Below are 144,179 nucleotides of genomic sequence, written 5' to 3'. Positions count from 1 at the left end.
ACCCTGAGATTATGGAAGGGATAGGAAATACGATCGGTGCCTTTGTCAAGGTAGCGGAAGCAACGAAAAAAGGTAAGTATACGTCATACGCAAGATTGTGTGTTTATATGAACATAGCTGAACCTCTGCCAGAATTCATAGAACTGGAATACCATGATGAAGTCTGGAAACAACCATTAGATTATGAGCATATTCCCTTTAGATGTAGAAGATGCCATGAGTATGGTCATCTATACAGACAATGCCCTCTAAATAAGGAAGAAGAAGACACTAGGAAAAGAGAAGAACAACAAAGGGAAGCAGAGAGAACCGAGGGGAATGATAAGGGCTTCCAACAGGTTAACAGAAAGAAGAAAGTAGGTAAAGAAGGAATAAGGCTGCAGACACAAACAGAGTCACTAAGCATTAAAAGTAAAAACATGTTCCAAATTCTCCAGGACAACAGTGAAGAGGGCGAGGATAAAGTGGCAGAGGAAGAGGATCGAGAAAATGAACCCATGGAAATAATCAAGGAAACCAGAGAAAAAGATACAGGAACAAGAGAAATGTATGATAAGCAAGCAGATGAAAAGATAGAAATACTAACGGACCAATCTCAAATGGAAACGGAAAATCAGAAAGAAAATGAGGCAGAGGAAGAAAGAATTATGAGACAACTAACTCAGGAATGGAAGAACTTAGATGAAAGATTCATACCAGATAGCCAAAAACAACTATATAAGGAGACCTTTCAAAAATATAAAGAAAGGAATGGGGAGAATATGGAAAAACAGGATACCATACCAGGAGAACAGGAGAAAGATCAGATTGGAATAGGTGGGACTGGCAAGAGTAGCAGGAAAAGAGGGAGGAAAACAATGAATGAAACGATACAAACAGTTGGCGAAGTATTGATAAATTCAGGTAAAGTGATACCTCTTTCCGAGGTATTTTTCCACTCCTCCAAGAAAGTTTAAAATGATTATTATCAGCTGGAATATTAGGGGTTTGAATAATAAGGGTAAACAGAGATATATGAAAGAGAAACTAGAAAAAGACAGACCAAGCATCATGATCCTACAAGAGACAAAGATCACCATGCAGCAGATGGAAGGAATAATAAAAAACAATAAACTCCAATACGAATTCATGGGACAGGATGCAATCGGCTCAGCAGGAGGCATTGCAATATTGTGGAATCCAAATGAGATAATTTTCAAGAGTTGGACCAGTATGACCAGAATCCTTACAGGCATGGGAAGAATAGCGGGGACAAAGGAAAGGGTTATCGTTTCAGGGGTGTATGGTCCTCATACTCCCGGAGACAGAGAAAACATCATTAAAAATTTGCAAGCAACTCGAATACTTCACCCGGGGATAGCATGGATTGTAGGAGGGGACTTCAATGTAATCCGGTCCCTCAAAGAGAAAAAGGGAGGTATAAGGAAAATAGACCAGTATATGGAAATGTTCAATGATATGATAGATGGTCTGAGGCTGGTTGATTTACCAACTATCAACAGAGTCTACACATGGAACAATAGGAGAGGGGGGAAGAATCAGATAGCATCCAGACTAGATTGGTTTTAGTATCAGAAACAATTATGAACAGAGATGTATTAGTAGAAGCAAAGATCATGCCATCCCTCAGCTCAGATCATTGACTGATTAGATTGGAAGTGGACATTAAGGCTAATCTTGGCAAGAAACCCTTCAGATTTGAAGCCTTCTGGCTTAGACACCCGGAATTCCTAGAAAAAATGGAAGAATGGTGGTCGCAAAGCACAGTACAAGGTAAAGGAAAAATGCATACCTTCCAACTTAAGCTTAAGGAACTAAAAGGAAGGATAAAGAAATGGAACAAGGAAGAATTTGGAAATATCATGGAGGAAAAGCGGAAGTTAGAAGAAGAAATGGAAGCTTTGCAACAAAGGATAATAAATGAAGGCAGAACAGAGGAAAGCAACAGAAAAGAAGGGATAATTTTAGGAAAACTTGAGGAGAGGAGAAAACAGGAAGAAGTCCTATGGAGATAGAAATCTAGAATAAAATGGCTCAGGGAGGGGGAGAGGAACACTAGATTTTTCCATCAAGCAATGGTACAACACAGGCAAAGGAACAGAATATTTTCTTTCAAAAACGAGAGAGGAGAGAGGATTGTTGAACAGGAAGGGATTGAAAAAGTGCTAATGGAGTATCACAAAGGAATTCTAACAGAACCTCAAATAGACAGGTCTGAAGCTATAAAGAAAGTCTGCACTCCAATTCCTAGAATTGTTACAGAAGACCAGAATAGAGCCCTAATGAGAGCTGCTAGTATGGAAGAGGTGGAGGAAGTAGTGATGAGCATGAAGAAAGGAACAATGCCACGACCAGATGGTTTTATGGTCGATTTCTACCAAGCGGGCTGGCACTTCATGGGAAAGGAAATTCTGGATCTGATAGAAGAATCTCGTATAAACCAAAAGGTATGGCCAGCTCTTAACTCCACTTTTTTCACTTTGATTCCTAAAAGCGATAATTCAGAGGATGCTAAGGGATTTAGACCCATTTCCCTATGTAATGTTATCTATAAAATAATTGCATCCCTGATGGCCAAAAGACTGAAACCCCTGCTAGATAGTCTAATATCCCCTGAACAAATCAGGTTCATAGAAGTTTAACAAATCCTAGATGGTCTAGTGGTCACTCAAGAAGTAATCCACTCCTTGAAGGCAAAAAAGAAAAAAGGAATGATGGTTAAATTAGACTTCTCAAAAGCTTATGATAGGATCAATTGGCAATATCTGGAAGAAATTTTGGGAAGTTTTGGTTTTGGGAGCAGGTGGATAAAGTGGGTTCTCAGTCTTATATCAACCCCAAACTTCTCAATTTTAACCAATGGAACCCCCTCAAAAATCTTCAAGGCTTCTAGAGGAATAAGACAAGGTGATCCCTTATCTCCTTTCCTCTTTATTCTTGCAGCAGAAGGCCTGGGCAGATACCTTAAGAAAGAAAGAGCAGAAAATAAAACCAAAGGGCTGAGACTATGGGGCAATGAACTGCCAATAACCCATCAACAATTCGTTGATGATATCATGTTATTTGGGGAACCAACCGTAAAAGAGGTGAGAAATCTGAAGAAGGTCTTGGATTTATTTGCGGAAGCATCGGCTATGGAAATCAATAAAGAAAAATCTTGTACCTTCATTTTGAATACCATAGAGCCAGTTCAAAACCACTTGACCAGGATGCTGGATTTCAAGCAAGGGAACCTCCCAACCAAATATTTGGGAAATGTTTTGGACTTCAACTCTAAAAGACAGAAAAACTGGCAAGGAGTCCTGGAGAAATTAAAAAACAGAGTGGCTAACTGGGCTTTCAAAACCTTAAACATTGCTGGAAGGATTGTACTCGTAAAATCAGCGCTACAGGCAATCCCCGTATATCCACTATTGATTATTGCAGTGCCTCAAGGGGTATGCACTAAAATCAGAGAAATTTTGAGGAAGTTCATATGGGGAGGCTCGGCCCAGCAGAAGAAGTGGGCCTTAGTATCATGGAAACATCTGACGAAACGAAAGGAGGAGGGAGGATTGGGTCTACGCGATCCAAACAAGCTCAACAAGGTGCTTGGTGCAAAACTTTGGTGGCGATGGCTGAGAGGGGGTAATGATCTATGGAAACAAATATGGAGACACAAGTACGATATGCCAGATACTACAGAGAGTATTTACCGAATGCAGGAAACCCCGAAGGGATCGGCAATCTGGGATCTAGCCCGTCAAAATCGAAGTATAGTAGATAAGAATGCTTTCTGGGAGATTAGAGAAGGAGGGGAGGCCAAATTCTGGGATGAGAACTGGCAACAGAGGGAGAAAATGTGCAGAATACAAAAAATCCAGAATATACAGGAAAGGGTAGGAGACAATCGTATATATGTCAAAAATTATTGGAAAGAAAACGAACTGGATGGAATATGGTGGAAATGGACAACTCCAGAGGAATGGGGCATAGAGATAAATCAAGAGCAGCAGGAAGCGTTCATGGAAGAGGTAGAGTCCAGGAAAATAAAAGTGCGAACAGGTAGGGATATCCTCAGATGGGGCAAGTCTATGAAAGGTTCCTTTACGGTCAAAGAGGCGTACTATCTGGCTGACCATCAGGGAACAACTGATGAAAACCAAGATTGGAAGATCATCTGGGGCAAAAAATGGTGGCCGAAAATTACTCTCTTTGCATGGTTAGTAGCTAAGGTTAAGATCCTGACATGGGATAAACTTCAAAAGAAAGGATTCAGTGGGCCTTCAAAATGCTACCTATGTAATAAAGAAGTGGAAACTCAAGAGCACCTCCTAATCAAGTGTGTTTATGCCAGGAACCTGTGGATGGAAATTGGGAAATTATTCCAGAAACCTGAGAGGTCACTAAGGGAAACAAATGAAGTGATTTTTCAATGGCAGAAAGAAAAATTCCAGTGTAAAGTAATCCATAAGGCATGGGATCTCATTGCCGGTTTTATGATCTGGATGGTATGGAAAGAAAGGAACTGCAGGGTGTTCCAAGACAAAGCAAAAAACACGGTTAAAACATGTGACAGAATAGTGAACTTAACTAGAGAATCAATTTTGGTAGAGAAGTGGGACGCGGAAGGCTGGAAAGCTGAACAGGGAGAAGAGCAAATTCTTAAGAACTTAAATTTGAATTTTGATATGGTGCATAGCAGGAAAATGGATAGATTTATTACAAGACCCCAAAGCCATGACAAGTTTGCTTACCCCAAAGACAACTTTATGAAATTGAACTTTGATGGGGCTTCAAAGGGGAACCCAGGTAATGCTGGATTCGGGGGAATTTTCTGAGATAGCCAGAGAAACACCAGATGGATTTATGCAGAGTGGGGTGGCGAGATGACAAATAATGAAGCCGAATTATGGGCGATTCACCAGGGATTGAGAATTGTGATCCGAAACGGATATAGAAAAATGGAAATAGAATGAGATTCCCAGATGGCAATTGAAATCCTAAAGAAATAGAATAACGGGAAGAATTGGGAGAAGGTTACCAACAGTTGGCACACGACAGGGATCGTTCAAGAAATAGCGGACCTTCTGAAAAAAATTGAATACAAAATCTTTAATCATGTGAAAAGAAGTGGAAACCGAGCGACAGATTTCCTTGCGAATTGGGGTTTCAAGGATCGAAGCGGGAAGGTTGACAACCAGTGGAGTTCGTTGCGGCCCAATAGAGAGTGGGAGGAATTGGCCAGTATCATTAATGAGGACCATGAACAAGCAACGAATGAAAACAATGAACAAGCAACTAACGAGAATCATAGCATTCGTGCGACGGGCAGGTGAGTTGGATCGGCAGGCCCTGACATTTAATGAATGTCAGATAAGGCGAAGGAAGGATATTATGGACAGGCATGATGTAGTACAGCAGGAGTGTGTGATGACAGGAAGGAAGAAATCTCCTCGCAGCAAGACAATCAACACAAGTTATTGGAGTGGAGGAAAAAGAGGTAAGTCAAAACCCATAAATGGAAATGAAGCAAGTCATACAGTTGATAGGAAAGGCCGAGGGCAAATCAACAGGTGGCATCGAAAGGCTAAGTTGATAGGCAAGAGGAGTAGGGAAAGAAGGCTTATAAATAAGCAACAACAAGTGAATTGCATTGGAACCCCGAGAGCGAGGAGAGGAACGGAGGTGGTGAGCAGTTATAGAGAGAGGTCACGTCGAAAACCTACTGAGGCTGCCATGGAAACGAGAAAGAGAGCAAGGACCACAGGAGAAATGGAAGTTGAGGAAGGCATGGTAAGGGATAGAAAAGGCAAGGCGATTGCGAAGGAAGAGACAATCGAAGAAATATATGAAGTTTACGATGATTCTGAGGAGGAGGAGGACTGGCAAGATAAATGCAGACGAGATAAGGAGCGTAGCAGAACGGTAGAAGGATGGGAGGACCAGCAAAACAACGATGAGCAGCCGGGACAATGGGGAGGAAGGGTAAGGCAGAGTGGCAGACGAAGGGGAAGCAGACAGGCTGGAAGCGGGGCGGATCCGAGCAGCACGGGAGGCAGAGGAGCGAGAAGATACCGAGGAGCAAGGGGAGGTCGACGTGGGCAGAGGGGGAGACCGGGCAAGACAACAAGCCGGTCGCTGGACAGGAAAATCCAGCAAGCAGAGAAGGCATATAACCAGAACACAAGCCCCAGAATTAGAAGAATTATACAGAATATGGAGGAAGACGCCATTCAAGCTCAGTCGGATTCTGAAATGGAGGATTGGGAGTTCCTTCTCCACGACCCTGGTAACACTAGGGGTAGAATGTCTTTATTTAAACAGTCACTTCATATATACTGGGTAATGAAAAGATTGTTGGCCAAAGCTCTGGAGCAAGCTGCAACAGAGATGGCTGAACTCGCGCAGGGGGTTCCCAACCTAAGGAGGGAGCTCCGAATTATCCAGATTTCCTTGGAGATGCAGGAGAAGAAGCTGGACGAGATCCAGTAGCTGATAAAGGAAGGAAATCAGAATGCAAACAAGGAGACTACCCAGTGTCCAGAGGCAGAAGCTGAGTAATTTCAGGTATGTTTTTAAATTTTGATGAAAATACATAGTATCGATAATTCTAGTGTGTTCCAAGTATTAAATGTTGAAATCCGTTATATGCAAGTTTGTAGGACTAGAAATCAGAAAGACTGCATAGTGTATTTAGCTTGGACTACCAGACTGTGGATCTTTTATTTTTGGGTGGCTATTAATAACATCAGGTGGCTTAAGCACTCGGTTTCCCCAAGAGGGCGAGTGGAAGGCAACCTTGTTTTGATAGGTATTTTGATTTGATGTAATAGAAAAAAGAGAGTAACAGCTTAGCCTACAAAAAAAAAATACATGTTTTAAATATATCTTGGTATTAATTAAATATTCTGTTTGGATAATGATTTCTTAAATAACTATATCCAAATTGATATGGATACCTAGTTGTTGTTCGCGTCAATTAATTTGTTTAACTTCACCTTCAACTAGGCAATATTTATCCAGATACGAAGGTATATAAAGAAGTTCAATGGATATTTATGACTACTTTTATTCCATTTCATAGCGACTTTAACCCCCGAATATGGTTTTCGACATGGCTTCCTCAATTCAAACTCATTATCATCAACCCTTGCTTTCAAAAAGGCCCATTCACATTTCAATATTCTTCCACACACTATGCCTTACGGTATTTCCTTTGCAACATTAGGTGCAAATGCTAGTTAAAGTGGAGCAGACAGAAGTTCTGTCAAAATAAAGAAATCACAACTATACTCAAGGGCCTCCCAAAAATAGACAACATTAAACACACTTATAAGATTTGAGAGAGTTACATTCCAATAATTAAAAAATACACTTTCTAATTTCTTATTATCAAAAATATTTTGTTTTTTTATTATAAAAAATAAGTAAATAATGGAGAAATAATAATAATAATAATAATAATTATTATTATTATTATTATTATTATTTAAGAAATATAAATTATAGTTACCATGCAATTTAATGTTATGAAACCAGCTCACAAAAAGATAGAAATGATAGATCAACGCCTTAGAATTCAGCCCCTTCAAGGGGGCAACCTCCTTTACATTATAAGAATGAATGATTCTTTGATGATCCAAATGAAAAAACCTCCTTTCTATATATAGGAGTCTAAGGAGTCACAATATAACCCAATCGTCCTAACAATAATAATATAAAGGCACAAAAATAACAATAGAGGGTTTCTGTGGGGCACAATAATAACAATATGGGGACAATAAGGGAACAACAATATTAATAAGGGATACAACGACAATATTAATGGGGTAATCACTAGTATTATAGGGACCTAACATGCCCCTCTCCTTCAAAAAAGTGTTGTCCTCAATGCTTGAGTAGTTCTGGATGCTTCTATATAAAATTCTCATCTTCCCATGTGGAATATTCAACAGATAAGTTCTTCCACTTGATGACATACTCCAAAATTGATCGATTTCATAGCTATCAAGTTCTTGATTCTGTGACTGCTTCCGGTTCCAATATAATTTTTCCTTCCTCGTCAAGTTCTGGCAATATTTTTTGAACTGGGAACTTGTTGCCTATAACGTTCCTTAAGAATGAAACATGGAAAACTAGGTGCACTCGAGAAGATGCAAGAAGCTCCAATTGGTATGCCATAGTACCAATCTTTTGCAACACCTTGTACGGACCAAAATACTATGGTGATAATTTACTATCCTTCCTAGCTTCCTTGAGGGAGATTTGTTTATATGATTGTAGCCATAGGAATACCCAATCACCTACATGAAAACTTCTCTCACAGCAATGTTGATCTTCTTGTTGTTTCATTCTATTCTGCGCCAACACAAGGTTATCCTTTAAGAGTTGGAGGACTTGTTGTTGATGCTCGATGTGATGTTCCACTGCTTGAACCTTAGAATTTTCTCTTAAATATGATGTGACGGATGGTGGCTGATATCCATAAAGTGCCATAAATGGGGTTCTTTTTTTCACTGTATGGAAGGAAGTGTTATACCACCATTGAGCCAGAGGCAACCATTTGACCCATTGTGTCTATTTATCAGATACAAAGCAACGAATATATCCTTCCAAAAAAAATTTTACTATCTAATTTTTCCCATTAGATTGAGCATGATAAGATGAGGTATGAGCTAACTCAATACCGAGACAAGAAAATAATTATGTCCAAAAATTTCTAGTGAAAATGGGATCTCCGTCACTTACAATAATCTTTGGGTTTCCATGTAGCTTTTGAATTGTTTCCATAAATGCGGTAGAAATTGTATTGGCTTTAAATGGATGTGATAATGCACAAAATTGTGCATACTTGGTAAGTCTGTCAACTACCACCATGATGACACTCTTTCCCTCAGACTTGGGTAAACCTGTGATAAAATCCATTGAAAACTCACCCTAACATTGGCTTGGAATGGATAAAGGTTGTAATAGACCCGAGGTCTTAATTGTTTCAATTTTATTTTGTTGGCTAGCCAAACATTCTGCCACAAACTTTTGAATATCCGATTTAAGGCCATCCCAAAAAAATTCCTTCTTAATCCTGTGGTAAGTTTTTAAAAATCCCGAGTGCCCTCCTAAGGGAGAAGTGTGCAATTCCATAAGAATATTTTGTTTGAGTTGGGAATTCTTACAGAGGTATAAGTGATCTTTGTATCATAACGAATCATTTTGCCAGCTAAATGTATCAGATGTACTGGAATCTTGTTGTAACTTTCAAATAAGTGCCCACACTTCTTCATCATTCTTCCATTCCTCATTTTCTTCGTTTATCCAATCTGGTTAGATAATAGAAATGGCGCACAACAATGCTTCCACATCCTCATCCTTTCTTGAGAGTGGATCTACCACCACATTTTGCTTCCCTTTTTTGTAGATGATTTCAAAGTCATAACTCAACATCTTTGTGACCCACTTTTGTTGCTCTTCAGAGGATAATCTTTGTTCTAAAAAATATTTAAGGCTATCATGATCCATTTTTACCTTGAAGTGTCTTCCCATTAGGTAGGGTCGGCATTTCTTAAGTGCATGTATTATTGCCAACATTTCCTTCTGATAAACAACTTTGTGTAAAAAATTTCCCCTGATTGGACAACTTTCAAAAGAAATGCGTCTTTCATCTTGCATTAAAATAGCACCAATTCCATTTCCTAAAGCATCACATTCCACAATATAGGTTTTCGTGAAGTCCAGTGTAGCTAAGACCGGTGCTTGGGACATTTCCTCTTTAAGATGTTCGAAGGCCTTTGTTGCTTCTGGAGTCCATGAAAATGCATCAATATTTAATAATGTTGTTATAGGTAATGCTATTCTCCCATAATTCTTAACAAACTTGCGATAATACCCTATCAAATCGAGAAATCCTCACATATGCTTTATGGATGTGGGGATTTTCCATTCCTTAATGGCTTTAATTTTGCTAGTGTCTACCTTAACTCCTTCAATATGACCAGTTATTCCACCTCTTGTACTCCAAAAAAACATTTGGATCTTTTTGCATATAATTGTTTCTCCTCCAATAGTTGTAGCACCCTGTCAACATGTTTAACATGATCCTTCCAAGACTTGCTATAGATTACTATATCATAAAAAAATACTAACACAAATTTTCTAAGGAAGGGTTTGAAAATCGAATTCATCAAACCTTGAAATGTAGAAGGTGCATTGGTAAGGCCAAAAGGCATGACCAAAAATTCATAATGACCCTCATGAGCTCTAAATGTTGTTTTTGGAATGTCTTTAGTCTTCATTCTAATTTCATGATATCTTGAACGAAGATCCAACTTGGTGAAGTAAATTGATCGATGCAATTCATCTAGTAATTCATCAATTACAAGAATGGGAAACTTATCTTTAATAGTGAGCCTGTTGAGCTCTCTATAATCCAGAAACATGCGCCATGATCCATCATTCTTGTGCACTAATATTACTGGAGCAGAGAAAGAACTTTGACTAGGTTGAATTATACCAGCCTTTAGCATTTCTGCAACCATACATTCAATTTCTCTCTTTTGGGCATAGGGATATCTGTATGGCCTGATGTTTGGAGGAACACTTCTTGGAATCAGATGAATAGCATGATCATGATCATGAATAGGTGGGAGACCATTGGGAGTCTCAAATACCTTTGAATGATTGTCCAAGACTTTTTGGAGATCTGGAGAAATAGATGATTTTGATGTGGAAACATCTAGCGAACATAATTGTGCAATTAAACCTCTTTGTTACCTTTTTAGGAGCTTTGTCATACCGTTAGAGCTGATTATCTTTCCCGGTTCCCCTACAATACCCCTTAATTTAACTTCCTTTCCTTCCATAGAAAATTTCATGAAAAGTTATTGAAAATTAAAAGCTATTGTACCCAAGGGTTGTAGCCGTTGGACTCCTAGTACAACATTAGCACCTCCCATTGGAATGGAAAGCATTGGGCTAGTCAATACATATTCTCCCATGGTTAGCTTGATATTATGGCATTTTCCAGAGCAATTTATCGTTCCTCCATTTTTGACCATCACTTGACACTCTGGTGCTGGATATAGGAAGAAAATTCAATTCTTTTGGTATCTTACAATGAATAAAATTGTTCGTACTTCTTGAATCAATCAACACTATTACCTTTTTCTTCTTGATTTGACCTTCTATCTTGATGGTTTGGGGAGTGCTAATTCCAACCACTGCATTACAAGATATGGTTGGATTCATTTCTTCTTTATCTAGGCTTTGTTCCTAGAGTATATCCTCTTCTTTTGACCTTTCTTGCTCCTTTTTTTCTTCCTCTTCACAATCTATGTAGAATAATTTCTTCTCAACACACTTATGACCTTTAGTGTATTTTCTATCACAACTGTAACAAAGCCCTTTTTCTCTTTTTTCTTCCAATTTTTGTGGTGTCAACCTTATAGGTTGTGGAAGACTAGGGGCAACAACACTTCCATCTTTATAGTTGTGAGCGGTATGCTTCCTGGTTGCCATAATTTTTCTTGCTAAGATGAATGCCTCTTCTAATGAATCAGGCTCCCAAAGGCAAACATCATGTTGGATATTATCCTTTAAAGTCCCTATGAACACATCAATCCTATGCTCCTCTGGAATATTTTTTACTCTTATGTTCAATTTTTGGAACTCCTCAATGTGCTCCATTATTGAACCATTTTGTCTGAGACTTATCAATTGGCTAAAAAAAGTGTTTCTTTTTGTTTCCGAATAATGTGCTGTCAATTCTTCTGTAAAAATTACCAAAGTGATAATTTGTTTATGAGAGCAAAGCCATTGATACCATACAAACTGATTTGGTTCCAAATATAAAGTTGCAATACATACCTTTTGTGTGTTTTGCACATTATTGAGATCGAAAAATTGCTCCATTTGTAATATCTATGTTGCGGGATCCTTGCCATCAAACTTCCTCATATCGATTTTTGGAATATGGTGGGTCTTCGATCCAACATTAGAGTCTATGAAATCATGATTAACATTTCTTTTGTTTGCATCATGAGTTTCCTTTATTACATTTTCACCATTAGTAAGTATTTCTTGTAGAAATTTTGTCAAATCTGTCTTCAAATCTGCCATGCTTGTCTTCAAATCAATCTTCAAATCATCCATCTTAGCTTCCACGTCATTCATCTTAGCTTCTACATCTTTCTTTAAACCATCCATATTAGATTCTTTTACTTTTGGTGCGAGTGACATTTGTTGCACTTGGTCTCGTAATTTTGATATATCATGTTACATTTCTTCCTCTTCTTCTTAAGTCATGCTAGAGCTTTCAGGTTGCTTACTAGGTGTTTGCATTTTCTTTCCTCGAGGTAGAAATTACAATAATAATGCTCTACTATGCCCTTTGAATTCCTTCAAAATAATTTTTCAAACCAAGTTTAAGCAAAAAATTTTAAAAAATCGACACACCTTTTTTCACTTTGTAGGAGCTCAATATTGCCTCTAATGTATCTCGGTAATTTTGGATCATCCAGTTCTGAAATTGTAGCCTGCAATGGTCCTTTGTGTCCTCTTTCCAATGCCACTAGTCTGATCCAAATCAGACTCTCCAAGGAAGAGTTATGCCAAATCTTCCACAGTGACCTGATTATAGACTAGTTCAGTAGAGTGAACTTGTACGACGTGCCACGAGACCCTGTTTCGATCTTTGGCCCTGAAATTATATAAAAGAAACAACGGTATGTCCTCTTTCTGTACCTTCTTATGAAATTTCAATCCAATGCTCAGAGAGAAAGTTATGACGATTTTCCCCAAGTCACCTGTTTGGGATGTAATTCAGGAGTCCGCAAAAATACCAACTTCCTTGATCATATCACCACAAATCTAGTGCGAAAAGTTCTGAAATTTGGACCTGAGGTTTAGTGTGATTTCTTCTAAAATGGGTTTTCTTTTCACTTCTGAAACATCGCAGAAAAAAATTTATAACGAAAATGCCACAATGACCTATTTGGAGCACCAAAATCCTAGAATCCAAAGCTCTGGTACCGAATGTTGTGAAACTAGCTCACAAAAAGTTAGAAAAGATAGATCAGCGCCTTAGAATTCAGCCTCTTCGAGGGGGCAACCCCCTTTACATTACAAAGGTGAATGACTCTTTGATGATCCAAAAGACAAAACCTCCTTTCTATATATAGGAGTCTAAGGAGTCACAATATAACCCAGCCAACCTAACAATAATAATATAAAGGCACAAAAATAACAATAGAAGGGTTCTATGGGGCACAGTAATAACAATATGGGGACAATAGGGGCACAAAAATATTAATAAGGGATACAACTATAATATTGATGGGGTAATCACTAGTATTATAGGGACCTAACATTTAATCTAGAAAAAAATTGGAAAAAAAATAGTATTATTATTATAGGTCTTAAATTTAGTTATGTTTTCAGTCTAAGTTAGTGTTTCCTTACATTTAATTCATAAGCTCTAATTTCACTTAACATTGTTTTTGTTAGTTGTATTCCATACACATAAACATCTTTAATAACCAGTTATTCAAAGGTCACAATACTAATATTTCATATGGCTAAAACCTTCTAGGAGGAAATAGACCATGGATCGAACCAAGGTGGCTAGATAGAGGAAATTTTATTAATGCAAAATAAATTATTTTACATAAAAAAAATATCAAAATCTATCATGAGCCATGATGCTTCATGCTTTTTAAATAGAGATCATGGACCAATTTTGTGTCCCCCTATCAATAACCTTTAGTATCAAGAATAATATGAGCCATCTCTATCTCTATAACATATAGTGGTCCTATGATTAAAATGAAACTAATTCATACTAAACAAACAAACTTTTACCTAATATACATACTAAACAAAATTGAAATTAATTAACTCTAAGTGACTACATATCCTAACAATAACCAAAAGCATGTGCCAAAAAAAACCACTGACCTAAACCATTTTCACTCTTTCACCTAGTCAACTTTACCCTAACATTGACTACTTTAAACTTTAATAGGGAAATCCAAATGGTTCATTCCCATATTATCTCTGTCTACCCGAAGACATTATGTGCAGGGTACACATGCCAACTAGGTCTTACACTCTTATGTCCATATACATGTAATTAACACATTTCATCTCAAGTGTTCTTCATCTCTATCTTCTAACTCTCTTTAACCTCTATTTCAATTCATACTGCTTAAGTTTCAATATCCACACATACTCTCTCTTCTACATGAAAATCACAATGGATCCATGCATGTTTGTCATTTTTCGCACTCAATGCTCTACTCTATTGGTTTATGCCTTCACACTTTTATCTTAGATTCAACCCTAACTCTAGAATTTCCAAGTACCATCTCCTTCTCGAAACCATCCCTTGGATTTAATACCATTATTAGAAACAAAACAATAGGAGAGAAATAATGTTAAAAATAAAATACATAGCAACAACACACATTAGGCTCAACTCTATTGGCTTAACACTTTTATTTTAGATTCAACCCTAACTCTAATTTCCAAGTACCATCTCTTTCTCCAATCCATCCCTTGGGTTTGATACCATTATTAGAAGCAAAACAATAGGAGAGAAATAATGTTAAAACTTAAATACATAGCAACAACACACATCAGTATTTACCCTAGGAAATGGCATAATTGGAAAAGAGCCAACCAACAGTAGAACTCTTAGACCTAGACTTACAAGTAATCAAGTAAGTCACCATTATGAATTGGTCAAGTGAACCAACTTAGGCATTTTCTTTTAGGACTAGGATTACACAGTGTGATACTTATCACCTGGTGACAGGCCTAGTAATGTACAACCCTTGGGAAGTTTAATGCCACCAAATTGTCTTCCATCCACATCATTTCCCATGGAAATTTAATAGCACCAAATTGTCTTCCATCCTCATCATTGTCCATGAGGTTTTCTCAACTTAGGCGTATTACAATAATGAATATCTAAACCTTTTAAATGCTTCATCACATCTAATTGATGAGCTCTAATACCTTCTAACACCAAAACAATGTCCATAGAATCATCAAATTGGACTTCACAACTTTCACTCTTTCGCATACTCAAATTTACCCTAACGTTTATCTAAATAGAAAATACAAAGCACAAATTTTTGTGTCATTTCCTTTAATTGAAAATTGTACATTTATATAAATTTACATTTATTTCATTTAGATATCTAAATTTAATTATTAAGTATTGAAAGGGAGCAAATTAAAATAACTTAAATTTTTATTAATCTTATTTTTTTTAGAAAATGAAATACATATTCTTTTTAAATTATTAAAATAGAAATTAAAAAATATTAATATAATAATAAAGAAATTATTATATTTATTGATAATGATGATGATGGTTAACGTCCTCTGAGACCAAACATTTTTCTATCGGACATAAAGAAAGCAATTATTTAGTTTGATTTATGATTTTATTCCTATTCTCAAAAAGCTTGGAGAGAAGCCTTCATAGCCCACTATAATTTTGACATCTTAAAAGGCTAGGAAGCTGAGTATTACAACAAATATTATGAAACTGAGGTCTAATGAAGGTCAATAATGCAGCAAATATTATGAAACTGAGATCCAATGCAGTTGTACATAGGGCACTCTAAGAGGAAGTGATTTTCATCCTTGATGTTCATATTCTCATAGAAATGGAAATTCGTTTCCATCCGTGGTGTTTTAGGAACTACCCAACTACCCGTTTCACTATGGAGCTTATGAGAGTTCATTGTAATCTTGCCTATATTATTTTTCTTCTTTGAGATAGTTAAAGCAGAGAGATACTTTTGATCTTCTAGGGTGGGGTTGATGACCTCCTTATAATATCTTAATTTTCTTTTAGGTCCTAAATCTTTCTCACACCACATTTTTTCTTTGAACTTAGAAGTAACAATATTTTTGATGTTATTAGTGTTTTTTCAATGCAACATTCTCATCGATCTCCTAATGGTTTAACTAGACCCTGGTGTCTTTATACCAACGTGGTTTGAACCTTAGGTGCTTTTGGTTGGAATTTAATGCTAACGTAGAAAGTCTATGTCTCCTATGTTATTGAGTTTGTGCTTGTATGACAAAAGCCTAGTCATAACTAAGCTCCATCTAAATCAAACATGGTAAATAATTTTTATAAATATATTTTCTATTTCCATGGAACATGATAAATCATTTGTTTATAAAATATAATGTTAAAACTAAATTTATAAAAAGAAAGAAGATATATTGAAAATCTAAAATATAATCTCTTTCATCTCGTCTACGATTTTTATAAATAAAAATTTTAAATTTACGGTGACTTTTCAGTTCATTTTTCTTAAAACCAAATTAAGTATTATAACTCTACTGCCTTGGTTTGCTACCTTTGTTTTTTAATACATACAACAAAAAATGTATTACATACATATGTAGCAAATGAACTTATTTATGGCATGTACTTCTACTTGTGGTGATTTAGAAGTCCTCATTGGGAGGCAAGTCAAATAGATAATGATTTAGGAAGAATACCTATAAAATATTCTAGAAAACCATGCATGAGCTACCAACTAACCGCATTCCATATATTTTCTACTTCATTTTGACTGGTTTTGATGTTGCGGAGATCATGGCAATACCCCATTTTTTCTTGATAGGCTGCAGTGAATTCATCCACTTCCCACCCTAACAAAGATGTCTGATTTGCGCTAGGTAAATCATTCATTACATCAACTCTGTATTCATCTACTTCCCATTAAATTTACCGTTCTCTGCTGCCTTCTAACAAACCTACACATTCATCATGAGATTTGAGGCTCGAAGCCCGAATCCATATGACGGATAGTATGTGCACATTCGCCCACATTTCTTCTTTCTTTTGAATGCGGGTGGTCCTTTAGTTTGCTTTTTGTCATCATCAATTTCATTATAGAACATTATAAAGGATTTTGTCATTGTTTTTCTCATTTCAACATTGATTTTGGTCATCATTGATCTATGTTCCGGGCTAGGTAAGCCATGTCTCTGTTGGAGGTACTACACACCTACATGCATACACTTAGTTAGAGCATGGGACTACATGCAAGATTCCTTATGCATGATTTACTCCTTGATTTGCTCCTTCTTTAACTCAGCAACTGGATAGTTCTTCTGCATGATTTACTCCCTGATTTTATCCTTCTCTAACTCCATAACTAGCTAGTTCTTCTGCATGATTTACTCCCTGATTTGCTCCTCCTTTCACTCCGCAACTGGCTAGTTCTCTCCGGAACTTGTTGTAGGTGTTGAGTCCTCTCATTGATCACCACTATGGTGCATTACCTTGTGACCTTAACCTAGTAATGCTATATCATGAGCATTGTAACCTATTTTCTATTGAATCATTCTTTTGTTCTTTCAATTTTCTTTTAGTGTTTTTGCTCTGCAAAACTGTGTGTTCAACCTTTACTAGCTAGATTCATCTATGCAGGTTTTTTAACACATTTACATGGTATCAGAGCCCACAAGTTCCTAGATAAAAGATGCACTAGTACTTTATTTTTTAGGTATTACAGCTTGGAGATCGAAGATCAATAGAAAATGGAGTTTCCCAAAGCATCGATCCTAACACCGTAAAACTATCACGAATGGAAGGACCAAATGGCTTGGTACCTTCACCAAAAAAAGTTGTATAGGGTTACCATGGCTGCAGAAGTGGAACCCACTTCAGTCATAAAGAAATCCAAGTACCTCAACCGCATGCATGAGGCCCACGAATCCATACGCATGTGCATCTCCCCAGAGTTACAGTTTCAACTATCTACCTGTAATACTCCTAATGAGATTTGGAAAAAGGTTGAAGAACTCTATGGGAAATGGGATGAGATGAAAGGACATCTTCTCGAACCAGAGCTCCTGTCATTAGATCCATGGAACTATGACAAAATTCAAGACTTCTTCACCAAATATAATGATCTATTGCTACAACTCAAGGGTTGTGGAATTGACAAATCTAAGGAGGAGAGTCGCCAAGTTCTCTCTATTATGTCAAAGCTCGGACCAGAATACTCCATCTTTGTGTCTACATTTCATTCAGTAAGGCTTGCAACAGGTAAATCCTACACTATGCCTTCTCTCAAAGAGTTCATGGAGTCCCTTACTTTTGAGCGAGATAAACTCATGGCATGGGGAAAATCAAACCTCCAAAAGCGCATGGAGCTGCTGTGCATGATGGAAGCCACAATAAAAATCACAGATCTGATTTAGATCAGAAAAGTCAGCAGCAAAAAGACAAGGGAAAAGTGCATTCCCATCCAAAGAAGGAAGGGTACACCAAGCCCTTCAATGACTCCTCCGACTCCAGAAATGAGAAAGGGGAGAAAGGAGACAAATGCACCTACTGTCACCAAAGATTCCATCCATAAACCTCCTGCATGAAGAAACAAATTTACCAAATTGCAAAAATCCTTCAGAAGCACAACCTTGGGGACCACATCCCTCAAGCTGCCAAGAAGAAAGCTGAGGATCCACCACATGGGAAAGGTAAAAATTTTCATGCTTTAGTTGCAATTAATTCTTCCCCTGCTGCATGGATTATAGATTCTAGTGCATCACATCATATGGCGGCTACAAAGGAAGTTTATTCCTCTTAAGATGCATGCAAAGGACCTCCCATCCTCATGGGAGATGACTCACCTATTGAGGTCACCGGAAAAGGTAGAGTGGAACTTTTACACAGAAGCTTTGAAGATGTGCCTCATGTTCCAAAACATTCGGTAAACCTGCTTTCAGTTTATTAGATCACTCATTCCGGCACCAGAAAGAGAGTGGAATTCACTCCAGATGTAGTGAACATATATGACCTACATAGCAGCTCCAAAATTGCAACTAGTGAGGTAAACAATGGAGCCAGACTGTATAAATTTTCTAAATTTATTGAATTTGAATCCTCCTTATTGCTTACACATGTTGATGATAGTAGTATGTTTTGGCACGAGAGGTTTGGTCATTTAAATTATAGGTATATGCAACAGCTAAGCCAGCATGAGATGGTGGAAGGCTTGCCAAATATTAGTTTCTCTAAAGGAGTTTATGAAGGGTGTGTCCTTGGTAAACATCCTAGAGAAAAGTTTAACATCGGAAAGACTCACAGAGCATCCTCTCCTCTAGATCTGATCCATATTGACCTCATAGGGCCTTTTCCTCATCCTTGCATCAACAAAGCAAGGTATGTGCTTACATTTACTAATGATTTGTCACGGTATACTTAGGTGTATCTTCTTAGGGACAAATTTGAAGTTTTTGCACACTTTGAAGATTTCAAAGCACTAGTTGAGACACAGTCAGAGAGAAATATCAAAGCCATCCATACAAACAATGGGGGGGAATATGTTAACACAACACTTCAGAACCTTTTCCTTGAGTCCGGCATACAGTTGCAGTACATACTTCCATACACTCTGCAACAGAATGGAGTTGCCGAGAGAAAGAACCGATCTCTCAAAGAGATGGCTTCCTGAATGTTGCATGCTAAGTCATTACCTCATAAGCTATGGGCTGAAGCACTTAATTGTGCTAACTACATCCATAACAGATCTCCTCATAGATCTGTCAATAATCAGACCCCCTTTCAGGCTTGGGGCGGCACTAAACCAGAGGTCACCCACTTCCATGTTTTCGGATCCCAAGCATGGGCCGGGATCCTCTCTGGAAAGAGGAAAGCTCTTGATCCACAAAGCATTGAGTGCATATTTGTTGGATACCCTGATGGTGTGAAGGGATATCGACTCCTGATTTCCTCTACAGACAATGTCGTCATTGAGCGAAGTGTCAAATTTGGGGAATGTCTCTCGCATGCCCCTCAATTTCCACATGCAGACACCTTTTATATACCTCATGTCCGAGATGATGACTCAGTACACTCAAATGCAGATACAAAGCATGCAGATGTTGTGGTAGAGCATGCAAATGCAGAGTCTTCAGATACAAATCTAGTGCATGTGTATGATGATCCAAATCCAAGCCCAGATTAGGCTTCTAGCAGTGAATCAACTTCCCCTGTCGTAAATTAGAGAAGAAGGAGCTTACGTGAGATATATGCACAAGACCACCCAGCTCCTCGAAATGGTCTTGTGGGGGACAATTCTGATTTGTGAAGGACTAGCTCAAAGTTTATTGAGCCTCCTCTTCCCTCAATGCCACTAAACATATGCCATCCTAGCATTGTCATTTGGTTCAGTCTTCTGATCCTTAGTCTTATGCTGAGGCTACTAGGCATCCATATTGGGAGTCCGCCATGGAGGAGGAGTATAACTCCCTCCTCGAGAACCAGACCTAGGATCTGGTCCCCCTTCCTTCAAGAAGGAAACTTGTCTGATGCAAATGGGTCTATAGGACCAAGAGTGTTGCAGATGGGCAAAATCACTAGATAGAAAGCTAGGCTAGTAGCATTGATTATGATGAGACCTTTGCTCCAGTAGCAAAGATGGATTCCATACACCTTGCACTTGCCATTGTGGCTACCCAGTGGTGGGAAGTACATCAGATTGATGTGAAGAATGCCTTTATTCTTGGAGACCTATCTGAGGAGATATACATGGAGCAACCACATGGTTTCATTGAGGATTCATCTTTGGTTTGCAGGCTAAAGAAATCTTTCTATGGCCATAAGCAAGCCCCGAGAGCTTGGTATGCGAAGATGAATTCTTTTCTCTTATCACAAAACTTTGAAAGATGTAAGTCTGATATGAATGTTTACATGCTTAGGACACAAGATTCTCTTATCTTAGTTTTGTATGTGGATGATCTCTTGATCACCAACAGCTTGGCTTCAGCGATTGCTGCAGTCAAGAAGGCCTTGCATGATACGTTCTTAATGACGGACATGGGTCCAATACACTTCTTTCTTAGTCTTGAGATCAACCAGGATGCCAGAGGCATGAAACTCTCTTAGGCTAAGTATGCATGGGATCTCCTCGAGAGATTTCACATGACTGACAGCAAGCCAAAACCAACTCCTTTTCTGTCTGGGGTCTTCCTTGAGGATGGAGGTAACACTCCATTAGTTGACAGTACTCTCTACTGATAGCTAGTGGGGAGCTTATTGTTCCTACCCCACTCCAGACCAGATCTCTCATATGCAGTAGGGGCAGTTTCCAGATACATGCAAGAGCCGCATGAGCTACACTGGAATGTTGCCAAGTGCATCGTCTGATATGTGTAGGGTACCATCAACTTTGGGATTCATTATGCAGTAGGCACTGCATTGAATCTCCTTAGCTTCACTGATTCTGATTGGGTGGGAAATAGCATCGATCGCAAATCCACCTACGAATATTCACTCAGTCTAAGGTCTGGAACTATCTATTGGTCGAGCAAGAAGCAGGATGCTATTGCTCTCTCTTCAGCTGAGGCCAAGTACAAAGGAGTAGTCAACATCACCATTCAGGCTTTGTGGCTACAACACTTCCCCACTGAGTTGGGCATCCAGTTCCACCAACCCATTGTCATCTGGTGTGACAACCAGAGCACTCTCAAATTTTGCAAGGATCTAGTATAGTGGCAGCGGACGAAGCACATAGAGATCCATATGCACTACATCAGAGACTTAGTACATGATTGGGTCATTGATTTGCAGTTCTTTCTTTTAGCAGAACAGACTGCACACATCTTCACCAAGACATTCACTGAGAAGACGTTTCGCTCATTGTGCAATCGTCTTGGACTGAAGGACACAATTGCTTAGCAATTGTCTTTCCTTCCTCTTTTCTTTTGATTACATTGTATTTCAGGGGGGGGGGGGGGGATTTTCTCACGAGGTTTTCCCTCTTTCCTCAATTTTAGTACAAGTTGCACTATATTTTCGGTGACCTTTGGCCTTAGTTTCCAGGGCCCATTTTCTATTTTTCCTCATAGTGGTGTTCAGGGGGGGTGTTGGAGGTACTACACACCTACATGCGGATGTTTAGTTAGAGCATGGGACTACATGCAAGATTCCTTCTACATGATTTACTCCCTGATTTGCTCCTTCTTTAACTCCACAACTAGCTAGTTCTTCTGCATGAATTACTCCCTGATTTGCTCCTTCTTTAACTTTGTAACTGTCTTGTTCTTCTGCGTGATTTACTCCCTAATTTGCTCCTCCTTTCACTTTGCAACTAGCTAGTTCTCTCTGGAACTTGTTGTAGGTGTTGAGTCCTCCCATTGATCACTACTATGGTGCATTACCTTGGGATATTCACCCAGTAATGCTATATCATGAGCACTGTAACCTATTTTCTAATGAATAATTCTTTTGTTCTTTTGATTTTGTTTTAGTGTTTTTGCTCTGCAAAGCTATGTGTTCAACCTTTACTAGCTAGACTCATCTATACAGGTTTTCTAACACATTTACAGTCTTCCACTCTGACCTATGCTTGGGCTGGGTAAGCCATGTCTTCCACTGTGATGGAGCTATCTTACTTAATATCAAGGCTCTGTTTTCAGGCAAGAGTTATCTAGCTTTACGGTGGAATTTAATGCCTGGGCCAGTCTACTATTTAATAATCTACTTACTTAAATCCAATGATTAACATATACAGTCCCTGGGCATTAATTGCTGCCCAACAAATTGAATATTATCCACCTTGTTTTCGAGCTTTCTATTGCAACGCGTTGCATTTCTATCATATTGCTATTTCATTTCTACTTGCTTCCATGGTAATTGAACTCATCATCAGTATTCATGGATCTATCAAAGGGTGCAAATGATCATATAAAGTTAAATATTTTTAATATAAATTATAAATGAAGTTGTAAAATAATTTTTTAGATATAATACTTTGATATTTTTGTTTAGAATAGAAAGTATGTTGTTCTTATAGATTCATCTTAATCATGGATTTAGTAAGCACCCAAAGGAATCAAAGTTATTGACCTCCAATCAATTTTCTATAATACAAAACTTAAAAATATATACTTCTTGAGGAGTATGGATCGTGGTTAAAATAAATCTATAAGAGTGTGATCTCTACATATAATTCTAAATTTTCTAGGAATAATGACACAATCATAGTTGGAATAATGCTTAGAATAGTATATAAGTAGGATTGAGTTGTTGGTTGTTGGAGCCTCAACAATATTCTCCTTCTTTAGAATTTGTTGAATCTCATGAACATTATTTATGTGGCTTGTAATTTGGCTTTGAATGAAATATATGAATTAATTTGCACATAATTTGTGGACCATATTTGCTATTTAATTTTTTTTATCTTGAGAACAAATTCTGGCTTAGATCCCTTGAGAGAAGGCCAAGAAAATGGGAAAGTAGTAAAATTTTTATTCTCTGTAAATAAATTAGCATAGAAATGATTTGTTGTAAGTGATCAATTAATTTTTTGTATTCGTTGCTATGAATGATCAATTGATTTCCTGGGTTCATCGCTCTGCTATGAGAGTTTCAACTGTTTATGCCAGGATCCAAGGGCAACGTGTAATCAGTGGGAATATATGAACCACAATGTTCGTGCAAGGACTACATATCGAGTAAAATTGTCGGGCTATCGAGTGATTAGTCGCGTTTATTTGTTGATGGCCAGATCATACAAGATTAGTGGACCGATGCATCTTGAATACATACATTCAGAGTCTTCTCATCTCCTACAATTTCAAAATCAGAGTCAGGGTGTGAAAGAACACTACGTAAGTTTCGATTGGTTGATTATCTATAATGGATATAGCTGCTTCTAGGACTCACAGATCTGTAAGCCTCATTATGATAAAGTGGTTGGGGTTGGTAACAACCATCTCGTTATAGGCCATTGCTGGGAACAACTACACCTTATCCAATTATTTGGAGTTGCTCAAGTCGATTCCTGTTCTACAGCTGAATTACCCTAGCGTTGCCAAGGATGTCAGCAAAGCATTCAGTTTAGTTGCAAGTTTTTCTTTTAGCCATTTTCGCCCTTGTCTCATTTTGCTCACAGTCATACTTGGTATCATCTGCGTCACTTACATAGCCCCGTTTTGTCGACGCTGTAGGTGCTGGTGAGACACTTATATATGAAAAACTAGGTAGGGGCAAGAAGACTTGCAAATAGTTTCATTGGTTTTTGTTGTTGCGAGATTTGTTGGTTTTTCTATTCCGTTTGTAAAAGTGCAAAACTATATGATGAATAGAGGAATATAATTAATTTAGTACTTCTTGACATTTTTCAATGCTGAAAGAACGTATCACTAATTTAGTTGTGTGAGTCTATTATGTGTTGATGGGTCTTGTCATGCTTTGGGTTTAAAGAGGATTAGTTACAGGTTATGTTATGAGATCCATGTGTGTATAAATGTTAGTTGCATAACTAAATGCTGGATACAGTTAAGTATTGAGATTTTCCTTCGAGTGATTGAAAAGCATCAAGTATACAATGTTCATCAAAGATGGTTAGAGGTGATTATGTCTTGAATGAGTTGAATGGAAAGCTCCAAGATTGTGGTGGTTAAAGAGCGTTGTTTGAGAGACTTTAGAGTGGGGATAAGTGTCGAGGAAGACCAGTCCGACTGATGTGACATATCAATTGTAGTTTGTGTTTTTTGTATTAATCTTTGCAATAATATAATGTAAACATCAAAAGGGGATTTGGAATAATTCTTACAAGAGTATGTAGTAAGGTTGGGTTGTTGGTTGTTGTATTTTTGTTGAGACATTTTATCAACAATATTCTCATGTGAATTGTAATTTGTTTTTTTTTTGTATTAATCTTTGCAACAATGTAATGTAAAAATTAAAAGGGAGTCTTAGAATAATTCCTACAATAGTATGTGATGCAGGAGCATTTGACACTCCTCATTAAAGAGGAATCCAAAGTGGAGGAAGAAAGAATTACGTGGACCATCGAGCAAACCATGGGACAATTTTGTTTACAACAGAGAAAATGATGGAGCGGATAAATTCTCTCGAAGACTTAATTCAACGTAATTTGCCACATATGCATGTATGCATATAGGGATAATTAACGGTAGTTGAGTAATTGTGGGGATAAATATATCTTAAATGATCCACAAATAGTGTACTCTCTTATAAAAAGAGAAACCTATGTGTGTGATAGATATAGAGAGTGATAGACAGAAACCTGTGAAACCAGGGTATTCCCAATGTAGCGAAGAGGAGAACTATTACTAAGCCAGAAATGCCTTCGCATGTAACTATGTCATGTATAATAGCAAGTGTGTGGTTAAGTGTGTGCGTGTGTGTTATGTAATTATGCCTTTTTTAGTTTTGTTATGTATATGTGCATTGAGAGCCTGAATCCCAGTTGTGAGTGTGTTGATCGGCCTTCGATCACTGAAGGATCAATGACGATCCAAAGATATATATTAATGAATGTTACGCGTGTCATAATAGAGCATGGCAGAGAACTATGTTTAGCATACAAATCCATCAAAAGAAGTGTGAAGGGTTGAAGAATGAATGCACATGAGTCATATCGCGTCGGTGAAGTCATTTGTCATAGTTTTGGTTCCGCAAACGTAAATCCAACTTACACTAAGATTTAGCACAAAACACAGTCATATTTGGAAATACGGGCTTGAAATTTTATAGACTGGAACCTATACCCTTATCGGGCTTGTAAGGCTTGATCGCATTGGAGAAAGGCCTGATTATTAACGAAACCAGCCATGGGGTGATTGCGATTACGATGATGCGATAGATCATGAACCATCGAATCAAGATTCGGATCGACGGCCCAGGTCTAATTACTAATCACATATCGTAGTAGTCAAGGAACAGTGCGATGGCAGACTATGGAACGATGATAGTGCGATGGCCAAAATAGTGATACACTAGTAGTGATAAAGCACCGATACACGATCGGAGATCAGAGTGATTGCTTATGGGAGGTCGGAGGAGTGGCATGGCGGAAAGTCTAGCGATGAACATAACTACCGATATTTATAGAAGCGGATGGATAATATTTGAGATCTCGCTTTGTGTTTTGATAGAGTTTTTCCTTTATATTCCCTTTATTCTCGTGTATTCCGATATATTTATTGTCCTGGGGTTTTTAACGTAAAGGAGAAATATATTGCTCCCGATAGTATCAAAGGCTTCGACATGTTCTATGGTCATGGTTTAAAGACTTAAAGCCTTATTGAATGCTTCCAATAAGGTTTGTGGCCATAACCCACAGGCCTTAGGGTCAAATATTTATAATGAAAGGGGATTTCTCCTAACCCCCAAGATCCATTTTCATTAAGTTGTATTAGAGTGGAAGAAGATTCTGCATGCAAAAGCATGTTCAGGGAAAGGATTTCATGCAAGAAGGAAGAAAGAGTACAAACAAAAGTAGAAGGAGGTACAGTTGTTTAAATCTGGAGATTTTTTGGTCTTACTGTCATGTAGAGAATGACAGTGGAAGGTGAGGAGACTTGCAGCAGCCTAGAGAAAGGTATGCTCAATTGGTTCTAGAGAAGAGAACCAGAAGGATTCCAAAAGCCTGAATGAGAAGGACTTGGTGAGGTATCGTGTAGCAGAGGAAGACTATTACTACAAAGGTTGGTTGCAGCTCACAGAAGATCATAAAAGTAGTTCCACTGAGGAGTGGGTAGAATTTCTAAGAACAAGGAGAAGCATATGACGAGGAGGTCATAAATTTTTGTGCCTCGGGAGTCTAATGCAGGAGCCTCCGGCACTCCTCATTAGAGAGAAATCCAAAGCAGAGGAAGAAAGGAGGACGTGGACCATCGAGCAAAACAGGGGACAATTCTGTTTAAAACAGAGAAAATGATGTAGCCGATAAAGTCTCTCGAAGACTTAATTCAAAGTAATTTGCCACATATGCATGCATGCGTACAGGGTGAATTAAGGGTAGTTGAGTAATTGTGGGGAGAAATTGTGAATCTTAAATGATCCACTATTGTTGTAATCTCTTATAAAAAGAGAAGCCTGTGTGTGTGATAGATATAGAGAGTCATAGACAAAAACCTGTGAAAACAGAGTATTCTCAATGTAGTCGAGAGGATCACCGTTACTAAGGTTGAAATGCCTTTGCATGTAACTATGTCGTGTATAATAGAAAGTGTGTGGTTAAGTATGTTCCTGTGTTTTATGTAATTATGCCTTTTTCAATTCTATTATGTATATGTGCGTTGAGAGATTGAATCCTAGTTGTGAGTGTGTTGATCGACCATCAATCATTGAAGGATCGATGGTGATCCAAAGATATATATTAGTGAATGTTGTGCGTGTCATAGCAGAGCATGGCAGAGAACTGTGTTTTACACATAAATCCATCAAAAGAAGTGTGAAGGGTTGAAGAATGAATGCATAGGAGTCATATCGTGTCGATGAAGTCATTTGACATAGTTTTGGTTCTGTGAGTGTAAATCCAACTTACACTAATATTTAGCGCAAAACAAAGTCAGATTTGGAAACCAGACTTGAAATTTTATAGATGGGAACCTATACCCTTATCAGGTCTGTAAGGCTTTGTCACATCGGCGGAAGGCCTGGTTGTTAATGGAACCGGTCGTGGGCTGACTGTAATTACAATTATGCAATAGATCATGAACCGTCAGATCAATATTCAGATCGACGGTCCAGATCTAATCGCTAATCGCTAATCGCATATTAGATCGGTGAAGGAATAGTGCGATGGTAGACTATGGAATGTTGATAGTGTGATAGTTGAAATAGAGATACACCGATAGTGATAAAGCACCAATTAGCGATCAGAGATCGGAGCGATCGCTTATCGGATGTCAAAGGATTGGCGGGTCAGAATGTCTTGTGATGAACAAAATCACAGATATTTATAGAAGCAGATGCATAATATTTGAGATCCGGCTTTGTGTTCTGGTGGAGTTTTTCCTTTGTATTTCCTTTATTCCCATGTATTCCAATATATTTATTGTCCCAGGGTTTTTAATGTAAAGGAGTGTATAGGACCAACATGAATATTGATCAGATTTCAAAACCTCCTTCACATATATTTACTCATTTTATTAGAGGAGAGAAAATGAATCCATAAGCTCCATCTACCTTGACCCATCGACAAAACAAATCTCCAGGCTCAAGGGATACTCTTACCTTGATATATGAAGTATAAGTATTTTGGAAGTGAATTGTTGAGATGTTGGTGTTAATAGTGCTTTACCACTTGTCATATGTATTAATATTTTAAAAAATTGGATGTAGTTATACTTTCTCATATGGACCAAAGGACAAAAGAGGAGAATGTAAAAGAAATTGAAGGTCCTTATTTATGAAATAGAGGGGCTGCTATTGCCATTGTATTTTAAAGGTTATGGTTCAAAGTACTTACATAGCAATGTTAACATACAACGTGTATGATCATGGAGATGGGGAGTAATGACCTTACCATCGAAAATATGACACTCTAGGTGATGTTTGGCCTTTGCATATGACAAGGCTTTCAAAGGACATGGTTTCTTATGTAGAATGTTTTTATTTTTATGTTCCAATTTAATAAGCGTGCAAATTTCATATTAAGAAATATGTTGACATATATACCATAGCTCAAGATAGCACACTATTTCCTATGCATAAAATATGTTGTAAACATTTACACAAACTACCATTTGCATATTTTTGCATAAAAATGATGAAATGGTTGTGAATATTTGGTATCAAAAACACTAGGATTATTTTTTCTTTTTCCAAAAGCCCAATGGTGGGGAGATCCATTTTATAGATAAAATACAAATGAATTTGAAATTGGAGACCATGATCAAGCTATACCATAATAAAAATATGAAATGACTGTGAATATTTGGTATGAAAAACACTGGGATGATATTTTCTTTTCCCAAAATCCAAATGGTGGAGAGATCCCTTGTATAGTTGGAATACAAACAAAACGGATGTTAGATACCATGATCAAGCTATCTCATAATAACTTAATAGACATAGATTCAACACTTAATGTTGTCAATGATTGATTTAGCAAAATCATTCGAGTTATAACAATTTAATATGATTAATGACCTAATATTAACTTAATATTTTTTTAATGTGATGGTATCAATTATACAAGGTTGTGGCATTTGATAAGAAACAAAGTGGGGTGGTAGTGGCATGGGTTTTGGTTTTACTAATTGAGTTTTTACGTTTATGGAACTGGGTAAAAGGTTGTTGAAATTTTCCTCATATAAATTAGGAGATGAATATTGTTGTGGATTCATACCACAATTACCTAAAGACTAACTTTCTATGCGGTTGAAAAAAATTGGTTCATAGGATGAATTGGCTATTCTATATTTTCCTCACAAATGTTGAACCATGTTATTGATTGAAGGAAGTTTAAAAAAAAAGGATATTGGAATAATTATGAGAACAAAAAGAAACTTGAATTGTCAATGTAAAATACTAGAAGAATTCAAGATAGTGATTGTATCCCTCATGAGAGCATATCTCACGCTTATTAGCATAGGAGTCAAACTACACGCGATAAGAAATATTTCATCACCTAGAATCATACAAAATTTATAACTTGTAATTTCCAACGGTTTATTCATGGCATCATTCGCAACAATGCCATAAAGGTAGATTTGTTGTATTTTTCCTTCGTTGCTAAAGTCCCATTATTGGATCGGAATACCACACCTGATTCATTCAATGTGCCAACCTAGAAAAGTATAAAGACACCAAACGTCGATGCATATCCTTGGGACACTGTTATGTCTAGTGACAATGTTGATTTTAATTTTCAGAATCTTCATTTGGCTAGATAGGAGTTATTTGGCTCCTTATACCTACTTTGAAATAGCTCCCCTACTACTTTGATCATGACCAAATAGTTTATTTGTCTAGTTAAAAATTGATGGATGACATCAATGATATTCATATTATGGATTATGAATTCACTCCTAGTTTCGGTGATTTTGAGTCATATATAAAGAGGAAGGAGAGTTTCGTTGGACATAAAATGGGAAAAACAAGGAAAAAAACAAAGTGGCACCTTAGAAATTGATTTGAACGTCCCCACATTTGAATATGAACCATTCTAGTTTCAACAACATAGGTCATCCTCCCTCTAACAAAAAATCCTATATTGTCCTACATAAGTTCCACAAAGGGATGATATCAATATGTTTATATTATTGCATATAGGCATTACAATTTTAAGGGAGTATTTTACAAATGTTTATATAGGTGCAACATCCAACTAGTGTTTTTTGAATTCAAGGACATAGATGGATGCAAAATCAATCTAGTTTCCTATCATTCTACATACAATCGATATAGCGAATATTTTGATGTGTATATTATTTTACATGTAATTATAGGTTTCGATGAGAATTGCATTGTTATATTACAAATATAGGAGATTATTCTGTGGATCATCCTACCTTGGAACATGCTTGGCTCGTTGAGAATTTGCAATTTTTCATTGGTCAAGTTTTTTTGTTATATACTAGCTATTAATTTATCTTTGTTAGTTCATAGGATGTTTTTAATGTAGTGTCTGAAAGTTTGTGGAGGAGAAAAATTGAACTTGTGTGCCTTTAATTCAAGGATGTAGATGGATGCACCATCATTCTGTTTTTCCTATTAATATAGGTACACTAGATGGAACTTCTAATTGATAAAATCCATATATATATATATATATATATATATATATATATATATATATATATATATATAGATATATTACTTTAGATGTAATTATAGTCTTTGATCAAAATTTCACTTATGTTACAAATAAGGAGCTTATTTTCTTGATGTTCCTTTATTGGAACATGCTTGCACAGTTGACAACTCTCTGATTGGTGATTAATTTTGTTGCAATATCTTTTCTTGTAATTTGCTTTTGATAGTGCATGAGATGTTTTGTATGTTGCTAGTGTATTATTCTTATGTATTATGATAGGAAATCATAGTAATAAGAAACTCATCCTCTTTTACTTAAAACCATGCTTGCTTTAGGGCCACAACTCTAGTATTGCCCAATTTTCTGATGGCATACCTCCTAATCTTCAATAATACATTACACTCTTTAGTAATTGTCACCTTTAGTAACCAATATTTTTGGATTCTTCTCCCTTGCTTGATTTGATTTTTGTTATGGTTATGTTCTTTCATTTTCAATTATCTTTCCCAGGGATTGCGATTTTTCACAATGAATCTTTCCAAGGATAATATCCCACTTAGTTATGGCTCTATCTTATCCTTGGTTACACTTGGATTTTGGTTTCCAGGAAAAGGTGAATGTAAAAATTCTTCCCAATTCAGCCATATAAACCATTTATGTGAGCCTTAACAAAGCACATCAATGGAATACTAACATGTGCATATGAACTTTTAGTGTTGCATGTGATCATAGAAATGATAAATATTTCCAATAGTTATTGATGGCCTATATAAGATGTAAATATCTGAATGGATGCTAAACATCATCTAGGAATTGTCATTATTTGCAAAATTGCGCATAACATATCCAATTGTTGGAACCTACTATGATTTTTTTTAATTGTATTGTTTGTGACAATAGACCTTGGAAGATATGCACATGTAATTATATCCTGATGTAAAGTTATAAGAAGGGTTTTCTCTATTCCATGCTTGATTTTTCATCAAAGATAATAGAAATTATTTTGGATATTTGAGGGGATTAATCATGTACTTATTTTTTCTCATCTTTGTGTGAAATAGAGAGAACCATTTTGCTCTAATTTTCATTGAAAACATGCTTTTGTACACCAATGATATGAAAACCTACTTCAAACGCATGTTGCAAGTTTTCTACTGGAAAATTTACTTCTTATTTTTTGAATAGTTAAATTTGAAGACCATGTTATCTATTTGTTTGAATTTATATGAAGGATGTGGCATATTGGGCTTTATAGGTATATCTTATTTTCTCAAAATTACTTTGTGGGACATATCTACTTAGATGGACATGATCTAAAAACATTGTAGCTAAAGTGGCTTTGTTAGCTGTCATTGTGACAAACACCCTCCAAATTTTGGAGCATCCTTATGGCCGTGTCATCTTTTGGTTATGTTAATAAAGTTTTCAATTCTTACCATGGAAACCCCATGTGATGCACTACTTGATTTCACATGCATAACTAATGATGTCTTCACAAACACACTTTTTATAAATAAGCCTAACAGTCCATGAGTGAAGCACTACACAATCCTTCAGAACATTGAGTGTGTAGTTCCTAATGATATTGGTTGCACAATTCTAGAAAAAATGACTGCACAGTTCCTTGAGGATGATGATTGCAGATTTCTTGAAGATAGTTGGAATGTATTTATTCAAGTCAATCAATCCAGTTTTAGCTCCTAGTTTCCATACATGCGCTATGCACACTCACTAATGTTAACCCTAATTGTAGGTTTTATCTCCTAGTATAAAGGTTCTAGCATATACCTCATCAACTATTAGAGTATAAGGATAATTCCTTCACTCTTGTTGTAATAACCCCTAGTTGATTTTCCATGTACATAAAATAAAACCAAGGTCACGGGACTGTATTCCAAGCTGAATAGTAGGAAAACATTATATTGAGCACCAATTGTGGTTTATTAATGGCTATTGAAATCGTCAAAGGCATTTCCAAGGGAAAAGAGGCAATAAATGGAATTTCAATAAGGAATAAACAAAAATATGTGAAAAGGGAGATGAAAAGACACAAATATGCATGCAAGTGAAATTAGAGAGATAGTGAAGGAAAATGAAAGAAAATTTAGAAAGGAAAGGAAGAACCTAGACATCAATGATAAAAAGGAACCTAAGGAATAGTTGAAAACTTTTGGCTTAGCCTTTGTCAATTCAATTTTAGTTCTCTCCTTACAAACTCATACACTCTTGCACATTTAGAGAATTGTTGGAACGATCTAGAATTCACTTTCACTTGGAAAAATAAAGCAAAGGAAAAGTAAGGAATTTTTGGGCAACAAAAGAAAAAGTTGGATCAACAACTACAATAAAGGATACTTACAAGTAGTAGGTTGCATTTGTGATTTCCTTCATAGTTTTTGGATGCGTGATACATGCATTTGGTTCCATGCTTTTGTGACCTCATTGGCGTGGAATTTTTTTCTAGATCGAGAGTCGTTTCAACCTTGCCTTGCCATTTCCTAGATAAACATAATGTAGTGGGTTCCCCATTTGGACTTTTCGATTGGTTCTCAGGTTTCCTATCATTGTGGTTTGGGATAGAATCTTTGGAGCCCCAAAATAACTTGGTTTCACCAGAATACTGTGGTTCACATGGTAGTTATCTAGATCCATGTAACAACTTGTGTTTCCTATGACTATGGGTTGATATAGAATACCTAGAGCCCTGGGTAACTTGGGAGGAGACCAATCTTGTTAATGTTAGTGATTTATGGACCAGTTAGGTGAAATAAATATGGTGGAGGGTTGAGGTAAATTGGAATTTGGAAGCTTTGGTTGGTTCTATTTGTTTTAACCCATATGATCACATATTTGTGCTTGGAATATGTTTTGGGCATGATTGCGTAAAAGGGAGATGTGATTCAGCCGAATCTATGGCCGGGTGGTAAGTCAAACTCCTTGACTTGGTTAGCATTTGCATATGTTAATATGAGTTATTTGACCTATCAAGATTAATGGGAACATTCCCTGGTTCTTATGTTGATCTTATGGCTTATTCATCATGCTTTTTATTCTGCTTATATGTTGGTTATATGCATGCTTATATGATGTCATCTTACCATGGATCTTGTTCATGATTGAATATGTTATTAAATTGTTGGGGAATACATTGGATAAAAAGTGTTATTGGAGCTAACCCTAGAGGGAATAAAACGTTCCTTGTGATTCTTAGATGAAGGGAATAATTTTATGATCAAATATGCATTTATGGCCTACAAATTTCATGTTTAATATATGTTCGATGAAATTTCTATCTTGTATTAGCCATGTGTTAGACAATATCTTGTTTGAGTTACAAATTTTTGGACTTGTTATATCATTTTGATGTTCCTATAAAATTTTGGGCACTTCTAGGAAGTGGCCTAAAAGCTAGCCGTTAAAAAGTGATACATATCTCACAACCACTAGCATAGAACATAGATTTTAGGTCATAACCACATGGAGACATGCCTATGGGTGTAGTTATAGCCTTCCAATGGCATGAATTTTGTGTTATGGGTGTTTTTGGGCTATTAAGTTGCTGAAAAAGTGTCCCAACTCAAGGATTGATCACCGGGGGTGGTTGTGAGGCTCTTGAGTGATCTGTAGTCTCCAAGGGATCTCAGTTTTTTTCTGGTTAGTCATCCCTACTTTCATAATTGGAGCATGGAGGTTAGTTCATATCATAGTGACATTTATCTTATGTTTACCGTGGAGAGCTTATAAAAGTAGATAAGTGTGGGAGGAGGCATTACAGGGTGGTATCCGTGTGAGGTTGTGCCAATGAACCTCAAGGTAAATGCATATGGTTATGCATGTATGTTAATTATATATGTGCCTAATATGCATGGATTTGGATGGTTATGCTTATTAGGAATGGGGTTATGATTACAATTTTTTATTATCATGCATTGTGTTTTTTGTTTTTTTAACAAGAGTAGAGGATTTTTATTAAATTTGTGCCCACATGCAAGAAAAAGAGAAATTACTTACATTTACACCATCTTCATAGGATCTTCTACCGAGAAACAAACTAATATTCTAGGATACAATGCCAGTGTCTTCCATGGTTTCTACAATTAAGACTTTCCTCGTGATTACAAGAGTAAATTCTTACAAATTGAAAACATAGTAATATTGATACACAATACATTGACTTATTTGGGAGAATTTTGCAACAAGGAGTCTACACAAAGTTAGGTTCTTGAAGCTAAATTGACATCTGCTTCATGTTCTTATTTTTCCTTATGGGATTTATAGCCTCTTGTGAGAGGCAATTCTACTGCATTTGAGGAGAGTCATTTTCTAGCATTTCCTCATTTACCTGACTTAGTGTGAGTTGCTTTGATTCTCATAGTTCTTTTGTAAAACATTTGAGTATATCTACTCATCTCTGCAAGCTAAAAATATGACATTATTAATACTTTTGAGGTAAATCATGATTATATATCTGACGAGACAACCAAAGGCAAGCTTGAACCTTATGGTAGCCAGAGAAGCAAATACTAGTCTCTCTTTCAGCCTAAACTAATCTTCAGTTGACAAACACTGAAATGGAGTCCAAGATCAGAGTGCTACAATATTCTATATATAAGATCTAAGCTATCCAATTCCTCAACCAGAAATTACTTGTACCTTATGTGTATCCACCTTAATTCAATCACCTCAAACCTAGTGGCCTAAAACTTTTCCCTCATTAAACACCATAAAACATTTCTCATGACTGAATGAAATATTTTCTTCTTTACACCTAATGAGATTTTTTTTCTAACTTTTCAAGGGCTTCTTCAAATGCATTTGCATAGACAGTAATATCATCCATGTGAACATCCACAAAATAATGAATTACATCAAAAACGATACCTAATATTTCTCATTGAAATGTTGCAGGTGCATTACAAAACCGAAAAGGAGGTATCCTATGCCATATGTACCCCATGGCCATGTAAAATTTATTTTTCCTAGATCTTCTAAAGCCAGTCGGATTTCATTATATCCACTGAAATCGGTAAGAAATGAAAAAAGTTTCTTCCCTGCTAATGTATCTAGTACTTGATCTACGAAAGGAAGTGGAAAATGATGTTTTAAAGTAGCCATATTCAATTCCCTATAATCAGTGCACACTCTCCATTTTCCATTTTTCTTTAGAAAAAATACTAAAGGTGAAACCCATTGGCTATCTAATATTGGGTAAATGAAATTCACATTAAAAATCTTTTGTAATTGGTCCTGAACAATTTCTCTTAGATTGTGATTCATCTTTCTCTGAGGTTTTCTAACTAGTTTGGCATTTTTTTAATGTAAATTTGATGCATAAATGTGTTAGGATCAATTCCCTTCATATCATTATATTTCCATGCATATGTCAAAGAATGTTTTTGTAGCATCATTTTCAATTTTCTCCTTTGAAATTATTCTAGGTTATTATTAATGTTTAACGTTTTCCGTGGAAAAATTTCTACTGAGTTGACTTTTTCTCCATAGAATGTAAAGCCATTTGATGATACTATAAATATTCAATATTAAATTTCCCTTTAAAAATTTGATAGTGCTCACAATATGAAGAATAGTCATTTTATTCATCAAATTTAGTAATTAATATTCGGCATTTATTTATGAAAGAGTATATATTGGTTGAATTTAAGTAAATTATTCATCATCATCTATCTAAACATCACTTTATACTTAAATTATTATTTTTTCAGATGGATACAATGTGAATTTCTTAGCAGAGCTACCATCAGAGATATAAATATCACTAGATGTACAACTTATGAATGCATCAACTGTAGCTAGCAAAGGTCTACCAAGGATCAATGGATGGCATCATAAATTATTCCTTGGATTTAACGTCATAAAATTAGTAGGATACTCCTATGAATGTAAAGACACAACCACATCTTGCAATATACCATATGGTTTGATAATAGATCTATCTACTAATTGTAGTAAATTTCGGGAATATTGAATAATATTGGACAACTTTTTTGATCCATAGTTTGTTTGCTCATAATAGTAATGGTTACTCCTAAATCAATTAACGTGTTTGGGATTTCAATTCCATTAATGTGGATTTTTTAAATAGGGTTACCAGTATATAGATATTTTTGGGCTATTGGTTTCCGCATCATAATATCTACAACTACCAATTGAATTTTGTCGACATGTTTTCTTTTCCTTCTCAGTTTTTTAATGCACAACTCCTTGAACGTTTTTCCAAAAATGGGTATTTACTTTATAGCTTGGATTAAAGGATTTTTTATCTAAATATTTTTCAATTCATCTAGCATATCATATTTTGGTAAAACAATTTTCCTTTATGTTCCCTTATCAATTTTAAGCCTTTTAGGAAAAGGAGGATTTTGTAGAAAAACAGGAGGTTGTTCTACTAGAATTAGTGTAGAAGCTATATTTATTTGCATATAATCTAATTGTGTGGGAAGACCTTCCTTGTAACACCCCATCATTGTGTACTAAATTATTGTATACCTAATCTACGTTAAAGCTAGGTGTGATATCCTCCCTTGTGTGTTAAATTTTTGTAAACCTAAGGTGAGGAAAGCTAGGTTTGATACCCTCCTTTGTGGGTTAAACTATTCTAAACCCGAGATGAGGAAAGCTGGGTGATATGTAATATGAAAAACAAATGTGTTATTAAATAATTAATAAAATAAATCGCTTGGAGGGTGGAGCACCAAGAGAGAGGAGATGCTTGACAAATCCCGTGAGGAATGGGATAGAGATGAATATTTCATGATAAATCTTCTGGATGTCATTCTAGATAAGCTTGGATAGATTGCATATCCATCAGATGGATGGGAGATAAAGGTCCATCAGACATAAAAGCTTTGCAGGAGATATAGGCAAGCTTTTATGTGGAAACGCATCGTGGGAGATAAAGACAAGTTTTTCCCGCAAAGACCTAGGCAAATGGAAAATCCATCGAGTGGGACACCGCTAATGGTAACTAAATCATGAAAGAGGGTATTAAATACCGAGTGCATCAATCAATTGAGGACATTTGATCCTTGGAAAAATCTTCATCTCAGGGGGAATCAGAGGTGATTCATGGTTGGGTGGTGGTGCTCGTCCCTCTAGATGAGGTTCTAGTTGGTATCAGATGCGTGGGATGTTTGTATGATTATTGTTACTCTCTCTTTATTATAGTTCCAATTTGTCTATGAGAAGATTTAATTTTCATTGCCATGAATGAATAAATTAAATGAGATGCTTATGAGTAGATTAGTGGTGTTTTCCTTCATTTTGATCTCAGTCACTTGCATGAAATATGTTTTATCTTAATCCTTACTTTGAAATTGTTAAATCATTCATATCAAGGTTATCTTTATTATGGAGATAATGGTTTTTCATTATGCATGTTGCATTCCAGTGTGAAGTTAGCAGTAGAAGTTTATAAAGTGGGTGACAGTACTTGTACCCATGATCTATCTGATTCATGATATAAATTGCATGCACCAATTATACGTAAGTAGATTACCTGTGTTAATGATTTTCATGATCATGTATTATACCTATGACTCCTTTTATATCCAAGAGCTCAGTTGATAATGGAAGCATAATACATGCTTGTAAATACTAATGGTGTTTAAGAGTACATAATATATGAATTTGTGAGATAGACATGAAATATACATCTTACATTTAGATAAGAAACATACCGTGCCTATAATGTTACGTGATAAATTAAATACTTGTCCATGCAAAAAAATTGTGGAGTTAATCGTTAAAGCTCCTCAATGTATGGCCAATGGCTCAAATTATCTGTGTTTTCCTGTCTAAGACTACCTCCTTTTAGGCTAGTCCAGCTAGTTATGCATGTGAGTGAAGGGTTGGTCAGTAACATACTGACTATGGGTAGAGGACTATGATCATGATATATAAAAATACTAATTACAACACACTTGAATTAATGTCCACTAATGCTTGTGGGGATTAACACAAGGGTTTCATAGGATGCATGCCATGATTAGATTTAACGGTTGATCATATAAAGTATACATGTTAATGAATCTAAGGTTCCATATAATAGAACCAGTAAAACAATTAAGGAGAAATTTGTACCATGGCCTAATAGTAATATGGCTAAGGTAATTTTAGAAGACAAAATCTGCAAGGAGGGCTAAAGCTTTAACTGTGAATGAACCCAAAATTTTAAATTTGTGGGTCTTAGAGGCTAAATTCCTCTGTAGGCTGAGGAGGTTCATTAGATTCCTTTAAAAGATTATTTTGTTGATCAAGAAGTGTTCCTTATTCAGGAACCTTACTTTATTTGAATTCTTGGATGACAACTAGTGGTGAATTCTTTTGCAAAATCCTACCAAATCTAAGTTGGACATCATTTAGACCTAATGGGGCTATCATATAGTGTAACATACCTCAAAATTTTATTTTTTATTTCCTTCCCTTGACCACTTACATTCTTATCTTCAGATGGCATCCTAAATAGGTGATGATTTGCACTCATAAATTTTCCTTTTACACTTGTGGTCCCTTCATAATCCTACATTTACCAACCCCTTGATAACCACTTAGGAATTACCACACCTAGCACTTTTACCCTTATATCTTTTAATAATAATAGGGTAGACATTAGTGACTATAATATACTCATGGTCAAGCGCTCCTTAATATTTTTAGTTTTTATAAGTGGAAGTTATGATTATTTCCCAAATTAACATAATTCACATTTGAATGTGAAGACTTAATTCCCGTCATTCTCCCCTTGCTGGCGCATTGTCTTGGGAGTTCCTCATGCCTCTCAGTCCCTTCCATGTATGCATGATCACGTGGGCACAACTGACTATGATCAGTTTCGCGGGTAAAGCACAACTGAGATCAGTCAAAGCTACTCAACAGTCTAGATCAATGTGTTTACTCATAATTCATAAGTTAACCTTACATGGAGATCATTATTCTCTTCGGCTCTACTAGCTTCTCCGCTCGAAAACAAGAGAGATCTTTATCTAGTTTTTCATTGGAACTTAGAGTCTTGGGTACACCATGGTGAAAATAACCATTGCATCAACTAGGTATACTTAACCACCTCTGAACCAGTCTTAATATAATTTATTTATAGGGTTTCATCTCTATTTTATGTTTTGAAACAATTTGGTTTGCACTTGGAAGGTATTCTCCATGTAGTGGGTGAGATAGTTCACTCATCTCTAGAGTTCGAAGGTTTTCTTAGCTACCACTATTGCTAGAGACGACCTCAGGTCAAGAAATACTCCTTTTCTCTATTTGTAGCACCTTATTCACCCTTTTGCGTGAAAATTTTATATTAATGTATTTACTACTACTAATTTTGTCTCCATTATTTGTTTACTATCCCAAAAACACTAGAACGAATACGTTATTACTACAGAGCAATGGGTAAAGTTTACTCAGGTGTTCCTCTATTTCATAGGTATGCTCCTCTCGCCTTATAGCTTCCTGGAAAATATATTGAATTGCTTATGGTATAAGATCAAGTATAAGTTTCCCTTGGGGAAAATGTTGAGGGAGTATTTCGTTATTTTTCCTTTTCGATAGTGTTTGCTGCGGAGGTTGGAGGTTGGGAGGGTTATCTAGCTAACGTCTACTCTCCCTTCTTCCACTCTTATTACCCGAGATGGGTTTCTATTGACCTTTTATTTACTTTTGTGTATCATATTCTCTTGGGTTCTTTTCCGCTTACAGCTACTGTGGCGCTGCAATTGGAAGCACCCACAACTTCAAGTTTTTTACTCTTTTCCTTATATTTTCCACTTGTATCTTCAAGTTGGATAAATAGGGTTAGTGCTCCCCTCCATACAAGGATATCAAGGTGATTCAATTGTAGGACCAATTTATTAATGTTGACATAACCATTTGTTTAGATGTATTTCCTGCCAGGCTACTCACAACTATTTCTCTTTGCCTACTTCTTGAGCATGTATACAGGGAGAGTTTCCCTACTATGTTCATGAGAAACTTTTCCGTTCTTTAGGTAATCCCTCTGGGATGCTCCTTTCTCTCACTGCTTGACATGCATTAGTCATATTATCTATAACACCGAGTTTGTACTATCTGTCGGCCCCCTCTCTTCATTGTGGTTTTTTTTTCACGGCCTTACAAGTTTGTCATGGGGTTCCACTCATTTCAATGAAGCCTTTCTCCAGCTAGACTTTTTATAGTAACAAGTTATAAGGTTTTCACAGTTTTGATGTTGGATTATCCACTTTTTTTACATTATGAGGCTCTACTCTTATAATACTGATTATGATTTAAGGAGATCTTGGATTTTCCTTTATGATTTGACATAATGTATGGGAAGATGAACAATACTTTTGATTGAAGCTCTGCTGACTAAGCTCCAAATTATTTATTAATTCACATGTAATCTCAGTTTTGGTACATGTGTTTAATTTATGTTTTTGTTACATTAAGTAAGAGGTTCGAAGGCCTTAAGTCATGACATGCCCCTCCTTTGAGCGTTGTATTATGTATTTAAGTGTATAAGTATATACTTTGTGGATAGTGATTTTTCCTTTAATGAACTATAGTAATCAGAGTATCCTGTGTGGTTTCTTTGTTCATTTTGTAATTAATTTCTAATTATTATTGTTAATAGCAAAGCAGGCATGTGATTCACATTATATGAATTCTGAGAGCTTCCAATGTCCTTTACTATTTTTATGAAACTCCTTTTACAATTCACCTTTTATATGGTTTTAGTTTGTAATAGTTCACATGCATATAAACTTGTAACTTAAATTGATTATTGTGTGTTTATACCTTTTGCAAAACCATACTTACTTTGAGGGACATATAAATATGCATTTATTTGATATACTAATATGTAATTATTTGATATACTGTGTTAAATTTAATTCATCTACATCCATTTGTTCTTCCAGAGGTTGTGTTAATGAATCGTAACTGTTATAGTTGATTTATTGAGCCCTCTCCAATATCAATTTGTTTCATTTTTCGCACTGGATTTGGCTATGATCCATGCCCAGATCATGGGAATGATTAATTGCAAGCTTACTCTTTGATGCATGTTCCTCTAAAATCTATACTTTAGTATCTCCTAATATAAATTAAACAACTCACAGTTCTCATGCAAAGGTGATCTTGGTATATTTATTTATCCAAGGGAAAAGGGCACGTCTGCATTGTTGCTACCACAACATGAAATGGAATGTAGTTCACCATTGGTTCCTATCTATAAGCCTTGCAAATAGTTTCTATTCACTTGTTATTTTCACAACATCTTACTCTATTCTTTTGTTTTAACCATTCTCACTATTGTTTCTTGCTGATCATACTAGCTAATGATTCATTTACCCCCACATTTTCAAAATTAACTAATAATATTCCAGATTAGTCACAACTCATAACCAAATTCTCTAATAGCATTTGTAATTCTAATAGAATTATAATTTAACAAGAAATAGATCCATATTAGTGATATTCTCTTGCTAAAAATTCTACAATAATTCATACTACTTACATTCCCATCAAAGAACATTAAAGTATCCAATAGGCTGTCTAGAGTTAACATAATTCTATATTATCACTTTAAGCAAGAATAAGTAATCACATTCATTAACAACAATGAATTACTACATTCCATAGCAACAAAAGTAATAATCATACTCATTAAAAGAAAATGATTAACAACGTTCTATAACAGCAACATATTAACCACATTCATTAGCAGGCATAGTTCTAACTAGAATTCCTATTGTCCTGTACATAGAGAAACCTACACGACAGTAAGACAAAAACAACCCAACCACGAACTACATCTATTTCCCTCGAACTTATATTATTTGCCATAGAATGAAAATACCGATTGATTCTCCCTTTGGGTAATTATTACCCTTCTTCATGATATTGTTTCCATTTCAGCGACGTCCCATTTTTGTAAGCTTTATTGCTTTCCTGCCTAGGATTTTACTTTTAAAGGTTGTCTTTCTCTCCTGTGGTGCTTTAAAGGCAACACTATTAGCATATTTCTTCAGCTAAGATTTAATAAGGGATTTTATCTCCCTTCCTTAATGTTACATAGAATATTTTATAATTCTAATCATGAAGAATTTATCAATCTCATTCTCGAATGCCTTCTCTAAGTGCATAGTTTCCCTGAATATATATTTCCCTTTTTTTATTAATAAGAAAAATACTTACTTACAATAATTATTCAAAGTATCATTATAACTCCACTACCATTTAATTCACACAAAAAATTAAAACAACATGTAATAGGGGATATTATATCCTCCCTCCCTTATATTCACATCATCCTCAATGTCTAATCCATATGCATTTTCTGCTGGAAAAGTGATCGAACATTTTTCTGCATTTCATCCTCAAACTACCAATTAGCCTCCTCGACGGTATAATTCTTCCACTGCACTTTAGATTGAGCGATGACTCGATTCAGAAACTAAATCTTTTTCTAATTGAGAACACATAGTCGTTATGTTATGAATTGTCCTTCAAGTTCCACCTGTAACATTTTCCAGTGAAGAATATGAGAGAAATCATGCACATACTTCTTTATAAAGGAAACATGAAAACCATTATGAACTTTAATGTGACTAGGGAGAGCTAGTGGATAAGCTACACATCTTACTCTATCCAAATTTTCAAATGGCCTGCAGTAATGGGGCACCAAATTTGGACAAGATCCTGTTCTTAATGTGATTTTCATCGGTTTTACTCTGAGATACATATGATCCCCAACTTTAAACTCTTTATGTGTTCTCTTTTTGTATGCATAACTCTTTTTCTGATCTTCGGCTCCCTTAATATTATGCTAAATCCTTTCCACTATCTGCTCCATTTCCTATAATGCATCTAGCCCAAGAATCAGTCTATCATCTGGCTGACTCAAGCTAAGAGGTGTATGGCATTTTCTACCATACAAGGCTTCAAAGGGGATCATTGTAATGGATGGCTGATAACTGTTATTGTAGGCAAATTCAACCAAATGTAGGAAATCCTCCCATCTTGAGGGTTGATCCATAACATATATTCTAAGCATGTCTTCCAGAATCTGGTTGTTTCTTTCCATTTGCCCATTTTTTTGGATATGGTAAGCGATATTGAAATCCAATTTGGTACCCATGCCACCAAACAATGCCTTCCAAGAGATGGAAGTAAACTTGGCGTCGCTGTCAGACAATATGATTTTGGGGATCCCATAAAGTCAAAAAATTTCCCTCATAAAAATATGTGCAATTTGTAGAGTACCAAATGTATATTGTACCAGCAAGAAGTCAACTTCTTCACTTATCGTATCCACCACCACCATGATAGAATCATGCTGCCTATATTCCTAGGAAATTTGGTAATGAAGTCTAAGGAAATGACTTCCCAGTTCCATTTGGGAATGGGTAGAGGGTTCAGTAGCCTTGCCAGGTGTTGGTGTTCAACCTTCACATGTTGGTACTGCAAGCATTTTGTCAAAAAATTTGCCACTTCCTTCATCTCGGGCCATTTTTTTTTTCTTAATGAAGTAACCATCTTCTGATACCCTGGATGTCCAGCATAAGGATTTTTATGATATTCATCAAGTTTCATTTATTTCAATTCCTCCACAAGTAGTTTACATAAGAAATTTCTTAGCATTTTTAGTGTAGCTAGGAACATCAATTTTCTCTATGTTTTGTTGGATTTCTAGATATTTTGGATTACGAAGCCTGTAAACCTGATTTTCTCTAGAAAATTAGTACTAATGATGCTAACAACTACCTCCATTAGATAATTTGAATGACTACTCAGGGCATTCTCTATCTTATTTTATTTCCCTTTTATGTTCTTTATATCAAATTTAGAGTCATTAAGAAAGGCCGTCCATCTGGCTTTCCTAGCATTTAAGTTTGGTTGGCTAAAAATATATTTAAAATTAATATGTTTTGTGGTTAGAACAATTTTTTTCTCTAACAAATAGCACCTCCACATTTTTAAGGCTTTTATAACCGCAGCTAACTCCAGATCATACACTGCATAATTTCTTTCATGTCCCTTTAACTTCTAGATTCATAAGCGATTACAATGTTACCTTGCAACAACACTCCCCCTAATCCTTCTATACTGGCATCGGTGCATATTATGAACTCCTTGTTTGGATATGCTAGATTCAAGATGGGTGTTGTGGTAAGTAATTTCTTAATTTTATCAAAACTTCATTGGCATTTTGCAATCCATTCATATTTTACTCCTTTTCATTGTAACGATGTGATGAGGTGAGAAATTTTAGAGAACCATTCAATGAACTGACGATAATACCTTGTTAGACCCAGAAAGGACTGGAGAAAAGATACATGTTTCGGTATAGGCCAGTTTACCATGGCCTCCACCTTCTCCGAATTGACTGGCAACCCATCCTTAGAAATAATGTGACACAAGTATGTTATATACCTAGGGGGGATAATATGGCGTACCGAGGGAGGTACCCAAGGTAATAATGTAATAATGGGATGGGCCATAGTAATAAATAAGGTGGCTAACCCATGTCATGTAAGGGACCACAAGTAGTTAATAATAATGTAATGGGCCCATGGTATTAGTTTGATGGTATGAGGAAACCATGGTAATGATCCATGGTGTTGTATGTATGAGGCCTATATAGAGGCTAGAGACTCCACATGGGAGATAGTCAAGGATTATTGTATGAACAGGCATATGCTTTGTGGAGTGTTCTCCTTCCTTAAGGAGTGAATGTATGGTGTTGCCCTACCTTAAGGGTTTTGATTAATAAAGAAGCATTTCTCTCTATTTCTCTCTTATTGTTTCTGGGTTTATTTCCATTATCATATATTTCTGGGTTAGATCTATAACAAGTGGTATCAGAGCTATAACAAGTGGTATTAGAGCACTTTCTTGGGCACAAAAAGTGGAGATTTTTTTTTTTATTTTTTTGCAGGATTTCGGGGGCAGCGAGTTTGCAGATCAGATCCGTATGTTTTGATGCAATATATGCAAAATATAATTGCAGATCTAGATTCTTTGTGAAAAATACCCGATTTCAAAAAAAAATCGGCTGAATCGGAGTCTGGATGAAGGAGATATCGCTGATTTAAAGATCAGTGGGTTGCAGAGAATTTTCGGGGCAACGAATTTGCGGCACAGATCTGGACATCCTGGTGCAAGATCTGAAAAATATAATTCTATATATGGATTGCTTGAGAAAAATTACCCAATTTAAAAAATAAATCGGCTGAATCGGAGTCCGGATGAAGAAGATATCGCTGATTTAAAAATCAGTGGGGTTGTAGAGAATTTTCGGGGTAGCGAATTTGCAGCACATATCTGCACGTCTTGGTGCAAGATCTGCAAAATCTAATTCTAGATATGGATTGTTTGAGAAAAATTACCCAATTTCAAAAAAAAAAACTAAATCAGCTCTTTTTTGCAGAAATTTTGGACGGCGAGAGAGTTGTAGCGCAGATTTGAAATTTCATTGCTTGGATCAAAATTTTTATCACATGGGCAGATGTAGAATGGTTGTTCCATTTCCCATAACAGGTCATAATAGGGATTCTGAGCAATATTGACTAAACTGTGACAATTTCAAATTTTCGCCAAGTGATTTTTTTTCAAAACTCTCTTCATGGCTTCTAGCACGGTTCTATATTTTACAGGAAAGGATGATGGTCCTAATATTGAAGAATTCATACAAAGATACAAGTCCACACATGGGACATATTGGAAGATTCCAATGATGCTTAATATGAGAGATGAGGCTCGAAAGTGGAATTCATCACTTGACTTAAAGTAGTTGCTCAGGCGTTTGAGGGTAGTATTGAGGTTGGTATGGGGGATATGATTGTTGGAATTTAGGATACTGGGGATTTCTACCATAAGAATTTTGTCAAACTTATGCCCAAGATGGGTTTTGAGGTTGAAATGGCCAAGGTTGCGAAGGAATCGATGCATTCCAATTTCTTTTTTTTTGCATATGATTGATATTGATTATTAAGACCTTGTTCCATACCCAGCTATTTAGACTGCCATGGCATTTTGGCAATAAATAAAAGTGATTCAGCTTGGCTTGATCCATATTCATCCTGAAAGATAGTATTAATAACATGTATTGAAGTAAATTCTATTGTATCATTATTTTCAGCACATATGACACAAATATATACACTATCAAGAGGACATTCTCTTAAGGCATGCTTTTCCATACACCTAGGACACAAGATAGATAATGCAACATTCTCAACTTTTTTCTTGTTTTGTATCTTTAGAGTATCTAGTTGTTCACAATGATATCCAAGGATATCTATTTTGCAATTATCAAGAAAATTGCCTAATTTGTACTTTCTATTCCAAATGCAAATTTATTGACCCTTAACGTAGTTGGGTCTCTTGGATTCTTACCATATCTAGGATTACCTCTTGAAATATGCTTGCACAATTCACATATTTCATCAAATGATAATTGGGAAACATCTCCTTTTCCCATTACACTCAGAAGATCAATCCAATGACCCCTTATAACTTTTAGGAAAAGAGTGGTTAATGTTTGCTCGTCTAAATTCTGCATCTTAGTCCTTTTCGTATTGTAGGAAAATATTTCCACTAGGTCTTTAAGGCTTTCCTCCTCCTCTTGAATCATCTTAATTAATTCATCCTTAAGGTGATTGGGCATACAATAATATTTGTATTTTTCTAGGAATACCGTCTTCATTTCATCCCATGTTCTGATAGTATGTGTTCCTACATCCATAAATCATTTAAGGGCTCCATATTTTAGATTTGTGGGAAATAATTTCAATTTTTTAGTATCAACTAAGTAATCATAGAATCTCCATAATAGTTCAAACTAAAAAATAAATTTCTATGGGTCCTCAGTTCTTAAGCCATGAAAATTGGAAAGAAAAGAAGGTGAGATATTTTCATTGTGGCTGTAATATCTTCATTAAAGATATGAAATCCACAAGGTTCTTGTTCTCCCTTTCCTCCAATACCACCTCATCTATGACCTAATCCTCTATTTCCTCCTCTACCTTTTCCTCCACCAATCCTAAGCTCACCATCTACACTGTGTACTTCTGCTTCACCTTCTCCTTCCATTATAGATTACTTAGGGCTAATACAAGTTTCAACGATATGATTCTCTACTTCTTCCTCTCGTTATTATACTAATGGTACCTCAGAGAAAGCATCTACGCCTTCCTCACTAGGCACTTCAAATTTTTTTCCTAAGATTTTTTCTCTGATTGAAGAGAGAAATATAACTCCCTCACTAGGGAACGTAGGTTCTTCAAGTATGACTTTTATGGAAAAACTTGGTGAGTCCCTAGGTTTAATTTCAAATCTATGCACCTTAGGGAGTCTATGTCTACTTGCGATGGATGGAACTCGAGTGTCAGTGGATGGTGTGGCACTACATGGTCTAGTTTTGGTGAATGGTGATGTTGGTATTGAATTCTTTCATTTTCCTCTACTTATAAATCTACCCATAGAATCTTGTTCTCTATACATGCATTCTAAATAATTTTAATATGATTTTAACTATGAATTTATAGGATGAATGCATCTAATATGATATGAAAATAAAAAATAAAATCCTATATACACTTCCCTGATAATGGAGGAAAAATGTTGGGTAATTTAATTGGTGGTTAAATTACTTCGTTAATTTTCAACCAAGGTTCATGTACTTGTGAAGTGCATGTGCACAATATATGCTAGGAGTTATATTTTTCTTTTTTAAATATGAAATTGGGATAAAATTTCTATTGAAACAAAGTGTAATTGGATTAACTCATATCATTCCTATGGACATGTTCTCTCCTCCAAAATTGTTCTTTAGAAAGAAAACGATTCTTAAACGTGAAATCAATTGAAAGTTCTATGCTATCAAATTGAATTGAAACTTATTCTACTTGATGAGAATTAAAATTTACTCTATTTGACCTGAATTGAAGAAAGTTTTCTAAGGAGAAGAATTGAACTCTTATTCTACTTACAGAAAATCGACATGCTATTATAAATACTAGAAATCAATGTCTCTACCCTATTCAATAGAATAAAAAGCTTTAATTTAAGTGTTTCATAATTATATCAAGAAACAAAACTTGAAAGCTACAATCCAAAATACAACTCTGAGGAACTACTAGTCTGCAGAGTTGTGACTAGAATCAATTCATTCATTAAATCATAAATACGAAACAAAAGATTTGAAATAAGCAAACAAAGAAAATAAATATTTTTGTTCTTTTTAACATATGTGAGATCTTTACTTGTGCAAAATTCTCAATGTCAAATCATGAAATAGCATGAAATCAATTACCAAGGTACTGAAAAAACATCTAACTATTTGCGGTGGAAAAGAAATGACTCCTGAAACAAATCGACAATTGACATAACCAACCACTAAACTAACCTACAACTCTTCAATGGACCCTCATGTCGATCGTAAGAATCAAATCAATCAATGATTTATTCACCGACTAATTTAATCACCAAAGGAACAAAGTAATTTGTATTAAGAGAAAAAATATTCAATATCAAATGATTACAAACTTAAAGAGATTAAAAATATCCATTGCCTCTCTCCAAGTATTTTTATAATCCTATGTTGAATAATAGTTCTAAGGGTTATAAACTAAGAAGCTAGTTTATACTTGACAACTAAGAGATTGAATCAAAATAGGAATAATTATTTTCATGATTTTCTACAACAAGAAAAAATGATGAGAATATTTTAATTTTACATATTGTAGCCTCTGATTCCAAAATATTCTCGTTCAATCCCACACTCGCTTGATTATTCCACGACCATCCATTAAATTTAATGCAAGGTTGGAGTAGTATAACTAGATTTTACTTCTTGTTTGACCATCAAATTTCTCAAACCCAACAAGTTTCCAGATTAGTGTGATAGGTGGATGTCCATATGTTGAATATTTTCCATCTACCTATATCATGTATTCTTCCTCAAATGTGTTGGAACCTTTCTTTCCATGGATGTAGCTGCAAAATATTTGGTTAGTTATAAAATGAGTGCATTTTGGTAGCTATAACCATGTTTTGATTAAATTTCATTCCGAAACAATAGACTATAAACCATGAATGAATGATAGCTTTTATTATGTTTGAGAATATTTGGGGAAACATTTGAAATTGGAAATATAGAGAAATTATCGTGAAAAGGATGGAAAGGAAGGTAAAAGTTTGTAGAAAAAAGAAGATTCATGACTTTAACACTAAGTCATCTTTGACAATGAGACCTGCAATTGACACTGCTCTGAACCCTAGATCATTGGAGATCCTCCAAATTTCCATATTGTAATTTATAGTAAAAAATTGAAATTATGAAGCAATGACTCTTGGTTCTCTATAAATAGGTTATTTATTTTAATAACAAACATGATAAATTCCATTCATCTAGTTATATATTAGATTTGAATTGGTGAATACCGTAATATTATTGACACCATATTTTTTTCCTGATTTAGCCCTTTAACAAGGAAATATAGGACATTTCATTATTTGTGGTCCTTCCACACACTTCTCTCTTTCTTTATAGAGGATGATTTAGTGCCCTAATATGAAGGGAAAATTTAATAATTACTTGACCTACGATTAGATAGCAAGACACTTCAATGCGTAAAGTCCATTCTTTCACAATTTTCTATGCTTCGACCAAATTGAGTTTAAGAAAGAAATAATTTTTAGTAAAAGTGGTTCATTGAATTTAATCATACAGCCCACCTCAATTCCCCTTATCTATGCAAGAAGGATCCCCTTAGTTCCTTATTGTTATGCCATTGCATAAAATTCTTGGGGTTACCCTTTCTAGGTTGCTAGAATTCAAGGACATATATGGGGCATCAGTGCTACATGTCGGTGGATATTTTCTTCATGAAAATTTTGCAAATGATTTAACACTTAGTTTAGAACTCAAAAAAAACTTCAACTGACGATACCGTGTAGTTCTTTGAAAGCTAAATCACTATCATTATGTATGAAAAAATTATTTCCTTATTATTCCACATAATAATGGTATCAAACAGGGTGGTTTTAAAAGGGATTAGTGAATATTCCTTTATATCTGAGTGATTGGATGCGATAATCTAGAAGAAAATTTTCATATAGGAGGGTAGCCATGGAAAATAATGATATGAAATATTGGTGGCAACCAAATAATTGTGACAAGCTTGAGCATCAAGGGAAACATTTTCTTACAAAATTTTGGGATAAAGCACTTGAATTTGATGGAAATTTTTATGCAAAAAAAAATTTTGTCGCGGAAAATATAGACTTCAAGGTTGCATTTTTCCCACAAGAAAAACTAAAATCAAGTTGATTTTCATCTACATGAGTGTTGGAATTACTAATAAGTGGTTGCAAGGAGTGAATCTTTCTTAGAGTTTTTATAAATAGGTTTAAGGCATTTGGTACCTGATACATTGAATGTTTAGAAATTTTATTAAGGCCAAGGCTACAAACATATCACAATTTGTTGTTGTGGAAAATGATAGTGTAACTAGATCAATGACTCTACATATTTACGTTAAAATATGACATAGATCTATTTTTGTAGTTCTATTAAAGAAACGATGTCCATGTGTACAATAGTTTAAAATAGTTTAAAATAGATAGACATCATGCCTCACAACCTAAAAATTCATGTCAAACCAAGAAATAAATGAATTTATATAATAGTTGTATTATTGAAAAAATCAAGCGTCAGAAATCAAAGTCCATATCTTAACTCGATTGCAAGTTTTTCAAGCTCGTTAACATGGGAAACAAGCTGCCGTAGGTCTCCATTCTTGGGTCCATATACAACAAAATATACTTTTGAAGTCAGAAAAGTCCCAAGGAATCTGCAATAGACAACCCCTCACATGTATTTTCACTTTACTTAGCAAATAGTTTATATACTTATATAGTGCAATCCCATTTAGTGATATGGGGTCAAATTGATGATTTTGTACATGGAATTAACACCTTGTGAACCTTGTGGATCCATGAGATCATCATCAAATATGAGTGGTAGTTTCCATATACATTCTCGATGGATTGCATATTTATGCATGTCCAATTTAAATTTTGAAATTTCCCAACCGACCATGGGTTTAGATTTTCATTTTCTTGCTTAAAAAATTCATGATTTGTAGCTAGATTTGAAAACAGTCATATTAAATCCCATTTCAAGTCAAGGAGGAGGAGATGAGGCAAATGCACAACGGAAGAGAAATCTATTGCTACCATTTTCATTCTCAGACAGAAAGGATAACAAATAAAGCATAAAAATTTTCTGGTGAGTTCAGTCAAATATTTATTTATCTAGAGTCTATTTTAGCGGAGGAGAGCCAAAGCAGAAATATCATAGATAATTTAATTGTGAAGAGTAGAAATTCAATTTCTTTAAAAATCACAGCCGCAGAGATGGTACAACCCTCCATCCATGGATAGAATTCACTCAAATAGAAATGTAATCACTGAAGGACTTGGACAAAGAGATCTAAAAAGTCTGATGCTGGCCTTAGCTCACTCTGCTCATAAGGATCACCCTTTCAAAAATATACTCCTTTCGTTTTCCAACTACCTAACATTCGGCGAGACAACTCTGCCTCCACTAACTAGTTTTGGTCGAGACCACTTTTCCTTTATTTTTTATTGCTATAGGGGAATGTGATATGCTTAGAGATTGGAAAAGGGTATATTTAAAGAGCCTTGTAAAATACAATAATGTGGAGAAGATAATTATTTAAACAAGGGAACTTTGTTTTACACATTTTGATGAAGAATACAAAGAATATACGATAATGTGGAGAAGATAATTATTTAAACAAGGGAACTTTGTTTTATACATTTTGATGAAGAATACAAAGAATATAAAGGCACTGATTTAGTACATAATCTGCCATTATAGAAATTTTGAGATAAAAAATGCTCCTCAAAACATAAATGTACAATAAAAATTAATTTTATAAGAAACAATAGAGTTCAAGATGATGATGTCAACCATGGGGATGTTTCACCATTTTTGGAGTAAAAAAAATAAAATATTAACAAAGTAAAAATTACCTTTTTACTTCTATTTTCAACTTAACTCCCTATGAGAACATGTTGGATATGGAATATAATTCCTCATCCAAGGAGTACACATGGTTAAAACTTTCAATGGACCTTTCTACATCAGAAATGAGAAATACATGAAAACGTGATTGCAAACAGTTTTTTGATGCATTTCTCATTTTCATGTAGGAGGGTCTATTGAAAGTATGAAACATGGGTGCTAATTGTATGGGAAATAAAAAATTTCATCCAATGAGTGCTCCAACTCGAAATTTAAGTAAAAAAGAAGAAAATAAATAGGAAATAAGGTTTTTTTTTTTTTTTTGTTCTTTCCCCTCTAAAATTTGATGATGTCATATAATCTCATTTTATTATTTCCACCATTATTTTACAATACTCATTAGAATTCCATTTTTAGACCTCAAAATTTCTCTAATGTTTCATCTCTTCAATTCAATAATTGGTTCGAATTGATGAAATCATTGCTTTACATTTGAGATACATTTCATTTATAAAAAAAAAATGGCACATATTGAATGTACCCATAAATTTCGTTTTCAAAAGGATATGTGGTTTTTAAATTTTTGTAGGTTGTGAGATTGTCAAGAATAAGGGAGTACATATGATAGGTTTATCTATTATATTGCTTAACATATATGTTGGAGAATGTTTTTAATTCATCCATTTGTAAAAATGTAATTGTGCGATAGTTTTAGGTAGAAATAGTAACATAATTAGCTTGAGTTACTAATGTGAATATTTGATTTTTATAATATTATTTTTTAATTAATTTGGTTTTCCTTATATGATTTGTTAATTTAATTTGTTAATATTTATTATAAATTGATCAACATGATCATGGATTTTAGCTCTGAAAAGGGACTCATGCTGATAACGGTGTCGTTTCATTCATTTTAATAGAACAACTTTTCAGAAGCCATCTATATGCTTAATGTAATCATTCTCATTCATTTTAGAGCAAAGAGATTTCACAACAGTATTAAAAAGATTGATTTTAATTTTATATTTATTAAATATTAAGAGATAAAATTATTTAAGTGGTGAAATTTTAAATTTGGGAAAGTTATTAGAGTATTATTATTTATGTGAAGGACAGATTTGGTTGTATATCAATTTTGTGTAATTTGAGAGAAATCATTTTATCGGAATTTTTAGCCGCTTTGATATCCATTTTTGCTAGGCTTGGATGAAACGTGAAAGGTAATACAACCAATGTGTATTGTCCCACTTCACAACAAAAAATTTAGCTTTCCTCAGAAGCATAAAATGTTGTAATAATAATTGGAACAAAAAAAGTGGTTAATAGGAGACGATTTAAATTAAGAAAATCACTATAGGAAAAGAAAAGGGAGGCATATTTAGGTTGGATTAGGAAACACAACATCTTTAACAATTAATTAAAGAGATAAAACTTATTAACAATTAATTAAAGAGATAAAACTTATAGATGTAAAAATACAAAATGGAAATTACAATTGTAACCACAAACGAGGGGAAATGCTCAAATTGTTTCAAGACTGGAAAGATTTCTAATATCATAATAATTAGTTGTCAAATGTATATAGATTGAACCAAAAGCTCTGTCAAGGTATGGTGGGTATTATTATTGGCCAATAAGTTATTATTATTGGCCAGTAAGTTCATTAATAGGTTGGAAAGGTGGCCCACTGTACAAACCATTCAAGTTTGAAACATTTTTATTGAGACATCCTTCATTCAAAGACAACGTTGCAAAATGGTGGAGTGAAACAATGATTATTCACAAAGCAATTACAAATAAATATCAAGAATTCATAAAATATGTTAGAATTTAGCTAAAATATTGGAATCAAAAAGTTTTGAAAGCGTCCAAAGAGGCAAATACCCTTACTAATTACCCTTATTAATTAGGAAATGGTAGAAATTTAACAAGTAATGGTACAAAGTTATACATCTGATTATTATCAAGATATAAGGAACATATTCCTTCAACTAAGAAAAAGTAAAGTAACAGGGTATTGGTCAACCCAACCAAATCCATAGCTATGGGGAAGATATATCCCAAAGGATCATCGACCACAAGAAAATAAAATAAAATAATGTGGCGGCCATTAAATGCATTTTGAAAATTCTTGAACACTGCAAAATCAAAATTGAAGCTAGATATGATTATTTGAGAAGGAGGTGCAAACAATCAGGGATCTACACTCAAGGAATCCTATTGTCTCCCTATAGGTTATGCTATGGTTCCTGCTAACATAGTATGGAATAAAATATTTAACTTAAAACCATGTCCAAAAGTGTCTCTTAATTAATGGAAAATAGCACACCAAAAAATATTGACTTAGGACAGACTTAAAACCAAATGTTTCAATGGCCCTTTAATCTATTAACTATGCAATCATGAACAAAAATAATAACAACATCTTCTCAACTACTGTTTCTTTACTTCTGGGATGAAGGAGTCGTCATTTTTGTGAATCTAATAGACTGAAAATTGATGTTATAGAAAAAATATTCAACTGAAAAGACTCTACCTTCAGCTAAGATATTATCGTGATATTATCAATAGATCTTAGTAATTGATGCCAAGTTTTATACTATCAAAAAATTGAAAAGCTAGAAACAAAAGAATATTCAAAGATAATAAACTCCTAGCAAATTAGGTTTGGAATAAAATTCTTCAAAACATTAAGGATATTATTTTATCATCTAAATGGTCCTCCCATGGATAGTATTGTAGTGTGCAGGAATCTCACATTCCTAAACATTAAGCATTGCCCCATCAACAACCACCAGCCCTTCGTGAGTCTCTCGCATCAGTTGTAAAAGCCTCGATACTTGGAGTCTCCCTGTGTTATGTTTTATCAAACTCAATCTTAATGAAGCCTCCAATGGGAACCAAGATCTAGCTAGTTACAGAGGCGATGAAAGGTGGAATCATACATTCTCCATTAAAATAATTCCATCAAAAACCTTTTACATTATATTATTTAGAAATGTCTTAGAAATACCTTATATCCACCATAATAGTTGCAACATAAAGTTAAAAATCTCATTATGGGGTGTGAGATGGTAGGAAAACTAAGACTAAACATTTCCTCCACCTAACACCAATCTAGGACGATGAATAATCATGCACCACCATTACCAACTAAGCATTACTTGCCGTTATTAGAGTTTCACTAAGAACTATCTTGCAATGGTGATGTTTTCAATATCCCTTCATGTTCTCAAAGCGTCTAAGAAAGAAGTTTTATACTATATTATCTTAAATCTCATTCTAGTTTTCATGTTTCATGATTTTTTATTTTTTTTGGTTAAATATGGTGATAGAGTTTTGGATGTGTTGTTATTTTTTTGTTGAATTGGCGTTTAACATTAGTTTCTTTTCCCTGTATATAGTGTCAAAATGGAAACTACTTATCTTTTACGTATTTCTTAGTTGGTTTCACTATGTTAGGGTATGTTCATATTATTTTTCCAGTGATAATTTCAATTTCATCCTAACATCTAGTTCTTTTCTTAGGCTCTCAGTTTCCTTTGTTTCCCCATTACTTTCCACTTTATCCCACCATTAGATTTATGGTTTTCCGCATCAACTCTAGCTCCTTCCTTTAACATTTTTCTATTAGGAATCCTTTCTTATCTCGCCCTCCTACGGGAGGGTCTCTAACTCCTAGCTATGAATATCGTATGCATTTTTCGAAGGTCATTTGAGTTCGTTGTGTAGTTTTAGGACAATCCTCTCATTCACTCTTTGCCTCCTCCCTTATATCCCTAGGGTCCCTTATTGGCTTTTGTCATAGTCTTCCAAAGGACTCATATTCTAAGGTTTATACTTCATATCACAGAGCATTTAATTGCACTAACCCTTCCTGTGTTGTTAGTAATTTCTTCTCCCCCAAGTCTTTCAACCTCTTTCATTGCTTCATCTCTCTTCTAGTTTTTCTACTATCTTCTTCTCACCATGCATAGAGGCAAAGGAATTTGAGGTAGACGTAGTAATGCAATACCTTCTAGTTGTGTTGTGAGACTCATTCTACAAGCTAGTATAGGGTAGATGTGTAGTTTTATCTATGGTCAACGTGGAGTTGATATATGTCCCTTTTGAAATAGAAATAAAATATTCTTTAAATTAAAAAATAATGTCAACTATAATAATAAAAATAGTATTATAAAATGCAGCCCCACTCTAACTATTCTTTCTTTGTTGGTTGTTGATATTACAATCAAATACAAAAGAGATATGTTATAAATATTTCATTCTCACGGATAGTTATATATAAAATATTTCTATATCAAAAGATGATTTTAAATAAATAAATAGAACAAATAAAATTGATATTATTTATATTTTCATATCCATGTTAAATAATTTATTTTAATATCAACTTTAGGAAAAATAAAATAAAAAAATCAATGTACAAATAGTAGAAATAATTATAAATAAAAAATTTAATTCATTCTTTATAATAGTAATAAGAGAGATAAACTTATTTAACTGAATTATTAATATATGACATTTAAAAAATATTAATAATCATTAAACAATTTAAGCTGCATTATAAATAAAATATTTCAATCTATAAAATTAAATAATATTGAAATGTATTTAAAAATATCTTAATAGAAAAATCCCTTAAGGTGGACAATGCAGTCCATTAAACATTTTTTTTCAATGCTCATATCCATGTTATATAATTTATTTTAATATTAACTTTACGAAAAATCAAATAAAGAAATCAATGTACAAATAGTAGAAATAATTATACATAAAAAATTTAATTCATTTTTTTATAATGGTAATAAGAGAGAAAAACTTAATTAATTGAATTCTTAATATATGACATTTTAAAATATTAATAATCATTAAAAAAATTAAGATGCATTATAAATAAAATATTTCAATCTATAAACTTAAATAATATTGAAATGTATTTAAAAATATATTTAATAGAGAAAAACCCTCAAAGTGGACAATGCAGATTAAATTAGTTCGAATCAATAAAGGAAAAATATATTATTATTGTTATATCATTTGAAGTATCAATATCATTATCATTATGTTATATTTTGACATTTTTTTTATTAAGAGTTTATTTTGAATAGAGCAATTATTTGTTCCAGTTGTATATTTAACCTATTTTATTTTATATGTTGAAGGGATTTTCAGGGGTTGAATTTATTTATGTATTTAAAAATATAGAAAGGAAGACAAATTCAATTTAACCTTCATAAGTCTCAAGAGAGATGCAATCTTTGGAGGTGCAATTATTTTAACTTTTGCATTGTAGAAAAGATTTGCACCTCAATAGATTTGATTGCTTTAGACTCTTGTTAGATCCGTGATTAAAATAAAACTATATTAATTCTAAAAGTGACAATAAAATTGAAAATTCTTATAATATATATATATATATATATATATATATATATATATATAAAACACAAACGAAATTAAATTTTTGAATATTAATTCTAGAAGTGACAATAAAATTGAAAATTCTTATAATATATATACTAGCAATTGTCCCAAAAGGTAAAAAGAGAGAGTGATAGGATTATTAAATTAGAATTTTTGAATTTTTCTAGAAGAGTTAATTGGTTTGTGGAAAACCTTGTTTTCTTGGATTGGATCATTGTGCAATTAATTTTCTTTAAATGTTTTGTTTATATCTATATTACAAGGAACACATTGAATTTCATATTTATTTATGCTATCCTTACTAATATCCTTTCCATTCTTTTTCTTGATCAATTAGATGAAATATTCCATTATCCTTTGGTCAAAGTCCTCACTTGCATATTAGTGTACCTCCCGGTAAGTTCAAAGCTCGAAAGCCAACCCATCCTCTCCACCCCACACGTGTTCATTCATTCTTTTGGTTCTATCAATTTATTCATATTCACTGCTATAATCTTTGATCTCTGTACATCATTAATTACTCGATCAATTAAGTGGAAAGCTAGGTAGAAGCAATGGCGAAAGATGTAAATAAATTGACCTGGCATTCATACTACACATCGTCGTCGCTCAAGATGGACTACTTAGGTACACAACGTGTTCCAGAAAACGCGCAAATATCTATGGGTAGCTTCTCCCATACTATTGTACCTGATAATCAGTATGATATATGTAATTTTGTTCATCCATCATTAGAGTTCAAATTTTGTTCATATAGATCTAAATAAATAAAAAAATAAAAATCTAAAAAAAAAATTAAATAACATTTAAATGTGATTCATAAAAAAAATTACAATTTACATATGAAAAAATTGAATCGCTCTCGACTCATATTAGATCCATATTTATTTTAAAAATTATTAATTCCATTACCATTTACAATGATCCCAATGATCAAAAAATGGTTAACCAAACCAATTATAGATTCTTTATGAACATATCCAACATTAAATGAAATCAATTGTACATACCACCAATTATAGATTCTTTATGAACATATCCAACATTAAAAAAAATCAATTGTACGTACCAGAAACAACTTGCAAACTTATAACTGAAATAAGGGCAAAGATTGTGAAAACAAGCCTCGCAACAGCCATTTCTTTATTGTTTTGAATATCTACCAATGTTGTTGAGATAATTTAGAGAAGCAATAGCAGAAAATGGGTAGTACAATATTAGGAGATGTGTGGTTGCTGAGTCTGCGGCCTTCCTATATAGGGGTAAAAAGTGGAGACAAAACAACCATGTGGAGACTTTCAAACGCGAAAATCGCCTTGTCGAATTTGGCGATGCCCGGTGGAGCCTTCACAGAACTTTCTTGCAAATATATTTTAATAAAGTATTTGTTAACACTGCCTTCATTAATATCTACACCCTGTAGTGTTGCAATCCATGCGGAGTATTCTAAATATTATGTTAAACACACACATGGTAGCGACAAATATGAAAGATAAAACATGAGAATACATCTTTTATTAACAATTGATCTACATTTATAGTACATTGTTTTGACCGTTGGGTTTCACATCCCAAGGTTTCTTGGACTTCTTTTTGTCTATTCGGCTCCCACACTAACCCATTGAGGATTAGGTGTCCAACATTCCCCCCCTTAATCTGAAGGCTTATGTATGAGTCCAAGAAGAGAGTTGTAATACAAAATGTGCAAAATATGCATGGTAGCATTAGGCCGAATGTGCTCTCTGAAATGTTGGTATAAAGGGTGGTGGTTTAAGGATTACCACCAACACTGGAATGCTCAGTGCAGTTCCTGGAACTCTTCCAAAATGGGCAACAAGCTGAACTCTTCTGCTAGAGGAAGTGCTCCTACTGTTTTGAATAGGGGAACCTTCATCCATGAAAGGGAGGTCTCACCCCGCATAAAAGGGAGAACTTCAACCTGAAAAGGGAAGTCTCAACGCGTCATGGTTTAAGGATGACCAAAAACTTTGGAATGCTTAATGAAATTCTTGGAACTCTTCGTAAACTGGCAAGATGATGAAGTCTTTTGCTAGAGGAATTGGTCTCAATTTTGTTCTTGGAATTCTTCCAAAACTGGTAAGAAGTTGAAGTCTTCTGCTGGAGGAAGTGTCCCAGATTACCAACTGAAGGCATGTTCATGGGCATCTTTGTCTCTGGCTACAACTCTGAAACTGGTGTGGCAAGTTGCGGCTCAAGATCGCTTGATGTGACTTTGAGGCTTGTAGATGACCATCATTTCCCCCCCTGTCAGATACAAGGTGAGATGATGGAGAAAAATCAACTGCAAGACTGTTCAATACTCTTTAACAAGTTCTAACATGTGATTGGAATATATTATTGGTTGTTGATGCCCATTGCCAAGAAGCGATCCATCCAATATGAATCTTTGTTCTTGCAGGACGTTTGTTTCTGAAGCATCTCTATGAAGAATGTGTTGTTTTATGACAATGCTTAGATGGATAAAGATCAAAATAATGATCTTTTAGATGGCCAACTTGGTCACAGTGTTAGCATTTCACAATCTGTTGTTGTTGTTGTTGTGGAAGAGGAGCAGAATCTGGAACAATTGGAGATGAACAATCATGAAGAGCAGGTGAACTGTCATGAATGAATCTAGCACTTTGAAATTGTATTGGTTTGGAGTAGTCTAGAGTATGAAAGGACAAGTACTTCTCATATCCAAGACCAGTTCTGTTCTTTTTGTGGACAAGCTGTTCCTAAGGTTTGATGATGGGCTTGGGAAGTGTAAACTGAGTTTTTGCATCTGCATGTACAACTGCTGCTTTATTGCATATTAAATTTGAACCAACTGTAACATTATTGACTTGCTTCTAATGGGTTGCAGTCTCAGTGTTTTGAACAAAAACATGTTCAGAATGATTCTTCTGTTTTAATTCTTCTTGTTGTACCTGAGTTTCGAGCTACAAAAAATCAATTTTCTCTTGTGCATTTTGTAGATAGACCTGAATGTCTGTGAGAGAAACTTTGCTGATTTGGAATGTGTAATCAACAGTAGATTATATAAGAGATTTCATGAACTCTAATACTTCAGTAATTGTAGCCATTTTTCTCAACAGAAATGCACCACTAGAAACTTGTTTTAGTATGAGTTGAGGTGAAAATGTACCCTAAATAATCACAATGCTTGCAACAAAATTCTGATATATCTCCATAAACATGTTAAACACTAGAGACCCATCATTCTAAGGTGCATGTATAACCAACATCGGCTTCAAAGACTCAACGTAGCACTTAACCATCAACACAATAACAATATTATACCAGTCCAAAAGACATGATTTCAACGTATAGCCTTCAACGCTATATGTGAAGAGCACCTTCAATGAACATGTAAAGAGTGGAGACACACTAACCATATAACCAGCGCATGAACTACTGTATATTCACACTATCCAATCATATAATACAACATATAGGAGGCATATATTCTCTTCACACGAACTCTTTTGTCACAAGTCAGCTTCAACATACATTCAATGTTCAATGTACATACAACACATACATTCCCATAGATTAAGAACACAAACCAATATATCTCTACCAAAATGCAAGGATGAATATGGACTAGAACTCTTCCATTATAAAATGCTTCCCTATGCCATTTATTATCATTATTCTTCTTCAAGTCTGGGGCACTTGAATCCTAAAGCCTCTGTGCAGTTCAATTCGACAGGTGCGTGAATCTGTCCAACAAACTGTTGGATATAAATCAGATTAATCTGCAGCAAAACTTTGATTTAAAATGAACATTCCAGCGAAGTGCCTTCTATGAGTCCGCTGCACTGAGTGAGGTGCTGAATTCAGTGTCCAATGAAGGAGCTTTAGAGAACAAAGAAGCAAAGAAGAGAAATCTTTCCAAGAAATGGTCCGTGGCCTTCGGAGCTATCGCGTTAACTGCACATCACATCTGGTCATGGTCGTTGGACAATATTTCGACGGCCTAGTGTCATTCTCACTCAGCCCAATGGTCCAAGGTTCGAATCAAAGAGAGGCACACTGCAACGTAGTTCTTGTACAAGGATAGTCTGGTACAAACGCAAATGGTTGTCGCTATTCTAGATGGTACTCTCATTTACTTCAAAGGACCAGCATAGGCATCTGTTGAAACGGTTCACCTTATATTGAAAGAACTTGTTCGAAAATCAATTAATGAGACAGAGGACTTGAAACGTTTCCCTCGTCTTCAAGCTGAAATATCTGCAGCTGCAATAGAAGCTCTGGAGAGATTCCATGATGACAGCAGAAAAATTGTCCTGAGATTAGTGGAGATGGAGTCTAGTTATTTAACTGTAGATTTCTTTCGAAAACTTCCTTAGGAGCTATAGAAAGGTGGTAATCCTACAACATCTACCATGGATCGTTACACAGATGAATTCAACAGAGTCGCCAGAATTCAAAAATATATCCTCCTTTTAAATCAATGATTGATAAAGGGCATTCAATATATAATAAAATCAACGCACATGCAAAAGAACATCTGGATGCCGAGATCTTTCCCTCTACCGCTTCCTTCACTTTCCAGTTGCAGCGGCCCGTGCGTCTCCATGAAATCCTGTAGGAAAGATGGGAGATTTATGCTCAAACCCGTCGAAGTCGCCTCTCACAAATACTTGCAGGTGAATCGCCAAGATGGACGCTTGCAGCTGCATTTCTTCCTTTACGAATCCAGCAAACCGGCCTCGCAGCAACATGACGTCGATTCTACGCCAGAAAACTACAAAGGTGTCACCGCTTCCCCCAAGGAGCCCAAGGCCATTACAGTGTCCAATCTCTCGAGCTTAAGACATCATATTCTGAAATTGTCATGCAAGAATCCGTCAAAGAAACAAGCCGTTCCAGTTAATTTGAAGCCAGGAAGTCCAATCAAGGACGACGATCTGAGTCTTTTCAAGTGACTCCGACTACCGTCGGAGATCAGCTGTTCGAATACTAGAACTGTGTTAACACTCCAATGTTCAAATCAACAGACAACGTTCAATCAATGGAGAGGCCGAGGTATAGATGGAGAGGTCGTTCGATGGATGGGGCAGCGATCAATTAAATATATGCTGCATTCTGGTTTCTAATGGAGTAGTGGTAGAACTGTCACACAGTCAGGATTATGAGATGGCTTCAATGGAGTAGTGGAGCATTTGAATCGCATTTCATAGAAGTTTGAGTTTAGCTTAAACAATATTGAATCTCTGGTTCGTATCCGATAGGTCAGGCCAGAGAATATAAAACGTCTATGACACTGACGCAGTGAGATAATGTTTGTTGCAGGTCTCTTAACAGAGAGCGCAGGCTTGACAGAGGGTGCAGACAATATCAAAAACGTATATGACACTGCCCGAGGCAAGCTATAATAAGGTGCAGCGACAGGTGAATGATTAATAGCAAGATTTAGTGGGGCAGGGAGCCCCATTTAGGTCCTGCGTTCTAACAGTTGCAAATTTCAGAGAGTCTAGATAACGCTGAGATTTAGAAACAAACTCACAAAAAATGACCATAAAAAATTAGTGGCTCAAATTGGAGCAGGACTAGCAATTGCTCGCTCTGATACCATCTTAAACACACATATGGCAGCAACAAATATGAAAGATAAAACATAAGAATACATCTTTTATTAACTACTAATATACATTTATAGTACATTGTTTTGACCGTTGGGTTCCACATCCCAAGGTCTCTTGGACTTTTTTTTGTCTATTCCGCTTCCACATTAACCCATTGAAGATTAAACATCCAACATTTTGATTGTAATCTTCCACAATCAATCATATGATAATCATGTTATTGAAAGTTTAAAATATTAATTTTATTTTTTTAAAACAAACTGCGTGCATTCATTTGTTTCAATAATAATTTTATAGTTAGAATAATAATTTTTTTTTTTAAAGCAAACCGTGTACATTCGAGCGTATATATCGATTGAACAAAAGAATAACGAAATAAATAAGCAAAAAGAATCATTTAGCAGGGACTTTGGTCCTCGGAGAGCGAGTGGTTTCTTAGGTTTCCAATTCATTTTTTTGGGGGAAACATATATAATATGCTACACGCCTAAACAAAGAAAAGAAGCATTTAAAACCAAATATAAGAATTTCTAACCCTGCCCGTCCAATCCTGTAGAGGCTAAAATAGTGTCCCGAAAGCTGCGGGGTCAAAAAACGTAAACCTTGGAGTTGGTGTGTGAGGTTCAAAATGATCGGGCACGACCCTGAGACAAACGATTGCTCCATTTGTCTATTGACTTATAGTGTGATGGGCGACTATACGCATTCCTTTCGGCGTTTTAAATGTAAATGTGGCATCTAACGACTCGCTGCCGAAATGAGAGGAGGCCTTGACTTGACTTGCCAGTAAGTCTGTCACAATACGCAAGATGTTTCCAAAAGGCATATTTGAGGAAGGCTGGAATTTGGAAAATGGAGTGGTTTATGGAGCCGGAGGAATGGTTTGGAGGGTTAAAAAAAAAAATTCTGTACAGAGGTAGTTAATCATATTGTTGAGGGTGAAAATAGATTTATCATTATCGAAAATTTCTAGAGCACTTAAAATTTTGAAATTTATCAAGTATAACTTATATTTACGAAAAGCCTTGCTAATTTTTTTTTAAAATATGACCAATTTTCCATAACTTTCAAAGAAAAACGACAGTCTTGTTAGACTACGTCTGTTTGGAAAATTATTTATTTAATATTTTAAAATTAATTATTTATTAATTAGTTTTAATATTATGATTTGTTTGCTTTATTTACGATTCTAATAATTTGTTTCGAATTAAGTATTTAATTTTAGTAGTAAAAAAATCAGTTTATAAAAGTATTACATATATATGTCGGTTATTTATTAATTAATTTTAATATTATTATTTGTTTTCTTTAATTGTGATTCTAATAATTTATAATTAAAATATTTAATTTTAATAATAAAAAATAATATTATAATATAATCATTTGGTCTTATAATAACTTCAAGATAAATATCATATTGTCGGAATTAAAGAAAATCACAAAAATCATAAAAAAAATAAAAATCACATTGCCAAGTATCCCAATGGTACGGACAAAAATAATAAAAAAATAAAAATCACATTGCCAAGTATCCCAATGGTACGGAAAACAATGCGAAAGATTTTGCCGTTGTTGTATGTTCTGATTCATGATCTCTATGATGATGTATTCGTGTAGTCTTTATATATGCAGAGTTGTAGTAGATAGGTTTGGTTTTTTCAGCAGTTGATGTATTTTGTTGATACATTATGCGAGTGGTCAATAAATATGGTTTTTCTTGTGGTAGAAATCGCTTATAGATGTTTTAGATGAATTATGGAAATCTGATTTATGTTAAGTTTTAAATGCTTTTTTGGAAATTTGGCTAATGTATGAGTTTTTAAATACAAAATTAATATTAAAAAACATGTTTATTGTTAAACTTTATGGGAAAGATTGACTATAGAAATTATTTTGGGTAATTAAAACTATTCTAAGAGGAGCCTAAGTTTCACCAATCTTTATACAATATCGGTGATAAAGATTTCATTGTGGTTTTATCGTACTTTTTCTATTCAATATATTAGTTGGACTCAACCTAGGCTCAACCTAGTCACAAAAAAAAAACTTAGATTATAAATTTATTTGTATTATTATTAAGTATAAAAATAATTAATGAGTTAAAAACACACACATAAAAAACATGTAATCATAAAGATTCACTCTCACTGTTCAGACCAGGCAGTAACTCTCCAAATGCAGTAAAACTGATTCCTCTATTATTCCATAGGTAGGTGACTGTTATATACAATAGGAGTGATTGTTCAGTTCATCTCCCGATGACTATTCAGATTCCTAATTTATTTATTTACACAAAATTCCCCCAATCATGAAGATTAGGTGTCAACATTCCCCCCCTTAATCTAAAGGGATGTTGGTGAGTCCAAGCATCATTCTGAATCGTTCAAGCTTTTCCCTTCCAAGTTCTTTGGTGAAGATATCTGCAATTTGCTCATTCGTAGAACAATGACGGAGATGGATTGTTTTGGACTCAACATGATGTCGAATCAGATCATATTTAGTATTGATATGCTTTGTTCGATCATGGAACTTTGGGTTGGCCAAATTTATTACAGAGGTGTTTTCAATCATGAGTGGAGTTGATTGTACTTGTTTTACCTGCAAATCTTCAAGAATTTTCCTGAGCCACACAATTTCTTTCGTTGCTTCAGCTGCTGCCACGTATTCTGCTTCTGTTGTGGAATCCGTTGAAACTGATTGTTTGCGTGATCTCCATGAGACAGCTCCTGATCCAAGACTCATAGCATATCCTGAAGTAGATACCCCAGTTTCTTTGTCTCCATCGAAGTCTGAATCGGAGTATCCAATCAAGTTGAAGTCGTCCACCTGTGTATACTTGATTCCAAGATCTTGAGTTCCCTTCAAGTACCTTAGAACTCTTTTTACAGCAGACCAATGTCCCTCACAAGGCTTTTGCATAAACTTGGAGAGGATTCCAAGAGCAAATGAAATGTCTGGTCTGGTAGTAGTGAGGTAGATGAGACTTCCTACAAGCTGTCTATACTTTGTTGCATCCTCAAATTCCTTTTCTTCAATAGATGTGAGCTTTAAGTTTTGTTCCATTGGAGTAGAAAGAGGATTGCACTCTGTCATGCCAGATCTGTTTAACAAATCTGCAATGTATTTCTTTTGAGAAAGAAATATGGATTTTGGATGTTGGGTTACTTCAATGCCAAGATAGTAATGAACATAGCCCAAATCTGGCATTTCAAAACTTTTCCCCAATTCCTTCTATATGGATGCTATTTAGCTTTCATTGTTCCCTGTCATTGAAAGATCATCTACATATACCACAAGATATACAACTGTTTTGCCAACTTTCTTGAGAAATATAGTTGCATCATCAAGATCAAAATGATTGAAGTTGAGTTTCAGAAGATGCTCAGTTAGTTTTTCATACCAGGCTCGCGGTGCTTGTATGAGGCCATACAAGGACTTCACAAGTTTGCATACTTTATGGTCATGTCCGTTATGATCTTAACCTGCAAAGTAATACCCAAACACAAAATATGTGAAGAAAAGATACCTAGAACACAGAATATGCGAAGAAAAGATACCCAGAACACAGAATAGCAATGATTTTATTATTCAGAGAGAAATGTTCACAGGCCTCTTCGAGGGGGCAACCTCCAATAGAGCAGAGCTCGATTACAAAAACAAGGCACGATACTCCTCGCAGGGAGTCTCTATCCTTTATATATGACTCATACATGCAATACCACGGGCCAATACCGTGGGTTTTATTAATACCATCTATCTAATACTACCGCCCATTTGCAACCAACTGTGGTCCCGTCATTAATTGCGGGTTAACCACTTACAAATATTAATATGGGCTTTATTGACTCTTGACTATGACGTGATCCCATGACATAAATAAGGGGGTTAAGGTGGGACCCTAACATGCCCTCCCCCTTAAGACTAGCCTTGTCCTCAAGGCTGAAGCTGCGGAAACTGCTGAAGAATAGTGGCTGGTTGCCAAGTTGCATCTTCCGGAGAGGTGTCTTTCCCTTTAACGAGGACCTCCTTAATCATGCAGCCGCGCAGGTGCTTGTCTCGTGTGTCTAGAACCTGTTCGGGTTGAAGCCATATTGACCCTTCTTCGTCTAACTCAGGTAAACTGGTTTGAACTCGGCAATTGTTCCCAATCACTTTCTTGAGGCACGATACATCGAAAACTGGATGGATTTTTGCCGTAGGTGGCAAAGCCAACTTGTAAGCCACTTCTCCAATGCGCTGAAGTACTTGGTATGGTCCGTCAAATTTTGGAGAGAGCTTTTGACAACCCTTATATTTGAGTGATGTTTGCTTATATGGTTGCAGCCTCAAAAAGACCTGATCCCCTTATTGAAATTGGCGCTCTGAGCGATGTTGGTCGGCCTATTGCTTCATGCGGTTCTGAGCTTGATGAAGATTCTCGCGAAGATGGGCGAGCATGGTTGCACGGTGTTGTAGGACTTGATCCACTGCTTGTACTTTGGAGCATCCCTTGAGATAAGAAGTAGGGGAAGGCAGAAGTTGACCATAGACTGCTTCATAGGGAGTCATTTTGGTGGTGGCATGATAGTTGGTGTTATACCACCATTCAGCCAGAGGTAACCACTGTGCCCAAAGGTGTTGCTTTTCTGAAGTGAAACACCTAAGGTAGGTTTCTAGACATTTGTTGACGGCTTCGGTTTGACCATCTGTTTGCGGATGATATGAAGTACTGAGTTTGAGTTAAGTGCCTTGTATTCTGAAGAGTTCCTGCCAAAAATTGCAGGTGAAGATCAGGTCGCGGTCGGACACTATAGAAGTGGGCATGCCATGTAATTTGAAGATCTGATCCATGAAAGTTTGAGCAACCAAGGTTGGTGTTAACGGGTGGGGTAGGGCGCAGAAATGAGCATACTTCGACAGTCGGTCCACAACCACCATGATGACTAACTTGTTCCCTGACTTTGGAAGACCTGTAATGAAATCCATAGAAACCTCCGTCCAAATTGAGGCCGGAATGGGCAATGGCTGTAAGGTGTCTGGTGTGTTGACGGTTTCCCCTTTGTGGCATTGACAGACATCACATTCGTCTACGAAAGTAAGGACTTCCTTTTTCATGCCTGTCCAAAAGAATGATCTTCTGGTGCGAGCGTACGTCTTCTGAAAGCTCGAATGTCCTACAATGGGAGATGAGTGCAATTATGCCAAAAGGCGACTTTTGAGGGTAGATGTTGGTGATATTACGACTCTATCCTTGTAGCGAAGAATATCATTCTGCCACAAGTAGCCCTTGCTGGAATTTGGATCTACCTGCAATTGAGAAATGAGTTGGGAGAGCCCTGGGTGTGAAAACCATTCCCTACGAGCCTCTTCAATCCAGTCTGGAATAGGAAGGGAAATTGCGAGCATAGTACTTTCCTCCTCAAATTGGCGCGATAATGCATCTGCTACACTGTTGTCTTTCCCTTTCTTGTAAATGATCTCATAATCATATCCCAGCATTTTGGCTAACCATTTATTTTGTTGTGGGGAGGATAGGCGTTGCTCCAAAAAATATTTAAGACTGTGATGATCTGTGCAGATTTGGAAACGTCGCCCCAATAAGTAAGGTCGCCAGGTCTCGACTGCATGTAAGATGGCCATCATCTCCTTCTCGTAGGTAGATTGGCCCAGATTACTCCCACTGAGTTGTTGTCTTGTGAAGGCCAATGGTCGGCCTTCCTGCATTAAGACCGCCCCAATACCTGTACCCGAAGCATCACATTCAATGACAAAGGATTTGGTGAAGTCAGGTAGTGCTAAGACTTGAGTGGTACACATGGCGTTTTTGAGAGCGGTAAATGCCTGTTGTACATCCTTGGTCCAAAAGAAGGAATTTTTCTTTAGGAGTTGAGTGAGGGGCTTCGCTATGCGGCCATAGTTGCGGACAAATTTACGATAATAGCCTGTAAGACCCAAAAATCCTCTCAAGCTCTTCAAAGTCTTAGGTTGAGGCCATTCTTGCATTGCCTGGATCTTTTTGGGGTCCACCTTGACACCTTCACGCCCCACAATGTGGCCCAAATACTCAACTTCTTCCATGCCAAACGAACGCTTAGACATCTTGACAAATAATTTATGCTTGCGGAGCAGTTGCAAGAGTAGATCTACATGCTGAAGATGTGCCGCCCAAGTGCCACTATAGATGAGAATGTCATCGAAGAAGACAAGGAAAAATTTTCTGAGATATGGTTTGAGGATGTGATTCATAAGACTCTGAAAAGTAGAAGGGGCATTACAGAGACCAAATGGCATGACCAGGAACTCATAATGGCCTTCATGAGTTCTGAAAGCCGTCTTGGGAATGTCGACTTCCTTCATGCGAATTTGGTGGTAGCCGGAGCGAAGATCCAACTTAGTGAAGAATTGAGCCCCATTGAGTTCATCCAGCAAATCGTCAACCACGGGAATGGGAAATTTATCTTTGATTGTCAACTTGTTGAGGGCCCTGAAGTCGGGACACATCCGCCACTCCCCATCTTTCTTGAGGACCATGACCACTGGGGATGAATAAGGACTAATGCTGGGACGAATGACACCTGCTTCCAACAATTCCTTGATGATTTTTTTTATTTCATTCTTTTGAGTGAACGGATATCTGTATGGCCGCACATTTGGGGGTTGGGCCCCTGGAACCAACGTGATGCTATGATCATGTTCCCCTCGCGAGGGTGGAAGCTCATGAGGCTTGTCAAAGATCGTCCGATGGTTATTTAAAATCCACTGCATCTCAGGATGAATTGGCAGAGACCTGGTTTCGACTACCTGGATGGCATTAAATTGAGCTACCACTCCATGATGGCCCTTTTTTAACAATTTTTCCATCTGATGCGAGCTGATGACAGAGGGGGCCCCCGCCTGGAGGCCACAGAGGGTATGTGTGGAGTTGTTCTGCTTAAAACTCAGATATAACACCTGGAAATCCATTGTGATTGGCCCAAGGGTGCGGAGCCATTCAGCGCCTAGGACAATGTCGCATCCCCCCATGTGTATGGCAAACATGTGGGTTTTCAACTGATAATCCCCCATTTGAAGTTTGACATTTTCACAGCGGCCTTCACATTTCATTGTGCCCCCATCTGCAATTTGGACTTGGAAGCTAGAAACTGCCCGTACAAAACAATGCGCTGCTTCAGCGATTTTTTGATGGATGAAATTATGGGTAGTTCCACTATCAATCAAGACTATTACTGGGCGATGTTTAAGAAAACCCCTGATTTTGAGAGTTTGAGGGGAAGAGATTCCTGCCAACGCGTTGAGCGAAATAACTGGTTCGTCAGATACAATCTCCTTTTGGTTGTCTTCTTCGATTGCCTCCAGTTCCTCAAGAGGTGGATCTTCCTCGGTGGAGCTGTAGTCAGTGGCATCTATTTGAAAAAACTTGGGCTCCTTGCATTTATGACCAGGGGAATATTTTTCATCACAGTAGTAACATAGTCCTTGCTTCCTTCTTTCGGCCATTTCCTTAGGTGACACCTTTTGCACCTTAAGTGTCTGAGTCGTGTTGTGAGCTTGTGGGGGACGACCTTTAGTGGGGAAATTGGGGCGGCTGTATTGGGCTGTTATGGCACATTCCACCTTATGGGCTACCTGGCAAGCCTTCGTCCATGTGGGACGGTGGTGGAGTAGAACTTGAGCTTTGATGGCTTCTTTAAGACCACTGATAAAACATTCTGTGTAGAACTCATCTGAGAGATGCTGAGTGCGAAAGGCTAAGGCTTCAAAAGCGGTGATATATTCATCCACTGTACCTGTCTGTCGGAGCTTAGTGAGACGGCCCAAAAAGGAGTCTCCCTGTTCAAAGCGATCTCGAAGAGCTTTGGCAAATTGGGCTCAACTCGAAAAAGGTCCATTGCGACGTTGATGCCATTCCGCCCATTGCCATCGTTCATTGTCCAAGTACATGGTCCCCACTCCAAGCTTAGTCCAATCATCTTGGAGACGATTCAATTTGAAATACTGGTCCATTTGTGCTAGCCATGCGGACGGGTGAGAACCGTTAAATTTCTGCATATCCAACTTGGGAGGTCGCTGACTGGGTGGTGAATGGGTGTGCCAGACGTGAGGAGAGTGGCTAGACTCACCCTCATGGTGTTCATGGTCATTATACGGTTCCTTGAGAGCTGGCTCCTTGCCCTTATCGAGTGCTTGCCGTACCTGGCTAGTTAGTCCACTAATCATAGTTTTGAGCTCGTTCATATCTGTTTCAAGTTTGTCTAACCTTTCATTGGCCATTGCTTGAGCTCTAGTTTCTACCATACACCAACTTGATGAAAAATTGGGACCGCCAAAATGTTTTTTCTAATAAATTGAATGGTACCACCGTGCTTAGCTCGTCGTCCTGATGCTGATGGGCTAGATCACAAATAAGCGCTACGGAATATCTCAGACTTTTTTTTTTTTTTTTTGGAAAACTCCTAACGGATTTTTACTCCTTCTTGATCAATACTGCAGTCGCCAAATCCTCAAAATGTCAATGCCGCCAAAAGTCCTGCGAAAATTATATTCAGGTACAGGAACCCTTCACAACTACTCTAATCTGGTGGATCTGAGAGATCTGAATGGTGGAACAACTGCTGCTGCTGATCTGATGGAGCTGCGGGACTGATGTCTGTTGCTGCATTACTTGCTGATCTAGAATAGATGATGTGTGATCCCTCGATAGAAATGGAACTATGGTGTTGAGGAGTGTTAGGTGCTACAGATCGCAATATACATAAGGGTCTGACAGTAGTACTCGGCCCAATGCTTCAGGGCTCTAACTAAGGAGGATCAACCGTACCCTTAGCCGTACAACCCGACTACCCTATCGTACGGGCGAGTAATCTCTCCGAGTGTTCTTCTCGGTGTACTGTAGCCACAAGTCGGCCGAAGGTTTATCTATGGCGAGGTTTCAAGGGAGCTAGGGGGCTTCCTATATACCTAGAAGGTACGTGGAAGACAGTCTGTGCGCGGTTTTGTCTAATGTGCTACTACTCGAAGGGGTACGCACAGGGGTTACAAGGGAGTCCAACAGACGTGACCACCTCTTGTATTTCCTGCGTGCATGCCTCCCCAAATCCGCAGGTTGATGCGCTTAACGATAAATCTCGTGGTTTAAAGAAGCCGGAACACGTCTCTAGCCAGAAAAATTTTGCTAAAAATTGGAGATCCCACCGAGCCCTGGAAAGTGCTCTGATACCACTTGTTATGCTCTTAACCTGCAAAGTAATACCCAGAAATAGAATATGTGAAGAAAAGATACCCAGAACATAGAATATGCGAAGAAAAGATACCCAGAACACAGAATAGCAATGATTTTATTATTCAGAGAGAAATGTTCACAGGCCTCTTCGAGGGGGCAACCTCCAATAGAGCAGAGCTCGATTACAAAAAAAAGACACGATACTCCTCGCAGGGAGTCTCTATCCTTTATATATGACTCATACATGCAGTACCACGGGCCAATACAGTGGGTTTTATTAATACCATCTATCAAATACTACCGCCCATTTGCAACTAACTGTGGTCTCGTCATTAATTGCGGGTTAACCACTTACAAATATTAATATGGGCTTTATTGACTCTTGACTATGACGTGATCCCATGACATAAATAAGGGGGTTAGGGTGGGACCCTAACAATGTCCCTTCACAGCAAATCCTTCAGGCTGGGACAAAAAAATATTCTCTTTTAGATCTCCATTCAAGAATGCAGTTTTTACATCCATTTGATGGACTTTCCAACCGTTCTGAGCTACTAGTGCAAAGAGTGTCCAAATGGTGGCCCATTTTGCTGTGGGGGAAAAAGTTTCCTCATAATCGACCCCTTCCTTCTGTGCAAAACCTTTTGCCACAAGCCTAGCTTTTTGCTTGTCAAGTGAGCCATCAACTTTGCACTTCTTCTTGTAGACCCACTTGCAGCGTATTGGTTTGGTTCCAAATGGAGGATCAACCAGCTTCCAAGTGCCATTCTTTATGAGGGCATCATACTCCTTTTGCATCACTTCTTTCCATTCATCATGAGAAGCAACTTCTTTGAAGGAATTTGGTTCAAAATCTGTAGACAAGTTCAATTCACAATCATAAGTAACATCCATATCAACAGGTGAATTAGAGTCATCTACATCACCTCCATTTTGTCGGTTTGAATTTCTGGTTCCTGTTTTTCTAATTTCATCAGGATAAACACTTTCAAGTGTCTCTTTTAGCCTCTTTGGGGGACCTTTCGGACATGGTCCAGTCTGCTCTATTGATTGAGTTGGAATTGAATCAAGATTGAGTCTCCCAATTCTATCAATTACATCACTTAAAGCATCATCCATTGTTGGAGTTTCAGTCAAGGGAGAGTGTTCTTCAGAAGAAGATTCCACGTGTTAATCTAGTATAGGAATCCCCCCTTCAAGATGTGGAATCTGATTATCAAATTCTTGAAATGATTTTGTTTTTGCGAATCTATCCAAGCGATCAAGTTGTCGCTGAACAACATTTTCAGATTTAGATGATTCAAGAAAAATTACATCTCTAGATACAACAAGCTTTTTATTTACTTCATCATAGAGGCGATATGCTTTGGAGGTGTTTGAATACCCCAGGAAGATACACTTACGACTTCTAGCACCAAGTTTGTTTCTATGTACCTTTGGTATCAAAGCATAACAGGTGGAACCAAAGATCCTGAGATGTCTTACCAAAGGAACATGTACATACCACAATTCATAAGGAGTCTTGTTTCTTATAGCATTAGATGGAAATCTATTCTTTATATATGCAGCACACAGAACATCATCAGCCCAAAACATTATCTTTACATTTTTAAAGAAAAGCATGGATCATACCATATTCGAGATTGTTCTATTCATTCTTTCAGCTACACCATTCTGTTGGGGATTATAAGGCACAGTTGTTTGATGTTTGATCCCATGTTGGCGAAGATAGTTTTGAAATACATTTGTTGTATATTCTTTTCCATTATCAGTGCGAATAGACCCAATATGAGATTGTGCATCATTTTCAATCCATTCATGAAAATTCTTGAATGTTTGAAAAGCATCAAATTTGTTTTTCAATAAATAAACCCAACACATTCTGGTGTAATCATCAACAAATGTCATGATATATTTATTTCCATTTGCAGAAGGAACATGCATTGGACCACATAAATCTGAATGAATTAGTTCAAGCTTCCTATGTGCTCTTGAATGTGAATCATGAAAAGATTGTTTGCTATGCTTTCCTAGAATGCAAGCATCACATTGCTTATGTTTCCTAGGAATTGTAGGCAAATCAATAACACCATTTTTCTTCAATAGGCGGAGATTGTCATAGTTTAAATGTCCAAATCTAGCATGCCATAATAAACTTGATGGAAGTGTACCTTCTTGATGATGAGAAATATATGAGAAATGTTGTGCATGAGCAGAGGTTCCTTGCAGTTTGAGAAGCCTTTCTTCTTCTATTCCCCTCATGACAAGTGAGTGGTCAGATGCTTTTCTTACCTCAAGCTTGCCATCAAACATATGAATGGAGTGACCTTGCTGGCAGATTTGAACCAAGGACAGCAAGTTTATCTTGAGCTGTGGGAGATATAGAACATGATCCAGAAGAAAGTCTGGAAGACCAGGCAGTTTAAACCTGATTGTGCGAAGCCCTGATTGCTTGATTTTTGACTGATTTGCAAAGTACACTGCTCCATCAACATTGTCTGTGAAATCTTCAAAAAAATATTTTCTATGAGTCATGTCACAGGTTGCTCCTGAATCAAGCAACCAATCATTTTTCGAGGAAGCAAGTGAAGCATTAAACAAATCTTCATTTACTCCAATGTTACATTGTGCCTCAATATAGTGAGCGAATTCAGGTGCTTTACCTTTGTCTGTATCATCAGTTTTACCTTTCTGCTGGTTTCTTTTTTGCTCAATTTTGTCCCATGGTAGCTTGCATGTAGAAGCATCATGTGATCCATTTCTTTTGCAGCGAATGCAATGCAGATCTACCTTTTCTCCTTGAGAATGTCTGCCCCCCGTACCTCTGAAATATATTCCTCTTCCTCTTCATCTGCCTCTTCCTCTTGTAGAGTCTTGAGTAGGATGCTTTTCTTTATGAGAAAGGCACATAGTCTCTTCATAAGATTCAGGGGCTGACTTTCCGAAAGCTTTCTCTGTTTCAGCAAACTTTTTCACAAGAGAGTCAAAGGTTATATCTTTAAGACTTCCATTTTCTTGTAAAGATTCAAGATAATTGGAGTAAGTAGGATATAGTTCCTTGAGAAAAGCAATAAGAGGGATATCCAGCTCAACCTTAGTGGATTTGATATCATGCATTATAGATTTTACTTCAGATGCAAGAGCAAGAGGATCATTATTTTTCAGTTCAAGAGTGAAGAGTTTAATCATGAGCTGAACAACTTCAAGTGCAGAATGTGAGTCGTAGAGTTCTTTCAGCTTTTGTAAAGCTTCAAAGGCAGTTGAATATGATGAAATATGGCGACTCACCTCTTCATTCAGAGATGCTATGATTAATGCATAAGTTTTGTTGTTTTTGTTTTCCCAAATGACAAGATCTTTGTCTGAGGTAGGTTGTACTGGGTCATTGTCTCCTTCTCCGACACACACTCCTTTCCACAACTCATCGAAGATGAGTGTGTGTTTTATCATCCGGGACCATTCAGGATAGTTCTCCTTGCCAATGAGAACTATTCATACCATAGAGATGATTGAATGCATTCTGTAAAAAAATACTTTTGCTGATAGAAAAAAAAAACTTCTGCTGGTATACAGTGAAATTGTTCTCAAAAATTTTTGTGGGAAACAATTTTGGTTGTTTAATTCATATCACAGTCAATAATCAATCATTCACCGCGAGCTCTACAAAGTTGGAGCAGCAACGGCATCAACCGCGAGCTCTACAAAGTTGGAGCAGCAACGGAATTACAATTTCAAGCTTTGATGGCAAACATCTCATGTAATCTGAGAATGTTTTAAACAAAACATTAAACATCTATATTCAATAGTTTTTGCTTAGGCCACGGAACAAGACTTCCTTCCAAAGTGCTTGACAGCATTAGAACATATGGCAGCTTTAAAAAAAATATGGAACAGCCTTAAAAACTTATGGGACAGCGTTAAAAATACATATGGTATTAATCATATCAGCGTTCCAACATAGCATTAATATAATCAACGTAAATACCACACCAACAACCTTATTAAAACTGCGTAAATATGTGAACAACTTCTAGACTTTTGCATCTTCAAAACCTTCTTGACAATCTTCTATTCTTCGACTAAAAATGCTCTAATAATTCAGTCACGTACAACTGAACCAGAAAAAACGCTTCCATAGGCTCTATTAACAATGGAAACATCTTCTCACGATTAATAAAGCACTGGTTATGAAAAGGAAGCAGCTCCGGGCAAGCCAATCTTACGGCCTACGCTAAGAGAAGAAGTTTGAACAGTAAGCAGTAAGCTTCAACACACAAAGCTTCAACACGCAGTAAACTTATGGGACAACCTTAAAAACTTATGGAACAACAGTAAACTTATGGGATTCCATGCAGGATGGGTAGTAAGCTTCAACACGCAAAGGAAAAGAAAACGCCCTTGGATGTTTGATGTCCCTTACTTCGAGAGTATCCCAGTGGTGGGTATCGAAGACCTCGATGGCCCTGATCAGTCGTTCAAAGGAATGAGGCTTGTAGATCATCTGCTCAAGCACATGGCAGACACCGTCATAATGCGTTTCAGGCGCCGTCAGGGGTCATGGAATACTGGCATGAGTCGGCAGGGCTTATGGAGATAAGAAAGCAGGCCGGTATTGAAGATCTTGTGTGGGTTCCTCAGTTGAAATCCTAGGATGGTCACGATACAACAACGTTGGGAAAATAATTTTTTTTTGGTAAGACAGAGGCGAGGTGAATCCGTCGACTCCTGCTCTACTTCTGGAAGATTGAGAGACGTTACAATCATGCAAAAAATCATGCGAACTATTAGAGGGTGGACTGGTCTATGTGCAGCATTTAGACAGTATCAGTCACTGTGGAGGGAACAGAGGGACAGAGAGCCCAACAGTGGAGAGACTACATGAAACTAGCAGAAGGGAGTTACAGGACTATGCAAAAAATGGAGCTGGTTCTGATACCATGTCAGACCAGGCAGTAACTTTCCAAATGCAGTAAAACTGATTGGTCTATTATTCCATACGTAGGTAACTGTTATATACAATAGGAGTGATTGTTCAGTTCATCTCCCGATGACTGTTCAGATTTCTAATTTATTTATTTACACAAAATTCCCCCAATCATGAAGATTAGGTGTCAACATTATATAAGTAGGGTTTGTTACAATACTATGGTCTAATACCTTCACTATATTATGGAGGTTCTTACCATGTAAATAGGGTTTGTTACAATACCATGACCTAATATTTTTTATAGCATATACATTAATAAGCTAGAAAAGTATTTGAGAAATGAGAGTTGGTAGGGTCATAACTTTTCCTTTAAATTGAGACTATTATTCTTTTGACAAGGAACACTTAGCAAGCAATTATAACTACAGATATTAGCAAAACTAAAACTATAATAATTAAATCCAAACAAATAACTTAAAATACTTTCGCTTATTACAAAAATCAATGAAAAAAACTAATTAATACTGTAAATTACTTCACCTCACAACCTAACAAAGAACTAAAAAAGTTCACAATAAGCTAGCAATACAATGTAAATCTCAGCTCACCCACGCTCTTTTATATTACACATTTTAGGAGGTGGTGATAATGGTGGTGAGAATAGCTTAAAACGATGTCTTTAAAAGTATTTGTGAATTAGAAGACCACCCAAATTCATATTGGCTTGGAATTTGGTCTAATGTTAATGTAGAATTATTCCACTCATGAATAATGTTAATGTAAACTATTTTACTCATGAATAAAGTATTACATATAAAATGAGAAATTATTTTTTATTATTGTTTTATTAAACTAAAATATAAATTTATATAATTTTACTTTAAGAGAACTACTTTACCAAATTATTCTAAAAATATTTAACAAAATAATAAAATCTAATAGAATTTGTTGGAAACCAACTATAATACAACAATATCCTTATAACGCTCCTTATCAGACTAAGCTAGTTGCTAAAAATAAAAATAAAATATTAAATTAAGAAATTATTATGAATGTTGATATATGTTTGAGGGATATTATATTAAGAAATTACTATGAATGCTGATATATGTTTGAGAGCACTTGGGTGATAAGAAGATCAAATTTCACACTAGCCTACAAACCCTTAACTATGAGGGGTTCCTTTGAGATGCACACGGTGCGCAATGGATTGGACCATTAGGAATATTTTCATAGACCTTACTTTTCCCACTACATGATGCATATATTTGGACACTACTTTTGTCTATCATATGCAACAAATATAATAGAACAAGAACTTTTTTGTGTATGTATATGGGATGCATATACTTTTCATTCATTGTTTTATGCAGCATAAAAGGCTTCTGCGAAAAGTACAACTGATCTTCAGTGAACTCTTTCGATACACACATGTTATGTATATGAAAAAAAGGTAATTATGTATATTTCTTTAATAAAATAAAATTATTGGTTTTTTTATAATTAAAAAAAAAAAAATAGTAATGTGTTTTGTGTTTATATATAAATTTGTAGTGTAAAAAGATATAAACAATATAAAAACAAGTTTTATCATTAATTTTAGTTTTTGGAATTCTAGTATTTGAAATCGATTTGCAAGTAATCTCATCAATATCATATCCCGTGAATTGCTAAAAAAACCTAGTGCCAAATTAACATTTTTGAGAATATATACGCATTCTTAGGAAGTTGTGTGCATATTTTTAAAAGCACCAATTCTATTAAAATATAAAGCATATGTTTTCCATCATTTCTTTCATATGTTTTGTATTTTTTAACTGTTTTTTACTATTTTCTAATCTTTTTAATATTTCTTTATCCTTCGGTTGTCTTATGTTTTTCTTTCTCCGTTACTACGTAGAATTTAAGAGAGATGCTTTCATTATTCGTCCCCTTTTTTATGTTTTTCTATCTTCATTCTATACTTAGGGTTTAAGAGAGCTGTTTTTTATTTTCTCAAAGTCATTGAAAGATGTGGTTACTTAATGCAATCTATTTGTGAATTTCTTTTGATTGATATGACTCAAACGTGCAACCCGTAATTTATAAGTTTATTATATAGTCAAGGGTAATTATTTCATAAGACCCGAATGTGCTGACCGGAAAAATTCAGAAGAGTGAATTATCGGACTCCAAATTTGTCTTATAAACCGTGTTTCCACAAAGTCCCAAAGCATATCATCACACCATATACTGATGCAAAATACATGGATTATTCCAAATAAATTTATACGAAATTTTATTTATCGAAGGAATATTTTGAGAAGTTCCAGCTATTCACATAGAGCTCTGCAATATGAGCCGATATAACCCCTGCACAACCAATCTGATTGTACGATTGATTCACACTACTACAAGCTACAAAAATTACTCGACTACACAATCTAGTTCGTAATTTTAAACAATGGGCCCGTCCCTAATGCTAACACATCTTATCCCAAACATAAGGAACCATCAATAGCCTTCTCCGTCGCTGCAACTAAAACAAGGCCTAACATTGATGTAGTTGCATTTCTGCTTCAGAAATGGCGTCGAATAGACGAAATTAAAATCTTGAAAAAATAAAATAAAGCATAACATTGCTTGCACGTAAAAACAATGATTCAGACTATGGTAGTTGTGTATGAGAAGTGAGAACTTACTTTAATGATTTAGCTATGAAGAAATGGGAGCTGGAGCCATAGTGGGAGAAATTGTTGTGACTCCAGAACCAATTGTTGCAGGAGCGACAACAAATGATGCAACCTTTCTTATCATTCGTCGTTGTCCACTTCTATGAGATTCGCACAGACGGGGCAAGTAGATACCTACACAAATTATATACAAATAAATCAATCATGGCCTAAATTTAGGTATACATATACATATTCATGGTTGTAGGTATATTTTGTTGGAATTTAATTCCAACGGCAACATAAACAGCTGGACAGAAATCTGATTTCCTGTAGATATTCCAGACTGTTGGATGCCTCAAAGTCGTGCTTGATATTTTCCACATTAATGTGCATTAAATTCTCAACATTAAATTCCCCTTCAACAGCCGACTCCATTTCTTGAAAAAGGCATCACCGCTTGCTGCATTCAATATGTAGATAAGATTTAGAAGATATTTGTATTATTTTATTGTTTAATGTCAAATATGTTTTAACATATAAATGTAATGTACAGTAGTTTTGTTTTAGGTTAGAAGAATGATAAAGAGTTCCCTTTTTGTAATGCACAGCAGTGCCGAAACTGTAATTTTCAGATAGTGAAAAATCAGTTTGTGAACTGAAGCGTTCCCGCTGTAATTGCTCTGTCGAGAGGAAGATGCTCTTTAACATAATCTTTTGTGAAAATCCCTCTATGTGAGGAAGACGAATTTGTATCAGTTGGTTTATTGTTTATAAATAGAAGTTTTATTTGCGCGTTGTTGTTACACCGTAACTAGAAAATAGTCTTGACGTCAAAACAGAGTGCTGTTGATACACGAGTTTCAGCGTTGCTAAAACACCAATGGTGTTACACTGCAAACAACAACTGACGAAACTGCATTGATGATACACCGTATTCCGCAAATGATTTTTATTTCGGCTATGTTAAAACAGAGTATTGCTCTATTTTTTCAATTTTGTTTAGAACTATAAGAAATTCCCAACATGGTATCAGAGCTGGTCTAGGCACTCAGTGAGTAAAAAACAGAGTTTGTTTTTCACTGTAAGAGCTATAAGAGGCTTATTGAACAGATTTTCTCCAGCAGAGAAAGATTTTTCTTGTTTTATTTATACAGTCAGTATCTCTTCTTTATTCATACAGGTGAAGATGGCAGATGCTGGAACAGGCTTGACAAATTCCCAACTGGCATAGTTTAATGGGAAAAATCATAGTTATTGGTCCATAACAATGAAAGTATTTTTTGCTTCTCAAGGAATATGGGAGCTGGTTGAAACTGGCTATGTTGAACCTGTAGATGCAACAACGTTGGCTGCTTTGAAAGTAGCAGAAAGAGACCAGTTGAAGAGCGACAGGAAGAAGGATGCCAAAGCTCTCTTTTTTCTCTTCCAATCAGTACATGAAAGTATTTTTCCATGGATTGCGGCAGCAACAAAATCCAAGGAGGCATGGGATATTCTCAAAACTGCCTATCAAGGCATGGAGAAGGTGAAGACTACAAAGTTGCAGATGTTGAGGAGAGACTTTGAAACACTCAGCATGAAGGAATCTGATACAATAGATTCATTCTTTACTTAGGCTATTGGGTTGATAACCCAGATAAGATCTCATGGTCAGATTCTTGAAGAAAGAAGGATTGTAGAGAAGATTTTGAGAATTTTACCCTCAAGGTTTCAATCTATTGTAGTAGCAATAGAAGAAACAAAGGATCTCTCACAGTTCACAGTAGATGAACTGAGTGCTTCTCTTATGTCTCATGAACACAGACTGAGTACAGGAACAGATTCCTCTTTTGAGCAAGCATTCAAGACTCAGATGTATTTTGGCCAAGGAAAAGGTAGAGCTAGAGAAAATAACAGAGGTCGTGGAAGAAACCAAAACAGAGGCAGAAATAATCCTGCAAGCACAAGCGGAAGGAGCTGCAATCAGAAACAAGATGAAGGTTCAAGAAAACAACAAGCTCATGGACAAAGGTATGACAAATCCCAAGTCCAATGTCATTATTGTAAGAAATATGGGCACTACGCCAATGAATGTAGGAAAAAACAAAATGACATGAATAGTAGGCAGAATGCTAATTTTGCAAATGAAGAAGATAAGAATCCAAAGATTGTGCTGTTAGCATGTAACATTACACAAGACAAACAAGAAGATTTTTGGTTCTTAGACTCAGGTTGTAGTAATCACATGACTGGAAATATTGAAATGTTTGCCAATCTGGATGAAAATGTGAAATCTGAGGTAACAACGGGAACTGATAGTAAGATATCTGTCAAGGATAAGGGAAGAGTCAGTATCCGAGCAAGAAATGGAGAACAGATGATTGTGCTAGAGGTATACTATGTACTTGGTCTGAAATGTAATCTTTTGAGCATTTGACAGCTCATTAACAAAGGTTACAATGTTTTCTTCAAAGATGATATGTGTACAATCAGAGACATACCTCCGAGTAAGAAGATCATTCCACAGGTGTAGATGACCAGCAATAGAATGTTTCCTCTCAAACTCAGAGCAGATTTGAAGGAAGGAAGAACTATTGCAGCTGTTACACAAGAAGTCTTTCAGGAACAAGTGAAAGATGAGAATTGGTTGTGGCACTTGAGATTTGGACATCTCAATTTTGGAGGCTTGAATCTGTTGCACAGAAAGGGAATGGTAAAGGGATTTCCATTGATCGAGAAACTAGATAGCCTTTATGAAGGTTGCATCTTGCGCAAGCAACACAAAGAAAGCTTTCCAGCAGGAAAGGGTATAAGGGCAAAAGCACCCTTGGAAATTGTTCACTCTGATGTGTGTGGACCAATGCAAATACCATCATTTACCGAAAATAAATATGTTTTAACTTTCATTGATGATTACACCAGAAAGAAATGGGTGTATATGCTGAAATAGAAGAGTGAAGTGTTTGAGAAATTCCGCCACTTCAAAACTCTTGTTGAGAAGCAGTGTGTGCATTATATCAAAGTGCTCAGAACAGATAGAGGAGGAGAGTACATCTCCAAAGACTTTCTATGTTTTTTTAAAGAGAATGGCATACAAAAGCAGTTCACCACGAGGTATACACATCAGCAAAACGTTGTTGCCGAAAGGAAGAATAGGACCATTCTTGACATGGTCAAAAGTATGCTGAAGGAAAAACACTTGCCGCATGAGTATTGGGCAGAAGCTGTCATTTGCGCAGTTTACATCTTGAATAAATGTCCAACTAAAGCTATCATGAACAAAATACCAGAAGAAGCATGGAGTGGTCAAAAGCAAACTGTCACTCACATGAGAGTACTCGGTTGTGTAGCATATGCACATGTACCGGATCAGCTAAGGCAAAATCTTGACAGTAAGGGGGAGAAGTGTGTCTTTATTGGCCATTGTGATGAGTCAAAAGCATACAAACTCTATAATCCATCCACCAAGAAATTAATAGTAAGCAAAGATGTGCAATTTATTGAAGATGAAGCTTGGGATGGAAGCTTAGAGAAGACAGTAAATGTGAAGAAAATTGTGTCTCACAAAGAATAAAAGGAAAGCACAGCAGCAAGTAGTCCTTCCTTGGTTGCTCCTCCTCCACCACAACAAGTACAACAAACCACACCACAAGATGGAATTCGAACAACCTTGAGAAGTCAAGGAAGTGCTTCTCCAAGCACACCACAGGGATCAGAAATATCCTCAAGTTCGGATGGAACTTCAATCACACCAAGAAGACCAAGATTCAGAAATCTGAATAAGATTTATGAACAAAGAGAGGTAAGTAACAATACTAGTCCAAATACATTATTCACTTTGTATTGTCATGTTGATGACCCAGTTCATTTTGAAGATGTTGTAAATGAAGATAAATGGATTGAAGCAATGAATGAAGAAATTGGTGCAATTGAGAAGAGTAAAACATGGGAGCTAGTGGACCTCCCTGAAGACAAAGATGCCATTGGAGTTAAGTGGGTCTATAAGACCACAACAATGCTGAAGGAAAGATTGATAGGCATAAAGCAAGACTTGTTGTGAAAGGCTACAAGCAGCAACAAGGCAAAGACTATGATGAAACCTTTTCACCAGTAACAAGGATGAAAACAGTCAGAACAATGTTGTCTATTGCAGCACAACACAAATGGAAGATTTATCAGATGGATGTTAAATTTGCATTCCTAAATGGAGTGTTAAAAGAAGAGGTCTATTTTGAACAACCTCCAGGTTATGAAGTTGAAGGCCAAGAGCATAAAGTCTGCAAACTGAAGAAGGCTCTTTATGGGCTGAAGCAAGCTCCAAGAGCATGGTACAACATAATAGATGCTTATCTAATTGAGAATGGGTATGATAAGTGTGATGGTGAACCCACACTCTACATAAAGGAGAATGACAGTGAGATTCTTATTGTTGTTTTATATGTAGATGATCTGATTTTTACTAGCAATGATGCTTCTATCATTGCTGATTTCAAAGCAGTCATGAAAAGTGAATTTGAAATGACTGACTTGGGCTTCTTAAGATATTTTCTTAGAATTGAAGTAGACCAAAGTGAAATGGTGTTTTCATTTCTCAAGTTAAATATGTAGAAGCAGTGTTGAAGTGATTTAACATGCAGAACAACTGTGACTCCAACTGTAATGGGGTTCAAATTGACCAAAGAAGACAACAACAGAGATCCAAAATTGTACAAGAGCATAGTTGGCAGCCTTATGTACTTGACTGCGACTAGGCCGGACATTATGCACGCTGTGAGGTTAATCTCCAGATTTATGGAAAGACCGAAAGAGACTCATTGGCAGGTAGCCAAGAGGATTCTGAGGTATGTGAATGGAACGAAGGGGTTTGGTATTTTATACTCCTCTTTTAAAAGTTTTATGTTGACAGGTTACACTGACAGTGATTGGGCTGGAAGTGTTGATGATAGGAAAAGCACATCGGGATATGTGTTTCATATGTGATCGGGAGCCATCTCATGGGCTTCTAAGAAGCAATCAGTTGTGTCTTTGTCAACAGCAGATGCAGAGTATGTGGCAGCAACAACAGCAGCATGCAAAGCAGTGTGGCTGAGAAGAGTTCTCAGAGATTTGTGTTATGAACAAGAAAAGGGCACAACCATTTACTGTGACAATAGCTCAACAATAGCATTGTCTAAAAACTTTGTTTTTCATAAAACGACAAAGCACATAGACACCAAATTTCACTTCATACGTGAATTGGTTAACAATGGTGAGATTATTAAGGAATTTAGACTTCTGTGATCCATAACATTGTTCAAAAACTCTTCGGCAAAATCACATAATCAATCTTTTGTCGACGCGTTTCGAACCAACCAGTGTGGTTCATCGTCAGGACAAGATGAAGAACTAATCTGGCTTAGCTTGATTAAATAGAGCGTGTGCTATATTGCCAACAGCTAATTTTGACCTAATGGACAAAGTCAAACCACTAATATTCTTGATATAATAAATTCTTATTATTCTTAGAAAACAGCTAAATTTGTTAAATAATATATTAAAAGAATTCATATGTTAATAAATGAATATCTAAAATCAAATAATATATAATATATTATTATTAGCTAAACCTAAAAGAATTCATTCGTTAACTAAATGATTATGTTTAACAAAAGCTATAGCATATAATATTTACATGATTCAAATTTATTATTTGAATATAATGGTCAATAAATTAATAAATAATTAATTAATCTATATTTGTTATTATTCCAATATAAGTAACTAGTCTTAAATTACTATTAGGTAATTGTATAATTATTCAATAATTATTTCAATCTATTGGTAAAATATATTATTTTTATTTTATTTATTATTCTTAGAATTTAAATAATAAATAAAACAAAAATAATATATTTTACCAATAGATTGAAATAATTATTGAATAATTATACAATTACCTAATAGTAATTTAAGACTAGTTACTTATATTGGAATAATAACAAATATACATTAATTAATTATTTATTAATTTATTGACCATTATATTCAAATAATAAATTTGAATCATGTAAATATTATATGCTATAGCTTTGGTTAAACATAATCATTTAGTTAACAAATGAATTCTTTTAGGTTTAGCTAATAATAATATATTATATATTATTTGGTTTTAGATATTCATTTATTAACATATGAATTCTTTTAATATATTATTGAACAAATTTAGCTATTTTCTAAGAATAATAAGAATTTATTATATCAAGAATATTAGTGGTTTGACCTTGTCCATTAGGTCAAAATTAGCCGTTGGCAATATAGTCGTTGGAGTCTCTGCACACTCTATTTAATCAAGCTAAGCCAGATTAGTTCTTCATCTTGTCCTGACGATGAACCACACTGGTTGATTCGAAATGCGTCGACAAAAGAATGGTGAGATTGTTTTGCAGCACTGCAGAACAGAGGATCAGTTCGCTGGCATCTTGACAAAACCATTGGGAAAGAAAAGTTTTAATCCTTTCAGGAAATGCTTGGGTATGCAGAAAAACCCAGCAGTTGAAATTAAGGGGGAGTGTTGGAATTTAATTCCAACTGCAACATAAACAGCTTGACAGAAATCTAATTTGTTGTAGATATTCCAGACTGTTCGATGCCTCAATGTCGTGCTTGATATTTTCGACATTAATGTGCATTAAATTCTCAGCATTTAATTCCCCTGCAACAGTGGACTTTATTTCTTGGAAAAGGCATCACCGCTTGCTGCATTCAATACGTAGATAAGCTTTAGAAGATATTTGAATTATTTTATTGTTTAAAGTCAAATATGTTTTAACATATAAATGTAATGAACAACAGTTCTATTTTAGGTTAGAAGAATGATAGAGAGTTCCTTTTTTGTAACGCACAACAGTGCTGAAACTGTAATTTTCAGATAGTGAAAAATCGGTTTGTGGAACTGAAGCGTTCCTGCTGTAATCCCTCTGTCAAGAGGAAGATGCTCTTTAGCATAATCTTTTGTGAAAATCCCTCTATGTGAGGAAGACGAATTTGTATCAATTGGTTTACTGTCTATAAATAGAAGGTTTATTTACGCGTCGTTGTTACACCGTAACCAGAAAATAGTCTTGACGTCGAAACAGAGTGTTGCTGATACACGAGTTTCAACATTGCTGAAACACCGATGCTGTTACACTGCGAACAACAACTGACGAAATTGCGTTGCTGATACACCGTATTCCGCAAACGATTTTTACTTCCACTGTGTTAAAACAGAGTATTGCTCTGTTTTTTCAGTTTTGTTTAGAATTATCAGAAATTCCCAACATATTTCATATAGTCAACCTCGCTTATCATTCGTCGTTGTCCACTTCTGTGAGACTCGCACAGACGGGGCAAGTAGATACCTACACAAATTATATACAAATAAATCAATCATGGGCTAACTTTAGGTATACATATACATATCCATGGCTGTAGCTATATTTCATGTAGTATATCAGTCAATATAATATTTTACATTTGCGACACTAGTGGCGTTAACAGTGAGAAATAATGAAGTACCTTCCCCTGCGGCAAGATAACACAACAAATGCTGCAAAACCCAGGTAAAAACGAGGGCGATCTGCTCGTTTTGCCGTCGGCCCACGAAGTAATTGACGGCAAAGGCGATCAGGAAAGTGACGCAGAAAAACTCTATGTAGCTATGTAGTAAGAGGATCAGAGTTTTTGCATAACATAGCCAGGTTCAATGCACAGCAGAACTTGGAGGTGAAAAGAAGGCAACTTAACCGATATTTGGAAAGAGTAGTCAAAGTGCAGTGCAGGCTTGCTAGATGACACTTCAAATCAACGGTTGAAAGAGCAGGGTAAAAGGGTCGAGAATTATTGATGCACAGGAAATCCTATCGACCTAATAAAACACAAATGAAATTAAATTGTAAGGCCAGAAGTGAGATTTAAGCCTACAGAAAACGTAGAAGACAATTTGAACGTAGACGACAATTTGCATTAAGTTTGATTCATCGAATATTCATTTCTTCCATCCCGAGGAATTTGCAATTTCATTGAATATAACAAATATTCTAAAGAATGAATTACAGAGGGAACGCTAAATTTAACGGAACCACATAGGGAAGAATTGCGCATTTTTGTCAGCGCGGGAATGGGACGAATTTGGTTCCGCCAATAATCACAAACAGATTACTGTCACGACCTCCGTAATTTGAAAACCGGTAAAAATTATCTAGAAGGCTGCGGGCACAGTATAACTCGCGCATACTTTTCAAGAAAAACTTGCAGGTATTCGTATAAATCATTATCAAAATTTCCAGATATCCCTGACCGGCTTGGCATAAGTACATTAGTATGTTAGAGAACCTTTTATTAACCTAGGTTGGATATATAAAAAATTTTGAATATTGGAAAAATCATTATAGTTTGGTTTATTAAATATTTTTAAATAAAGATAATAATAATAATATTTTTTCCCCAATCACACTCAATATTTAGATTGAATGGGTGATGTGATTTTTCTTTACGGATAAATTTCTCTTTTTATATAATTTATAAAGGATAAATTTCTCTTTTTATATAATTTTTTTAAGAATAAATGATTTATTTGTTTTGGATTTGAACTTGTAAACTTCTTAAATTCAATAATATATTACAATAAATCTATTATATAAACTGAACCTGGGTAGAGATGATATTAAACCTTTTTTCAGATTACACTAAGTTCAACGGATAAATATTTTTATTCACATTTAATTTAAAGATTGAATTGGTAGATGTGATTTTTCTTTACTATATAAGGGATATATTTCTTTATATATATAAATTTTTTAAGAATAAATGATTTATTTGTTTTGGTTTTGAATTTATAACAACTTTAAAACACACATAAACTTCTTAAATTCAATAATATATTACAATAAACCAATTATATAAACTGAACCTGGCTATAGATCATATTAAACATTTTTTCAGATTACACTAAGTTCAACGGATAAAAATAATCTATATTTGTTATCGCCATTTCAAATTATGGTAATTAAGTTAGTAATATGCATTTGGGATAATAATATATTTATTTGAATTGATGCGTTTTTGTTTGGTTTATTTAGAATATTAAAATTTTGGTCCATTTTTGAATTATATTAAAAATATAGAGATATTATATTTTTTATTATTAATTATATATACTTTAGATAAAAAATTGATATTAATAAAAAATTATATTAAAACTTGAATTTATAGTATGTTTTAAATATTTTTTATTTGTTTAAGAGTGGGTAGGAAATAAGTTAATGGTTTAAGATCAAGAAACATTTAAGAGCGAAAATCTGTTCCATTATGCTGCACTAATTAGTAATTATAGTAGTTTGATATTTTAAATAGTAATAATGAGTTAACCTGTAGTTCCTAATAATATATTTCATATGAGAAATAAATTGTAGTAAAATTTTTATAGATATAGACTTGGTGAATATATTTCGGGAAAAATCGCCACATTTAATGAAATTAAAATGAGCATAAATCTAAATTTATATAAATATGCAATGTTCAATTCGAAAAAGGGAAAATTTGTTTCACATTTTTTTGACCAAAACTGAAATGTATGTTTTATGTTTTCCATTTGAATCGGTAAACTGGAACAGACTGAAAAGTGGTGAAATGGAACAGAGTGAGAAGTGTGTTTTATGTTGTCCCCTTTTTTGTTTTTTATGTTTGATTTAATGACTTTCATCTGACAACTTTAAGAAGGCATCGGGCTCGTCTTTCACCTCTTAGTGAAAAAAGCCTCTTCTGTTTCTGTTTTCTCCGGGATTTCGGCAAAACCTCAGACCCGATGGTATATTTTTCACCAGCCACTAAACATAAGTAAATAACTTACTTATCGGGCACTTCTAAACTTATTGCCCACATATATATCAACGAAATTCAACAAGGGATGAAAAATTAAGTAAATTGGAATTACAGACATCTTGGCTGGAGATGGCCATAGCTGAAAATGCAATTGACGGATATGTTACAAATATTTCCCACTCGGGCCAAAACAGCTAAACAACTAAAAAGCCTCGGCTGATTGAGACACGGAATAGGTTGTTTAATCACATTTAGTTTGTAGTTATTCTATTGCACTTCTTAATTATTCTGAACATTCCCTTTCTTTTACTGCCATCGGTCTTAAATTACCAAGGCATTCATGCTTCTCCTAGACGATCTGTTATGGTTGCCCAGTACTATAAGCCGGTTAGGAACAAGCTTGGTCTTTCTATTCATGGTAATCGGAAAAGGATAGAATGTTTATACCAAACTGACCATCAAAACATCATTCATTATCGTATTTCAGAGTTCATCAGAATTATTGGTAACGCCATTCCATGTGTTCATCTTATACATAACAAATTTTATTGCATAAAATCATCTTACATGTAAACACATTTCATTGCATAATATAATCGTGCAAGTAAACCCGTTTCATTACATATAATAATCTTACAGATAAGCAAAAGTAAAATATGCATCTCGATCAATTTGGTAACGTATGGACCTCGAAGGGTTTGATTCTTTCGTCGGAAGTTTCCATACCGAGAGAATTACTATGGATGAGAACAACTATGTAAAAGCAAATGTAGACAGTAGACAACTTGGTATTTGACCATTAAGTATTTGCCTCTGGTTGGGTTTGCTACGCCTTGGAGCAAAGCTGTCACAGCACAGGGGGTTCATCGTGCCCTATTCCTGGACTATGACCCTTAGGAATACCCACAGCGCCATCGCTCTTTTTTGCCGTACTATGCTCGTCATTTTCATGAGGTGAAGAGTTTTTCTCTTTGTTAACGATTTCATGACCAGCTCTACCATGAGCTCCCGCCAATGTGTCATTCCCAACAACTTAGTTGCTCAGAAGTGCGTCCTCGTTCCCCTTAGGGTTCATGCTCAGGAGACGGCGCTTATTTCTCACAACACCGTTATATGAGGTCATAAACCGAGCATCTGCTGATGAAAAGGCGTCGACAAAATACAAGAGCAGAAGTATAACAACAACCATTGTGGCCTTCATTTTGGAATGAATACCCCGATTCTACTATCTTACAAGTGATCCAAGTTAAGTACTTCTCAGCTTCCTCAAAAAACAATCGACAATCAGGCGATCGAATAGATGAAATCCTCTATTGTCGAATTGGCTGAGCTCCTAAGAGTCGTATATATAGATATTTCTCCAATAGATTTGCATTAACAGAAGCATAGATGTCTCGGAAAACAGCGTGTAATGTTGTACTACAAACAAGCCATACATCTTGTTGTAAATGACATGAACCACTTGCCATACACTTTCGCTGTTCATCTGCAAATTTCTGTTTACGGTTTATTGCGACCCTTCGGTCACTGTCGTTAAGATGCTCTCTCCAGCATAATAAATTGGGTTTTATAATAATTATTTTTCGAAATCGTGTGCAGTTGGTACATTGTTATGTACAATTGTTACCTGTATGAAAATATAGTCTGTTGAAAATTGAAATATGCTTTCAACTGCAGCGTTGCTGGAAGCCGCCATTAAGCCGCGACCGAAACAGCCAGACTTCCCTGCATGGCTTTCGCTGTACAATCTTTTTTCCTTCCTAGGCAGCGAGCATGTACAACGGCGGACACGTGTCTGGGCAATCCATGCCAAAACCTCCATTGCCCTGCGCTTAAAGTTCAATGAGATGGGACCTTAGGGGAATTGCAAACAGCCGTCCGATTATGTTGAGGCAGATCTACGGCTAAGGAGCAGCGGCACATGTTTTTGTTGTTCTTATCGGGAGGATCTCCAAGCCCAAAAGATTTTCCGTGCGATATTGGCTGATCACCATATTGAATGCAATTAATATAAATTTACTGCGGTTGGTACAGTCTTTAATTTTTTTTTACACAGGAGTATGGAAAAGAAAAAACGTATTAGTTTTGTTTTTTTAATATCTGTTGACTATGTAATGTTTTTTGTTGTGAAAATGAAATTAGGGCAAAATGAAGCAGAGCCTGAATGTCCAGTGTTTTTGGCAATGAAATGGAATGGGCAGCAGTGCGAGTGAATTTTTTTTGTTGTAAAAACGAATGTGAAAAACGTAGCAGCGTATGTAAGAAATTTTATTTACATAGCAGCGTAAAAATTTGAAAGCAGAGAGAGTTCTTTTGCAGCAGCGTGAATGAAGAGATTTTTTACACACAGCAGTGTAAATTTTCAAAGAAGAAACAGAGAAATTTTTTCTTTTATGTGGAACTGAAGCATTCCCGTTGTAATCCCTCATGAAGAGGAAGACCCTTTTTGTAACAGGCAGTTTTATTAATGAATACAAGTTTCTCTATGCATATATAAAACTCTGTTCTTCAGAAAACAATTTTAGCTTCCCTGTGTGTTAAGAAACAGAACATTTTTTTCTGTGCTCACTTTGTTTGGAATTATCAGAAATTCTCAACATGGTATTGGAGCTTCTCCAGGCTCTTTGAAGGTGTCAAAGAAACTGAAGAAATGATTTATGGTTGCAGTAGTTTCTCCAGCAGAGTGAAGTCTCAGTCAAGAAAGAATCCAAGGTATTTCTCAAGTTAGTTTTTGTGTTACTGTTGAAGACAATTAGTTATTTTAAATACACAGTCAAGTATTTCGAAGCATAGTTAAGAGTGCAAAAATGGCTGGAGCCAGCACTAGCATGGTTATCTGTAATACTCAGCTCCCACAATTTAATGGAAAAAACTATGACTATTGGGCAATAACTATGAAAGTTTTGCTTGCTTCCCAAGACTTATGGGAATTTGTTGAGGATGGTTTTGAAGAACCAACAGATGAAAATGAGTTTAAAAATTTAACTCAGGCAGAGAAAGATCTGTTGAAGAGAAATAAGAAGAAGGATTCTAGATCTCTCTACTTTTTGTATCAAGTACTGCATAAGAGTGTGTTTCCAAGGATAGAAGCAACTAAGAGATCCAAAGAAGCATGAGAACTCTTAAGATAGCCTATCAAGGCATGGAGAAAGTAAAGACAGCGAAACTACAGTTGTTGAGGAGAGATTTTGAGAACCTATGCATGAAGGAGTCAGATAATATTAACCCATTCTTCACACATGTGATTGGTCTGGTCACACAGATAAGGTCTCATGAAGAGATTCTTGAAGAAAAAAGGATTGTGGAGAAACTATTGAGGATCTTACCCTCAATGTTCGATGTGATTGTCACCACCATAGAAGAGACAAAGGATCTCACAAACTTCTCAGTTGATGAACTCCATGCATCACTGATAACACATGAGCAGAAATTGAGTAAAAATGAAAATTCATCTCTAGAACATGCGTTTAAGACCCAGATGTTCTTTGGAAGAGGAACAGGTCAAGGCAGAGGAAACAAGAAAGGAAGAGGCAGCAATCCAAATCAGAACCAAGGCCAAGGCAATAGCCAACAAAGTGGACAACATCATGCTCAAGGACAAAGGTATGATAAATCCAATGTCCAATGTCACTATTGTAAAAAATATGGGCATTATGCAAATAAATGTAGGAAGAAACAACATGATATGAGTAATAGAACTGGTGCAAATTTCACTAGAGAAAATATCAACCAAAATAATTTGTTTTTAGCTTGTAATATGGCTGAAGAAAGAGTGAAGATGTATGGTTTCTAGACTCCAATTGCAGCAACCATATGCTAGGAAACATAACCATGTTTTCTATGTTAGATCAAAGTGTGAAGTCACAAGTCACACTGGGGACTGATAATACATTTTCGGTTATGGGAAAATGAGAAGTAAATGTCTTAACAAAGAAAGGTGAAAAGAAAACCATAGCAGATGTTTGTTGTGTTCTTGGAATGAAATGTAATCTCTTAAGTATTCAACAGCTTTTTCAAAAGGGGTACAATGTGTTGTTTGTGAATGATGTATGCACCATCATGGATAAAACACCCAACAAACAATGTATTGCTGAAGTGAAGATGACAAGGAACAAGATGTTCCCTCTCAGGATGAAAGCAGATTTAAAAAATGGAGATGGAATAACAGTTGTGGCACAAGAGGCTTTCCAAAGCGAACCAAAAGATGAAAATTGGTTGTGGCACTTGAGATTTGGACATCTCAACTTTGGAGGTCTTAACTTGTTGAATAGAAAATGAATGGTAAGAGGATTACCGTTGATAGAGAAACCAGACAGCCGTTGTGAAGGTTGTATCTTGAGGAAAAAACACAGAGAGTTTTCCATCTGGGAAAAGCATAAGGGCAAAAGCACCCTTAGAAATTGTCCACTCAGATTTATGTGGACCGATGCAAACTCCATCACTTGCAAACAACCACTACGTACTAACATTTATTGATGATTTTACTAGAAAAACTTGGGTTTATTTCCTGAAGAACAAAAGAGAAGTGTTTGAAAGATTTTGCAATTTCGAAGCACTTGTAGAAATCCAAAGCGGGTTGCGTATAAAAGTTCTAAGAACTAATAGAGGAGGTGAGTATATCTCTAAGGAATTTCTACGTTTTTGTAGAGAAAATGGAATTCAAAAGTAGTTTACCACTGTGTACACTCACCAACAAAATGGAGTTGCCGAAAGGAAGAATAGGACAATCATGGATATGGCGAGGAGCATGTTAAAGGCAAAACACTTGCCAAATGATTATTGGGTTGAAGCTGTACACGGTGCAACGTAAATTTTGAATAGATGGCCTACAAAAGAAGTTATGGACAGACTGCCAGAAGAAGCATGGAGTGCGACAAAGCAAGGAATCACCCACATGAAAGTTTTTGGATGTTTGGCCTATGCACACATTCCAGATCAGCTAAGTAAGAAGTTGGACAACAAAGGGGAGAAATGTATTTTCATTGGATACAGTGAGGAATCCAAAGCTTATAGGTTATATAACCCATCCACCAAGAAGCTTATTGTGAGTAGAGATGTTCAGTTCATTGAGGAGGAAGCTTGGGATGGAAGCATAGAGAAAACAGTGAATATTAAAAACTCTTTGTCACATGATGAAAATGATGAGGAGATGGCTAAAATACATCCCCAAATAGCAGCACTAACACAAGGGCAACAAAAGAAACCCTTGAGGAGAAATGAAAGTGCTTCTCCAAGCACACCACAAGGAGGAAATTCAAGTTCTTTTTCAAGCACTTGTATACGAAATGAAAGAGGTAAGAAGTTCAGAAATTCAAGTGACATATATGAACAAGAGGCAACAAATGAAGATATGAACTTTTTGTTTGCTTTATATTGTCATGTTGATGACCCTGTTCATTTCGAAGAGGCAGAAGCCAAAAGAGAGGTGGAAGAAATAGTCTAGCAAATGCTCAAGGAAGAGGCAGAATATGTGGCAGCTACAGCAGCAGTGTGTCAAGCAATTTGGATGAGAAGGATTTTAAGGAGTTTATGCCAAGAACAAGCAAAGGAACTGTGATTTTTTGTGACAATAGCTCAGCTATTGCATTATCCAAGAATGTTGTGTTTCATGAGAGAACGAAACACATTGACACAAAGTTTCATTATATCAGGGAATTGGTAAATAATGGAGAAATTGTTCTATAACATTGTAGGACTCAGGAGCAGGTTGCTGATATTTTGACCAAACCATTGAGGCAGAAAAGTTTCGAATTTTTGAGGAAATGTCTGGGTATGACTGATAACCCAGCAGTTGAAATTAAAGGGGAGTGTTGAAATATACTTTCAACTCCAGCGTTGTCGGAAGCCGCCAGTAAACCGCGACCACAAAACATTCAGACATCCCCACACGGCTTTTTCTGTACAGTGGTTTTTTCTTCGGAGGCAGTGAGCATGTACAACAGCGGACATGCGTCTGGGCAGTCCTTGCCAAAACCACCATTCCCCAGCACTTAAAGTTCAGTGAGATGGGACCTCCAGGGAACTACAAACAGTCGTCCGATTATGTTGAGGCAGATCTACAGTTAAGGGAGCAACGCAACATGTTTTTTTTTGTTGTTATCGGGAGGACCTCCAAGCCCAAAAGATCTTCCGTGTGATATTGGCTGACCACCATATTGAATGCAATTAATATAAACTTATGGCGGTTGCTAAAATCTTTAATTTTTTTTTACACAGGAGTATGGAAAAGAAAAAACATATTAGTTTTGTTTTTTGTGTCCATTGACTATATAATGTTCTTTTGTTCTGAAAATGAAATGAAGGAAAAACGCAGCAGAGCGTGAATGTCCAGTTTTTTTTTCGCAATGAAATGGAATGCGCAGCAGCGCGAGTGATTTTTTTTTTTGTAAAAACGAATGTGAAAAACGCAGCAGTGTATGTAAGAAATTTTCTTTACACAACAGTGTAAGAATTTGAAAGCAGAGACAGAGTTCTTTTGCAGCAGCGTGAATGAAGAGATTTTTTACACACAGCAGTGTAAATTTTCAAAGGAGAGATAGAGTAATTTTTTTTTGTGTGTGGAACTGAAGCGTTCCTGTTGTAATCCCTCAGTAAGAGGAAGACCCTTTTTGTAACAGACAATTTTATTAGTGAATAGAAGTTTCTATGTGCATATGTAAAACTTCATTCTTCAAAAAAACAATTTTAGCTTCCGTGTGTGTTAAGAAACAGAGCATTTTTTTTCTCTGTTCACTTTGTTTGGAATCATCAGAAATTCCCAACATAGTCTTTTGTATCTATGGATGCTATTCGAAGGGATCATTATTTACAAACAACATGTTGCCAACTCGAAATAATTTCACAGACGTTGCAATCTTAGACACTCATTTAAAATATCAACATCCACTGATAAAGAATCTTGCACGACCGCTGATTGCAAGGAAATTGGTGACCATAATTGTATTTTTTTAAATTGTTAAATATCTGGAGTTGTCTTGCGCCATTCCTTGCTCAGTTAAGGCACTTCTGATTAGAATTAAAGATTCGATTTGATTGCTGTAACAATAGTTGAAGCTCAGGTAATGACGCATGCGACTTTAACGGCTCGATGTTATTTATGCCGTTAAAGAAAATTTGCATTTCGCTGAAACTTCGTTTATGATTTAAGGAAACTAGTTTTCCTAACCATTTTAACCGTTTTAGATATTTTTTTAAGAGTATGGTAAGGAGAAATGTCTACATTTTAATAACAACGACGTAATAATAATTTGATATGTAATATGTACATATGAGATATATGATTTAAAAAGATAGATTATACATTGCTCTATATGTATGAAGTGTGATATTTTCGTATGTCTTTTTAATGTATTAACTTATATCATGTGTATAGCGAAGTATTGGTATTACATATGCTTAAAGTAGGATATAATTTCACCTATTTTGTTTGTTTAAGCTATACTCTAATATTATGGAATTAATAAAATTATATACAAAGAGACATAATGGTTGTGAAAGTCACATGCATGGGCGTGTTATCACAACAAATTTCGGTTTTAAAGTTTTCTTCAGAAAAGCATACAGTTTTAGTGTTAATGCTTTTGATACAATAAACAGTAAAATTATCGATAGCGGGGTTATCAACATTTCAGCGTTTTAGTGGTTTGATATAGTCTCCTCAAGAATTTGCTGAGAACGGGTTCATCAACAATTCTACTTTGATGGATAGGGTAATCATTGGCGCCAATGTTGAGAATTTCTGATAATTCCAAAGAAAATGACTGAACATAGAATAATTCTCTAACATAGCAAACATAGTTTTTCACACGCACCAAAAAAAACTTTGCATTCATTAACAAGACTGTTGTTGCAAAAATTCTTCCTCCAACAGAGGCATTAAACCAAGCCAGCTTCAGAGGCAGTCCCGAAAAAAAATTATTGTGTCTCTGCTGAAAAATTTACACTGCTGAAAAAAAAATACTCTCTCTCCTCTGAGAAATAAAAACACTACTATGTTTGCACTGTTGTAAAAAAGAATCTTTACATTCGCATTGCTGCTACATTTTTCCCTTTTATTTTGGCTTGCGTATTTCCCTCTTTCATATTTTCAAAAAAAAATTCATTTGCGCTCTTTTGCGCTACATTACATAGTCAACAAACAAAAAAACAAAAACATAGTATTTACCTTTTACTTGTCCCGTAAAAGGAACTACTCCCATGAAATAAAAAACAATCAAATTAAAACCTTACCTACATTGTACGACCATAATAAATTTCACATTAATTAATTTCTGATAAACGATGGCTGTCAATAAACTTTCACGTCACGTCAAGTATTAAATGTCTCCTGCTGCAGGCCTGTACATCAACCATTGATCTGCCCCTAAAAAATCAGACATTTGTTGACGATATCACAAGGCCCTTCCTTGCTGAACTTTATGCATTGGGGAAAGCTGTTTTGGCAAACCACGTGTCAGTGGTTGTACATGCTCGCTACCTCCCCAAGGAATACCACTGTTGTGTGAAAGCGGTGCAGGGAACTCATGGCAGTTTTGGCATCGCTGTTAAAAGGAAGGTTCGGGCAAACAATGCAGTTGGAATTAGCATTTCAACACTCCCCTTTAATTTCAACTGTTGGGTTATCAGTCATACCCAGACATTTCCTCAAAAACTCAAAAACTTTTCTGCCCCAATGGTTTGGTTAGAATCTCTGCAACCTGCTCGTGAGTTCTACAGTGTTGTAAAACAATTTCTCCATTGTTTACCAATTCCCTAATGTAATGAAACTTTATGTCAATGTGTTTCGTTCTCTTATGAAACACAGAATTCTTATATAATGCAATAGTGAGCTATTGTCACAAAAAATCACAGTTCCTTTTTCTTATTCTTGGCATAAGCTTCTTAACATCCTTCTCATCCAAACTGCTTGACATGCTGCTGCTGTAGCTACCACATATTCTGCCTCTGCTATAGACAATGCTACAATAGGCTATTTTTTAGAAGCCTATGAAATGGCTCTTGAACCCATGTGAAAAACATATCCGGATGTGTTTTTCGATCATCTACACTTCCAGCCCAATCACTATCAGTGTATCCAATTAAATCTGAACATTCTAAAGTAGTATATAAAATGCCAAACCTTTTAGTACCTTTAACATACCTCAGAATCCTTTTTGCTGCCTTCCAATGTGCTTCTTTTGGCCTCTCCATGAATCTGGAAATTAAACTAACAACATACATTATATCTGGCCTAGTTTCAATTAAATACATGAGGCTGCCAACTATGCTCTTGTAAAAACTAGGATTAAAATTCTTGTTGTTGTCCTCTTTGCTGAGTTTTAATCCCATCACTGTGGGAGTGATTGCTGCCTTGCTCTCCTGCATATTAAATCTTCCCAACACTTCATTAACATATTTCGCCTGTGAAATAATAATCCCATTTCTATTTTGTTCTACTTCTATTCCTAAGAAGTATCTCAGCAAATCCATGTCAGTCATTTCAAATTCTTCTTTCATGACTGTTTTGAAATTTTCAATAAGGTAATCATCATTACCTATGAAAATAACATCATCAACATATAACACAACAATTAGTATTTTACCTTCCTTTTCGTTGATGTAGACGGTGGGTTCTCCCTCACACTTTTCAAATCCATTTTCCAGTAGATAGGAATATATCCTACTGTACCATGCTCTTGGTGCTTGCTTCAACCCATAAAGAGCTTTCTTCAATCTGCACACTTTGTGCTCTAGGCCTTTCTTTTCATAGCCTAGAGGTTGTTAAATGTAAACCTCTTCCATTAACACTCCATTTAGGAATGCTGACTTCACATCCATTTGGTAAACTTTCCACTTGCTTTGTGCTGCTATGGACAACACTCCTCTCACGGTTTCCATTCTAGCAACCGGTGCAAAAGCTTCCTCATAGTCTCTCCCATACTGATTCTTATATCATTTGACAACCAGTCTTGCCTTGTGTCTTTCTATTTTGACTTCAGCATTACTCTTGGTCTTATAGACCCATTTAACTCCAATGACTTCCTTTCCTTTTGGTAGTTCAACTAAATCCCATGTCTTGTTTCTTTATATGGCATTGATCTCCTCATCCATAGCTTCTATCCATTTCCTATCCTTAATTGCTTCTTCGAATTGAATAGGGTGATCAACATGACAATATAAAGCAAACAAAGAGTCCATACTTTCATTTGTTGCCTCTTGTTCATAAATGTCATTTAAATTTCTGAACTTCTTACCTCTTTCATTTGGTGTACAAGTGATTGAATAAGCACTTGAATTTCCTGCTTGTGGTATGCTTGGAGAAGCATTTTCATTTCTCCTCAAGGGTGTCTCTTGTTGCCCTTGTGTTGGTGCTGCTGTTTGGGGATGTATTTCAGCCATCTCCTCATCATCTTCATCATGTGACAAAGAGTTTTTAACATTCATCGTTTTCTCTATGCTTCCATGCCAAGCTTCCCCCTCAATGAACTGAACATCTCTACTCACAATAGGCTTCTTCGTGGATGGGTTATACAACCTATAAGCTTTGGATTCCTCACTATATCCAATGAAAATACATTTCTCCCCTTTGCTGTCCAACTTCTTCATTAGTTGATCTGGAATGTGTGCATAGGCAAAACATCCAAAAACTTTCATGTGGGTGACTCCTTGCTTTGTCCCACTCCATGCTTCTTCCGGCATTCTGTTCATGACTGCTTTTGTAGGGCATCTATTTAAAATGTACGCTGCACATTGTACAGCTTCAACCCAATAATCATTTGGCAAATGCTTTGCCTTTAACACACTCTTCATCATATCCATGATTGTCCTATTCTTCCTTTCGGAAACTCCATTTTGCTGTGGAGTGTACATAGTGGTAAACTGCTTATGAATTCCATTTTCTCTACAAAAACGTAGAAATTCCTTGGAGATATACTCACCTCCTCTATTAGTTCTTAGAACTTTGATATGCAGCCCACTTTGGTTTTCTACAAGTGCTTTGAAATTGCAAAATCTTTCAAACACTTCACTTTTGTTCTTCAGGAAATAAACCCAAGTTTTTATAGTAAAATCATCAATAAATGATAGTATATAGTGGTTTCCTGCAAGTGATGGAGTTTGCACCAGTCCACATAAATCTGAGTGGACAATCTCTAAGGGTGCTTTTGCCCTTATGCTTTTCCGAGATGGAAAACTTTCTCTGTGTTGTTTCCCCAAGATACAACCTTCACAAAGGCTGTCTGGTTTCTATATCAATGGTAATCCTCTTACCATTCCTTTTCTACTCAACAAGTTAAGACTTCCAAAGTTGAGATGTCCAAATCTCAAGTGCCACAACTATTTTTTATCTTTTGGTTCGCCTTAGAAAGCCTCTTGTGTCACTGATGCTATTTCTTCTCCATTTTTTAAATCTGCCTTCATTCTGAGAGGGAACATCCTGTTCCTTGTCATCTTCACTTCAGCAATACATTGTTTACTGGGTGTTTTATCCGTGGTGGTGCATACATCATCCAAAAAGAAAACATTGTACCCCTTTTGAATAAGTTGTCCAATACTTAAGATGTTACATTTCATTCCAGGAACATAATAAACATCTGCTATGGTTTTCTTTTCACCTTTCTTTGTTAATACATTTACTTCTCCTTTTCCCATAACAGAAACTTTATTATCAGTCCCCAGTGTAACTTGTGACTTCACACTCTGATCTAACCTAGAAAACAGCGCTATGTTTCCTATCATATGGTTACTCCAACTGGAGTCTAGGAACCATACATCTTCACTCTTTTCTTCAGCCATATTACAGGCTAAAAACAAATTATTTTGGTTGATATTTTCTCTAGTGAAATTTGCACTAGTTCTATTACTCATATCATGTTGTTTCTTCCCACATTCATTTTCATAATGCCCATATTTTTTACAATAGTGACATTGGACATTGGATTTATCATACCTTTGTCCTTAAGCATGATGTTGTCCACTTTTTTGGCTGCTACCTTGGCCTTGGTTCTGATTTGGATTGATGCCTCTTCCTTGAGCATTCGCTGGACTTTTTCGTCCACCTCTGTTTTGGCTTCTGCCTCTTCCTCTCTTGTTTCATTTGCCTTGACCTCTTCATCTTCCAAAGAACATTTGGGTCTTAAAGGCATGCTCTAGAGATGAGCTTTCATTTCTACTCAATCTCTGCTCATGTGTTATCCATGATGCATGTAGTTCATCAACTGAGAAGTTTGTGAAATCCTTTGTCTCTTCTATAGTGGTGACAATCGCATCGAACTTTGGGGGTAGGATCCTCAATAATTTCTCGACAATCCTCCTTTCTTCAAGAATGTCTCCATGAGACCTTATCTGTGTGACCAGACCAATCACATGTGTGAAGAATGAGTCAATATTATCTAACTCCATGCAGAGATTCTCAAAATCTCTCCTAAGCAACTGTAGTTTTGCTGTCTTCACTTTCTCCATGCCTTGATAGGCTATCTTGAGAGTTTGCCATGCTTCTTTGGATCTCTTGGTTGCTGCTATCCTTGGAAACACACTCTCATGCACTGCTTGACACAAAAAGTAGAGGGCTTTAGAATCCTTCTTCTTATTTCTCTTCAACAAATCTTTCTCTGCCTGAGTCAAATTATTAAACTCATCTTCATCTGCTGGTTCTTCAAAGCCATCCACAACAAATTCCCATAAGTCTTGGGAAGCAAGCAAAGTTTTCATAGTTATTTCCCAATAGTCATAGTTTTTTCCATTAAATTGTGGGAGCTAAGTATTAAAGACACCCGTGCTAGTGCTGGCTCCAACCATTCTTGCACTCTTAACTATGCTTCAAAATACTCGACTGTGTATTTAAAACCACTAACTATCCTCAACAGTAACACAAAAAACTAACTTGAGAAATACTTGGATTCTTTCTTGACTGAGTCTTCACTCTGCTGCAGAAGATATTGCAACAAGAAATCCTTCCTTCAGCATCTTTGACACCTTCAAAGAGCCTGGACAAGCTTCAATACCATGTTGGAAATTTATGATAATTCCAAACAAAATAACTGAACAGAGAATAATGCTCTGTTTTAAACACAGGAAACAGAGTTTTTCACGCACACCAAAAAAATTTTTGCATTCATTAACAAGACTGTTGTTACAAAAATTCTTCCTCCAACAGAGGGATTACACCAAGCCTGCTTCAGAGGCAGTCCCAAAAAAATTACTCTGTCTCTGCTGAAAAATTTACACTGTTGAAAAAAAATAGTTTGCCTCCTCTGAGAAATAAAAACACTGTTGTGTCTGCACTGCTTTAAAAAAGAATCTTTACATTCGCATTACTGCTGCATTTTTCCCTTTTCTTTTGGTCTACGTATTGCCCCCTTTCATAATCTAGAAAAAAAATTCATTCGCGCTCTGCTGCGCTACATTACATAGTCAACGAACAACAAAACAAAAACATAGTATTTACCTTTTACTTGTCCCGTAAAAGGAACTAATCCCGTGAAATAAAAAACAATAAAATTAAAACCTTACCTACATTCTACGACCATAATAAATTTCACATTAATTAATTTCTGATAAACAATGGCTGTCAATAAACTTTCACATCACGTCAAGTATTAAATGTCTCATGGTGCAGGCCTGTACATCAACCGTTGATTTGCCCCTCAAAAATCGGATGGCTATTGACAATATTGCAAGGCCATTCCTTGTTGAACTTTATGCGCCAGGGAAATCTATTTTGGCAAATCACGTGTCAGTTGTTGTACATGCTTGCTGCCTCCCCAAGAAATACCATTGTTGCGTGAAAGCGGTGCGGGGAACTCATGGCGGTTTTCGCATCACTATTGAAAGGCGGGTTCCGGCAAACACTGCAGTTGGAATTAGCATTTCAACAGCCAAAACAAAAGTTTAATTTCATAAGCTTGGGAACAAAATTTTAAATTTAAAAGCTTGGGATTATGTCGACAAGATCAACGTCATAAATATCATTAAAATGTGTCTTTATCTAGCTGAAAGCAGTAAAAGAGTATTGGTTAATAAGTGTTCTTAGCTACTATGAGTGAATGTTATTGTAATAATTTTACAATATCATAAGAACCCCATTTGTAGTTGTCATCTCAACTCTGTAATCATTCACCTGCGTAGCCGTAATATTGTGTTCAACATGTCAAGCTATTTTAACATGTAGAGTGAGTAATCTTTGTTTCAGTTTGGAGTTAATCACACTTAGGTATTGTTGAACCCATTTTACTCACAGGGATTTAGGATCGAATTCCGAGAAGACCACATAGCGCAATGGGAAAAGGAGGTAAAGAAAATCAGTTGGAGCCCAAAGAAGCGAATTTGTTGGACACATATCGTGATATCCAATAATAGTTTCAGCGAGTCAGTTGGAGAGAGGTTTTCCATCGCTAAACCGATTACCACTATGAACTAGCACGGTCTTTTGCTAAGGGTTTTGATGGGAATCGTGTGGAGGTTGGGAGTTTGTGTTTTATAATTACAAAGTAGACAATTGTTGAAGCCACAATCCTTACCAGAAGATGGAGAAAGGATTTTTCACAATCACGTGTTTGCAGGAATCGATGTCCCTTTAATTTTGAAAGAGGAGTTCAAGGGTGAGAACTCGAGGGACGGAGTTTACAAGGAATGGTTAGAGGAAAAATGGCATGTCCTGCACCTTTGTCAGCAATATTTCACCTGCAAAGGGAGATACAATCGGGTAAACCTCTATCACTTCTACATCCTTGCACATCTAGTTGGTCAAGTTAGAATTAATCCATGTTTTTATCTACTAGAAAGTCTTAGGAATATCACAATTAGTTTTATGGCTCGAACAATCCCCTCCCATTTCATATATCACGAGGCCCTGATCAAACTTCTAATTGAAAACCAACTAGCTTGGGCAGGGATGACTTGTAACCACTTCCTGTTTTGGTGAGGTTTTAAACCTCAACCCCTCGAAAAAGTGAAGAGGAAGGCCAAATACCGTTAGAAAGGGGAAAAAGACCAAAGGAAAAGCCCTGATTGAGCCAACTCTTAGCCAAAAGGATGATGGGGTCCCTTCTACATCCTCTGGCCCAAAACCCCCCAAATTCTACCAAAATGAAAATTGCAGAATTGGTAGGACCCTACATCCCATGCAAGCTTAGCCCCTGCTATTAGCTCTCCCAAGGCCACGAGTTCACCTATTATAGCATCCCCTACAGACAAGAAAATATAAAGAGATATCAAAGACAAAGAAATTCAAGTGGAAAGTCAAGTTGAAGAACCATTGTTTCCAATCTTTGAAGGAGGCAAAAAAACCCCACTCTAGGCCAACAAATAAGCTAAAGCTTAAAATCAAACTAAATAATAACCCAAAATTGGCTAAAAAATTGATAAAGGTAGATGATATACCTCTGGAGGACCTCATCATTAACAAGAAGAAATTTGCATGCTCTTAAAAGAGCAGAGAGGCTAAAAGCAAGGGTGTTACGGAGAGAAAGCAAAGCGAGAAACAAAGACTACAGAAGCTGGAGGTACTTCTCAGCTAGTACTCTCGGCTATGAGGCTTGGGAGAGAAAGCTTAAATTTTTTACTATCAATTTCAAAAACCTTGGGTTTTTTTTTTATTGCTGACAGACAAACCAACAGTTTTTTTCATATAACAAAATAGTTGGGAATCTGACATTCCCATCCTCAACAATTTTCATGAAGCCAACAACGAATTGTGAAAAAAAAGTGGACCAGAAATACGGAAAACCAGTCTGCCACCGAAATGCATAATTCAAGAAACCAAGGGAGCTCATGGCGGCAGTTTTCACGAGGACGTCAAAATGAAAGAAAATATCAAACCAAAAGGTAGTTTTGGTGGAAAATTGATCATGTTTTGCAGAGGGGCCTGTTTTTCCAGCTAGGATGTTGTGTTATCCATTAGGGACCTATTTCAATTTTCAAGGAATATAGTTTGAAATATATTTCACTTAACCTATATATCAACATATTTTCCAGAAGATATTTTTGGGAAAAAACTGAATGTAGCTAAGGTTTTCTTTACATTCATGAAATTGGAGATATTTACATATTTTTAAATTACTGTAATTAATATGAAGACTAGTATTTTGCAATGAGTTGATGTAAGGTATATAAAGACAATTTTAGAAGAACGAAAAAGTGATGGATTTTACTAAAAACATTTGCATTGTGGTATATTTCAGCAGTCTTAGATATATTATAGTTCTTATAATGAGCATTTTACAGGAAACTGAAATGTTGTAGTTTCCTATCAGTTGTCTCTTTGTTTATAAATGTTTTTATTCATATATGGAAATTTTAGTGTATGATATATGGATTCATTTAGGCTCTTTCTGATAATTCTAAGCCATTAGTATTTGTTATCTCAATCAACTGTAATTTTGTCTCACTTCAGTTTTTTTCTTCCAAACTCTCAATTTGTCAAATGATTTTCTCTTATCATGGTTTTTATATTATGCTCGTTAGATCTGTAGCATTACTTGTTAGAACTGGACTTCGTGCCCAATGGTTTCTTTTATAAGTATCCAAACCAAATTTTAGCCTATGAACTATATCTGGCCATAGAATTTTAAAGAGGAAACCTTTTACTATAGTGATCTTTGAGTAGTTGTATTTTAGGGAGAGATCCCTCTCTTGGTTGAAGGGACAACTTTCAGACTAAAAGAGGTTCATAGATAGCTTAGTGTTTTTCCCACAACGATGGTTTTCCATAAGTGATAACAGGGTGTTAAGGGAGGAAAGGAAAAGGGAGGGTGGTAGAGCCATCATAGCATGGAGGGGCATGGCCATCATTATCAAGGTTGTGTAGCATGGTATATATTTTCAAGTGTTGTAATGATATTAATTTTTTTTTCGTGAATGTAAACTTAGAAGATGAGCAAAGGATTTAGGAACCTTTTTTTTATACTATTTCATGATTATTATAGCTTTCAAAACTTTCATGTTATTAAATGTACACTACCATATGAAGGGAACTTTTAAGACATTTTTTTAAGACAAAATAAATCTTTTGTCTTAAAAAGTCACATTTTTTATTTTAGTTATTGTACATTAAAATATAATATCTTTTTTTTGCTAATGCAAGAGTCGGACCTTCTAATTCATTAATCAACAAATAGAGTACATAATTTACAACCAATATCGAAGGGATGTGGGCCAAGGGGAACACCCAACAAAACCCCTAAACTGGGCCCAAGGTCAAAGTTTTGCCCCCTGCAACTAAACCTTACAACTCTCTAAAGAAGAATACAAGAATCTGGATTTGGACCCGAAGAGGAACAAAAGTGCCACACTATAAAGTTCTCATATCGGCACAACTCCCTAACTCACGAATCAGGGAAATGAGTGTTAAACCAACTCCCGCCAAGAACAAATTGCTTCTTGCCATATTCCTAATTTGCTCCTTTAATCTCAACCATCGAATTTGCCCGCTCGATCTAACGGTCATGGCTAAAATCTCTATGCTAAGCAGCACGAATTTTACCTAGAGGACCCACCAACATGCACGAATAGTCTCATCCGTAGATCTGCCTAGCCGGATCTGACGGTTGGCCGTAATATTGCGCCTGCCTACATTCACGAAAAATACCATGCAATGAGGGCGGTATTCCTCCTGACCCCACCGCCACGTGGAGCATGCTGAATGGAATCTCTCCCAAAAAGAAAATACTGCTTCCTGCTTGCTAGGGCTGTGATCACTAGAAAACTGCTTAGGCCACGGAAAAGCCAAGAAAGAGGAAAAACCCCTGGTTTCGTAGCCTCAGAGAGATCCCGGCTTCTGACCTCTTGCTATGTTTGCCCTACCAGAACTAATATGACCTGAATCAACCACCATCGTGTCTATTCTCCAAAAAACCTAGTCGCCCGCGCTGTTGCAACTTGAAACTGTAGTGAAAAAATTAACCTGGGATGCGATGGTTGACCCCTACAAGCAACCAGCATTAAACCTGACTATGAGTAAACTCCTAAACCAAAAGCTGCTAGTCATTTGTACCCCTCCTCCATCGCGCTACTTAGAAACACTATCTTATCTTCATCTGCTTGGTCTTGGCACTTTGCTCTTAATCTATTTTGAGGTAGCTCTTGCCAGTACCTCACCACCCTATTCTCTATGCAAATCACTCCTTGATTGGCCAAAATATCTGCCAGTTTATTGGCCATTCTTCGCACATGAATAAACCTAATTGTTCTTAGACTTTGGAGGTGACTGTGTATCCGATGAAAGACCTAGAACAACCTCCAGTTGCTTGAGGCTTCTTCCGGCTTCGTACCCCAACTGATTTTCTTGACCGAGTTAATAATTAACTCTGAATCAGCTTCAATGATCATATTTTGGCAGTTATCCTGGACCAGGAACTCTAAACATTGCTCCATTGCCATTAATTCCACCATGTTGTTGGTGGATATTCCTAAATGGCAATAGAAGATGTAGAAAATATTTCCATTTTCATCCCTTAACACCCCTCCATGGCCGGTCGTGCCTAGATTACCTTTTGAAGCACCATCAATGTTGAATTTCAGAAAACCCTTAGGGAGAGGATGCCAGAAATCTAGCCCAGGATCCAAAATTGAAACTTTCCTATCCAAGACCTAAGGAATAAGCCCCTGCAACTCTAGCTGGCAGAGAATCCTCATATCTATTTCTGAAGGTGGATTCGTAGGGAGATTGTCAACTCTAGTGCTAACCATCTCCTTAAGTTGTTTTAGGATCAAATCATGAATGTAATGGAAATATTTCTTAACATTCCTGAAGATTCTATTGTTCCTTTCTTTCCATACATTCCAAATAATGAAGCTTGGTGTAAGGGCCCAAGCTAAACCAAGAACTTCATTATCCGAAAAGTTTCTTCTCTAGTTGATAAGGGTATGGATAATGCTCCCATAGTCCTTGTCAGACTGTTGGAAGATGGAGGAAAAAGAATCCCAAAGCCTAGAAGTAAAAATGCAGTCGTTAAGGAGTTGCTCCATTGTTTCCTCTTGAGCTTCATAGAGCTAGCATCTGGAAGGTCCCAGGACACCCCTCTTCCAAATGTTATCCCATGTCAGAATCTTCCTATGCATAACCAACCACATGAAAATTTTAATTTTCATCCAGCCTTTATGCCTCCATAGGTTTTGCCAAATCCCATCTATAGCATGGGAATCTAGTTCAAGGAGTATGAGTTTTTCTTCCTTGAGCTTAAAGGTACCCTCAGTGTTGTTGCCCCATCTCAGCTGGTCATGCCCCCCTAATACTAGAATTTTCCTTTGTTCTAACACTTTCATTAGTAACTCAACCTTAGATTTCAGGGGGCTGTCATCATTGAAATCAAATCTCCTCCAATTTCTCCATTTCCCTATATTGTTGTTTTGATCCCAAAAATATTTAACCTTGGAAAGCCCCTTAATATCTACCTCTACTTTGAGGTCCTCTAGATCCTCTTTTAACAGAATAGGTTCTTTTTTCCATCTGTCCTCCTAGAATAAAGCTAAGTCTCCTTCTCTAATTTTCTAGAAGCTATTAAATTGAACTAAGCCCTTGTTTTCCCAGGCTTTATTCCAGATGTGTGATCCCTTTATATTACCATCTATCCTTATGTGGTCAATATCTTGCCATGAGCTGGCATATTTTTATTTCCAATTGATTGCCCATTGAGCCTATGGTTTTTTTATCCATCTGTTACAGGGAAAAGTGTCTATTTAGAACTGCTCTATCCCACTAAGGTGTGACAGCTGCCTTAGAAACAAACAGAGAAAATCTACTTTTTTTTTTCCTTTATAAATTAAAGATAGAGAGGAACTGAAAGACCAACCTCTGTCTTGGGCCAATCTCCTGATTTGATCCCTCTCTTCTTTGATAGTCCTCAGCTACCTGCTCCCTTGCACGCCCAGCTTCACAAAGTACCTGTAAGATCACAGAAGCATAGCACTATACAAAGACATGGATCTATAATCACAAACAATCTACAGTCAGATGTAAATTGACCATACAAATGTAAGAAGCGTCAATGACACAAAAGCATGGAGGAAAACTCAAATAGCTTTTATTGATAAACAAGAAAAGAGCCAAGAGGAGTTACAACCGATTGTTCTGACCCAACATCAAACTACCAGCAAAGAAGCCCCTCTTCACCTCAAACAAAGCTTAGATCACCCAACAATCTGATGTTTGTCTCAGGAAACCAACAACAATTCCTTACAATCTGCAAAATTCCAGCCCCTGGATCTCTGGGATGAGGGATCCATATATAGATATCTGTAAGGGGGATGAGTCAGCTTGTGATTTGATTAGTGTCTTCTCTCTGATAGTTCTTGCTTCCACTTGGAGACTGATGGCCTCTTACTCATCCTTGGTCAAATTCAGTGAGGCAAATGTCACAGTAGAAGATTCTAGAAGCTTCCATTGTCTCTCCACCTCGTGGAATGACACTGCCATTTGTCATTTCTCGCCCATCGCACCCCACATAAGGGACTTTTGAAATGCAATGCACCGTCACAGTGTATTTGGGTGAGATGCAACGCACTTAGCCAGTGGAGCAGTTGCAATGATCCGGTTTTGACCAATTCTGAGCAGTTTCTCATGGAGAACTTCTGGGAGAAGCTGTAATCTGTTGACCTCGTTCCTTTAGGGGTTAAAACAACACTTTTAGGGACTTAGGAGCCCTTGGTTTATGGACATTTCATGCTTGGGGTTGTAGGGCCCAAAAATATCTATAACAGTTGCCCCCTAAAGTATGAGGCCGTTAATCTTTTGGTGTCGGGTGAAATGCTTTATTATGAGGATCCGAAGTTCTTTCAATGCTGGGAGGAGACCTGTAATAAGATACAATACAATACATTATCTTCATACTATTTTCATGATCTAGCTGAGGCGGGCATTCCCATGCTCAACTTTATAAATTCATTTTCATGTACATAGGACAGACAATCGTCTGAGTGTAGACTGATGATCCTGATAGAGCCATCATCCTTTTGAGTGGATGATTATTTGTGTAGCAATGATGTACATTTAATGTCTTTATTTCCCTAAATATATATCGCAACCTGGATGGATGAAACTAGATCCGGAGTGTTCAATCTCATCCGATCTTCACTCGAAGTACAAGTCGATCCATGTGAGAAATGTTCTGAAGTCGAACATGGAAAGATATCGCTTGATTACCAGTCAATGATGTAAAATGTTAACAAGCGTGAGAGGAATCATCAATAATGATAATGACCCTCAAGGTACTGCAGTACAATTCATGTGGTGTGAATAAAGGAATTGGCGTCGAACACCACGCAAAATATTTCGGTCGAAGGCCATTGATGTAAACCTGTCGCCGGAAGTGAGAAACTTGCCATTGAGGCATGCAAGCTTCAAAGTACTAAATGGGGTGTTCCTAGATCAACTTCTTGGATAATGAGCTGATGTCGACAAGAAGTGATTTGTCACAGGAGGGCCTTAATGATTCCCACATCAATGACACGGAACGGAGCAAATGATTTTAATGGAGGTGAAAATGATCTGGTGATATAAGGTTCAGGGTGGCGGTCATGAAAGAATGGAGTATAATGTATGGTAGTGGGTGAGACACAGGTGAATTCTCTGAATGACTTTTCTTGAACATATTGGGGACACTGATGTGATGGATTTGTAGCATTAACCCCAAATGTGGATGGTATGGCATGACAATGGTGATGTGACTAGTGAATGAAACAACCCAACCCGACTCGGACACGGAGTGGAAGTGTCATGTTCAAGAGCGACTTGCTACAAACAATGTTTCTTCAAGTTTTCTTCCCAATTTTCCCGAGTCATTGCTGACAAGTACCTCTTTATTTTTGTCAAGCTTGAGGAGGATAACATATGCTTGTTCTATAATTTTCCCTTTGGGCAAACCCATCGCTATGTTTTAATGAGCCTAGCGATAGTGAAACTCGTTCTCGTCTATAGACAAGTTTGTCACTATTAATCTTTTTAACGAGTTTAACAACAAAGATAACTCGGTCCTTTTCAATTTTAGAGAGTCTGAAAAGGAACGTAAAGGTAACTCCAAAATTCCTTTTTCGTCATCTAATCCCTTAAGTCCGAAAAAGTATAAAATAATACAGAAGGGATGTATTTTCGATACTTTTAACGAGCCGAACAAAAAAAGCGCTCGATCTTTTTGTGTAATAATCCCTCAGGTCCAAAAAGATTAAAATCTAGAGGAGGGATAACACTTCATGTCCCTTTAACGAGCTAGAGAGGCCAATGGCTCGACAATCTTTTCATATTTTACAAGTCAGTTGAAAAGAGCTTAAAGGAGACTCGTCTTTTGAGGAATGAGTGATAAAAAGGGTAGTCGCTGATTCCAGGTAAGGTTTGGAATTTTCCAATCACGGCAGTGTCACAAGGATGGTTAGTGAAATCACTCTTTGCAGCTGGTCCTCAAAATGGGTAAACAATCAAATGGAGGTGAATGATCAGCCAATGAAAAAGTGGAGGTGACGGTACAAACACGACCAAGGCTTTAACGGTTGAAGTACTACATTCACGATGGTTATTTACCAGGGAATAGTTCATTTTTTAACGAGCTTAAATGCGGGGGGAAACATTTGCTCATGTCTTATGTTTATTTTTTAACGAGCTTGAACTATGTGATAAAACTGCTCGATTAATCCAGTCGTGTGATAAGAATGTCTCATATAAAATGGCAATTTTTAGAGTTTTTCCCCACATCCTTTCTTTATGCAAGTTAGGAGATGACCAATCCTATGAGTTTAAAAGGTTAGAGGTCCTACAAATTTAAAAAAATAAATAGTCGCTCTTCGCTTGCACGCCAAAAGGCTTGCATGCCCCCAAGTATAAAATAGAGTTTCAAGGTTACCCCTTCTTTAGTCTGTTAAAACATTTGTTTTATCGAGAGAGGCCTACCTCTTACAGGTTACCAAAGATTGTTCCATTTACAGCGCAAACAAAACACTTCCTCGGCGATGTCTACCGAAATAGACAAAGGTGAGTGAAGGAGGCTACTCCACTCACATAACTTTGACAAGAGAATCTTGTTCTAGAATAACCCCCTCTTCCAATCACGGACGGGGGTACAGACTAGTCATATTCTCTTGCGGAAACCTACCCTATACCCGAATTTTTCCTGCCGAATAAGACCAGGGTGCATGCCCCCTAGGTTTTAGTCATGTCCCCCTGAATCACTCGTGCTCATCGGGAGGACGGACTGGAGAATGAGACATTTCTTGCGTGAAAATACCATTGAGGGATGGTATATGACTATTTGCTATGCGTGATTCGGGAAATGAAAGCTGGTCTATGAGCCTGACCACTCTTCCTTCGTGCGGAAAACACATTTCTCTAAAGAGTGAGGAGACAATTGCTCCCATGCAATAAATATAGTCACGTCCAAGGAGTAGATTGTAATCCAGGGGTCCTTGAACTACCATTACATTCATGTGAACGGTTTTCCCTCTCAATGTTATGGGCACATTGGGAAGGATCCCTAACAGTCGACTGGTTCCTTTATCAAAACCTGTTATATTTCTCATCTCAGGCAAAAGCGATGGCGAACCAAGCGCTTTCCAAGTAGTTGAGGAAAGGATACTCACAGAAGCCCCTTCATCTATGATGGTACTAGCCATAACCATTCTATATATTTGAACAATGATTCGGAATGGTATACTAGCTGGTAAACAGGGTCTGCCTAGTTGATTCCAGTCGAAGGAGACAACTAGGTTGCTTGGAGGTGGGACCGAATAGATGGCCGGGTACGACTCTGATGAACTTCCTTCCTGCAGTAAAGGAACAGGTAAATTGCCCCCATGTTCGTTGGAGTCTGTGCTTATGAAAAGAGTTTGGACGGTGTCATCCTTGTTCTCTTCAATGACTGTATCATCTGAAGATGGAGCCTCTGAAGGTAAGATCAGATCAACTGCCGCCTCGACCTTTTGACTTTCGTCTGGTATGGATTCAGATGGTTTATCTTCAATGATAGATGCTTCGGCCAACCACCTGAGTGGGCCACCCGGATTTTCAGCTAGTGACGGACTCGACAATAGTTTTTTATATCCAGGAGGAAGTCGTAACGATGAAACTGGATGATCGTCCAAAACTCTTTTAGATTCATCTAAGAAGGGACAGCGGTGGATGGCATGATCGCCTTCACATAGTTTACAAGGAAATCTATATTTTCCTTTTTGTCCTGGGGCTTCACTTTCACTAGTTGACGGTGTGTTTTCAACATGACTATCAGAGGTTGACGACACCGGATTGTGCAAATGAGGAGACCAGTCCCTTAAGATCCGAGGGATGCAAGGACAATCTCTGTGATAATGGTCTCCTTTTCAAATGACACATGGCGATTTAGGCTTGGTCGGTGCAGTGTGTGGATTTTCGCTAGACAACACTCGTTTTCCCTCAATCGCTTTTGGCTCCTTCTTCTTCTTCTCTTTCTTCTTCTTTTCCTTCTTCCCCTTAGGTACTTGACTTTTGGCTTTACCAGCCCCATCAAGCGAAGGGGAAGGAGGAGAGGAAGAATTAGAGGAAGTAGAAGGTTGGTGGGTAACTCTGGACTCGTCTAGTTGCTGATTCGATTGTTCAGGAATTGTGGTGTTCTGAACTACAGAGGTTGAGAAGATCCATACAGGCAAACCAATTTTCAGTCCTCGAAGCGACAATGTGGCCATATGGGGTGCACCAACATCTCCCCAAGAGGAGAAGGGACTAGGATTTCCTCCAAGGGGAATTCCTTGGTTGGTGGACTCCATTTTCTCAACCCAAGATCAACGTAGGAAAGGATAATGAATATTCCGTTTAAAATAAATTTTAGATGCTTTGACACAACTTGTTTTTTCAGTTTTTAAGAGTCGAGAAAAGAAAAACTATGACTCTAGTCTCCTTTGATTTTTAATGAGCCTGAAGTGACAAGTGCTCAGATGGACCTTTTCTGTTAAGAAGTCTGAAAAGGAACGAAAGGGACTGCTCTGGAAATCTAGGTAGAGGGATTACCAAACCAATCGAAAAACTGCAGAATACTTTTTACGGTACGACAATCAATCTTCCCGAATGTTGTGCTCAGTGCATTGCGATCGATAGGGTGGCACACACGGCTTCCTATGGATAAAGGATTAAGCCTATTGGGGTCTCCCAAAATATACTCGACGGTACGTGGGAGCAAAAGTCCGTACTGGCACTTATCGTCTCAAAGTGGAGGAATCACCCAACCACTAGTGAGAACAACAGTTACCAGGCTTTACGACACCGGAATACGTCTCTAGCCTAGACGTCTAAATGTTGTGCGTTAAGTTCCAAAGCGTTGTTAGATTCATTGAATTTATTTTAAGTTGATCTTGTTTATGAAGTTTGCCTTTTGGGTTAACCACGAGATGTAGATGTAATTCCTAAAATGCAATCTAAGATGATAAACAAACTTTTTATCTCCTTTATTCAATGAAAATACTAGCTACTAGGGAAAAGAAAGACAAAATCTTTTCACAAAGAGAAAAGAGCACACTCTAAATGCACTTTCCTAAATCAAGCCAATTAGACTGTCTATATGCAAATGCACATGCATGTATTTGTTTTCGACTTTCTTAGTATATGAATGCTAAAAAGAAAGTTGATGCACAAATCTGAATTTCTTTTCAAGCGACAAATATCAACAAATTTCTTTTCGAAATTAAAAAATGGAGACGATTACAACACCTTACGATTTTGAAATGAATACTTGTTCTTGACCCTAGAAGATTACAAATTCAGACCAAAAGTAATAGTAACAGGATAACTGACCATCAACAACAATTAAACCTTTTCCTACGATTGAAATCGACACTTGTGACAATTTCAAATCAAAGGGTGACAATACGATTACACTACTTTTGTAAAGGAGAACTGTAAATGACTCAACAAACACACAAAAACATCTATAGTTCTTTTGTACAAAGGAGGTGGAATAACAGTAAGGAAAAGGGGTTTCAAACAGACATATACTAATCACACACAGCAAAATTAAGGAATAGAACTGGAAAGAATGAATCACAGAAGCCACAACTGCACAGAGCTAGTCTGATCAGCACACCTGTAACACAGAGAATCTGAAATGCATCACAGGTTGTCCACTCGGGAAGTGCGCTGAAATTATGAATCTCTGAACAGTACCTGCACTGGGCCAAAAACAAGACTCTGTTCGGATTCTGGGTCACAGTTTGCAGTTCAGTTCTTGGGTTTTGGTTGAGCAAAAATCAATCAGTAATGCAACAATCAGGGGTAGATCTAAGGAGGATCTAAGAGCTATCAAAAGGGAAAACAGATAGTTTGTGAATCAGTTGTTTAAATCATAAACAAATCCAGTATATGGATTGAAGTAGCAGTTGTCTACTTTGCATTTGTTATGGAAAATGCAGTTCGAATGCTACTTGTAAGTTTATGAAACAAACAACAAAGAATGATAAACAAACAAACTAATTAGGTCCCCAGTGGAGTCACCATTTTGTTACAGGGAAAAGTGTCTATTTAGAACTGCTCTATCCCACTAAGGTGTGACAAATGCCTTGGAAACAAATAGAGAAAAGCTACTTTTGTTTTATCCTTTATGAATTATAGATAGAGAGGAACAGAAATAACAACCTCTATCTTGCGCCAATCTCCTGATTTGATCCCTCTCTTCTTTGATAGTCCTCAGCTACCTGCTCCCTTGCACGCCCAGCTTCACAAAGTACCTGTAAGATTACAGAAGCATAGCACTATACAAAGACATGGATCTATAATCATAAACAATCTAGGGTCAGATGTAAATTGACCATACAAATGTAAGAAGCATCAATGACACAAAAGCATGGAGGAAAACTCAAATAGCTTTTATTGATAAACAAGAAAAGAGCCAAGAGGAGTTACAACCGGTTGTTCTGACCCAGCATCAACCTCCCAGCAAAAAAGGACCTCTTCACCTCAAACAAAGCTTAGATCACCCAACAATCTAATGTTTGTCTCAGGAAACCAACATCAATTCCTTACAATATGCAAAATTCCAGCCCCTGGATCTCTGGGATGAGGGATCCATTTATAGATACCTTTAAGGGGGATGAGTCAGCTTGTGATTTGATTATTGTCTTCTCTCTGATAGTTATTGCTTCCACATGGAGACTGATGGCCTCTTACTCATCCTTGGTCGAATTCAGTGAGGCAAGTGTCACAGGAGAAGATTCTGGAAGCTTCCATTGTCTCTCCACCTCGCAGAATGACACCGCCATTTGTCATTTCTCGCCCATCGCACCCCACAGAAGGGACTTTTGAAATGCAACGCACCCTCATAGTGTATTTGGGTGAGATGCAACACACTTAGCCAGTGGAGCAGCTGCAATGATCCTGTTTTGACCAATTCTGAGCAGTTTCTCATGGAGAACTTCTGGGAGAAGCTGTAATCTATTGACCTTGTTCCTTTAGGGGTTAGAACAACACTTTTAGGGACTTAGGAGCCCTTGGCTTATGGAAATTTCATGCTTGGGGTTGTAGGGCCCAAAAATGTCTATAACACCAGTGCCACCATAACTTTGCCCCTAAGACATTGCTTAGAATCTCAGGATCATCCAATCCCAGACCCCCATGGTTTTTGGGTTTGCACATTTTTCCCAGGCTACTAAAGCCCATTTCTTCCTTTCTTCCCCCTTGCCCCAAAGAAAGTCTCTTTGTATGTTTCTGAATTGATGCAGTACTCCTTTAGGAGTTGGGAGAGCTGAGAGCATAAAGACTAGGATTGATTGAAGAACAGCTTTTGTGAGCACCAACCTACCAACCATGTTTGAGGATCTCATAATCCATTTCCTGTTTTTATCCTGCAATTTATTAATCATCGGCTCCTAGATGCTCTTGTGTAATGGTTTATCAGTTAGAGGAACTCCCAGATATTTTAAGGGGAGAGAGTATCTTTGAAAGTCTAGAATTCTAGATATGTTCCTCTGAATAGAAATATTAGTATTGAAGAAAGAAATCTTAGATTTTGATAGATTAACTTCCATACCTGAAGCCATAGAAAAGTCACTAAGGATTTGTTTTTACACAAGAGCTTATTTGACTGTGGGGATTCCTTGCACCATGGTATCATCGACAAATTGTTGATGAGTCAAGGCTTGTCCATTGTCAAAGATTTGGAGACCATTGATTTTACCAACTTCTTTAGCATGCTTGATAGACCTACCTAGTCCTTCCATCATGAGGATGAAGAGAAAGGGAGAGAGTGGGTCACCGTGCCTAAGGCCTCTAGAAGGAATGAAAGTCTTTGAGGGAGAACCATTGACCGGAACATAGAAGCTGGAAGAAGTAATAAGATCCATGATCCACCTCACCCAATTGTGATCAAACCCGAAAGCTATAAGAACCTTCTTGATGTAGGTCCAATTCAGCTTATCATAAGCTTTAGTTATGTCCAATTGCATGATCATTCCAGCCTTTTTCTTGCTAGCTAAAGAGTTCACCACTTCATGTGCTTGAATGATGTTATTAAGAATTTGCTTTCCTTCCACATATCCCGATTGTTCCACAGAATCTAAGGTGGGAAGGAGGGGTTTGAGTCTACTGGCTACCACTTTTGATATTATCTTGTAATCCACATTGAACAAAGCTATTGGCCTGAACCTATCAAGGGTTTGGGCCAACTTCCATTTAGGGATCAGGGCTATAATAGAGGTGCTAAGAACCTTCAAAATAGTTCTGTTCATTCTGCAGTATTCCACTACATTCAAAATATCCTATTTGACAATATTCCAGTATGCTTCGAAGAAGTCAACATTGAAACCATCTGGGCCTAACGCCTTACCATTATGCATTTCTTCGAGTACCCCACTAACCTCCTCCTTAGTCACTGGTCTGTAAAGATTGACATTATCCTCTTGAGAACCCAACTTGGGTATATGTTTAATGAAGTCTTGAATGGAGTGCTCTGTTTCATGATACGTTTCTCGTGCTATGCTTCGAAAGTGCTGAGCTAGAACTATTTCTATTTCTTCCTGAGAATTGAGAAGATTTCCTCCTCCGTACTTAATCAAGGAAATCCTGTTATGAGCTCTATTCACCATAGTGGATTTGTGGAAAAATATAGTATTACGTTCTCCTTCTTTTAGCCACTGAACTCTAGATTTTTTACTCAAAAATATTTCTTCTTGTTTACATAATTTCTCCCAGGTTTGATGATATTTGGTGACTTAATCACTTCTGACTTTATCAAAAACCTCCTTGATGAGGGCTTGGTTGAGTTCCTGCATTTTACCTTCAAGATATATTTTCTCCTAAAAAATATTGCCATATTCATTCTTGTTCCAGTCTTTAAGCCAAAGTTTGATGTGTTTTAGTCTTTTCTAAAGAAGGAACATTCTGGTGCCCTGAATCTTTAAATCTTTTGACCACCATTTGGCTATGTTTTTGATGAAATCTGGGTGGGAATGCCAGATTTTCTCAAATCGAAAGGGTCTGTTCCTGGGGGTACCAATGCCCTGAACCTCTAGTTGAACTAGCCAGTGATCTGAGCCTCTAGAGGCGAGAACTCTTGCTACCATTTCCTTATCATTAAGCATAAGATCCTCTGAGATTATAAATTTGTCTAATTTTGATGCCACTTGAGACTCTCCTCCTCTTTTATTGTTCCAAGTAAAGATACCATTATTCGTTACAATGTCCACTAGTTTCATATTATTGATAAAGGTTTGAAATTCCAAAGAGTCCTTGCCTAGAACTCTGGTTCCCCCATTTTTTCCGAAAGTGATTTGATCAAATTGAAATCACCCCCAAGATCCAAGTTATTCTGGCATATCTATTTCTAAGAGTCTCCAGAGAATTTAGAAACCTTAGTTTATCATCCATTCTTTGAGCGCCATACATATTCGTTACCAGGTAGGTTTCCTTGTCTCCCACAGGTTGGATTACCACAGATAAATAATCCCTAGATGCTTCAGCATCTATTATACCAATTCTTTGTGGGTTCCAAAGAGTGAGGATACCTCCTGTTGTATTCTCTGCTTTGACTTCCAGAAACTCAAATATATTGAGCCATTTACGATGGATCTCTTTTATTTTCTGAATAGAACACTTGGTTTCCTAGATGAAAATCACATCTGGAGCTGCTTGTTTCATTCTGTTACTTAGTAATCTTTGTTTTCTTTTACTACCTACACCCCTGATATTCCAAGAAGTGAACTTCATAATTAAAGATTATTAAAGGAGTAACCGGAAAGGTCTTTCATTTTACCTGAATCTATCATTAGCTTTCCACATTCCATCAATAGCTCATTTTTCTTTTTTCTACCTCTTTTCTCTCCTGGGTTTCTCGGTGCTAGTCTTGCTGTGGATTTAATTGCTTTCATTCCTTCTGTGCCTTACTTATCATTGTTTCTTTGTCTCTCCACCCCTTGAGTCTAGGATTTCCATATAAACAATTGTTGGACTCTATGGAACTCCTCTAAAGGTAATGAGTCTAACCCTTCTCTGGTTCCTTGATTCAAGAAGCCTTCCCAATCTAGGTTCTCTTTCTCAGGAATTTCCTTTAGTTCATGGTCCTCCATTTCCATCTCGCTCTGGGTCATTTCATGGTCCACCTCCATTTCTTCATCAATCATCATAATTTCCTTCTTTCTGCTATTATCTTGTGTTTGTTCACTGTCTTCTTCTTTCCCTTCCTCCTCTAGACTTCCTCCCTTTGCCCGATCTGCTTCTATTATACCTTCGTCCTCCTCGAGAACTTGAAACCTTTTCTGGCTAGCTTGTTTCCCTTCAGATTTATTCTTCTTTGGCCTTCTTTTGCCTCCTTTTCATTTATCTGCCACCTTGTGGAAGCTTTCGAAATCCTTCATTGTGTTAGTTTTGCTTTTGTTTTCTACTTTACTCAGAGGGAAATCTTTGAACAGGTGCCCATGCTCGTGGCACTTGCGACATCTAAAAGGAATGTGTTCATAATCTACTATTTGTACCCATTCTTCATTAAATACTTCCAATATAACCTCATCTGGTAGAGCTCTAGAGAGGTCCATCTCCACACATATTCTAGCAAAGGAAGTATACTTTCCCCTTCTAGTGGCTTCAGAAGCTTTGACAAAACCTCCTAACTTGTTTCCTATGGCGGATAAGGATTCTGTTTATCAGTAATCAAGAGGTAGAGAGTAGAGTCTTACCCAAACCGGGACTGATGTAAAAGTTTCATGTTCTTGAACAAAGTTCATGATCCCCAGATGCATATAGAGGCCTGCTGCAGCATAAAATTAGGGCCTTCCTTCAAATACTATGGCCTTGTCTTCAATATTTCCAAATACCACAGTGAAGAAACCCTTGGACCCAAGATGTAGGTCAATGCTGCCTTTTGGTTTCTAGTGATATTTAATCCATGTTTGTAAGGCTTTTTCAATGGGCCATAAACCCATGAATTTACAAATGATTGCATATGTCTGCATGTGGTCCCTATGCGCCTATAGCAAAGGATCATTTAAAATGACTCTGGGAGTAACCACCGTTTTGGGTTTACATGGTCCCATGTGTGCTTTGTCTTTTGTTCCTTGCTCCTTGTCTTCTTCATCCTTTTCCTTTCTGCGATTATGCTCCCTTGACTTGGTTCCATCTAGTTCCTCTTCACTGTTGCTTTTCCTTCCTTCTAAAGGCTCTCTAACACTTTCCATTGGTTTTTTGCCCCTGCTGGCCACAGCTTGCTTATAGGAGGGAGTAGAACTCCATGGAGAAAAACCTCAGTAACAACCTGTAACCTTAGTTTTGCATCCTCACAGTTTTCTCATCCTCGCAGGACACTTCTACATCACATTAAAATATAATATCAATTGAATTGTCTTAAATATAAAATTTAAGACAAAAGAAATTTGAGACAAAAATACTTTAATAAAAAACTACATGTTTATCACAAAATTAGTTTGAGACAAGAATATTTTAAGACAAAACTTTAGTTTTAAGACAAAAATATTTTAAGGCAATCTTTATATTTAAGACAAAAACGATTTGAGACAAAAAAATTTAAGACAAAACTTTATATTTAAGACAATAATCACTTAAGACATTGACAATTAAGACGAAACTGATTTAAGATAGTTAACCATTAAGGAAACACCATATCAATTAAAGACAATATTATCTAACACCTACAAAATTGACTCTAATAGTGCTCCCTAAGAATGTCAACTCGCAGGTTATTACTGTCTCATGCGTATACCAAGGCTGCTATTTTACTTACTATTCAAATCATCTTATATGAATAAAATAATTTTTTGGGCTCCTTTTTTGGTGGGGTTAGCCAATTCTGAAGAACACGACAACTTTTCATGGCATGATTTCCCAGACATTCATTCCTTCTCTATCCCTCCGATCTCTATTGATACAATTAGAGACAACTTGTTTGTCATCGAATTTTGGAAGTTTGCATAGAGATTCTATGAGCGGATAGGGGATGTAACGATCAAAATTCGTATAGGAAATGAAAATCTTTAAAATACTTCATAGAAGTAAATGTCCATTGTAATACATGTAACTGTATATTGATTATTATATATTGAATTGATGTAAGATATGAGATGATTACAAATGGGAATGTGGGTCTTCTTATATATTCTAGGCAGGTGCCACTTCATGAATTATCATGTCTCGAATTCATGCCTCTTCATTACTAATTAACTAATGATTTGTTAATTAATTTTTATTTATTATTTTATATGGATTATATTCATAACATTGCCTCTCTCTTCAAGAAGCTTTGTCCTCAAAGATTACTAATAATATCTTCTTGTCTCTAAAACTTCATCTTCGTTGATACAAGATGATCTGATGCTCTGAGTGATAGACAAAATTGTCACACTAAGATCGGATAAGACCAATCTAGATTAATATTCTATGGAATATTCTAATCTATAAAAAAATTGTGATGAATAGTTCTTGTAGGACTAGATTTTGCAAACTTCAGTAATCTTGGGAACATATATTTGTCTTTTATGTTATGAGTGATACTAGTACATATATTGATTGAATTTTTTTTCTTGTGAATCAAATGTCGATAAATAGTTCTTTTTGTCGGACTTTCACCTATCATGTTAGTGCTTTTTTCATGATTTCCTTTAGTTGTTGTTGTTAAGTTGGTTACTGAATCATCATTTGGAATTTCCATCATTTGAACTACACCTTCTTCTTGTGTCTTCACTTCAGTAGGTTAATCCTCTGCTTGAGTTACGATTTTAACTAGATTGGTATTTTTTTCTTTATTGTGAATTGGACTGAAACAGCTAGAGATTTCGATACTACTTTTTGAAGTTGTTATAACTTGTCATTTAGTGATTTATTGTCACTTTTAAGATTCCTTATTTGTGTTAGCAAGACTTGGTTATGATTCCTTAGATATGAATGTTCGTCATTTTCTGAATCTTTGAATTTGTCCTCAGTATCTTTATTTTTATCTTTTAAATCTTTGATTTGCTTTAATATTTGTTTCTTAACTGTTTTCACACACAAATTTTCTTTTTATTTTTCTCATAGATTATCCTTTAGTTCCTTACCATAACTTTCCTTAGCCTGTTTTACCCTTTGTTTTTTAACCTTGGATATTTTTATTTGTGAAAGTAAATTCTCATTGTGGTCCCTTAGACGCCAATTTTTCTTTTTGTTTTTTGTTGGTTTTTCATGAAACTGATCTTAGAGATATTTATATTTCTTCATTGATGCATGATTCTTTTGTTGAAGTTTTGTTGTTTCTTCCTTTAATCATTTTATTGATGCCTGATTCTTTTGTTGAAGTCTTGATGTTCTTGTGTACTAAATAATCTTCCACACCTTGGACAACGTAAATTGCACTTTTTTCAATATATGTATATCTAATTTCATCTAGACAATTTAGAAATTTAGTCCAAAATAATGATTGTTGTGTGAGACTTATCTTGACTACTTCCTTCATTATTTTTGATTTAGGCTCCTTTTTTCTTGTCTTGATAACATTCCTTGGTAATTTATTTACATTATTTTATTTTTTATTCATAATTCTAATTATTATTTTTAATTATGATTTATTCTTAACAAATAGTTTTTTTTTAACTCTTTTTTTTCTTTTAACCTATTTTTTCTTTATTTTGTTATAATTTTTTTTTTATAAACTTTTTTTCTAGATATATATATATATATATATTTATATATATAATTAATTTTTTTTTTCTAAAATTTACAACCACATAGAACATGGATATTCATCTTTTTGTGGAATAATATTAAATTTATGTCCACTTATGTGCCACTGACTTGGTTGGTTAATTTTCTCCACGTAAAACGTAAAACTTACAATTCACATAAAGAGATTCTGTATTACTTTTGTTCTTCTTTTACATTGAAAATACCATGGAGAATTACCATGGGTTGCCAAAACTAAGAGCTTGTAAACCACTTAATGAACAATTAAAATAATCTTATCCACTCTTCCTTCTCTTATGTATAATTTTCATGATGTTTGGAAAGATTCTCTTTTGATTTAATCATGTAACTTTTATCAATAATGTAGAAAATTTTATATATATGAATGTTCTCCTTCAAAATTGACATTAGACTATTTTTTTGGCTAGAATCATTGAAATGTTAATGGCCAAAGACCTTTTTTTTTATCTCTCTCTTTTTTCTTTTTTTTCCAATTTGTTTTCTTTGAAATAGGCAAGGGCCCAACTGAAAATGGAGAAACTCCAACTCGTGTAGTGAAACACTTTAGTTGTGACATCAATTTGATGACCAAAGGTTAGGATCTTCCAACCTAGCTCCAATACTAATGTAATGACCAAAAGTCATATACGGAGCAATAATCTTTAAAATACTTCAAAGACATGAATGTCCATTATAAGACATGTAAATTTTATATTGATTATCAGATATTGAATTGATGTAAGATATGAGATGATTACAAATGAGAATGCAGGTCTTCTTATATGCCTTAAGAAGATGTCCTTTCATAAACGGTCATGTCTCTGAAACATACCTCTTTAGTACTAGCTAACTAACCATTAGTTAATTAATTATTAATTATTATTATATTTATATTAATTAGTTTTATATGAATTATATTCCTAACATAATTATATTTTTTCTTTTTGAAAATAGATATTCAAACAACATTAAATCGTTTTTGTTTATTATTATTTTTTTTCTTTCTCATTAGTCCTTTTTAATTAATTATAAAATTAAAATATAACATTTTGAAAAGTAGCATTTAATTTTATATATATTTCTTTGAAATTTTTATTAGAAATTACATAAAAGTAATAAATTCAAGATAATTTGTTTTTAAGACAATTAAAATATACATACCATATTCTAAAAATATAATAAATAAAAAGATACATTTTTTTTCGGTTGGCCTAAGTTATGCTTTGAACTTTGAATCTCATACTTTTACATAATAGTTTATAACAAGGTGATTGTTAATTGAGTTATACTCTATGAGTTAAAACTATTTAATTTTTAATATGTGAAAAAATGGAAATTTCTTCAACTAATACTTTGATATTAATTTTCAAGAAATGAGATATAATATAACAATAAACAAATAAATACATATTTTCTCAATTGTTATATATATATATATATATATATATATATATATATATATATATATATATATATATAATCATAAAGAAATTAAAAAAAATTAAAATACAAATTCAACAATATATGCATTTTAAACATTTATTTTTTCATTCTAAATGAAAACCAAAAAATTGATTCTTGCACATATCTTATACTCACATCTCAAATTCTTTTCACTATTCAAGAAATAGATGAAAGAAATAAGTAACAATAATATAATTATTTCATAGATAATATTTTGGGATTTAATTTTTTTCTTACTGTAAAAATACTTTCAATTAATATCGTAATATATATATATATATAAACACACACACACACACACACAAAATACAGTTCAGTATTTCTTTATATTAATTTATTGTTAGGTATTAAGATTTTAGAAAAGATTTTCATTTAGTAGTTCAAAAACCATGAATAAATTATTAAGAAACCAAATAATATTAATAATTGATATCATTCAAAATACCAAATAACAATGAGATGTGATTTATCTTCCTCATTTGATAGAGACATGTATAAATAAATTATGGAAGTTGAAAGAGTACCTCTAGCATAAAATTTAATTTAACTTAAAAAGCCATTTTCATGCCCCTATAGTCACCCACATCAGAGGTGGACTTAGTGCACCCAGATGGCCCACTACTCTAGGTTTGTGGTGTATCATGACTCATTTCATCTCATTTATTTTCTCAATATGAAACAAGGTGATTCCATACTACACCTCACTTTTTATACTTCACGATTATTAAAATTCATAAGTTTAAAACTTATTAAAGTATGTAGATAATCATTCTGTACAATTATGCCTTAACATAAACAATATGCAAATGATATGCATGCAAGTAATCATATAGAATCAACAACCCAACTGGACTAACAATTGTCAAATATTCAAATGTATTACAACTAAGTGAACTCTAGTCTCATGTAACAATTTCAAAATTATAAGAGCACGCAATTCATACAAACCTATCAAAAAAATTCTTATTTGATTTACTGCCTCTAGTAGCAACTTTGTATTAGATAAAAATTGTTTCACTTGATAGAAATAGTAAGTACTCTCATATGCATGCAATGTATGAAGAGTTAGTTAAGTGAGGGAAAACAAGTTAAGTCTAATATTATAAGTAAGGTAATTTTGAGTTAAAATTTTAATTGCATGTCAAGAAAAGTTAAGCTAAGGAAAACAAAAATGTCGTTTTATGTTAAAGTGAAGTTAGAAAAAGTTCAGTTAAAGTGTCAAGTCATAGTTTTCATGAGAAAAAGAAAGTTAGAGTTTTCATGATTCCATATTTATAAAGTTTAGTGCTTACATTCTCATGGTTGGGTCATTGTAATTTGAAGTAAGAAGAGATAGTAGAAGCAACTCGGTGGATGTATATGAGAGAATAATTAATGAATATAGATTACTTATTGAAGCATAAGCTTGTGTACTTATTTGTCTTTTGTTTACATGTTTATCTCTACCTCTAAATAACAAGTGGTATCAAAGAAATATTTTGCAAGGTTTCAAAGAATCAAATGAGTTAAGAAGGTGATGAGCTACTTCTACTAAGAGAATTGGTTATTGGGTTTAGCCAACAAATCATACATTGCATGCATTAGTCCATAAGTAGAAACTAGATCTTGTTGAGAGTTTGTAAACACAACTACTAAAACATTAGGTTGAGTAGCCTATAGAGCCACACCAATATTAAGAGGAAAGAACAACTTTCACTGATTAAAGAAGATTCTCCACCATAATCTGTAGCCATGAGCCTCCATAAGAATATGTGTAGAAGAGCTTAGCAAAGTTACTAGTAGTTTCTGGGAGCCACTGTTAAAGTGAAGCTTAAAATGTTTAGTTTTAAAGATAATCAAGTGTATGCGACTTTCATTTCTAGAAGGCTTACACAACAAGGAAAGAAAACAAAAGGAAAAAGAAAGATGATAGTTATGGGTCACAAAGAAGGACTAAGCCAACAAAAAAAAATAAAATGAAATGAAGAGCCAAAGTATTTCAAAGAGGTCATAGAGGTTGTTGCCATAGTCGCAGCATCTGAAATACAAGTTGATGAAGTACAATAATTGGAGGATGAATGGATTGGGATAGATCTAGTAACACTTCCAAATTTTAGTAGTAAAAACTTTAATATATAAAATTAAATAAAATAAATTTCACATTTCTTACGATACATGACAAAGGACTCATATTTTATACTTGTGCTACCTCTTTCTTTGTTCTCATTAACTTATTTTCCTCCTTCAAGTCTATTCACCTATTTCTTTACTTAGTCTCTGTTATAGTTTTTCTACTATCGGCTTTTCACTATGCCTAGAGGAAAAGGAACCCACAGTAGACGCAATAGTGCAATAGCTTCTAGTTGAGTTGAGAGACTCATTGTACAACCTAGTATGAGGGAAATGTGTATATCTATCTCTGGTTAATCTAGAGTTGACACATGTCCCTTCTGAAATAAAAATAAAATATTCTTCAAATAAAAAAATAATGTCAGTGATAATAATAAGAAAAATAGTATTATAAGATGTAGCCCCACTCTAACTATGTTTTCTTTGTTGGTTGTTGATATTACAATCAAATACAAAGGAGATATGGTAAACATTTCACTCACAGTTATAAATAATCTATATCCATATGAAATAAGATAATTTTAGCTAAACAAAAAAAATAAAAAAATAAAGTTGATATTATTTATATTTTAATATTTCAATTGTACGTAAATAAAAAATTTTAAGATCGATTTCAGTTAAGTTATTTTAATATCAAATTTAGCAAAAACATTAAAAAAGAAATCAATATGCACATAGTAGAAATAATTGAACATAAAAATTTTAATTTATTCCTCATAATATTAATGAGGGGGAGATGTTTATTAATTCAATTCTTAATATGTGACATTTAAAAAATATTAATGGTAATTAAAAAATTCAAGATGCATTATAAATAAAATATTTCAATATATAAAATTAAGTATTATTCAAATGCATTTAAAAATATATTAATAGGAAAAAAGCTTTGAAGTGGACAATGAAATCCTTAAAAAAAAAGATTTCAATTCTCGTGTTAATTAAATTAGTTCAATTTTAACAATTCAAATTTGTTTAAAATAATAATAATAATAACAATAACAATAATAATAATAACGAAAAATTATATTTTTATTGTTATAGCATTTTAAGTATCATGTTACATTTGGATCTTTTATTAAGGGTTTGTCCTCAAGGGAGAAAATACCTGTTGGAATTGTATATTTCAGTTATTTTACACTATATATTGCAAGGATTTTTAAGGGGTTGAATTTATTTATTCATTGAAAAATCAAATTAAAAAAATTAAAATATGTATATGAAAAGAGTGACATGGATTCATCTTAACCATCATCTCTATGTCTCTATAGAGATGCAATTTTTTTAGGTTTTGCATTGTAAAAAGGTTTGCACCTCAATAGATTTGATTTTTTTGAATTCTTGTTAGATCAATGATTTCGATGGAACTATATTAGTTCTAAAGATGACAATGCAATAGAGAATTATAAAAAAAATGACATTAATACTTATAACAAAAATGAAACTAAAATTGTGGAGACAAAAGTTTGACTTAAGCTTATTCAAAATGTAGATTCATTTCCCATTAAGGAAATTTGCATTAGGATTGATTCATAGAAGATTCACTTCTTCCACATTGAGGTGTTTGTAATGTCATTGAATATAAAAAATATAATCTACAGCCCCAAGGGTTAGCTCAACTGGTTGAGTCCCCATTGTTAAGTTCCTGACCGATCGGGAGGTCACAGGGTCAATTCTCTTCGATGCCCTTAGGGTTAGGCCCTGCTAGTCTTACCGATAGGCTTTAAAATATTACCTTCGGTGTTTACCTGCCCAGATTTTCCCATGGATGTAACAACCACTTAATTCCCATGAACAACAACGAAAAAAAATAAAAAAGGACAAATATAATCTACAAAATGAACTACAGAGGGAACACTGAATTTAATGGGAACCACATACTAAAGCATTGGGCATTTTTAATAGAATGGGAATGGTACAAATTCATTACCATCGATAAGCACAAAAGGATTACTGTCACGATCTCTGTAACTTGAAAATCGGTAAACATTATGTAGAAGCTACGGGCACAATATAACTCACACATGTTTTCCAAGAAAAGGTTCGAGGTATTCCTATTAAATCATTAGCTAAATTCTTGGTATCCTTGATAAATCATTAGCCTTTGACCAGCTTGGCATAAGATAAGAAAAATGGAGGAGAAGACATTGTTACTCACAATTCAATTATTGTTTACCACATAGGTAAATTAAAAGACACATAAATAGTGTTCATGAGATCCAATAGTTTCTAATGCTTACATTTACATCATTACAAATATTAATAAAAAAATGAAAATGTACAATCTACATGTGAAATATGTCTGATTTGTCTTCCGCGACACTTATCCCCACTTTGAAGCATCCCGGACAATGCTCTTTTCACCACCACAATTTTTGACCTTCCAATTCAACTCATTTAGATCAGAATCACTTCTAACCATCTTTGAATATCTTTGTATAATTGAAACTTCTTGATATTTCAAAGGAAAACCTTGATACAAATGACCCTATGGACAAACCCCCATCTATCCAAATGTAACTAACTACACTCTTTGATAGTTCTGTAGGTGAGTTGTCTGATTACTCGGAATCTTCAGGAGAGAATTATGTATTTCTCCTTTATACACAAATGCATCTCATTACATAATCTCTAACTGAAGTTCTTGAAGCCCAAAGGACATCAATATATAACAGATTCACACAATTAACTTCGTGACACTTTCTCTCGGCAACCAAATATATTCAAAGTCACCATTTTAACTATGTTCCTCCATTCATTAATTAACTCTACACTTTAAAAACAAAACTAAAAACAATCAAACAACAAAACCAATAGCTAATCTCCTCAATAGATAAATGAATCACCAATTAAATAAAACCAAGTGACTCAAGCTACACTTAATAAAAACTCACACTTCTGCGTACGCTCGGTAGTCCCACATGAGTTTATGATAATTATAATGCAAATAATATTATTGTCTCATGAGTCTAGCAGTGCTCTGCTACACGCTAATACATCCACTACAATGTTAACGTAGTCACAAATCACAAACTAAAACAACTAGATTCCAATGCATGGTTCAGCTACATCGGAGTGGAATATTAGGACTATTAGTGAATTTTAAGGATTTTTGTAGAATCATGTGATATGGTCCATACAAAATATATGTCTTGAGCCTCTGCCAATGCTTCTCCCTTTGTAAAAGTTTCTCTGGCATCCATAAGGTAGGTTTTGTTGCCAACTATCACTATAACCACATTCATATCAGAATGTTTGTGCAGTTCATCAAGCCATCGAGAAAACTTCTCAAATGTCCGCCCTCCACTAATGACAAGCACTCCCACAGATCCTCTTTAATATGTCGAGGTGATGGCCCTAAAACGCTCCTAGGCAGCCATGTCCCAGATCTGTGTTTCGATCTTTGCCATCAATTTCTCAGTGTAAATTATAAAAATGTTATCAAAACAAAAATCTGCCTCCTTTGAGACAGTGCAAATGATAAAAAATAAATTTCCTAATAAGGAATATAAATACACAGTTTCAAAAAAAAATCTTCTCTATCAATTTGCATAATCACCGGCATGGTCGAAAAGAGAGTTTTGCTGCCAATTGTGTTAGAAAAAATTTACGAGGGTAGGGGAGAGGAGTCTCACTCAGAAGTTCAGTTGTAGCAAAGTGAACGTGCTAAGAAATAGGTTGTGGCAAGAATATTGCAACCACTGAGGGACTTAATTAAAACTGAAATTTTACATAGAAAAATAGAGTAGAACAAAAGAGGGCTGTAGTAAATTTAGTTGTGTAGGATTAATATATAACGCAACAAGACACACTTTATATAATATGTAAAAACATAAGGAAATACATTCACGTGATAAATAGAGGCTTCAGATCCAAGAGAAAAACACAACAAACTTACTATGATTTATGCATCAATGGGGTCGTGGAGTACACTTTTGTAAAACTCCGTAAAACTGTTTTTCACATGCCCACCAATATTTCCTCCATGATTTTGTCTTCAATAGCTCACAGACACTCACTCTCTAAGTTGCCCAACATTACAAATTACTTTTACATCCATATTTATCTCAGCATACAAACATGGCATTAACGCATGACAGAGAAAATAATCAATATGCAACATGGGCGAATTTACATAGTAAATAGTTTTATGAACTTGCCAGTGTTGTGGAGTGTGGGCAACAACCACAGAGAGAATGCTTGCCCATACTTATTTACTAAACCTAATTAAGTGCATTAACTTCTATGATGTGTTGAGGAATGGTCCGCGCTATACTTCTGCTCTGACTTCAGTCCTTTCACCAACAAACAAAATCGCAACTGTGCAGTGGATGCAGTACAAGAAAAAATGACATTGGTGAGGGCCGACAAATGTTACCATAAGCTCATTGGTGATGGTCAAAAGAGCCTTCGCCACCAAAAACTAAACATCGCCAAAAGTATAGGTGTTGTAGTGACATTCAAAGTTTGTCACCAATAGTGATTTATAATGATGGATAGCGACCATCACCATTTCATATGAGCAATGGTGATGGACCATAGCCTCTGTCACCAGAAACTCAATATCACCAAAGATGGCATCACCAAAAGTATAGGTGTTATAGTCACATTCAACCTCCCTCGGCAATAATGATTTATAATGGCGATAGTGACCGTCACCATTTCATATAAGCAATGGTCATGGACCATAGCCTTAGTCACCAAAAAGTGAATGTCACCAAAAGTGGCATCACCAAAAGTATAGGTGTTATGGTTACATTCAAGGTCCATCAAGAATATTGATTATAATGATGGATAGTGACCGCCACCATATCATATCAACAACAACGATTTATTGTGATGGATCTTTCATGTTCATCACTATTGGTGCATATATATGGTGACATTCGTTGACCGTCACCAAAAGCTGAATTTGCAGAAGTATAGGTGTTGTGGTGACATTCAAGGTCTGTCACAAATAATTACTATAATGACGGATAGTGACCGCCACCATTTCATATCAACAACAATGATTTATGGTTATAGAACTTTGAGGGTCATCACTATTGATGCATATATGTGGTGGCGTTCATTGACCATAACCATTTCATATTTTGGTGAGGGTCGAAAAATGTCACAAAGCTCATTGGTGATGGTCAAAAGAGCCTCTTTCAATAAAAAATTATCATTGCCATTCCATATGGATGTCAAGACCTGATGGAATTGAACCACCAAGCTCCTGCTTGTAAAGAAGGCGTTCTTTCATTGAGCTAGCACCCTTTAAGGAATTAGACTTTTAAAAATTAGACATTGAAACCTCATATATTGTAAATTCTACAACTTTCAATAAATTAAAGTCTCGACAATATTTTACTAAACAAGTGAATACTCAATTTGAAGTGAAACTTTGAAGACATTCATAACCTATAAATGACCTTAACTAGCAAATGACCAAATATTGCAAAGGAAATTTCATAAGTGGATAGCATATGGAATAAGAGAATTGATGAAGACAGATGAAATATGTTATATTTTGAGTGAAAGAAAAATCTCAATGTTGTTGTTGTTTGGTGTTTAGATATCTGAATGATATCTAAACTTCTGTGCAAATGTAAGATGGATCTCTAGAAACCATGAACGACATATGACAAATATATATATATATATATATATATATATATATATATATATATATATATATATATATATATATATATATATATATATTTCCCATTTACCTAAACCAACATGCAATTTGGAATTTCACAAGTCCGCACTCGAAACATGACAACAACCAACAACTAAAAAAAATTTGACTTGGACAAAAAACAATAACTTCACCTTCATTCTTGAGCTACCTCTCTTTATTTGAATTTGAATTGTGACATTATTTATCTGACAAGTAATCAAAATCATCACTAATATTAAATTCATTCAACATGGACTTTGGATATCCCACTAGCATCTGTGTTTTTGTTGCCATGGCTGAAAACCATGGAGTTTGTTGTCGATAGTAGAATAAGACGTGTCCATGCTGCTCAAGAACACATTCCTTATTAACCATTGTTACCAGACAGAAACTAAAGAGACAGCACAATATAAGCATACAGAAAATACCCTACTGAAATATAATCATAACTTAGCTAAGAAATCTAAAAGATGTTCTGAATTGATAAACTTTGTATTTCAAAATATTTTTTCTTTAGATTTAAAAAAGACTATGTTGTACAACGCTTCTGTCTATTTATGCAGGCAATTATATCATAGCATATGTCACACAGTAGCAATCAACAGTACCTAAAGTAAAAAGACAAATTTTCTCAAGAAAATAGATTTAGAAAAGAGCTTTGAAAACTATAAGTTTGTCATCAAATCTTTAATTAGTTTAACAACAAACTAGTTGGAGTTTGAAAATCAAAATCATTCATAGGAAACGAACAGGACAATGGCGAAAGTCACTATTCATAAAAATAAAGCTAGAGTCACTATTGCCATTGCAGATAACTGAAACTTGGGTAGTGGTCTAACAATTAGAGCTTATTTGTTGGGAAGACTCGTCAATACCATCATTTTTTTTCCATAGTTTGTTGTGTCTCTAGATCCATATCAGATAGCTTGCCATTCTCAAGTTCTACCTTTCAAGTATTGATTTATGGCTCACCGTTTAAAACACAATTCTACCACTCCATTTTATTTTGTTTTGTCAAAAGAATTGGCAGGACCTTCCCATCCTCTATTTTACATCATCAATAACCATCCATCAATGATATAAAGAATAACATATACCCAACAAAGGCCAAAGATGTGATTGTTGTATACCTATTTTCTAGGACTCATCTAACCTTACTGGTGCAAAGAGCTCACCCTGGAAAAATAACATCCACGTGGAATTTACAAAACTTTTTTAAATCAAGCTCCAAGTAAACCAAACAAAATATGAACATCCTTTTAATCAATATATCTCTGACTTAAAATAAAAGTGGCCTAGAATTGAATGTTATATCAACCATGTCAACTAACATCAGGTGAGAAATAGAAGCCATGCATATTAGATTAGTGAAACAATTGATCTAGTAAAGATCAAAATCAAACAGATGACTTACAGCTAAGAAACACAAATAAATGACTTAGAACTAAGACATGAGGTTTCCCTTTCAACCTTGTTGTTAAATAACTCTTCTTTATGTCACAGACCATTAAAATTTTTCTGATACCAGGTGGAAGTGGTATTGTAACATTAACCTCTGATAGTCTGTGTCCACGACTACTTCTCAAGATCCGCTCCATTACCAGCATTTGGGGCTAGATAAGATACATGCAAAAACCATCAACATGAAAATGAAATCTACATCCTCGTAAAAAAATGGGAGAAAAAAATATCCACAAATTGAAACAGACTGTAGGATACCTCATTCCTACAACATGATTATCTTTTCATGAACAATAAAAAAATAATCAGGAGAAATGTAATTTTTTCCACATTTTGACAATGAAATCTTTTGCATATTCAATGGAAAATTGATGAGAAAAGTCAACTAAATCTTGTTAACATCAGGATTATAGTAAAACATAAACGAACCGCTCCAACACATATATAATCCTAAACATAACTATCTATACATATAAGTATTTATTGAGGATATTGTATTTTGTGAAAATATGGAAGTCAAATCTTTGAAATAACATAGTTTATTGTACCACTGCCTTACGAAGTCCATTCATTTGAGTATTTACAAAGTCCATTGAGGAATTTCTTCAAAGTTAAAAGTTTAAACAATTAACATGTAGCCTAAAAAAGTTCAGATTTGAAAAAGAGATAACCCAAAGATGTAGAGTATATATCTCACATTTATAGATCCTAATTTCCAAACATGGAAATGACACATTTTAGCATACTATTGTGAATTTAGCCCAAAATGCTAGAAAAAAAAACATTGATGGTTATTTTGCTAATATAGAAGTTTTATATATGAATTTATTTAACCAGTTAGCTTGCAATATCAAACATATCCAAGGATGCACAAAATACATTGCATCTTTAGTGCTGGTGTGTGAACTTGAGACAACAAAGTCTAACATTTAACAGTGTGCCTACAATATGTACTAACCCAATAGGTGAACAGTAGTATTGTAGGTATGTGTTATGAATATATGTTTTGCGGGCCAATAAGAGTATGGTTGGAATAGTCACGTCCAACCCTTCCAAGCTTTCCTATAATTTGCATTGGTCTAATAGGTGAACAATAGAACTGTAGGTGTGCATTTTTCATCACTTACCTAAATCCAACTCCTTCAATATAGAAATTTCAAAGAATAGGTCCAAGACTGGTAGGTAATTTGTAAAATGAAATAGTTGGCTTGATTGTTTATGGAAAAGACTAGATTCTTACATTGTTCAAGGTAAATTCATGACACTTTTCCAAGCTTAGATGGAACAAAAAGGAACCTTGCCAGGAGGTTATTTAAAGAATCCTTACTAAGCCAGGGTAAAATGTTAGCCTTTTCTTGTCAAAAATCATAAATGTAAAAAAATTAAGAAATTCAGTGAAGAGATTGTAGAAATGTTCTTATCAAACCACTAACGTAAACAAAGATAAGAAATATTGCTTTGTGAAAGTGATATTCATAGTCAAATTAACAAGAAAATGATCTTTTAGCATAGTTAATTTTTTTTGTAAGCTGAGGTGGTACTCTTTCTATTACTGGATAGAAAATAAAACATTACATCATATAAAAAATCTTGCAGACCCGCCCACATGGGGAAACCGGGTGACTAATCCATCTATAGTTTTTGATGGCCGCCCAAAAGTAAAAGGCCCAAAGTCTGATAATCTTAGCCAAATAAACAAGGCAGTCTTGAGATTTCCTAATACTACTAGTCAGCAAGAAATACATATCTCTATTTAAGTCATGCAAAAAACTGTAACCAAAAAGACTATTAGTTTTTCTAAACATATCTCATGTCAAACAGTGTCCATTGCTGGTTGCTGACTTGCTCCTTTCTCTGCATCTTGCTGGTCTCCCTTCAGCAGCTGATGAATTGCGTCCAGCTTCTCCTCTTGCCTCTCCATCGCGATGCGGATGAAGCTTAATTCTCTACGCATGTCAGGGTTTCCCTGGGCCAGCTCGACCATCTCCTTAGCCACTTGCTCTAGAGCCTTTGCCAGCAGCCCCTTCATAACCCAATATATGTGCAAAGACTGTTTAAACAATGACATTCTCCCCCTGGTATGACCTGGATCATGAAGCAGGAACTCCCAGTCCTCCATTTCATCTTCAGATTGTTCCTGTAGAGACTCCTCCTCCAGGTACTGCATAATTCTTCTCACTGCTGGGTTGGTGTTACGCTGGTAGGCCCTTTCTGCCCGCCGGACCCTGTGATTCACCGTCCTTCTTGCCTTTTTAGCCGGATTCGTGTCCTGCCTGGAGTTCTCTCCTTCCTCCTACGTCCTCCTATTCTGTCCCCGGCCCCTTTTCCTGTTCAAGTCCACACCTCTGCCGGGGCCCCTCTCTCATTTTCTCATGCCATAACGCCGAACCTTCACCTCCTGCGGAGCAGGGTGGTCATCTTCCATCTGCTGGTGCTCGTCGTCTGCTAGCCTGTCCTGAGAGAAAGACCGCACGTTCCCCTCGCCATGGGGTAGCTCCTCCTCAGACTCATCCTCGATGTCCCAGACCTTGATTGGCTGATCATCATTCATAATTCCTTTTCCTTTCCTGCTCTTATTCTCAACAGCTGCATTATACTGCTCCTCTGTCTCCCTAGCTTTCTGCCTTGTTTCCATGTTGCCCGCGGATCTGGCGCAGAGAAATCTCTGGTTCCCGGAAGCTTTTACCTTTAGATGCTGTCTCTCCGCAGCAATGTCCGCACCTCTCCAAATTAGGAAACAGCTGAATAATTGATCTTCCATCCCCATTTGGGTATATATCGATTTCCTATCCTCATCATACATCCTTGGTTCAATTTTCATTTGCCACCGGTAGCTTCCCAGGATGACTTTTCATCCGGCCATTATTCCTTGATTAATTTCCGCTGTCAAGGGGTTTGACAGACCACTCCTACCTCCTCTAATGTCTCGATCATTTATTGCTTCACCTCGGATGTATTCCTGGGCCGTTCTCCATGCACGCCGCCACTGTACTAGCCTGTATCTTATGATCATATCTTTTCTCTGCCCCGTCTGATCTGGGATCATTACTCGGGACCTCCACGTCCTCTCATTGCTCCAGCTCATTGATCCTCGTGTTCCCGCTTGTAGCTTGATCATGGTCTGAATTAATTATTTCTGCCAGGTCCTTCCACTCCCTGTTCCCGCACACTGCTCTCCATTGATTATCCACCGTGCTGCCACGACCTTTACATCCCCAGTTTGCCATGAAATCGGCCGCCTGATTCCCTTTCCTTCTAACGTGATTTATTATTTTGTATTCGATTCTTTTCAGAAGGTCTGCGATTTCCTGGATAATTCCTGCCGTACGCCAGCTATTTGTGACCTTCTCCCAATCCCGACCATTACTAAGCTTTTTCAGCGTCTCGACCGCAATCTGAGAGTCTCCAACAATTTCTAAATTGGTGTAACCATTTCTTACAGCAATTCGCAATCCCTGGTGAAGAGCCCAGAACTCTGCCTCGTTATTTGTCATTTCTCCACCCCAGTCTGCGAAAATCCATCTTACCTGCTTGTTACTATCTCGGAAAATGCCTCCAAAACCAGCTTCTCCCGGGTTCCCCTTCGAGGCCCCGTCGAAGTTTAATTTGATAAAGTTTCCTCTGGGGTAGCTGAATTTATCAGGGCTTTGAGTCCGCATATCCAGTTGAGAGTTCTTCTTGTGATGGACCATCTCAAACTTTAGATTTAACTTGTTCAGAATGCCCTCCTCAACCGGGTTGGCCTTCCAATCCTCCCCATCCCACTTTTCAACCAGGATTGTTTCCCGCATTAACTTGACTGCTCGTTCCCAGATTACTTCAGGTTCTTTTGCTATATTCTGGAATACCCTGCGATTCCTCTCCTTCCATATCATCCACAGTACAAACCCTGAGATGAGATTCCACGCTCTTTTGACCACTCTACACTGAAAAACTTCCTTATTCCATTGAAAGACCGTTTCAGTGAATTCGCTGGGGGCTATCTCGGATTTGCCAAATATTCGTTTAGTGTTCATCCACAGATTCTTTGCGAACGGACAATTAATCAGAAGGTGATTTCTGGTCTCCACTTCAGTGTTACATAGACAGCACCTCGATGGACCATTGAAGCCTTTTTTTTGGATTTGATCCCAGGTTAAAATCTTATTCTTAGTTGCAAGCCAAATAAATATGGAGACTTTCGGCCACCAGTTGCTTTCCCATATCATTTTCCAGTCTAAATTCTCTTCACCTCTGGTTTGGGTATCAGTTAAGTAATAAGCCTCTTTGGTGGTGAAGGAGCCTTTCATAGAATTCCCCCACCTAAGGATATCCTTACCTGTGCGAGCTCTAATTTTCCTAGATTCAACCTCTTTCCTGTAGGCTTCTTGATGATCTTGGCTGAGCTCCCTGTCCCACTCAGTCGGGTCAGTCCATACTCTCCAGCTTCCTTCTGGGTCATTAGCTTTCCAGTAGTCTCTGACACATATTCTATCTCCTTCTATTCTATCCCGAATCTGTTGAAGCCTCTGAATTCGGCTCATTCTTTCTTTCTGTTGCCACTTATCCTCCCAGAAGTTGGCTTCTTCTCCCCCTCGGATCTCCCAGAAGGTATGCTTTTCCACCAGATCTCTGTTTTGACGAGCAAGGTCCCATATTGCTGACCCTTTAGGAGTATCTCTCTGTCGTAAAATCTCAACTGTGGAGTCAGGCATATTGTATTTAGTTTTCCATATGACTTTCCAAAGGTCATTGCCTTCCCTAAGCCAGCGCCACCAGAGCTTTGCTCCCAATACTCTATTGAGAGTTTCAGGGTCCCTCAGCCCCAAACCTCCGTTCTCTTTTCTCTTTGTTACCTGGTTCCAAGAAACTAAGGCCCACTTTTTCTTCTGGTTAGTCCCTCCCCATATAAAAGTTCTAATGATCTCTCTAATCTTAGCACATACTCCTAAAGGGGCAGCCATTATCGACAAGGGATAAATGGGGATAGCTTGAAGGACAGATTTTGCCAGAACTATCCTTCCTGCAATATTTAAAACTCTGAAGGCCCAATTTGCTACTTTGTTTCTCAGCTTATCCAGGACTCCTTGCCAGTTTTTCATCTTTTTGGAGGTAAAGTCCAATAAATTACCCAAGTATTTTGTAGGTAGTTCTCCCCTCTTGAAGCCCAATAATCTTATAAGGTGGGTTTTGACTTGCTCCACTGTATTAAATATGAATATACAGGATTTATCTCTATTAATTTCCAGACCCGAAGCCTCAGCAAATAAGTCCAGAATTTTTTTAAGCTGTCTTACTTCTTTGACCGTTGGTTCCCCGAATAGCATGATATCATCAACAAATTGCTGATGAGTTAAGGGTAGATTATTTCCCCAGAGCTGAAGACCTTTGATTCTGTTTGCTTCTCTTTCTTTTTTAATAAATCGACCCAGACCTTCGGCTGCTAGAATGAAAAGAAACGGAGATAATGGATCTCCTTGTCTAATCCCTCTAGAAGCATTAAATGTTTTCGAGGGAGTTCCATTGACAAGAATAGAAAAATTTGGAGAGGAAATCAAACTATGTATCCACTTAATCCACCTCCTATTAAAACCAAAACTTTCCAGCACTTCTTCCAAATAATTCCAGTTAAGCCGATCATAAGCCTTCGACAAGTCCAACTTGATCATCATACCCTTTTGCTTTTTTGTTTTTAGAGAGTGAATAACTTCTTGAGTTACAACCAGACCATCAAGGATCTGTCTACCTTCAACAAAGCCTGTTTGTTCAGCAGATATTAACTTGCCCAGAAGGGGTTTTAATCTCTTGGCGATCAGGGATGTTATAATGTTGTAAATAACATTACACAAAGCTATGGGTCTAAAACCATTGGCATCTTCTAAATTATTGTTATAGACATTTTTGTGCCTTACAGCATGAAGCATGAAATGTCCATAATCTATGGGATCCAAAGTCCCTAAACATGTTGTTCCTACCCCTAGAGGAACAAGGCTAGCAAACCACATCACCAAATAAAAGTTCTCCACCTGAAAACACTCAAAAACAAGGCAATTCTGGATCATGTCAACTGCTCCACCGAGCATCTGCACTGAATGTCAACTGCTCCACTGTCTACTTGCGTTGAATGTCAACTGCAAAGAAGGCTACCTGCGCTGGGCGAGTTTGGACATGTGGAACAGTCATTCCTCAAGGTGTCAATGCCCAGGAAGCTTCCAAAATGACACTTGGATCAGGGAATTCGACTGGTGATGAGTAAGAGGTTCTAGATCTCCAAGTGGAAGCAAGAACCTCCAAGTGGACTCAAGAACTGAAGAAGAACTGGAGTGGGAGAGGACACTAGTCACATCTCAGGCTGACTCATCCTCTCTCCAAACTCCTATATATGGATCTCTCTCCCATGAGATCCAAGGGGCTGGAATCTTGTGAATGTAAAGAATTGTTGTTGGTTTGAGTTTAGAACTATTGGGTGATTTGGTTTGAAGGAGGTGAAGAAGAGATTTGTTTCTGCTGGGAAGGTGATGCTGGATTGGGCCTCTTATGGTTGTATCACTTCCTGAACCTTACTTCTTCCATTAATAAAGCATTTGAGGTTCTTCTATATGCATGTGTTTCAATGGTGTATTGTTATACTTGTGTATTTGATTTATTCTAATCCTTGAATCAATTGTGAATGTATGCTTCTTGTAGTTTCCCTCTCTTGCCATTTTGCAGGATCTTGGTGTAGCTGGGCTAGTGAAAGAGCAAGGAGCTGGGGGCAAGCAGCAAGGAGAGAAGATTGGATCAACCATTAGCGAAAGACATCGGTTAGTGGATCTCTTTCTCCCCTCTTTTACATCTCACAAAGAAGTAATCTCAGATAGCTTTGCTTTGATTGTTGCTAAGGAACTATCACCCTTAGAGTGGGATAGGGTCATTCCGTATTGGATACTTTTCCCAACAACAAATTGGCGACTCCGCTGGGGACCGTATCTTGTTGGTTGTTTGTGTTTTTGCTATTCATTTCCTAAACACAGGGAGTACCGAATCGAACTGCATTTGGATCTTTCAAATGCAAAGTAGAGGGCAGCTACTCTAGCTCAGTTTCTGGGCATGTTTATGATTTGAAGAGCTGATCCACAAGGACTCTAAACAGCTCTTAGTGATAGCTTTTCATCCTCCTTTGAATCATCCTTTAGTGTGTACTTGATTGGTAGCTTTGATTTGGCCAAAAACTGTTGATGTTTGAGCAATCTGTGACCCAGAACCCAAGAGAAACGAGAGTTTCTCTCTTCATTGCAGGCACTGTGAAGGCATTCTGCATTTCATTGCAGATCCCGAAGGGGCTACCTGCGCTGAATGTCAAACTGACAGTGTTCTACCTACGCTGAACCAGTGTGACCTTGTGCAACTGGGGTTCTCTGCTTTCTGTTGCCCTGTTTTCATCCCTGTTTTTGCAGCCTATTATCAGTCAATGTACCTATCTGAAACCACCTTTCTTTGCCACTATTCCGCCTCGGTTGTATAAAGAAACTGTATTTGTTCTTTGTGTATTTCTTACATCATTTGCAGTTTCCCATAACGAAAGTGAACTAATCTTGCTGTGGCCTCTTAGATCTAGACCTGTGATAAGTGTCGTTCTGATCTTAAGAGTTAGTTTGTTTGCTGTTCATAGCTGATTGAGCTTTTGCTTTCGTCATATGGTTTGAATTTATGTATTTCTAGTGTTGAAACAAGTAAATCTTAAGGTGTCTTTTGATTTTGGACAAAAGCTTGTTTGCTTTCACTTGAAATTGAATTCAAATTTATACAACAGCTTTCTTTTTGTAGTACACCAACATTAAGAAAGAGAAAAGAAATACCTGCATTGTGCATGTGCATTTTGACAGCTTGCATGTTGATTTAGGAAAAAGTGCATTAGTGTGTGCTCTATGATCTGTGTGAAAAGATGATGTCTTTCTTTTCCCTCAGTAGTTAAGATTTTCATAAGTTGAAAAGATTGAAAAAGCTTGCTTCTCATCTTTAGACTGCATTTAGGAGTTGTACCATACATCTCGTGGTGATCCATAAAGGCAAACTGCTAAACAAGATCAACCTAAAATAAATTGAATTTACATAACAACGCTTTGAAACATAACGCAAACACATAGAGGTCTAATCTACAGACGTGTTCTGGCGTCGTTAAACGTGATATCTTAGCGTTGAGTGGTTGGGTGATTCCTCCATGGTGAAGCGATAAGTATCAATACGGACTTGTGCTCCCACGTACCGTTGCATATATATTGGGAGACCCCTATAGGAACAAAGCCTTTATCCATAGGAAGCCGTGTCGGCCACCCTACTGATCGCAATGCAGTGAACACAGCATTCACGAAGATCGACCACCCGTACCGTAAAACGTATTCTGTGGTTTTGCGAAAAGTTTGGCACACCCTCTGTCTAGAACTCCAGAGTAGTTTCTTTTGGCCTTTTTCAAACTCTATAACTGAAAAAGTCCACCCGAGCATTTGTCACTTTGGGCTCGTTAAAACATCGAAGGAGACTAGAGTCATCTTTAGCTTTTTCTCGACTCTTAAAAAGTGAAAAAGCAAGTTATGTCTAAAGCGTCGTTATAAAATTTATTTTAAAATGGAACATAATCACCTCCTATTCCTGCGTTGATTTGTAGGTTGAGAACATGGAACGCACCAACCAAGGAATTCCCCATGATGGAAATCCTAGTCCTTTCTCCTCTTGGGGAGAAGTTGGTGCGCCGCACATGGCCACATTGTCGCTTCCAGGACTGACAATTGGCCTGCCAATCTGGCTATTCTCAACCAATGTAGTTCAGAACACCACGGTTCCTGAACAGTCGAGTCAACAGTTAGACCAGTCTAGAGCTGCCCACCAGCCTTCTACTTCCTATAACTCTTCCTCCAATCCTTCATCTTCGCAAGGTAGAGCCGGCAAAAGCCAAGCTCCCATGGAGAAGAAGGAGAAGAAGAAGAGAGAGAAGAAGAAGAAGGAGCCTAAGGCGACTGGGGGCAAGCAAAAGACATCTGACAAAAATCCACATACAGCACAGACCGGGCCTAAATCGCCATGTGTCATATGTAGAGGAGACCACTTCCATAGAGATTGTCCCTGTATTCCCCGGATACTAAGGGACTGGTCCCCTCGTTTGCACAGTTCGGGAGCATCAACCTCTGATAGCCATGTTGAATGCTTACCGTCAACCAGCGAAAGTGAAGGTTGAAG

The sequence above is a fragment of the Pinus tabuliformis genome, chromosome 1_2 (assembly GCF_031772625.1).
Source record: "Pinus tabuliformis cultivar Carrire ecotype Pingquan chromosome 1_2, CPIR1, whole genome shotgun sequence".
NCBI lineage: Eukaryota > Viridiplantae > Streptophyta > Pinopsida > Pinales > Pinaceae > Pinus > Pinus tabuliformis.
This window is presented reverse-complemented; position numbering follows the sequence as displayed.